The sequence below is a fragment of the Erithacus rubecula genome (genome assembly GCF_903797595.1).
Source record: "Erithacus rubecula genome assembly, chromosome: 4".
Classification (NCBI taxonomy): Eukaryota; Metazoa; Chordata; class Aves; order Passeriformes; family Muscicapidae; genus Erithacus; species Erithacus rubecula.
Window position 1 is genome coordinate 40,518,537 of NC_136686.1, and position 104,930 is coordinate 40,623,466.

Consider the following 104,930-nt stretch of genomic DNA (forward strand, 5'->3'; position numbering starts at 1 on the left):
GTTTCATCTGTTTAACCTACGTCACTGGATACTTTTTAATGATGTTTTCTCTGTATGTGTTTTCTGTACTTTCATGGCACTTCCAATCAGTGGGGAGCAGAGTAGACCCAAAATAAGGGCCCAGTGCACTTACCTACATAAAGCATGCCATATACTGTGTTATTTTTACAAAATACCAGTGTGCAATCACTCATCCCTCCTGAACTTTTACTACAACTATTCAAGTGAAGGAAAATGCCAAGGAAAAGGGGTATTTACCTATCAGCAATTTGTCAATTTAAAATCTGTGCCCAGTCTAAAATCTCTAAGTCTGTGGTTCACCATGCAAGGCAGTACTGAGACAATTACTGCTTAGAGACTTTTTGGCTGTGCCTTGTCTAAATGGCACTGTCTGAACACATTGATTCTAATGAAGTTATCTATGGCTTGCATTGACTGACTTAAGTGTTATTGTCTCTCCTAAATCTTTTCTTACAGATGCAAATTTTATGGAGAGTAAGGATACATTGGAGAAGATAACAACCTGAAGTTGTTAGGCTTGTTCATGTCCTGGATCCTTCACAACAAGGGACCATGACTTACAGAATGAGTTAATTGAAGAAGCTATTGAGGTACAGTGGTCAGAAAATGTGCAATGGTCTCTGATGTACAAAGGTACTGTCTGCAAGCACTAATGCCTCATCTGGGTTTTCTCCACCATCTTGTCTGCTATTTATTTTTGCCCCTGATGGTTTAATCAGTGCCACGTGCACTGCATGTACCTGCAGCTCACGGAGTGCTACAACAGTGGGTTGCAAGAGGCTCATGGTAATGACTGCCATTCAGCTCTGTGCAATCTGGTTTTATTGGAAATTATTTGTTACAGATAGATATCTCGAATCATCAATCATTTTAAATCCCTCTTTGTCTGAGGTATCTTGCATCCACTAGTCATTACTCCAAAAGTTAAAGATTAAAACCTGTGACAAAAAATACTTCACATTTTTTCCTGCACATCTCATTGTTTAGTGAGTATTTCTGGAAAAATAAAAGTTAACTTAGGACAATGCTTTTTCTAGAATACATGTTTATCTCAGTACCTCCTCTTTTTGATTTAATATAATAAGTGATAATTGCACTACTTGAGTACATCTTGGGTGATATTTAAACCACATCTAGACCTGTTTTCATTTTACTATGAAAAGTTGTTTGAAGTGAGAGGCTACAGATGCTTTAATTCCAGGACCAAAAATGAGCAACCAATAAACTTCTATAATTAAAAAAAAGCTAAGTGGTGCTGAGATTTATTAAATACCAAATATCATTTCACTGTTACCAAATACCATAACCCCATTCTGTTGCATTAAATACAAAGGAGAACATATAAAAATAATTAGCTTTATGTATTCAGAAATCTCATAGACCCCAGATGATAAGTCTGGTCTTGACTTCATCGTACACAAAGGATCTACCTTTTGCCACAAGATTTCCCAAAAAATTGCTGCTACTCACAATGCTTAATGGCTTTAGTGGAACTAGAATTTCTCCCTAAGAAAGTTACTTTCTCCTGCTGTTATTGCAAAGTCCAAACCAAAGAAATTAATTAAAATTACGTTGTGCTTTCTAGCACAAATGATAATATATTTTGTAAGCTTCTCCATAAGAAGTAAACAGCATGGATGGATCTTCCCTAGCTCTGTCTGGGAATCCCACAAGGTGCAGTTGGCATAGCATAATAAGTTGTGATTAATCATCTGACAAGGAATGCCAGCAGGCAAATAGACTGGAAAACACCATTTGGCTGTAACACAAGTCCTCAGGGAGTAGGTAGGGAAAAAATGAAGGGAGTGCAACAGGTAAATTCATATCTGCAAAACAATCCTCTTCCAAGCCTGGGTCTCCTGTCATAAAGCAGTCCACAGTTGGCTCACAAGCTTTGTGCAGGCTCTGCACAGGAATGTGTTCAGTGTGCAGAAGAGACTCTAAAATATAAATACAAATAATTATTCTTAGTCACTCTCTTCTAAAATTATAGGCATTTCTAACTGAACAGAGTTGATAGTCTTTACATGCTAGTCTAAATAAATTCAGATTTACTTTGGAAAAATATGAAGTAGCTTTTCCTTATGTACAAGACTCCATGGTTTCCAAGACAATGGTATCAAATTCCACATTCTGTTCCAAATTCCATTCTTTTAATTTCAACACAATAATTTGTTAGAACATGTTGTTTTTTTCTTTCCTATCCTCCTCCTGGAGGAGGGGACCAAAGAAGAAAGCCCATGCAACCAAAGTTTGTGGTTAAATGTTTTTTTTGACATGACATTTATTAATGATTTTTCCACAGTCCTTAATTTTTTTCTGAAGATTTCTGATGAGAGGTTAATGCAAAAGGTGGATGAGCAGTTACTCCCCAGGATCTGGAAGCTGTAAACTGCCTTTCCTGCTAGTGCTGAGCCTGGGGCCAGCATACTGCTGGTCAACTGGGCACTGTCTGGCACCACCCTGCAGTCCCAGCTCAGGGTGTCCACAGGGAGAAAGCACCTCTCCTTTTTGTGCTTTTGGGGTTTTCTCTTTTTTTGCTACAATGTCCAAAACCATTACATTGAAAAAAAATATCCAAAAACACAATTAAAATTTTCTATCTTTAGAATATTAAGCATTAGGTTTTGATAAACTGAATTACCAGAAAATGTGTGGATTTTTTCTACTCATTTTGTATGCAAGAAGATTGATACTTGCATGTATCTGATGTCAGCCTTTAACAGGTTGCTTGGTGCAACAGGAAAACTTTGAAAGTGTCTCTAGTCACTCAAGAATGCAAAAGACAATGCCAACAATCTGCATCTGTGATTCAACAGTCCACTATTTGTTTGCTAAATAATGATATGTTGTAGAAGCTAATCCAATGCATACAACTCTAAGAATATGAAAAGACAGAAGCAAAACAAATATGGTACAAAATGTGTGCTAGGCAGTCTTCTGAGGAGTGGGAAAAATGTGAAAAGAAAATGCAATTTTATATTCAGTGCATTCTGGTTCTTAAAAGCCATCTGAGGAAAAAAAATCTACTATTAGCTGCCCTATAAAGAAGAATGGGAAATAGGTGGCTAAAATATGAGAAAGGAACAATAGTCTAAAAGCTAATTGCTCTTATTTCCATATAATTCAAAAACATAAAATTGCCTGAGCAAAATGACAGAAGTGATTTATTCCTAGCCTGTGAATAACCAAAGGCATACTTGTTTCCCTGTTGAGAAAAGCTTGTGTAGGAAAGTTGAAGCAGGAAGCTCATGTATGCATTTCTTTCCAGGGTGAGGCTTGCCATTCAAAGATGGTACATAGATCTCAAGCCTGAGCAGGGACAGGTTGTATCTGGAGATGCCCCCTTCCCTTGCACAGGGCTCAGGTCCTCCACCACAGCTTAAAAGTCTATAAAAAGCACCCCCTTTTTATACTAGGAAGAACTACTGCTCTCCCCAGAAGCATCCTGGAGAGGGTCTGTGCCAGAATATGTATTGTACTGTCTCCTCCACAGCAGGGGTGTTTGGGGTGACTGAGAAGCCAAAGGTTCATGATGCTATAGCTTCCCTCAGTGCTGGTCCATCAACCTGAATTGCTGGATCTCTGCTTTGTCTCACAAAAGCAGAGGACAACATCTCCTGCCAGGAGACTTCAGAAGCAAGAAACACTGCTGTAACTGGAAGTAGCAATTAAACTCAATACTGGCAGTGCTACATAGCAGGACTTCAAGTTTAATAGCTCAAAAGTTAGAACAGTAAGCATCACTCACAAAAAAAGCACACATCAAATGCATTTCTTTGAAAAATTAAAGCAATTAATCTAAAATTACCAGAATAGAAAAAAAAAAATAAATCTATAGTACTGAGTTAAAGGCAGTATTTTCACTACTATCCTAGTAGATTAGCTCATAGCATTATTCAGGATGAAAAGGATCTCAGAAGGTCACTAGGCCAGCCTCCTGCTCAATGCAGGGTCACTTCTGAGCCCAGACCAGGTTGCTCAGGGTTATACCCATTTGGGTCCTGGAAACCTCCAGAGATGGAGACTGTACAGCCTCTCCAGGCAGCCTCTTCCACAGTGTGCTGGGGAAAATGAGTTCCCTTTCAACTAACCTGAATGTCTCTTATTTCAAACTATGCCTCTTGTCTCTTGTTCTCCTGCTATGTACCACTATGAAGAAGCTAGATCTCTCTTCTTGCTAAGAAGAGAGAGTTCTTGCTAAGAAACACCCCCATAGGTGCTGAGGGGCTCCTCCTGGGTCCTCCCATAGCTTGTCTCTTCCAGGCTGACCAAGCTGGTTCTTTCCCTCTGTTCTCAAAGGGAAAATTCTTCAGCTCCCACCCAGCCTAGGGGCTTCTGCTGCTTTAAGCTCTGGTTTACAGCTTTTTGCCTTACAAATTTTCAGCTAGATTAGAAAGAATCAGAAAGAACCCTGAAAGGTCCATTAATTGTCTTTGGAATATGAGAAAAAATTAGATCAGATTATGACTCTGCTACATAATGCTAAATCTAATATTGATCAGTGTAGGATGCCTAGGGTTTGGGTATTAGAAAGAATGTAAGTGAAGGGTTCTCTTGTATGGAACACCATCTGATACTCCAGAACACCATCTCATCTTCAGCAGTCATTGAGTTTGGACTAGTAGTCTCAATTTCACCTAAACCACTCTGCTAAACAGCCCTGGTAATCCCATTGTTTACAAACTCATTAAATTCCTTTATAGCTCATTATAACTTGGGTAGCAATAAATTACATGGTTAAATTCTGTTATGTTGAAAGAATGCTTCCTTGTGTTTGACTTAAACATAGTTGGGGCTGTCCCCTGGCTCTTGTGTAGCAGGAAGCAATGGGAAACAATTCCCCATTCACCTCCTTTCCACGGTGTGCAGCTATCTTAGATCCCATCAATGCTGCTCCTGAACATTTTCTTTCCTGATGGACTTCCTTTGGGATACATTTCATATGTCCATCTGTCTCTCATCCCCTTCCCATGTGTCTCTCCCACAAACACCAGTTTGAGAACTGTTTACAAAACAGTCCACAGATCTCCTGGCAGATTCTTAAGCAAAACACAGCCTCTAGCCAAAGTCTGTGTTTTGGAAACTGCTTTTCTTTAGTAAGTATAGTTTCATTTTTATTTGATTATCTCCATTTGCTAAATGTGGTTAGCTAGCATTTTACAACAGCTACATTTCATCAGCTAAGAGAGACTCTTGTGCTATATGTGGAAATGGGAGTAAAACATGTCAGGGCCTTCACCAAGGTCTTTCAAGTTTTTTTGTATTCAGGGGGCTCCCTCCATCCCATGTCAAGGTGACTTCCCCATGGAGGCCATCACTGCCACTCAGGAATTCAGGTGGGAGGCTTTGGAAGAAGACTTGGAGATGGGAGAGAGGGGCAGCCCAAGGAAGTTCGGGTGTGAGTGCTTGCACAGAGCGCCTGCTGGCATCTGCCCTCTGGGCTGTAGGCATCCTGCCAGATGTTTGCTCACAGTCCTGGCTGCTCATCCCCTCAGGAACTGAAATCATGATTTTCACACCACCACCTTTGCCTCTGCTTGGGGCTGGATGCAGCACCTTTGCTGTGTTAGCACCAGATGCCAGCTCTTCCTCTGTATCGGTGCTCCTGCAGAGCACAAGACAGTCTTAAAATATTACCCTTGGTGCAGTCAGTATTTTGGGTTTTGTGACCTTAGAATCAATAGTGTGCTGGAAAATTATTTCTTGCTGTGAAGGGAGAGTTTCAGCACACTGAGATGATGAAGCAGCATGTGCTGGACCAAGTGCATCCACAACTCTGTGCACTGCTGTATGAGACTTTAGTATCCATCATGTGTCAGAGAACCTCCTTTCCATTGTTTTTATCATATGGAACTGCAAAGGTGCATTTTATCCTTTTATTACCAAGCCAGATATGCCAATAATTTTAGTTCTGTGGGGAGGACTTACTTTGAGGGTAACTTTTCTGGTCATTTTGATCAGAGCTGCATGTGTTGTCCCTAAAAAGCAAATTCCTTTCCCTGTCTCTCATCCTGTCTCTGTAAACACAAAACCCACCAACTAGAAACATTATTCTAAATAGAGCTGGGAAAGTACAATGTTTTTTCCTTACAGTAACCAGTAATGGTGAATAGGAAATAGAAAAGGAAACAATAACAAGGCAAAGTTACTGATTCTGTCCTGGATGGCATTTGGTTTTAGTCTAGCCTTTGGAAAACCTAGAGCTCTTTCCTCAAGTTTGTCATTTTACGTATATCTAACTTACCTCAAGCAGATGTGGGGGCCTCCAAGACACATGTTTGTAGTTTGTGGATGGACAGAACCAGTGGAGAACTTCCCCAGATAAAGCCTCTGAATTTTCCATTTCAGGAGTCATACACCCTTTAACATTTTTTTATTATGTAGTCTTGTGCAGTAAAATTGGGACTGTTCATCCTGGAGAAGGTTGTGCAGAAACCTCATAGCAACCTGCCAGTATCTGAAGGGGGCCTACAGAGGAGACTGCAGGGACTCTTCACCAGGAACTGTAGTGACAGGACAGTGACAGGACAAGGAGTAATGGGTACAAATTGAAAGGCTGTAGGTTTGGATTAGACTAGGTTAGATTATGTTTAGATTAGATGTTAGGAAGAAATTCTTTACTGTGAGGGTGGTAAGGCACTGGAACAGGTTGCCCAGAGAAGCTGTGGATGCCCCATCCCTGGAAGTGTTCAAGGACACATTGGATGGGGCTCTGAGCAATCTGGTCTAGTAGGAAATGCCCGTGCGCATGGTGGTGGAATTGGAACAAGATAATCATTGAGATTCCTTCCAACTCAAGCCATTCCAAGATTTTATGATTCTATATCAACACTCCAACACTTATGTTTTCTCTTTCACAAATAAAGCCTTTTGTTTTCCAGCAGCTCCGTTGCTGTGACAAGCCACACAGACGGATAGTGTCTGGATCTAGAAAATTGATACTTTTCTATTTTCCCATCACAGTAAAAGGAGCAAGATGAAGATAGTTAACGAAGTTGATGTGCATTTTCTTCGGCAGTAGTGTCAATACTTTGAAGATCTTTCATTTCATTCAGCCATTTAGTACTTTGTATTAGTTTTCTTTAATACCATTATGTGGTAGATCTTTTCTTCTTGTCTCATCCAGATTTCTCTTCTAATGACTGCAAGCCTTAATTGTGTAAAGCTAAAAAGAAAATGCCATAATGCATTCATTTTGCCAGTGCAGACAGCATACAGAGGATAAGAGCATTTACCTATGGCTTACTTCAGTGCAATCTCTTACATACTATACTGAAAATATGCAGACAGGCAATCTGCATAAGGTTTCTGTGAGTGCTCTGAACAATATTTCTGACTAGATTCTCAGTTAATTTAAGTTGGTATGCACATGTATACCACATTTTAAAATTATTTCAGTTATGCACAGAGAACATTTTTATCTAAAGTTTAAACAAACTTTAAAGATGGCCAATCATCAGAAGCTCTATTAACCAAGAACCCATTTATTTCTACTTGAGTGATAGCAATTTTAGAGCTGGTTAAAACTGTTATGCAGCCAAATGCTTTTTATTGGGTAGACTTAAAAACCTGGTTCAGAAAGGCTTCCAGTATATTTGATACTCTGTAGAAAGAATTAATACAGTACAGAAATGTTCCACAAGTTGTAAGAATAAAAAAATCAATATTAATTCCAGGGAGCTCATATGGGAGGGAAAGAAAAGGTAGAATTTGATTTAAAATAAATTTTCATGTGACCCACAAAACTACGAACTTACTATTGAAAGAAACTGACAAATATTTAAAATGTGCTTTCTGTAGGCAGTGTTTCAGATTATGATACTTTATTTCAAAATTTATCAGTTTGGAGTTATAATTCCTATGTACTTTTACTCTTTAAAGTAATTCTATTTTACTATATTATGGTGAACACTAATAGGAATACCATTGGTATTTTGAAAAATGTTCTCTATAGATTTCTGTATTCCATTGTGTGTATTGTTACATCAGGTAAAACTCAGTTAAATCCTATCTCATAACTCTACAAGCAATCTTATTTTCATTTATGATTAAAAATTATTGATGGTTTCTGTTTCCAAAATTTCTCAAGAGATAAATGTATAAACTTTAGTTCATATACATCTTCATCTCTAATACTAGGAGTATAATTCATTAAATAGAAATAAATAATGTACACTTTTCTTCTGTGTACTGTCTAATTACACTTACTTTACACTATCTAAATTACATATGCTAATTTTTTCCCAAAGATATACATACCATTTATTTTCCACATGGTTAGTTTATTTAGCAAGTATCTATTACAGATTTTATTTACTCACACCTCTGTTTTTCAAAAAGGCTGTTTTCCTCTCTAAACTACTCTTACACAATTTTTCATGTGTAGCTGTAGATGGACCTGTACTGCTGGATAAATCAGAAAAGTTGAGGTATTCTCCTTCATCAACGCTCTTGGTGGGCATACTTTATTTTTAAAGGACTTGTAGAAAATGTGGATATAATTTAACAGGAAGCAGTTTTGGATTTAGACTTTGTTAGACCTTGAAAGACTTTGAGGAAACTACAATACTTAATCAAAGTGCTTGAAGATCCTATTTCCTAAAGTATGAGAAAAAAAAGAAATCAATATTTTATTAAATAAGCTGTTAACCACAAAGGTTTACATCATCCAGCATGAGTTTCTGAGCAAGGGAAAGGTAGGGAAAAAAAAAAAAAAAAGTAGACTCTGTGCTGTACATCTCCATGGAGGGCCTGGGCAAATTGTGCCTCGGTGCTGAATGTTTCAGTGTCCCCTGTGCCATGGTGGGAACTGAGGAAGCACTGACAGTGACACTGCTGTCCCACTGCCACAGTCCCTCTGCCCCTGTCCTCCTGCCCAGCTCCTGCCCTCTCTCCTGCTCTGGGAGCAAGTACTAGAGGGTCCACAAAGAAAACAGCTTGTGCCTTTTCCAGCAAGGATTACTTCTTCATTTCTCCAGTCTCTGCAAAGCTTGTAGTTGCAACGTTGAATATTGAACATTGAATATACAGTTGAATATTTAGTTGGCACTGCTGTTTTCTTTCAAGCAGGATAGAATATAATCTGATGCATTTCTAAGTAATTGCAATATCTCAAAGTACATTTTTCTTTCCTCATGGAGCTGTTGCATAGCCATTCTGAAGTACATGGAAGAAGATTCCTGCTTCTTTTTAATTCTTCCTCTGACATTTTTCATAGTCTTAATGTGTTTGGAAAGTCTCCAACATGGAAACTGCTAATTCACAAATTTTTGTTATGTGTTGTTAGATTTTTAGTTTTTGGCAGTCCTGAAGAATCAATCTTCTATCAACAGCTTAGACATTTTCCCAAATGCCTATATTCAGACTGTTAAAATATTCTATATTTATATATAAATATATATTTATATCACATATGCTATATATCAAACATAATTTGGTTTTGCAGGGTTTTTCTGAGGTCATTTGCTGTGGAAAGATCAGAATTCTGATCAATCTGTTAGATTTACAAGTCTTTCCGTGTTTTCTACCCTTTGTCGCAGTTTTATGTTTCACAATGGATAATTAGGACCCTTTTAAGCTTTGCCCCTTAAACAATGCCCTAAGCTCCCTGTCCTTGTGCTAAAGCTAACTCTGGATGCTCAACTTTAGAAAGGGAACATGCTTCCCTGGGATTCACACTCAACACTCCAGCAGGTATGCTCTTTCTACTTTGACACATGCTGTTAGAAGGTTAAGATACTCTGTTTATTTGACTTATCTTCCATTACACACAACGGTTCTCCAAGATCCACATGTCCCTCAGCTCTCTGAATCCTTCCCTGTGTCCAGCCTTCCTGGCAGTCCCCTGCCTCTCCAGTCGCATATTGTATGGTTTTAGCTCCTTTTAGCTTTCTGTTTGTCCTCTCATTCTCTAGTTTCCCCTAAAGATTGCCATGGACCACCTTCCTTATGGTGTTCCCAACCACACCTCCCTCCTGGGAGCTGCCTGCAGTGCATTAGTGTTCCATGGCTTTTACTACCCTAGGTACCACATGATGCTGTTGTCCACATGCCTGTGGTGGAAAGCCAGTTTTGTCATTGATAGTGAATTTTTGAATTGAAAAGTGAATAACCAGCAACTTCTCCATATCACTCCTCATTTCATTCCCCTTAAATGTCTTTTGGTACATAATGAGTTCTGCTGGTATATTTTCCCATTTGGAAGATGTTCCCACTTTGGACGATCCCCACAGTGTTTCTCCTATACCTGTGCCATTTCTGCAGTAATTTTTTAAACAGCTGTACCTGAACTATCACCAGTAAGGTAATTTCACACTATCTACACAACACCAAAATTACTGGTTTGACTTTTATTCCTTTCTTACATACTGACACAGCCTACAGGCTTTGCAATCACTTGACAGAGCATGAGGGAGTAGAGACCAGTGATGTTCAAATATTTGTTCCCTGTGATCATGGTTAATAAACCTCCCTTCTGCCCTGTCTACACTACACTTATGTTATGAAGCACTCAGTCTCCACAGATATGACACTTGACAGAACTATGTGTCTTTCTGACCACTCTTAACAGTGAACTGGGTGCTTCCCACAGACCTACCAGCAGTGACTCCTACTTCCCTTTTCTCTGTGGTAATAGCCAATTTAAAATCTATTAGTTAAATGCCTAGTTAAAACTGTTTGACTCCATATTCATTATTTTACATTTATGGACATTGAATTTTTGTCTGTTATTTTACAGCCAGCATATCCAGAGCCTGTTCATCAGACTAAATGTAGAAAAACATCATCTGAGACAGGTACCATGTGATCCCATTATGGGCAGCAGAGAGAAAGAGGCATCTCCAGGGCCATGACTCCTCCAAGTCTAATGCATATGTCCCAAACACACTGGGGAAACCCAGCTTGTTTCTCTCCACTGAGTACAAAATGAGCCTCAGGTGGTTCTTTGTTTCTCTAACAGCTATGCTGTGGTTAGGTAAAATAAATCCCACCTGTTGTGAGTTGTCTCTTTCACATTGCAGACAGCCTTTGTTTATATTGCTAAACTATTTTGTCATCTACAAACCTTGTCATGCTGTATTCATTTTTTGTCAGATTATTTTTATGTGAATGGGGCAAGCACACAAATCCACAGATGCTTGTGGGACTGCCCTGGAAATCTCCCTTTATATAAAACAAGAAAACCCCACTGACCTTTTTGTCCTACCCTTTCTTTTTTACTGTAAGAGCTTTATTTATTTAAAACCTTTTGCAAAGGATAGTCTCAAAACCTCTTTGGAAATACAAACATGAATTCATTAACAACACCACCACAATCCATGCTCTCACTATTTCCAAAGAGTTCAGTGCATTTATGATGTAAAATTTTCTCCTTACAGAACTTCTAGGTTTTATTATAAGGTTTTATTCCTGTATCGACGTTCCTACATCAGCATTACACATCTGTAGCTGTTTGGACCTTTTCTAATTTTTTTTCCAAAACTGAGTTCACATTTAGCTTTTAAGGGGAGGGTTGAGCAGTTTTAGCAGTCATTTTACAACTCTGGGAAAATACCATAGGGTTCTGCTGATTCATTACTACCTATTTTATTGTTCTGTCCTAAATATTCTCCTATTACATTTGAGTTGCTCCTTTTTTGTTGTCATCAGGGAAACCCATGAAGTGGGAATGTCCCTGAGTTCTTCTTTGTGGTTACCAATCCCACCTAGCTTTCCTCTTTCTGGAAACCCCATTGGCCCTATTGATTCCATGATTGCCCACAGCAAGTTTGAGAGAGATTTGACAACATCTTTTGTTTCTTTTAGCAAATTATCTTCTAAATGTTTTTTAGACCTGATTCCTTATGATCTTACCTTTTTTTTTTTTGCTTACCAGAACACAATCTACACCTATGTCCTGGAGATTTGTCTTTGATGTTTTGTTTTGTAAAAAAACCCCAGTATTTTGGTCATAGTGGATTAGATTAAGTGAAGCTATGACCTATATTAGGCACATATCTGATTATTATGGTGAAGGTGTAGTTTGCCTATCTCTGCTGACAGTTGGTAGTTTTGGTAACAAGAAAGAGAGTAATTTCCATTAGTCTGAGATGGCCCAAGGTAGGCAGCAGAGGAATTTGTGCTCTGGAGCCCTTCCTTTTCATGGCATTTTAGCATGCTCTCTGCTTCATTAAAAAAAGAAGAAACACCTTCCATTTTTAAATTAATTGAGTTAATACTGTTTTCACGAGAGAGGAGATCCCTCAGAGGAAGGTCAATAACATAATTAGCGAAATATAATTAAGACGGTGGTGCTGAAGAACAAGAACCAAGTCACTGGTCAGATGCTTCCCATAGTACAGATGGTAGGTTGGATCTGGTCTTTGGCTAGGTTTGTAAAAAAAGAATTTAACAAGGAGAAAAAAAGCTCTTGGGTCTGAATATCTGTCACTTGAAAGTCAGCACATACTATGATTTGCAACTCGATTTTTTGCAACTTTGCACCATGAACAAGAAAATAAGCTCATGTTCTTAATTTTAAAAGTTAATTTTACATCACATATTAATTTGTAATATTCAGTGCTTTCAATTTGCCCAAATATTTGCCCATATTTGCAGATATGAGCCCGACTGAAGCCTGAAACAAAGCTATTAGTATGCAGGCCTACTAATGCAGTCCATGCTCTCAATTATTTTATCTTAATGAATACTCTAATCTCTGCGACATTTTATAGAAATAAAAACTAATTTTAAATAATAGCCATATTTGAAAGTTTGAACTTTTGTTTGTGACTGTTTGTAAAAAGAATAATCAAGAATTATCCAGTGAATTAATGGTAATGAATTATTATTCTTGCTCTGTTGATAATCACGGGAACAGAAGAATTACTGTATTTTAGCAGATGTCTAGTGTGATGAATCTGTTACCATTTCTCATACAGTGATCAATTCCTTATGTTTCAAAGGCATGTTATGTAGTAACTCATACAAAGGAACAATTTTTAATCTCTGGAAACTACTGTCTGATTTATAGCTTCAAACATGCAATGAAAGTCCCAAGCATTTTAACTCGTCTTTTCTTAAAATGACTCCTGAGAATTCCTGAAATGCCAAGACCTGGTTCCACCTGCACATTGTGGGTTTGGTTCTGTTTTTAGTTTTTAAAGAGCTAATGGTATTTCATATACTTACTTGGCATGTCCAGAAAAAGTACATCTCTATTTATCTCTTTGACAGATCCTGGAAAGTCAGGAGTTTCCCCACACAGTTTTATGAGGGCAAAGTTACCACAGCATTAACAGAGGGAATGAAATGTCTTACCTTCTCTTTTTTTGTTTTTCAAACTCCAGGCTTTTTGTATCAGAGCACAAGATGCAGCTTCTCACTGCTGCTAACTGGCTTAAGACTAACAACTAATTTTACATACAGAAATGTAATTTTACAATTTCTAAGCATTATTATCTTTCAGCATATTTGTTTTTATTAACAAGTGTGTATTTTTTTATTGTTTATAACCCCTTTTTTAATATGATCCAATTCTCACCTGGTATATAATTCCAGAAAGACTGTAAACTCCAATAATTCGGTGATGTAGAGTGCATCTTTAGGTGTTTGAATGCTCTAAATATGTTTTCCTGAAGTTCTCTGATTAACACATGGCTCCAGATTTTATTTAGTGGCCTGTGACTGTTTCTATAAATGTATGTTTAGCCTTGGCTTTAATTCTTTTGGAAACCCTTCTTAGGCATGGATAGCTGATGGACCATTACAAGTCATTGACTGTGGAGAAGATTAATCAGACAAATCTTCTCATTAACCTGAATCTGATTATATTCTTTATTATTGAAAGACAGATAATATACATTTTCACAGTGAATGAATTATTATATTATAAAATATGTCTATATATTAAGCATGTGTGCAGTTTATATGAGTTTATTGCACAAAAGCATTTTGTAATGCTAGTCAGTCAGAAAAAACTAGTAGTACACATAAATGAAGACTGTTCTTTTCCAGTGTACAAGTACATAAAAATTACCTTGATGGCCCTTCTTATTTTCTTTTTTTCTCCTGTTTTTGTGTCCCTATGTTGTCTTTTTTCACTCTGCCAATACTTTTTTCATTGTTTTATGTTGATGTTTCATTTTCGTTGGGCTGCTTACTTGCTTAAATACATGACTTTCCATTCCCTTCAGTGGTGATCCCCAGATTACTTTGCCAGCCTTTTCTCAGTCTTGCACACAGCCCTAGTAACTGTAGAGGTGGCACAATGTTGTCTCCAAGTAGTTTGTTCACATTTTCAAAACAGATCTAAACATCGTGAGCTTTATTTCTCAGACTACCTCTATTTTTTTCTTTTATTTGGCAAACATGCTATGCCAATATGCCATGAGGAGTGCTATGTAGATAGCAGGCCAACTCATTCCTTATGTCATTCAAACATTACATACTTATTTATATTATTTTGAATTATGAATAGCAGTTGGCTACATATATGCCTCCATCTATATGTGGGAGAGGGAATGAGTCCAGCATGTCCTCTTTTTTGCAGTCACTGGACTTTACCTTAAGATTCACCTTGTAGAGGAATCTGGAAGCAGTAAGACTTCCTGGCATATCCTACATACTTACAGGGATGTCAAACTGTTAATAAATACTTAAAATCTTGTTTCTGTTGCTAGCTGTCCCTGACAGAATCATATGTCTCTTAAGCATCTACATTTCTGCCAGAAAAGTCCTTAATTTTTTGAATGATATGTTGGGAACATGACCAACACCATCTTGTTGCTGAGAGTAAGTAGGTGTTCTCATATAACCACTAAACATGGTAATTTCTTCTGTTAAATCAATGTTTTGATTTCTTCTCCGATCAATGTTTTATATCAAATTACTGAATAATCTTGAGATCAGAAACTGTAATGACATAGTCTTCATTGCCTACTCTAAGTGACTAGGTTAGAGTAATTATCTGGTTTGATAGCTCAACACACATGCAATAATTTAATTAAAACTGGAAAAATTAACCTGAAGAAACTGGAGAATGACATATGTTGCTGACCACAAGAAAATTTAGGTTAAAACTGCCTTGGCAGGGGTGAATGGACAAGGTTCCTACAGACCTGGGTGGGTATCCTCATTGCTCCTAGAAAGCAAGGAAACCAAGAAGGTTGCATCAGCAGCTTCCTGGGGCTGAGGGAAAAAAGGTTTTCCTCTCCAGCTCAGTGCCAGCTAGATGAGAGAGTTCTCTAATCCTTCTGGTGGCTTTTCTAGATCCTGTTCAGAGACATGTGGATGTCCCCACATATACAATAGGGAACCAAGGTATATAACTCAGGGCTGGATATTTCTCTGTGGGACAAGATATTGGATTCATCCCATATAATAGCCAGCCTGAATTATTGCTCTGAGTTCTCCATTAACTTCAGAGGAATTCTGCAAGATCTTTGTTTCTGGCTAAGGTTCCCAAAGTTAGTGGGATGAAGCCGGCTGAAAGTGTCAGAAGTTCAGAATTGCAACACTTGATATTGCAACTTCTAAAGGCTTTTGTGGACTGATCTGGTAGGGAAATTTTGGTTAGGTAAATGCAGTGGTATTTTACGATTGACTTTAATAGTCCTGGAAGTAATTTAAAGAATTCTGTAAAATAGCTAATGCTGCTACTCTAGAAGTAGGTATTAACTGCCTTTGGTCCAATAATATTGAGGGATCAAAGCCATTCCTCTTGCTGTAATGAAAGATGGGGTTTTAACCATTCTTTAAAAGCAGTGAATCGTTTCAATTCTTTCTCTCCTGAAAGCTCTTTCTATCAGATGTATTTTGATAGAGTTAGAATCATGTCCCTGTTTTCTTACTAAATGTTCCTATTTATATGTTAAAAAAGCTGGCAGGTTTGCAAGTACTGAAAAAAAAAAAACCTCAAGGGGACAGCATTTTTTAAATGGAATGGGATTCAAAGTGAGGATTCATGAATATGCCTTTGGCTGGCTATGACTGCAATTCTTACAGAGATCTGTGACACTCTTATTCAGCAGAGTCCAGCTGGGAGCTGGCGTGTTGTGTCTGTGTAGCCCTTTGCTCTCTGCATCTGTAGAGAAGGAGGTCAGTCTCCAGCCCGTGGAGGGGGAGGACATGGTGCAGTTTGGGGAGGGGCTGTGGTTATAGCTGGAGACTAGGCTCTGCAGGGGCTCATGAAACCTGGATCCCTTACATGAAGCTGGGCTACTGTCAGCCTTTTATTTTGTTCTTGATGAAGAAATTGTGGGCTGGGGAAACCTTCCTGAGTTCAATACTAACATACACATCACTAGAAATCTGTTTTGGTATTTGCTGCTTTCTTCTCTTTGAACACTGACTCTAGAATAGAAATTACTGTATTGCGCTGCGCATCCTTAACACAGAAAGCAATTATAGTCACTGCCAAGTCAAAAACATCTGCCTGAGGGAAGATCTTGCTGGGCTGGACCATGAAGCTGTTATTGTGAGGTAGAGCATTGATGGTTATTCCAGCATTGTCCTGCTATGTGGCTCAGTTCACTTATGATCGTGCTTCCATCTTACTCCTTTTCTACATTCCCATAAACTGTTGGATGAAGAAAGGCCTTAGGAGCTGAGATGATCTGGAAGAACTACTGTCAGCTGCCACAGATTAGATAAAGTGCTGCAAGGACTACAGGGTGATAGGGAAGATGGCACCAACAAAGATACTGGTCTAAATTTTTGAAAGTCACTAAATGAATGAAAGTCACTAAAGCCTAAGAACATACACAAAGATAACTCATTATTATACTTAATGGGCAGTTAGTTGTATTGCATCAGGTTTCCTTTATGTTACAGAGTAATTGGACAAAGCAGAGTCTTGCCATACCAATAGGCATCATCTAAAAGCTAGTAAATATTTCTGTATAGAGAGATAGAGGGACCACAGCTGCTTGATTCTGAAAGAGAATTTAAAAAAATGAATGTATGAATAGAGTCAATATGGAGTGGAAGATGAACAAAATAATAAATGTTATAGAAAATCAAGGTCTCCTATTTATTTTTGAGCATAATGACAAAAGAAGGCAATTTGAAATGGAAGTGAAAAACAGCATATCCTGAGTGGTATATTATTAATTTATTATATTGATTGGCACATCAAAATGAAGGATTTAGTAAAAATAAAAGCAAGGAAAAGTCTGTGTATGGATAATGAGGAGATTTAAAACCCATCAGACAGCACTGGATGGCACAAGCCATGGGAACAAAAGGCAGGCCCTTAATTAACTTGCAGTAGATTTCTTGTCCCTTCATTTTGGCAGTAATCTGATCAGAAGTTTCAGACAGCCAGATCATTTCTCTGGTTATGTGTTGCAATGCTGTACAGACAAGCTTAGGCACGATTTTGCTAAAATTCTCAGAAAGGCTTGTGTGTATCCACATTTCCAGCTAAAATACATTTAACGTGACTTCAATTGCATGTGCTGTGGTGTCAGCCACAGTTGCTTTTCACAGCCTAAGCAGTATGAAAGAACATGAATTTGACAAGAAACAACTGAAGAGGAGTACACTCATTCCTAAGGTAACTCCAGTGACCTTGCTAGAGCTGATCCAAAGTTCAGTTTAGCCTTGACCTGTTTTTCTGTAGTTCACAAGTTGTGTGTCTGGAGAACTGCTTCTACTTCTGCTGTTCCATCCATCTGTGTTCAAGGTAATAATGAAAGAAGTAAAAAAAGGGTTCAGGGAACGGTGACAAACGTAATTGGAGCACAGAAAAACTCTCATTTTAGGAGAGATTAATAAGGTTGGAGTTGTTTCTCTTAGAGACGAAACAAATAAAAAGGAGGCAATGTAGAAGAAGTCTGGAAGGACTCATCCACATACTCCTTGTGACCCACTAAAGGGCCTTTAAAGGTCCACAACCATGGATTGAACTAAGGTGCTGCTACTCACTTCTCTCTGCCATCTGGATGTGCAATTGGGATCTCTGCCCTGTGCCTTTTGGGGTATTAAGGCTAAAAATCATTCATAAAGGGGGGAAAGCAGCTGTTGTCCCTTTTTCCCACCCAAGAGAAAATAGAAGGAGTCACAGATATTCTGAGAATATCCCAAGTCAAAGGAAAGGGAGATATCTTTCCACATACACCAATGGAAGTAGTCAATAAATAGTGTTTGAAGATATTACAGTTTATAACAAGACTTTACTGGGTTATAAGAGATGCTGGTAAAGCTGGGTGCAGCTGTGCAGCCTAGGGGATGCTGGATGCTCCAGTGCTGGGAAAGGGATACACAAAGACTAGGAAAAGGCAAGGCTGAGGTGTCTGAGGCTTCAGCCACACTTGAGTCAGCTGCCTGAGTCCAGTCATTATCCTGCATCATCTGCTGAGGGAGTTAGCCCAGCTTGTGAACACTGCCTGTGGTCAGTGTGGACAGCACTATTCACAGAGGGATGAAAGTGGGTCAGAGTGAGCACAGTTTCTCACACATTTGCAGTAGACAGGCAGCAGAAACAAGTAATCAGTTACCATGGTTCAGTTGGTGTTTAGTAATTCGGGGTGATGGTGCAATATCACAAGACCAAGTCCTAAAAACACACCACCTTGTGTCTCTGTATTTCATAGGCAGCAACCATTGTAACAATCTCTGAGGGCTCACCAAACAAGTTCCCTAAGCAGCTGACGATAGTGCTGTGCTTTCTCAGTAAATTCAATTTCATGTCAGTCTACTTCATTTGATGAGTATTTATTTTTTTGCTGCAGGGCTTCAGTGGGGATGCAGACTGCCGTGCCCTCGCTTTTTACCATAGCTCACTCACAGCACACCTGGATTTGCCAGCAAGCCCCAGAAATTGTATAAATGCATCTTTTGTACCTGGGCTGGCTATTCTGCTGGGTTTCTTACTGCCCAGCCAACACTTACAGACTTGGCTGTCATTTGGAAAATGGGAGGGATCAAGACAGTTCCTGGGGCATAGCAAGAACCAAGCCCTGGAGATGACAGTGGATCGCTGCTCCCAAGCTTGGTCAGAGATCTGAATCTCTGGGGCTTTTCTTTCTAAGTCCTCTTTCTTCCTTGGAGAGTTTTTGAATTCCAGTTTATTCTTCACTTAATATTAAGGGATTTACACTGATCACTCTTGTTAATATTTATTAATAGGAATTTTATTCTTGAATCTCCTGTGTTTGGAAGTATCATTTTGTTTTCAGAGCCAATTTAAATTTGTAAGTGTTCATAGGAAGAAAAAATTATCAGACTATCCTCTGCAATTCCTAGATGATGTTATACAGCCCACTCTGATTAGCTTTTAAAAAGTATTTTTAGCTTAAATATGTAGCATAGAGCCCTAGACACAAAGCTTGATGGTGCTTATCAGTTCAAATACTCTATCAACAACCTCCTCCCGAAAGGAGCAGATTGTAGGTGTGTAAAGGACTCCCTTTTTTCCTCCTGCAGAGAGTCTTCTCTTCTGATATCAAAAGTCGTGGCTGCAGCAAGTCCCTCAGTAGCTTCAGCCTGACTCCAGAGATGGCTGAGGCTGCAGGTGAGCTCCCTGCAAAAACTGGGGCAACCCCAAGTTCAAAGTGAAGCAGCTGGAGCTGGATGGGATGCATTCCACAGACACTTCTCCTTTTTTTAAAAAAAAATATCCTTTTGCTATATTATATTATTAGATTTCTCTTTTACTTCTCACTTTTTTCTGACCCAATTAATGTCTTTTCACTTGAAATGGTTTGTACAGTTGTTAGGATTTGAGGAGAGATAGCAGCTGTAATGCTATAAAAGCTGGGAGACTTTATCCTGTAGCCTTCTGTGAGTGTCCTTCTTTGTGCTCTCAGAGGCCTTTGTACATGGTAACCTTACTTAGGGGAGTTTATCTAAGGAATTTAGGTTGTCATGCAGATCTTAGTTGATAGGTACGGTTGGGTGGACTTAGGATGCTTATGTGAAATTGAGAATATATATGTGGGTAAAAATAACAGTAGAATAAAATAATATGTAAAGTAATAGGCTTTCTAAATCCCAGGGGAAAATAACAGAGTTATGTATCCTAAAGCACATAGGATGAGCTTTCTGATGAGTACATATAGGAATGCTCACTTATGCCCCAAATATCACACTGCCTTTTTATTTTTCTTTTTTTTTTTTTTCTTTTAACTGATGTAAAAATCATTTGCAAAGTCAACTCTAAGAATAATAGTGTTGTGTAACAACTGCAATATTTTTTCAGGTGAGCTTTGAAATTTAGTGTTTGTGTATATAGTTAAGAACATATAAGTTTTTCCATCCCAACCTCTATCTCACACATCTTGAGCTGATCTCTTGTATATTTGCTCTTTTCTAGAATGAAAGTTGTTTGGTTTTAGGCTGGGCAAAAGTTTCTCAAGGACCTTAAGTAGGAAAATGGTAGAAAATATGGCATAATCATCTTTGTTTCTTGTGAGATTTTTCTAATTTGAAGCTTTCTATGCCACTTTTCAGAATATGAATACAAAGGCTAAGTTATAAAGGTATCTGGCAAATTATTTTTATAATTGATTTAGAAAACTGCCCTGCATTGCTACAGGTGAGGAGGGATAGGTATTTACCATTTCTGCCATACCAGCCAATCTCTAGAAAGAAGTCTGGCCATTTCATCCTCCTTATTCGGATAGAAGAAGGAAGACAAGTGTAACAATCTGTATTTTATTAACATTCAAAGTTGGTTGGGTTTTCATGTTAATAGGCTTTTAATGATTTTGCATGGGAGAATGTCCTGTTTAAAGAAAGAGGCAACAGCTGTTAAGTTTAAATATAGGAAAAATCATTTAGTATAACTCATGTAGCATGGCAGCATATTGAAATTTTTATTGTAACTTGTGCTGCCTCAGTCATGAATTGCCCTCATCTTTATTCCATTTGATACAGTTTAGTACTCAGCTGAAAGACTGCTGTTAGTGATTGTTTATCTTTAAAATCTTCACTAACAGCATTATTTTGCAGCCCATTTTCAAACTAGGGTACATTTTAGAAATAGACCCTTTATTAGATCACATCATATTGGTTTCTATTCCAGAGGGCAAAAATAAGGTGCTTCAATAACTTAATTTTTGCCCCTGTGGGTGCTGGTACATGCCAGTCTGAGGCTGCTGGCAGTGGATGGTGTGGTGGCAGGTGGTTGTGTCTGCTCCCTCTGAGCAGCCACCAGTGAGGCTCTGCTGGGGAGGGGTGGGAAATGCATTTATAGAGAGTTGGAGGGTTTTTACATGCACCAGAAACAGCTGCCCCACTGTCCTTAGCTCTGCCTCACTTGGGAATGCACTGATGGATGACAGCACATTTCATTCTGGTCTAGACACATTTCTGAGCCTTACTAAAGAAGCCTTTTGCTTCAGCTAAGGGGCAACTAAATTCACTTAAAAGGAAGCACCTAAAATCAGAAGTGCAATAGATAAATGAGTACAGAAAAAATAATTCAGGTGCTGCCTTGCTCTTGTTCACTCTGTCTTTTGAAATTGTAGTGAAACTCCACAGTGCACTTCCAGGTGAAGAGCAGAGCACTCAGTGACTTGTGGGCTTTACACAATGAGGGATTGCTCTCCTAATCCATCAGACAGGTGAACTGCATTGCATTTAGCCTGTAAAAGGTGGATATTGAAGGAAATAGCCCATTAAATTACCATTACCTAGTGCTAGACAGATATTCCTGAAGAAACAGATCACAAAGATGTGAAAGAGCAGCCAAGTCTCTCCTCATCTCCTAGTTTTTTGGGTTTGGAAAACAGACTGCAGCAGTGCCTGTGTCCGGGTGAGTCATGCAGCTTTAGAGCAAGGACTTTAAAAATCTTCTTATCCTTTAGAGAGAGACACGTGTGTTACACCTGCTGTGTGTTGCATGCAAGTTGTAAATCAGACACTGTAGAGGACTTTTCCACAGTCAAACCCCAAAATGCCTCCTGACAGGCAGGGTCAGACCCAGGGGCAGAGGAGAGGCAGCCTGTGCCCTGGGACAGCCTGCAGCAAGTGCATCTCCTTCAGCCACCCCTTCCCCAGACCTGCAAGGGAACTGTCCCCTTTCTACTCCTGTTTTTGGTGTTTCCAGTCCCACTGCAGGGTGGGTGGGGCTGGTGCATGGCTCAGTGTTGGCTTGGGGTGGGAGAGCAGAGCCAGGCTGGCAGCTCAGGGCTGCCTTCCCACCTCACACATCTTTGGTCCTGGGATCACCCTCAGACCTGCTCAGCCTCACCTGGGTCCCCTCAGGGACCTCTCATTATCCTAGCAGAGGATGAATTGCTTTCTTTTCTATCTGTAGGGGGAAAAAAACCCCCAAAACCTTAATTTGGATTCTGTTTTGGAGACTGGCTTTACAATGAAGAAAATGGGTTTTAATATAAATCCAGCCTTACAAAGCAATGCAAACCAGTCCTTCATTTCATGCAGTATCTGTACATCTCATTTTATTTTAAGCTAAACTATCATTCACAAATGTAAGCTATAGATCACAAAATATTGCATACATTTGTGAATGGTGTAATTAACCAAATTGTTTGATTTTTTCAAATAGCAAGATTCTTTGTGAATTGTGCTTTTTCCTAATTTAAAATCCTGAAAATTTTTTCAGCTAAATTTGGTACATTGCTAAGATCTAGATCCAAAAATCCTCAAATGTCTCAACTGAAAATTCCTCTAAACACTTAAGTTGACAATTGTGAATCTTAAAATTCAGCTAGCATCTATGTAGCTTTTTTTACTAATCAATTCAAAAGTGGTAGAACTTCACTACCCTTCTACATGTCACACTACCCATGTAAGGCACTGCTCAGGTTTTCACCAAACCTCTCAACAAGGATAAAACACACTTCTTGACAGATACAGACCACTGAAAATCGCCCTAAAAGTGAAATGGAAACAATAATCAAATCGACTTTTTTGACAATTAAAATTTTTAGTCCTAGTCAGAATCAGCTTTTGGATTGCAAATGGTCTCAAAACATATATCAATGTCACTAAGTGGACAGGGTCACATAAAAACTGGAGTTTTTTTTATTTCCATCAAATTGCATGACAAAACCAGGAAAATGTTATCTGCTCTATGTTGTGGACTTAGATGTCTCTTAGCAGCAATATTTCAGTCTTAGGACTCTATAGAATTATGTGAATTTTCACACTGTGAGATCTATAGATTAATACAGCTTTTTGGTTTTTTCTCATTGACACACTTTCTAAGTAGTTAATATCTTTCACCTTTTGTGTGTGCGTGTGTTGTTTTTGTTCTTTTTTGTCTCTTAAACAAATCATTCTAAATTGAAGCTGTTAAGAAAAAAATATTCTTTTTCTTATGAACACACACAAATTCTTATACAAAGGCTGCTGGCTAAAGTGAGATGTTTCTGATCCAAGCTAGGAGGAAGAGGGAGGAGGAGGGGAAAGAGGAGAGCAGGGGGGAACATTTTTCTTCTTCCTTTCACCATGGGGGAGTGTCCCAGGCCCCTCCCTGGGATTATGAAATCTGACTGAAGTCAAGCTTCCCTAGTTTCAAACTTGGCAGGAGTGTGCCCAGATGCTGGATGGTAGCTGGGATAAGAATTAACTGGGAAGGACTCACTGAGTTACTTCTAATGAAGTAATTTTGTACTGTCATTTTAGATAATTAGACATTGGCATAGAACCTCAGTCTGCTTTCCCCAAACCCCTGGTGGAAAAGCTTTACTTCAGCCATTTCCAGACTTTTAAATATGTTAGTGAAAAAATTCCCAAGATCTTGGGCTTTCCTTTGGTTGCAAAATACATAGGTTTGGACTCTTAGAAACTATCTGGGGAGGGAAAATATTTTCTATTCATTTCTTCTAACAAAACAAAACAGTATTTTTTTTCTTTTTTACTTAATTATAAAGGTTGCTAAGAGATAGATACTTCATTCCTTAGAATTGCTTTTTCATGGAATAGTACAAATGTTAGCAGACAAAGCAAGCTGCACTTGCTGTACTGTAAGGTGCTTCAGAGAACAGGCCAATAAATAGACTGAAAAGAAAAAGTGCTGGGAAATGCTTGCTATGAAATTAATTAGATATTTAAATAGAAGGAGCTGATTTCTGTAAAAGCAAGAGGATTTCCATAAAACCTTTTCAATCTTTCATAGTTGTTCTGAGATTCAGTCCTCTGGTGATGAAGTCCTAGAGGGCAGCTCTAATATGTGGGTGAGCAAAAAACATGGACCAGTGAATAAGAAGGCAATATCTGCTTTATAAACATATAGAGACAACTTCACTTCTATGTATTCATCATGAGGCATTAAAAGCACTTTGGCCCCATGTCTTGAGGAACTATGAAGTGTTACTATTACTGTAGTGCATTGCCTGTCCTGCTTAGTCTTACTGCACACTCAGTATATCTTTTGGGCTTGTAGTCATGGTATGTTGCAGGGTATTTCTTTATACTTAAGTAATCATGTGCCTAATTTTCAGAGAGAGTCAATATGTCTGGCTGAAATGGAATCCATGGTACCAAACTCCTTTATACTAGCTAAGGAGCTGGTCCTGTGTGCTTAAAAAAGCCTAATGAGGGAAGGACCAGTCAATGTATCAATGTACTGAGAGGTTTTATGACCTGCTTCTGCAGCTCTCCTGCTCTTCTGGGAAAGGTCAGCTGGTCTTCTGGTCATTTATCTCCTTGATCTCCCCCAAATTATTCACAAAAGCAAATTCCACCACAGAGAGAGAGAGAGAGAGAGAGAGAGAGAGAGAGAGAGAGAGAGAGAGAGCGGTTTCTGCATATATTCATAATACACAGCTCTATAAATGATTAATAAATGATACTGCCGACTTTGAATTATGGTGTAGTAATTCATGCTTGGCTGTTTAGATGGCTCTCAGCCTTCATCCTGGCAGGGCACGAGGCACCCAGGGTGAATGATTATCCTGTCATGCAGACTCTTGTTTCCAGTTGCTTAAATTGAGCACTGCACATATCAGAGAGGATCATGCAGCTGATAATGGCCCACCACATGGATGGCCATAATCAGACTGATTAACTTTTAAAACTGCTCAAAGATGCATCTCTGGGAATGGTGTCAGCCACAGACTGTGAGGGCTTCATCCTTTGACATGCTGGAACCTAGAGCTGGTCCAAAGAAGTGTCTTAACTTGTGATCATATTTAATTTAATCACATGTGCAGATATTCTGGTGAATCCTGTGGTGTACCTAGTACAGAGCAAAGTCCTGTTGCTCCTCTGATGGTGGATATGGTCATTTTATCATTCTCCAGCTGTTCACTCCATGGGAAGCCATTGCACTCTCTGCTGTGCCTCTCCAAGTTCTCCATGATGATTATGTTTGTGTGAGATCTAGCCCTAAAAAGGGAGTATTAATTTTTAAAAAGCCTTGCAAAAATGAGATTGTATTCAAAATGAACAAACAAAAAACCACCAAACTGAGAAGCTGGGCATTAACTGAGTAGCTGGGAGCTGAGTAAATGAAGTTGTCCATGGGATATAGAGAACAGAGCAGAAATACAACAAAGTGTCTAGTCACCTGCAGACAACTCAGCCAGTTCTACTTTACTTCCAGGTGATTCACCACATCCTAATGTCAGTCAAAATGGATCAGAAGGACGACACCTGAAAAATGCCAGTTTTTCTCTGCTAATTACAAAGGGATCCTGAGGTGACTTGCTCAAATATACATGTCTACCCTCCAGAGCCCTAAATCTTGGGGAGGTGAGGCTTACCTTTTAAATCCCTCTATTCCCTGTTCTCTGTAGCATTCTGTTAGCTGCCAGTACACAGAAGAGTGAAAGGCCAGAGCATCACTAACAACCTGTTCATCAAACAAATGCTTTAAAATGCTCTAGTGGAGAAGTGGCTGCTGATGTGGAGCTTGCAGGGGTGTAAAATCCCCACAGAAGCCTTGTCTCTGACTGTGGCCTTAAAAGGAGAGGTAGAAAACTTGGTTGGGTTATCCTAGATGGAAGGAAAAACACCAAAGTATGTAGATCCACAAGTGAGGCCTCCCTTCTCTTCAGGGGAATAAATGGGGCCCCAGAAGGAGTTTGGTGCCTTTGTGCTGGTTTCTGAGTGAAGCAAACCTTTGAGGGGAAACAAAGCTAATAGAGTCATCGCTTTGGCACATGAGCCCTGCTAGAGAGAAAGCCTGTTAATCCCCTCTATAGTATCTCTATTTATACCCTTAGGCTGCACATAAACTGGCCAAGTACAAGAACAAAAGCTGACTAGAAAAATCACTCCTGTGATTGTTGTTCTCATGAGCTATTATCCCCTTTATTAAGGAGCAGGCTCAGAACAACCTCTCTTAAGGACAGTGTTCAGTGGAGAAATGTGATTATCATGCTGATTTAGGTGAAACTTGGCCCTCTGGCTCGCCTCTCCCTCTGCCTTCCCTGCCCATTTTCCTTACTGTGTTTTTAAGTGCTGGTGCCATCAGCCAAGCTGGGGAGGAATGCTCCGACCCCAGCCCTGCCCCTTGCTTCTTCAGGAGATCAGTATCAACCTACAAGTTAAGTTTGTCTTCACAGACATTACTTTAAGACATTTGTTTATAAAGTTTTACAATAAGAAGGAAAAAAAAAAACTCTTAGACCGTGCATTTGTGTGTCATTTTAGAGACAGGATCTTCTAGAGAAGGGCAAGGGACTGTTCACCAGATTACTGGTGTCCTTTCTGGTGTTTCTTTACTTATGATCATTTAGAAATTAATGTATGTGGTATTTCATTTGTTTCTTTAGTATATCTGAAGCTCGTTAATAATTTGGATTATCTTCTCTGCAGTTTTTATTTGAAAATAAAAATCCTCACCAATGTCCTGTTTCACTGAGACTGAATGGAGATGCACCTTCTTGACCTGGAAGGCAATATAGCCCAGGTTCTTTTGTGTCAGTCAAGTTAAGGGAGGAAAAAGATGGCTCTTCTGATCTTTCTGCAAAGTACATTTCCAAAGGCTTTGGAGAAGCTCATCCTTCATTGAAATGTACTTGGCTGAGAAGATTCTTTGAAAATATAGAGTGCTAACAACTCCTCCTGTGGTTTTTTTTGGAGAAAAAGGAGCAGGAGGGATTTGTCATACTTGGCTATACCAAACATGGAATATTTTCTTAGGAAAACTGTCTGCATCAAGAATAGCTGTGTTGCAGCTTATGTTCCTGCAATGAAAATTGTTAAAAAGATCAGGTTAGACTTATTTGTAATAATTTTACAAATTTTGACTAAATGTAACATTTCCATTAATGTATTGCCAGTATGATTGAAGATAATTCATTAGATAACATGGACTTAAGGGGCCTATGAACTGAATAATGGAGATTCTTAAAGTAAAGTAATAAATATCTTTTTCAGATTATGTGTTTACAGTTTTCTAACCTTTCCACTGTTAGACAATCAAAAATTTTATCTACAGTATACCCTGACTTTTCAAATCACAATCCTATTTAAGGCCAGACAACAGAAATAAATTAAATCAATGCAAATAGCCACACATTAATTTGTGGGGTTTTTTTGTACTATATAACGTATTTGTGAAATGAAATTAAGTTACTCTAATAATGGTTTAACTATAGGTAAGCCAGATGAGACTGTTGGTATTTAAAGACAGGGAATGTGTATGTTTAGAGATTAAACTCCTGTAACACTGGAAAGATAAAGCAAAAAAAGGATGATAAAACAGAGTGGCGTTTAGGCTTATGTCTGAGGCTGACTGGAGCCAGATGTTGGATTTAGATGTGGGGGTTGCTGGATTCTTATGAGATTTTTGCTGCTGAGAACACACCAGAGTGGGGCAGAGAAGAACTGCCCTGAGGCTGTTGTGATCATGAGCTACAAAATACAAGTATAGTCAGTCCTCCTTCTTTTGAATACCAAGTAACAACCATAAGCAACAAGAGAAAGCAAAGGTTTGGGAATTTTTGCACAAATGAGACTCATTATGGGATATCTAAGTGGGAAAATTGGGTGTTTCTAATTTTTGCAAAAGCCAGACAAATAAGAGGATGTTTATTATGCAATATGTGCAAATCAGGCACTTCTGAAGCTGGATGGAAGGAAAACCTTTCCAGTTCAGAACTGAGGTTTGGACATGCTTATATCTTAATCCAGGGTGAAGAAGAGGAAATTTGGAGACCTTCTTGGCCACCATGCTGAATATAGTCTCTTTGAGCTTGGCTGTCTGAACCTACAGATCATCTCCTGCCCATTTAATCAGGAATAATCTGGGAAGGTGTTGCACAAAGCTGCTAGTCCCCATGTAGGACCTATGGTAGAAAATATGAGAGAAGAGCCACTGGGAATGTCCTGACTCATTATTCTAAGAATTTCTTTGTCTATTAAAATATCTGTTTTAATATTTCTTAAGTTTTTATTTTCCTGAGAATTCATCTTTAATTGAAGAGGGGTATCTGAAAAATGGAAGTGGTATTATTGAGACAGATGTTTCTCAGCATTATTAGTGGTTTTTTGAGAAGCCAGTTGTCAGAACAGTACTTGCTCAGTCACAGGCCTTCAACATTCTCCTGGCCAAGCCTTGGTAGATGTTTAGCTTCCTCAGGGGGCTTGGATTTGTTCCCCTTGCACTTTCCTTCTGGTCTGACTGATGCATTTTGAAGATACATATTCACAAGTTAAGAAGATATCACATATTGCTTTCTCCTGCTTTAGCATAAACAAGATTTAATATTAATCTTTGTTTACTCAACAATGTATTTAATCTAAGATCTGTTAAATTTAAAAATGATAAATTGAACACTTTCTTAATGTATGTTCACTTTCTGTCTTAGTCTATTATATATGTGCTGTATAGATGTGATGCATTGACTTTATAAATACAAAAATAAAAACAGAAAAAAAAAAAAAAATAAAAAGCATTTGCAAACCAGGTAACTATTCTGTGAAGTAGTGGAACTTTGAGAACTTCAGTTCATTCCATGGGCTCAGATGATCTAATACATCATAAACCCTGATAGGGCAGGTTTGATCCCCCAGTTTTTGACTGTGCCTTCCTTCACCTCTTGCTGTGGTTCTGGTGGTGTTTGGATCTGTAATGAACCAGGATTACTTATCCAGAACAAAATTGAATCGATAAAAATGGGGGAATTTTGTCTTGGGTTAACAATTGAATCACCTTCACAAAGGACCTGAGGAATTCTGTGCACAGTGAAGATTGATGGAGAGAGAGAATGATGACTCCTAGGTAGTAGAGATCTGTTAGACCCACTTAGCTGCCTCTTCCATCTCCCCAGCCAGGACACCAGGACATGGATATTCAAGACCTTAAAGCACTCCATGTGGGTTTTTCTGTGCCACCTGTTGTGCCATGACATGGTGCCCTGCTCTTTCTGTGCACCAGCAGCTGTGTCCACTGGCCCTGTGATGTGCTGGTTGAAGAATATTCAGTGTTTATATGATTCTAGTTAGAGCTCTCCCAGTTTTGCATCTTGAGCTAATTCTTCAGGATGCCAAGTAAACACAAGTGATAGTTTAAAAATGTGCAGGGGACAGAGGATGTGCTTGAACTCTGACAGGGGTGGTTTAGAATATTTGAAGCTGTAGGTTTCAGTGCTACAACAACCAGTTTTCTGCATTTTTGTTTCCCCTTTCCTTGGGTGAATTTGAGGGGCACAGTTACATTTTCTGTAACTGAGTGATTTTTCATCTGTACAAAGGCATATGTATACAATGGACCTAACTCTGATATCTGGGTTGCAAAATACTCTTTGTACCCACAAGATACTGAGAGCAGGCTACAAGAAGGTGAATCTATCTAAAAACAAAGGTACATTAATAATTTTAACAAGATCATGCACAGACATAACAACCAAAAGTCAGATCACCAACTCATGTTTGCTCATCAAAAATATCTGCAGCTGATCTGAAGAATTTGATGAGGTATGGATATCAGCAAATAATTTGTCATAGACTCTGACAAGACTAAATCAGATTGTAAGAAATTGATGGACCTGTATTTCCAGGCTAATCTATGTGTCAAGTACAGTGTTGTGGAAAAGTTCCAGCACTGTTCCCATACATACCATAGATCATACTTTTACTGCTTGCTGCTTTGGGCATATTTCTTGTAGTAAGGTCTGTGTACTTGACTGTTTGTGGTGTGGGTGATACCTCAGTGAACTATGCACACCTTTCTGTGCCCAGGACTGCTAAGGCCATTGGAGGACTAGAGCAGACATTGTCTCAGATTTAGCAGTAAAACTTGTTTTGTTTTCATTACTGGGTCTCAGATTCTGAAGACAGCCCAAATCCTCCAGCACTGGAGCTTTCAATAAGACATTGTTTGTTCTGCTGCACTGTCAATAAGATGACATTACCTTAACTGCAAGATAAGAAGGGATTTGTTAATGGCTCCTCTTGGGGGATGGTGACATTTTTCCCCCCTTACAGATCACTGGGGAAAAAATACAGGAGTAGGCTGACAAGAAAAGAAAATCAGTTTGGCACTTTTTCTTCCTTTTTTTTTTTTTTTTTTTCTTTTTAAATTTTTTAAAATTTATTTAGGCTTCTCAGTAAAAGCTTTGTGTTATGAAAAACACAAATTCAGCCCTTCTTTTATTTGTAGTCATGTGCAAAACCAGTGATACAATGCTCATGTGCATTTACCTTTCTAAGAGATAAATAGAAATGCTTTAGTGTCTTTTAAAAAGCAAGCTGCTATGAGCAGTAGCAGGTCTATAACCTATCATTAATCTGGAAGTACAGTACTCCAGGAGAGGCAGATCAGTTTTTGCCTTTCCCAGGTCTAAGTGGTTACTAATTAACAGCAGATATGGCTGAGGTTTTCAGTCCTTGTTTTGCATAGCTGTCAGTGCTGTAACCAGAGGCTGCCTGGCTGTGCATGGGGCTGCTGTTGCTCTCACCCTGTGACCTCTGCCTCTTTCCAAAACCTCCTGCAAACTCCCTTGCCTGGTGTCACCTCTGTCCCAGGCTGCACAGCTGGCTCCTGCAGGTTGCTGTCACGAAACTCCCTCTTTGTCCTGGGGCTTTCAGAGCCCAGGTGACATTTTGGCAATCTCTGATAGAGCAATGCTGTATTTTTTGCAAAACCACGATTAGGACAATAATAAAGGGCCTGATTCTGTGAATTTTTAGCCATTTCTATAATCTCCTATATAGTTAAAGATATGAGCACACACAGACAGCATGTCTGAACTTGGAAAATTCACTTGGCTTCAGGTGAAGCCTGAGCTCGAAGCACAATAGCTACACCTGAATAGGGATATTCAGAGGACACAGAGCAGGTGCCAAGACCAGACCTGCTTGTTTGCAGTTATGCAGGGGATTCTTAAAGGCACAGCCCTGCCCATTCATCTGTGTAACCAGCTTAGGCAGGCAGGCAAGCTCCTCTTTTCTTAACTCATTAAAATAACTACGGGATGAGGAGCCTGTTTGGCTGTGTTTTGGTAGATTTTTGGGCCAGAGCCTTCCCCGAAGCTGGGCTACCTCTCCCACCATCTCATCTCTACTTGCCACCCTGCATGACCCTCTGTCAGGCTGCCCATGTGGCCACAGCCACGCATTCCAGCAGGGCCACCCTGCCAGCACATCCATCCATGCCAGTGGCTGCATTCCCTGCCCGTGGACAGCTGCACAAACACAGGGGTTTGGCAGGAGGCAGCTCCAGGGTGGCAGGGGGAAGGCAGAGCCCCTGCCTCCTTATGCTGGCATGGCTGCCAAAATATTTTCACAGGACAAATGATCTTAACCCCTGGCATCCTGGCTGTGAGCTCTGTAAAACCCCAAGCACCCTCAATCCTCAGTGGAGGGGATGGACAGATGCCAAGCTGGGGGTGTTGGTCACAATTGGCTTGCCTGGCTCCAGCAAGCAAAGATCCTGCAGTGCCCATCCAGAGAGGCTCCCAGGTTAGTGCTCACTCTGAGCAGCCAGACTGGTTTGGAGCAGGACTGCATGAATGATCACAGTGTAGCTGTAACAGGAGACCAGGTGGGATCCCAGAGAATGGGAGGTAAGGTGATAGCTGCAGGTGCCTGTGGCTCCCAGCACAGCTGATGTAGGCACTTGTGGGCATCACAATTTCTCAAAAAGCTGAGAAATTATGTGAGAGGCATACATGGATAGCATACAAATACATTGCCTGCCCTGACACTGCATTAATGCTATCAGAGTTGGTTGTAATTTCTCTTGTGTCACACAATTTGTGAATTTCTCCCCCTACCTTGTCATCCCCTCAACTCTCTCTTCATATGCTGGAGGTGCTTTTTGGTGTCCTGGCCTGTGCATGCTGCACTGTGGAATGCAGTGGGGTTTGTTCCTCAGTTGTGTGTTGTGTACTTTTTCTTCTTTTTCTTTCTCTTCAGCATTTAGGATATTATCACAGCCTACATATTTTTACAGTATAGTACATTTTGATACAATTGACATAATTCCTGACTGATTAACCGTAACTTTAATCTCAGCAATTAGCACTGCTTTTACAGGATGTATTGGAATATATGGCAGAAATTGTAGAAAGCAATTTTAAAAGACTCTTGTTTTGAGACACTTCCAGCTAGTAAATAAAAGTCACTTTCTTCAGTTTTCCAAAAAATAATATTTTATTACTATCAGGCTATTAAACACATTATTTTCTTATGGGAAAAGTATTGCTTCAAGCTGTGTTGAGGTTATTTATTACAAACTGCATCCATATCTTTTCAGTGTTTTGCATACCTGTTACTGTTCCATGCTTGAGGTCCACAAAAATGCAAATAAAAATAAAAACTTGCAGACACCACCACTTGCTTCCCTGTATTGGAAAAGCAGCCTTATGTAATAGACTGGAAATGACAGGTAGGCATACCAGAGAAAAATCTAGACTTGGTGTGAATTGCTCATACCTTTGCTGACATCTCTGGTGATGTGCAGGCAGAGCACATTAACAGGGTTGGGTGTTCCAGGTGGGGCAGAACACAGTGTGCTTTCATTTGGTTTATACTGACTATTCAAAATAAGTGCACTTCATCTACTCTATGACAGAAAGAATTACATTCTAGCATCACCAGAAATAAAATGCTATGCTTTGACTATTCGTATATTAAGTAGAAAAATAACTAAAGCCTGTTGTTTGAACAGTTTTAAATGTATAAGTCAATTTAAAACTGCACAATCCTCATATGGATTTGGGCAGTGATGATACTATATCCTTCTGCTTGTAGGACAATAATCCTTATTATGCTTTATTCTAAAGATTCTTCTATTCTTGCTCTGACAAATCCAAATTGAAGCAAGAGTGGCAGGGCAATGTGGGTACTGGCATTGGTGAGATGCCCAGTCAGCAGAAAACAGGTCAGAAGTGGTAGTACTTCTGCTTCTACAGCTATCATAAAGCTGCTGAAAGCAGATCCTGTGAATCTCTATGTGAAATAAAAACAAACACACCACAGTGCAAAAAAGGTCTCTGTTTAAAACTACCCTCTAACCTTTCTGTTCTCTGAGTTTTAGGAGAGGATTTCCTCGTAGCAGAGAGCAGGACCCAGAGCAGAAGCAGAGAACTGATGGTTGGGATGGCAGGGAGAGAGAGAGTGGACTGCCTGGGGGTGGGAGCATCCCAGACTTGATCCAGAGGAAGAAATAAATGATGACACTGAAACATAACACAGGGTTTATCATGACAGGAGTGAAAGGTTATAAAGACCTAAACTGTTTATTTGTATGAGAACATAATGGTCCTTGTCATCAACATGATGTTGAAAGGAATGACTTCCATCTAGGATGCAGAAAAACACAGGAGATAAATTTCAGCACTAGTAACAGTTTAATGGAATAAGATTGAAAAAGAGGATGAATATGGAAATTAGACAGGGATGACACTGTAAATATTTAAGTGTAGCATTTGGCAGCAGCAGTATCATTCAAGGAAAAACAACACTAATCAACATCAGAGGTATTGGTATTTTAAAATAGACTTTATTTAATGACAATAAATATAAAGAAATCTTAATATTCCGAAACTAATTGCAAACATTCTTAGAAAAAATACAAAAAATCCACTCTTACATTCTGAATGTTGTTGACATACACAGAGTCTAAAACAGTGGTGATAGTAATTTATGGTGCTTGTTAAGGCAATGAAATGATCACTGGTCCAAGTTCACCCTGACTGCAATAGATCTGTACAAAGTTTGGCCTACATATCAAGTGTAGAAAAAAGGTAAAATGGATTCAGACTTTATATACTTTTAAATACTGATTTTCCCTTCAAGCATATCTTTAATTAAAATGACCAAGCCTAAAAAAAAAAAAATACAAATACTCATATGTTGGCAACTGGCCCCCAGCATTTTGCTCTTATGCCTCTGCAGAGCTTCCTGCGTGCAAGCAGAGCATATTTCAGCAGCTGGAGGCAGAGGCATCAGAAACTGCACAGCTTAAATCAAACTATTAAAATGCAATTATTAGGCACTGTGTTGGTTTCCATCTTCTTTCTCTGATTCAGAACTCAGCTGTGAGTAACACTGAGCACATGGCAAACCTAACTGAATTCCTGATGTAATGCCTTCTGAAATGAAATGTTACAGATACATTAGCAAGGAGCATGGCATTTCAGAAGCAAATCACCTGAGCAAAAAGGTAATGTTGGCTGGGTGATGCCCATGCAGAGCTCACCACTCTCTTCAGCCCAGCTCTGGTTTCAGCTCTGCAGACTAAGTGCCTGTCAGTGACCCTTAAGTGCATATCTTAAAGCTGCCTTCTGGGTCAGTTTGAACCAAAAGGAACTCAATCCATGTGGGCCCACACTAGTCTGTGATGTCTCCCAGAAAATGGAGACAAGTGGAAGACAAGTTTCAAAAGCACATTTGTCATCTGAACAAAAAAGATTACATAGAAACACACTCAGGGCTGATTATGATTTTATTATGGGAGGAGCCCAAGCCATAGGCACATAGGCTTTGCTGATGTAGCAGGTTTTTTAATTGTTATTTTAAAGGCAGGAATATAAACTCTTTATGACACTGAGGGCTAACTCCTCCTTTAGGAAATTATGCCAACTGATGTAGGAAGAAACAACTTGGAGGATCCCCAGGTATCAAGCAAGGAGCAAAAGTCTAGGCACTCCTGAAAATCAGCCTTAAGCTCTGCCACTGCTCACAGTATGACAATTAGTTTGTTTCCTATTCTCTTTAACTCTCAAAGAGCTTCCTTAAGACCAAAAAATTACCCAAAATGGTTCATTTTGTGCTGCATTTTTCCTCCTTATCACAAGATGCCTCCTTACCTGCCCCAGCTCTCTAACACCACACCTGGAAAGGTATTTAAGGCACACTGTGCTGTGATCACTGATGAGGGAATAATGTGTTTCCATCTGAACACAACTACAAATGAGAAAGGTCCAGTTGAAAGCTAAAATCAAAAGCTCCAAGTATGAAAGGAGCTGAATGTCCTTTCTAACCCAACTCATTTTGCACAGGGAAATCCTGAGTGCTTCACTAAAATTGTTCCTTGAAACAGTTTTTTGGACAAAACTTGATTTTTTAACTGAAAGTTTGGTCTATTATTCAGTGACAGGACCAGAGGCAGTGGGCATAAACTGAAACACTTTTTCACTGTTACACTGTGAGGGTAACTGAGCAGTGGCACAGGTGGCCCAGAGAGGTTGTAGAGTCTCCATCCCTGGAAATATAGAAAAGAAGAAAACACCACCCTTGCTGAATAGACCACTCTTGCTAAATAGAGGACTTTGGCTGGAATTCAGGTAAAAAAAGGAGATCTGATGACCTTTGGAAGAAGGGGCAGACAGCTCAGGAAGACTAATGCTATGAGGTTATCCAGGGGAAAAATTAAAAGGGCCAAAGCCCAACTAGAACTTAATCTGGCTACTGCTTCAAAAGATAATATTTCTATAAACATATTAGAGACAAAAGAAGGGCTAAGGAGACTCTCAATCCTTTACTGGATGTGAGCACCCAGCCCCCTGAGGTCTGGGATACAGGGGCAGGGAGCAGGATACAGTCCTCAGAATCCAAGGGGAAATGGTTGGTGAGACTGCTGCACCATTTAGACACAGTCCCTGGGGCTGAATGGGTGCTGATCTGCTCACAGCTTGGGCAGACCTACTGTTCACTAGATAAAAACTGGCTGGACAGCCAGGCTCAGAGTGGCATTTTAAAGACACATAGATGTGGCACTCAGGGTCATGGTTTAGTTGTGGACTTGGCAGTGTCAGGTTAATGGTTGCAGTTGATGATCTTAAAGGTCTTTTCCAGTCTGAAGGATCTTGTGATTCTGCAGGGTTTGCTTCAAAAAGCTTGAGTTACATGGCACTCAGTATTTGGAGATTTTTCTGCAAAATTCATATGTTTAATTCCTTCTGATTATTGACTGGATAAAATACATCTTCTAAATGTTAGTTTCTGCAAATGGACTGCATACATAAAAAAGCTATATGAATAAACTGCCCAAAATTTCTCTATTGCATTTAAGAAGAGTACAAAATTACAAACATAAAATAATCACCTGGTTTATAGAGTACAGGCATATTTTGCTTTTTAAAAAATGTTTTGGCTTTCACAATTTATATAAATTGGTCCATTAAAACTTTTAAAAGAAAAAGCAAGTGAATAATCTGCAACATCACTGCTTGAGGCACAAAATAGCTCTCCACATACATGCCTAATCTGTAGTTCTCTAATTCCCAGTATGCAGCTGGAGCCAAAATAAGTAAACAGATTGGCAGCCTGATTTGAAGACGACTGATGGCTGTAGCTCATGTGTCCACACCTCTGACATCCTTCCATATTATTTAAAGCTTCATAGGATGATTAAGGCCTATTAAATGGTTTATTCCAATCTCTGATCTCAATAGATTCATAGTCTTGTCAGAATTCATTTTATCACACAATGTTGTATCCAAATGTCCAGCTGCACATTTGTCCTGTGACAAAACCTCAGGGAAGAGCAGGTTCTGGTGTGAGAGAAAAGCAAAAGACAGCCCTCCACAAATATTGATTTTGTATGTAAAAGGACGTTTAACACTTATTGCTTTTGCAGGTGGGAGACCTTCAAGGCTATGAGCATTTAGGTCAGAATGGGTGAGTGAACTAAGGAAAGTACATTGACTGGGGAAAGATAAAATGCCTGAGTTTTCTACTCACTTGGAGTGTTGTAAGGTCAGTTTGTATGCACTGATTTCAAAGGCAATTCTCCTGTTTACACAGAGATTGATGAACAGGATGGGCTTACAATCCTGTTGCTTTTTGTGATCCAAGTCCATGATTAATTGAAATATCTTGTTATCCATTTAAGTCTCAGTATGCATGGCTAATTCAGAGTAGCAAACAACCATGCTTAGTATGTCAATTCCGATGGCTTAACAGTGGGATTTTGAGTTGTATTTTCTTTCTTTTTTTCTTCACGTTTGGCTTTTCCTCTTCATTTTATAGCTGAGGTTTTCATTAGCAAGCAATCAAAACGCCTTCATTCGATGCGATGGTATTCTTGGAATAAATCATTCTTGTTCTTAAGGTTTTATTCAAGTCAGACTAGTTATCTAATAGCTGATGCCTAAAGAAGTAGAAAGCAGCCTAGGTGTTTGGGAATTAATCTGCATCTTCTTAAGAGGATAAATAATTTCCACCTTCATCTTTTTTTTTTTTTTTTTTTTTTTTTTTTTTTTTTTTTTTTAATATGCCTTAAAAGGCTGTTTAAAAAAATGATAACTCTTATCTGCGTTGCAATGGTTGCATTTGTCCAAGGGAAGCTGGTAAATGAGAATGTAAGAGTTGCAAGAAACAATGTTTAGTAAATCCAAAGTGCTTGATAGATATTGGTAATATCTGGATAGGTATTAGTTGTCTAATACTGTTATACCACATGAAAAAGTACTTATTCATCTTTAGGTCGGAAAGTGCTGTCTGCTCCTTTGATGATTTTGTCAGCTATTTTGCCCATGTTTTTTGTCACACCTTTGAGATTATTCTCATGCAATAGTTTCTGTGTGAGGTACTTCTCTCGTTTGACTTTGCTCTTGGTCTTTTGTGATACATCCGGAATTATATATGAAATAATAAACTTCACAAAGTATATGACATGCTGGGAAAGGTGAAAATGAAAAAATGTCAGTCAGGCTGAACAAGACATTATTATAATTATAAATGAAATGTGTTTTGTCTTAAGACTCTGAGCTGATTCAGTACGAGTATCTAACACGGTAGAAAAATATTTTTAAAAGGTAGGACTAGTAAGATAGAATAATTATGTGATAAACAAGAATTTCTGACTTTCCAGTCCTGATTTGAGCAAGGACTCCACTGCCTGCTTTGGGGAAACCCACTGGTACACAGTGCTTCCCTCCCACATGGAAACACTGGTTATAGTCTCCCCCAAGATTTTGTTAGGTTTCTTCAAATGACTCTGGGGCAATTACTTTTCTCTGACAGAGGAAATTTGCTCTGACCAGTTTCTGATGACTTCAGTACTCCCAGGATCAGGCCCTAAATACATTTTATAATTAAATAATACCCAATGTCTTTCTCTCTTCATCTTGGACTGATTCCCATCTTTCATAAGCCTAGGTTGCAGCAGCAGAGGAAGGAGCAATTGCTTTTTGATGATCATCTAGAGACTCACTTCTTAGAATGGCTGTCTTTATAGACTTCACTCTGCCATGCATTGCACCTGTATTACGTACATGTATATGTATTCAGTATGCTGTGTGCAAACCTCCTCCTAAGTGCCTGTATTCTATTTCTGCTATTAAAAATTATTCTACAGTTCTTGAGAAAAGAGGCTGCAGATATGTGGGGCAGTCCTCAGCTGATGTCGTAATTTCAGGGAATTGTTTTTCTAATTAATTTACATGTCCCAAATTCTTGCTCATGCTAGCACACATCTGATAGCTGTGGCTGGACCGAATGCCTCCGAAGGATTTTCTGCAGGAAGTGAAGAGACTAAATAAGGATGCTCAAAGCCCCACACACTGACCTCCATGACAATGATGAAAGCCAGCTTGGCTGCAATGACATGCCAGTAGTATATGTTGTGCTCATACTGGTGCGGGTGGCCAGGGGGGTAGCGGAGGTCCCGGTACCTGGAAGCAAAGCAGGGAAGTCGGGAGCTGCTCCCTGCATCTGCAGTACGGCGCTGTGGCCAGAGGATGGAGCACGGCACGGCCCTGCTCCATGTGTCCCGAACAGCTGCCTCGGGGAGCTGCTCTCGGGGGTAAAACCATGTCTGCAAGATGTGCCACATTTGGCTGAAATGTCGTATTTTTGCCATTTTACTGATTTTTTTTTTTTTTTTTAACTACCAGTTAGGAGAAAGCCAAATTAAAAGAAGAATTTTCTGAGTAGCTCTAAGTTGTGGGTGAATATTTCCACTCCATTCTGCCATTCAAAATAAGTTTTCCTGTGTTTTAATATTTCTTATGGGACATTGTTAACTGAACTAGATGGCTTAGATATAAAAACCATTATTTTCTACATTGGAAATGACAGATGCTTATTTGACACTTGCCTGCATGTCGTAAGGTTCCCGAACCGAGGGGAAAAAGGCTTGCTTGCATTCTTGAAGTCTGATATATTGAAGAGAGAAAGTGTGCTGTTTATATAGCCCTTCATAGTGTGACTGCTGTAACTCCCATAAGGAGGGACCGAAAAGGACCAGTAATAAACCAGACGAGGAATCATGTCAGATGTAAAAGCAATAATCATAGCCTGCATGTCAGAAAGAGAAGACAAAAAGGCAGAGCAGCATTAAAGAAACAAGCTTTAATATGCATTCCTTTGCCATATACTTATCATCTCAAAAGTTAGCATATGAGCAAAAAATAGAAAACATGTTCTTTTCTTGTCAGTGGTTGTTCATTCTGTAAATGAGCATGTAGTCTCTCCTGGGCACAAAACAATCCCTTTCTGGCACGTGCACTCTGTACAGTTTCTAAATTATGCTAGCTCTGCTGAGTGCCTTAAAACAGTTATACTAGAAAACATTTTTTTCATGTGCATGCAGAGGAGATCAGCAAATGTGCTTCTTATGAGTACTTATGAGATGCTTAAAGAAATTCTGCCTGATGAAACTAATGGAAACAATGGAAGAGTTCTTCAGTAATAGAAAATTAAATGTCTCAGATTCTCCGATGTCTGAGTAAAGGAATTAAATAAATTAGATATATAACTGATCCATCTCTGGTCCTAGAAACATCCCACCCTTTCTGAGGTGCCAGCCAGCCCAAATTCATCCTGCTGCCTCCTACTATAGTGTAGTACATGTGGAAACTGCTCTTGATGCCAAGACAATTTTTTTAGTAGCAACTGCATAGTGCTGTTTTATATGACGTGACCATTTGTTTTTATCTTTCTCCCAAGAGAGTCCCTGTCCTACTCAGTGTGCTAGTCACAAACTGAGCAGGAAATATGATCTGTGGGTTTGTTGTGGGAAGTCTTTTCTAAACTCATGAACTTCCCAAAACATCCTATTCTGGAGGACAGGTTAACTATGTTTAATCCAATTTCCTCCCCTGCTACTGCAAGTTCAAAAGGTTTCCTTGTGAGGAAGACTTTCCACTGGCAAGATCTGCAGCTGAGTATTTAGCAAGAGGCTGCCCAGCCAACTCCTGACAACAGGCGTCTCTGGTGCCCAGCACCTGGGAAGGAGTGACCAGCTCCACTCCAGGACTGAACGAGAAGTGTTTGTCCCATACTGGGATAAAAATACCCACTTGACAACGTGGATGGAAAGAACCAGGGCAGAGACATGGAGAAGAAAGGTGTGAAGTAAGGATCTGATGAGATCAGGGGGAAGGAGGCAGAGATGTATATAAAAGAAGCAGAAAAAACTACAGGAAAATTGTGGGATGGAGTTAGGGGCAAAGTCAAGCAGTAATGGGTAACAGAGGAACATAAAAACTGGTTAATATTCCCCATGATGTCAGTCTGCAATTCATGAGGTCTGGATTTCTGTATTTTGAAGACATGGGACAAAAAATTTCCATTTTTGTGTAGCATTCCCAGCCATCCAGTCCCAGCCTGAGGAGGTATTTGTAACAGTTGTAGAAAAAGGGAAGGAGAGAGAGAGGAGAAAGAGTGAAAAAAAGAGTGGATGCCTCTTCTACAGAACATTGAACAATGCTTTGGTGGCAGTGCAGCTAAAACAACCTCCTGCCTCTGCCTGTAGCAGTTGACTTGTGCTCTGCACTGGCTTGGCCATTCCTGGCCCCATGCAGCAGATCAGATGACAATGCTGATCTGACTGGGAATCACCACTGGATCCTTTCCCTGCTCTGATTCCCCATGTGTTCATACAGTGCTGGTGCCAGCACAATGTAAAAGGGGGAAAGACAGCAAAGGGAAGGAGCAGGGAGTTGAAAAGGGGGCAAGACCCACTCCACCTCAAGTGGCACCTCTGCCAAATAATGAATGATATTCTAGTGCCTTACCTTTTGAGTTGGCTTACTTTGAAGAACCTGAGAAGCTAAACTGTAGTTAAGATAAAAGTTGCAGAAACAATCCTTTTGAGACTGAGGTCCAAGATCTGTATTTAGTTCTCCAGAATATTGTTACAAGTGAGTTCAGTTGAGAGAAGGTTTGGCTGATGAGAAACAAAAGGGAGGCATCCTAGGTCTACAACTCTTTGAAAATTTTCAAGGATAAGGTGTTTTCCTTGTACTGTACTTTGGCTTAAATCAAATGTAGTTGGCATGCACTTTCAAATACTGTTTTTAAGCATTATATGCCAGTGTGAAATGAAGTGAAAATTATGTGTTGTTTATATTTACATGCTGAGTAGGTGTTTTTGACTGACAAGAAGTATATATTACTGTGTCTTGCAGTTGCAGGGAGACGACCTCACAGCTAAATTACTCTGTTTTTAACTCTGAAGTAGAGTTAAAAGTAGAGTGCAAGCAGAGTATTTGTAGCCTGAATTACGAGCATAGAAAATTTTTGTTAAATAAACTTTCTTTCTGTTCATTAGCTCATCTAGTCAGACCATAAATGAATCAATATCAGCTTAACAGTAAGGCAAAAAAATTCCTTCTCCCTTTGGACCAAATGAGTTTGATGCTGCTTCTTTGTATCAGAAAGATGCTGGAATAGAGTATTTACAGAGCTTAATACTTGATCTTACTGCATCTTTTTTGCAAGGTCCCAGGTCTCTCATCATCCTTAATCTGAACCCTGTCTCACTCTCCTCCCTCTCTCAGAATGATCTCCAGATGTGCTCCGGAGAGCTTCAAGGACAGAAATAAGAGAGCTAATCTTACAGCATCCTCTCAAAGGAAAAACTTTTTTCCTCTTGAATTATGGGCTGCATTTCAGAGTATTGCACTGGAGAACTACAAACAAACAGCACATTCTTCTCTTTCCAAGCTTTACTGCACACAGTTTTCCATTTATACCATAACTAATTAAAATCAGTCTTCAAATCAACAACAGATGCAATGGCAAGTCTGGTGCCTCACGGCAACTCTCAAAAGTGGTAGCTTTGTGCAAAAGTTGCTTGCTAGTGCTAGCAGCTGCTATGAAGGTGACATGCATGAAGGAGAAGATGCATGAAGAAGATGATACACTACCCAAGTATAATCAGCTGTAACAAGTCATGTAGAAGAGAAGAAACGCTTTCTGTGTACTAAGGTAAAATCAAGGCAGGGTTGGTAAAGGAAAGACTGATGACTTGGATCAGTTCCTGAATGTCAAACAGGAAAAGAAACAAACTTAAAGGAGAAAAACGGCTTCTAGCATTTGCTCAAGCACATGGCTTTATGGCCCACACTTCATTAGCAACAAACAGCAACCTCTTTGAGGTCCTCACATCACGTGCAGTGGGGCTGTTTGAACGTGACAGTCTCTGGAGCTGAGCCCCTGGCACCCAACAGCCCCATGGAGGTGAGTGGCTGATGCTCTGTTTGCACTGACATCCCTAACAGAAGCCTACACATGGCTGAGCCAATGTGAGGTCACCAAAGCCACTTTAACTCTGCCCTGAATACCATGAGAACTGTGATAAGGTATAGTGTTTTAAAGCAAACTTAAGACACATGTTCAGCTCCTAGTCTCATACTGCTATTACAAGATCCAGCTGGATTGACTAGGAAATACAGCTATCTTATCCAGTAGCAAAACACATTTGGATCTTTCTGATAAAAGAAGAAAACCTTGCTGAAGCAACGTTGTTGAGAAAGGCAATATCCCCATGGATAGTCTGTGGTGTTATTGTCTCTGCAGAAGAAACCAGTGGTCATTCCTCCATTTAAAAAAGGCCAGCAGCAAGAATTTTCTGTAAGTTAATACATAATAGCTACTATTTAAGAATAAGCAATCAAATAATCCACAGTGATAAATAACAATGGCTTATTTTTATTCCCACAAAGCAGTCTATAAATAAAATACTGGTGAGTTGATACAAACATGTGAAAGGTCTGAATTTCATTTTTAGAAGTATATTAATCAGAATTTTTGTCTTATTTTCTCTTAAAATTCAGTTTCTTTGTTGTGTACTTAAAAAAAATTAAGTGCAACCGGAGAACAAATTAGTGTCCAAATTCTCAGAAAATTAATTCTGATCTGCAATTTTGAGCACACATGGTATTTTTAAGTCCACAAGAAAGAAGCTGAAATTCCTTTTTAAGAAGGTGTGCCTCGAGGATCATTTCAGTTGCGCTGCCACACACAACCTTCCCACATTTGGATGCAGCACCTGCAGTGAAGGCATTTTATCTTGTGCAGCTGTTGGCAGTGTACTTACGTTGGTGACCACGGCCAGAATGGCAATGCCCTGCAGGATGGGCTGCCAGGCACCAATGTCCTGTGCCTTCTGTGGAACCATGCGCCTGAATTGGGTTGTCAGCTTCCACGCATCCAGCCGGATCTCCAGCATGTTGTTGATGAGAGCCAGGAGAGGAGCCAGGGGGAACGAGGCCACAAACAGGGTCACAAAGCCAAACTGTATAACTGGGAAAGGGAGAGGTTACCTGTGTTGATGAGGCTTTCACTTACTGGAGATAAGCAAGTGTAGGTGTGTATAGTTTATATACTTCAAATTCAGATAGGTGAAACAAGATAGAATAGCTGGGTTCCTAGTGAATCTTCTGGATGAGAAAATAGTATCACAACATGGCAAAACCTGAAAAAACCTGCTAGGTGAAGGGGACAGGAAAATATTACAAATCACAACACAGCATGAGGAACTATTCTGAGTATTCAAATATCAAATTTTTTCTGACATCTTTATCGTGAAGACCTGGAGATCTCATGATTAGCTGTGTCCATACTGAACTGGAAGGTGCAAACCAACGATCATCTTATTGGTGTCTGGGTCCTGCCTTAAGTAAACTGGATGGTGGCAACAAACCAGCTGTGGCCTGCCAGCTCCCAGTCCTGGTGACTGCAGACCTCCAGCAGAGCAGTGTGACACAGGACTCTGCTATGATAACTAAGGGGGGGAAATGATGCCTTGGGTTTTAGCTTTTACATTTTTCAGATTCTCTGCTGCTTGGTATGTAACTCTGAAACTTCATATTAAGTGTTGGTAAGTTCTCTTCAGAGGTTAATTAGACAAAACCATCCCTTTCTAGGTAGAGAATCAAGGACAACTGTTAGCCAAAAACCATAAACAGTGGGGAAGGGAAGGGGCCAAGCCAAGGGGCTTCATAGCCTGGGGCTGTGGTTGGACAACTGACCCCAATATGTAGATGAACCAAAACCTATAGAAGTGTAAAACTTGTGACCAGGATCCATCTTGGATTAGGCTTGAGTGTAGCCCTGGCCAGGCTCTTGTACTGTCCAAGGTGTATCCTTTCAATAAGTACCTATTTTATTCATTTTGCACTGTCTAGTCTCTGTCCCATGTCAGCCTTTCCAGGCATCAGCTATGCAACACCATAACACAGCAGGGGTCTGCCTTCTGAATGCATTTCTCACAGGATTAGGCAAGGAAGCAGTAGTACTCCTCCTTGTACAATCACATGCTGTTTCCTAGTTATAAAATGGATTAAGGCTTAGCTGCTTAATAAAAGCTTATAAAACCACCTGTAATGGGTCCATCAAAATTTGTCTCAAAAACATTAATGTCTCCTCTCTCCACCATATTAAACATTGCCTGTATGAAGCTTTTCTTTAGATATGTCTGTATCCAGTACTGGTAGTGAATCCAAACTAAACTGTTCCTTACCCATTTCAAGATACTCATAGAATAGTCCAAGTTTTCCAATGGGTTGGAGGTGGTAGTCATGTTCCCAACGTGGAACAACTTTTTCTGATCTAGCAGCTGCAGAGTATCCTCCAATTAGATTCTTGACCAAACTAACAGACAGGGAGAAAAAGAACACTAACATTAGTAAAAGAACCTTAAAAGTTCAGTAAATGAAAAAACACATTTCTGCTGTTACAGGTTTAAAGAATGGATTTATTTATTTTGAATTATTCAAAACTTCCTTCTTTCCTTTTGTTGCCTTATCCAAAAATGGATTTTTACAAACCATAAATAAGTGTGTAAAGGGGCAATATACCAGAATCATAGTGATTTATATTTACTGAGTTAAAGTAGTAACTTATACATGCCTTTTAAAAGCCCAATGTATAACAATAAATCCTTCCAATCAGTATTAATCAAGTCTTCAGTTTAATATTCTCATAGCTTCTACTACCTCAGTTTTGAATATTCAGCCTGAAACACACTGAGTTTGACTTGCAGAGGAAGGAAGAATTTCTGATTAGAATTAAAATCAGTTAAAACAACAGAGATAGGAGCCCAGAGTACCAGACCAAAAAAGACTCTGTGGAGAAGTCTTACTCTTTCAGAATACAGTATGCACTAACCAAACTCAGTGACCAAGCACCTGATGGCATCAAGCAAAACAGTATTTTTCAAATATGGAAGAGCAGATTACTTAACAGTTTGAACTTACGGAACAAGCACTTCCTGGATGTTGTTCCAGATAGCTTTCCCTCCTACTATGATGGCAAGCTGGGTTGTGAGCTCGAGGAGACATCCACCTGGATCACACTGAAGGTTGGGAGAGACAGGAACATTTTTTGAAGTTGGCTAATTTTCAGGCATGAATGAAGCATTTAAAATTAGGCATTCCTGATTCATTATAATAATATTACTGAAAGCAGTTGAAGAAGACTGTCTAGGCAAACCTTTCCAGTAAGGTGTTCAAAATTCCAGGCCACATATGATACGTTAACAGAATACCAGTGAAAGAGTGAAATACCAGGTGAAGTCATGATAGCTGTGTGCTATCACCAGGTGAGGGTCACCCAGCAAAACAGGAATGCTTCTGCTGATATTCTCTCCTTCCTATGTGCCCAGACACAGATTGTAGGACCATGGTAAAATGCACTTTTCTGGGTATGAGTAATACATTTCTAAGTCCAACTGGTCTTGTGCCATATTCTCTTATGCTAGGGGTTAATGAGGAGGCAATTAGCTTGGGAGGCAGTCACTTTTTAAACCCTAATGTTAAATATGTACAACTGTGTTTTACTTTATACACTTCTAACTTCAGCACAATACCTGGACTGATTCCACACTCTACATTCTTACCTCTTCATTGCGATACTTTCCTAGCCAATAAACTGGACTTCCAGGGTGACCTACAAATTTACCCTTAAAGAAGGCTATGTAGAAGCATGAAGAATAGTAGTTGACAAACTGGAACAAGAACATCTTTGTGGTCAGACTGTTTTCATAATCAGTCTGTGTCCTTGGAAGTTCTGCAATGAAAGAAAAGTAAATAAATTTAAAAACAACCAACCCAACCTACAAATAACCTACAAGTTGTTCTAGAGGCTCAGCTGCAAAGTATCTGTATGCCTCATGTTCCTTTATAAACTGAGAGCATTATCATTTAGATTGTACGTAATCCCCATGTATACTGTAACCATCATGTAATTCTAAAGCTGTATGGGTTGTAAAAATAAAATAACTTGTTCCCTGACAATAAAGAACGAGAAGAAGAAAAAATTCTAATAACTCAGGGAAAGAAAAAGCACCCAAATCCAGCAGACTCAGGAAAGATGCAAATGTAACACTTTGAACTGATGAAAAAATATTAAATGAAAACACCACACTACTTCATGCATCTAAAGCAAAAGAGCAACTTTAATGCTGATGGCCTGGATATAGAGAATAATATTATTCGTGACTGTTTATCTGTTTAACAACATCAGAGTGGTATGTAGCTTTGGAATGGTGACCTTAGTTCACTTATTTACAAGAAAATAGCTATTTTCCCCATAAACAAAAGCTAATAAAATTGAATGTGTTACGCCTTACTGATCTGTTTTCATAAAGCTTGGTTGTTGTAGTAATTTTCTTTGCTTTGTATGTTTCACAAGCACAAAACTGTAAACAATTGATCTTTCATGCTGCCTATGTAAGGACTTTTCAGGCAAAGAGCTGAATATCCTATTTCTCTGATATTGAGAAAATCTATATTGGAAAATTTCTAGGTGGTATTGTGTGATTTTGTGAGAAAATTCTGAAAGACTTGGTAAAGGTGCTCATTTACTGCAATACCTACTATACATATAAATGCTAATTTGTCTATCTATTTCATGCCACGTTTCCATCTGAGGTGCAGCAGCAGCATACCGAAGTCAGTGATCAGGATGGCCACTTTTTCATAGATGATGTTGAGAATCATAATGACAACAAAGCTGATGAGTGAAGCAGTTACTGACGTGGCCGTCTGCGGCGTCAGGTACTTGCGGATCGCCTCCGTTCCACTGATGTGCTGTGACAACTTTGCAGAGAACACCAGGAAAACTGAGAGCCTGTAGACAATGATTCCAACAACTGAAGCAATAATCAAAAGGATCTGCCAAGGGAATGCAAGAAAGATGTTCGTGTTCAACCACTGACATTAGGAAAAAGTGAGTTCAAAGCACGTTTTATGATAGGCGAAAGGAGAGCAATTTTGTGCCTGTCATTCCATTGCAAGAGGATGATCAAATAAGATGCAAAGCAATAAATACTGAATCCATAAAATAAGCCTTTTTTTCAAGCAGCATAGTAAATCTGCAGGAAAAAAAAGCGATGATGTGTTTTATGACTAATAACAAGGTTTGTGCTGATGTAAGCCAATATAATGAGAAGTGTAACCAAATCTTACACCTCGAGGCATGTGATGGGAGAAAACTTCATATTGGACAGTTGGCAGGATGGAAAATGTAGTAGAGAGTCAACACTGATTATGGAGGGGGTTGCACCTTCTCTTCCACATGATACTATTACAGACTACAGACCCCTCAAAGAAATAGAAAAAATTTAAGCCAAGTCATGTGGTCTCCAGTTGCAACAATGATCCAGGTACCCCATCTTGCTTGCCATTTCCTCTTTCTGCTTCTCTTCCTGCTTTGGTTTCTTGCTAGTTCTCTAGCTATTATTCAACTTAAGGTCAGCAGGCTGTGTATCTTATTTTCACTATCTCAGCAAAATGCCATGAACTACATTCCCTGACCCCACACACAGTAACTGTGCAGCAACACAAATGACAACCCCAGAAATCTCTTCTCTCCAACATGAAGTCTGACCTATTTAAACCCAACTGCAAATCAGTATTCTTTCCTTTGTGTTTCAAATGTGTCAATTCTGAAGCTCTCCTGGGCTGCCAGACACCACTCTATCTCCTATCTGCATCCTATCACTGAGAACAAGGTCTTTTCCAGCTGTTTTTTTTTGTACTACAGATGAGCAGAACCTGCAGCATGCTAAAACACAGAGCTTTTCAAGGCAATCTCTCTGAGCCTGCTCATTGTGTTATATATTGTGTCATGGTTGACTGGACTGCTTTCAATGTTTAGTTTTAATTAAAGTAGCAGCTCTGGAAGATTAAAGAGCACCCAGCTTTGCTCTGTTAAGTGAAACACAAAACCTGAAAGAGGTCAGGGACTGTGAGACACAATATGGAGGAACACAGCTGGAACAAATCAGACAGAATCTAGCAGGGAGAAAAGGATATAAACCAAAGTCTTCCCCTTCTTGCCCTTCTAAAAGCAAAGACATTTGTCTTAAAATAATGAGGGGAAAACCAATAGACCATCTTCACAAGCATAATTCACAAGCTACAGCTGCAGGATATTTTGATACGTTCTGCTAGTGAGTCTTGGGTGACTACAGCTACCTTCTCCATGGGTCCATACCTTACGGGCTTGATTTATGCATGAGATGGAAATCCAGCTGAACCTGTTCCATTCTCATTTTTTGTTCAGTTCAGGAGGATTGTTTTTAGACACTTACTAGAAAAACAAATTCATGACAGGAAAGAATAAGAGAAGAACTTTACCCAGAAGAAGATGGCGCTTGTACAGAAGGTCATCCGTACACACTTCCCACATGCAGTGTATGGCACGTATTCTTCTTGCTGTAAAACATTAAGAAACAGATCAAGGATGCACACAATCTTCTTTCCTATTTTTTTGCGTATTCCAATTAAACTCTATATTATACTGAGGTCAGAAAAAAAAGGAAAAAAGTACCTTGCTTTGTTTCCTGAAAACTCAACATTTATTCATGATTTCAGAAGTCTTGCCTGATTACAGGGGTCTTTTTTTGCTGGCCTTTCTAAGATAAAAATGACTTCCATAGAGGCAGAGGGTCCTCAGCTCTTACTGACTTCAGCCATGACAGGGGGCATAGTCCTTTTGAATGGACCCATCCTTCTTGGCTGATCATGGTATCCAAGGTCATTATCTTTCAAACTTCAATGGCTAAATTTAGCAGGCACTAAAATGTTGGTGCTTGATGTCTGTATTTCTCAATGTATTCCATATGAACAATGGGATGGTTTCACCAAGGAAAATTACTACCTCGATGTGGTACTGTGAAAATTCACTGAGTCTTTAAAGAATGTCTGAGGATCAAAATAAAATATTTTAGCACATTCTTCATTCTTTGAACTGTCTGAAAGGAACTTTCTAGCTATGACTTTATATATTCAAGGTGGCATAGGTTTATAAGCTTTTAAACAGGAGGAGTTTTTTGATAGTACAAGATATAAAAAGAAGATCTATATAGGATAGTTTCAACTATGGCAGTTAATTTTGAAACTTTTCAAGTGCCCTCTAATAAACATTAGTATAAGGTGGATGTGAAAGCAATGCAACTGATTAGATAAAATTCAGAGTAATCTGTTGACAGAGAATAATAAAAAGTGAAACTGAACTTGAGTAAGCCGCTGAAGCTAAAGATACTCAAATGTATAATAAATAGTAATCTAAACTAAGAACCTCATAAATATGAATCCCCTGTCATTGAAATGAGGTTTATCCTTGTCTCTGCAAGTTTGTTGTTATTAATCATAATTTCATCCATACACACTTAGCAACAATAGCTATTTATACATATTTCAAACTGAAACTCATTCTGTTTAAAAAACCCATATATAATAATGCAATGTTTCCCTTTATCCACCCTTTTTTCCTGATGCAACCCTAGGTATAGATAGCAAATGCTCTGTGATCTTGGCCTCTGACAGCAACAATTAATAATTTCTTGGGTGATTTAATAAAGTAGACTTAGTCTTTTAAGCTGGGGACAATGCCTACTTCTGTTTATTTAAGACAGAGGAACCTCAGCAGTGCAAGGTCCTCAAACGGGCAACTGCTTTAAAATGCTTTAGGTTGGATATCAGTTCCCTCTCCCTGCATCTGTACTTTATCAAATCACTGTTTCCAGGCCAGCTTATCAATTTGAGGCACTGCTCATTTATAAGATCCAATTCCGATTCACCATTTCCATAGTGTCTGCTCACAGTGTCTATAGCAGTAACCATCACCAGTTATCAAAATATTTCTTACCTGTGTGATTTCATTCATCACTACGTGAGTGCAGCGAGCTTCATATTCTGGGCGAACTTGCTCTTCTTGCTCCAAGTACTCAACTGTGTCCCACTCATACTCCAGTTCAGCCTGCCGACGCTTCCAGAACTCCAAGAAAAATGTAACTATCCAAAATGACAGACAAAATCAGCAATGCCACATGAGTACTGGACACTGCTTGACCTCTCTGGGCTGTAACACATGGCTCAGTGCTCCATACAGCTTTTCAATGACATAGAATAAAACCTTTACTGGCTAATGCAATGGATCTACTGCTTTATGCAATTATGCTTTTGGATGTATGTGTATTTTAATATAAGAAACTTGAAGTAAATGGTGGTGTAACCACATGCTAAATAATGGATGTACTTCATCTATGTATTTTCTTTCTGCCTAAGGCCAAAATACGAGCACTTTGGATTTCATATTACAGACTGCTTTGAAAAAGTTTAACGTGGGATGCTTAAAAACTAGATTGTTTGGATAGGTGAAGGCAAAATGCTGGACTTCTAGAAAAATTAAACTGAGTATGCTAAAAACTGTTGCAGGGAAGAGCTCATGCTCATTCATGCTGCAATTTTTGTGTAGACTCGTTATCAATTTGCAGACAACAAAAACAATGTTTGTTCAGGTAAAACTGCTAAAATACAGCTGTCTTTCTTACTCTGCTAGCACAAGCCTGAGATATTGCAGCTCTTTTGTATGGTATGAAGTTCAAAAACTCCCTGGGCTGGGCCAGCTGTTTCCCTGGACTGTGCTCCTGCAGCTGGAAGCATTGAGGGATCAGGTACAGAGATGCCTAAATTGTATTGGTTAAACATGAATCCAGCCAAACTCATTACCTTGTCCCAAGACATTACACAGGCAGATCTGGCAGCAATGACAAAGCCAGATGGGAAGGCTGGGAGGAGCTCAGGATGCTGGATGTCAGTACCACATTCCCTGGCACACCTGGATACTTCATTCTTGAAGAGGGTGCAGTCTCAGATTAAATGAGTGGTGTGGCTCTGTAGCACTGTTTCCAGGAGGAGTAGTATCCAATCACTGCACTCTCATTTCTCTCATTGTCTGGGAGTAATTAACCCTCAATTTTTTTTTTTTTTTTTTTTTTTTTTACTACTTTGGGCCCTCATTCTGAATGATGAAATCTCAGCAGCATGCAGTTACAAGCCCAAACCTTAAAGGTTATGTCTAAAATCAGGTGTGGTTGAAAAATCCCAAACTGAAACATTTTAAATCCAGGAAACTCCATGGGCTGGGCTGCAAGATGACCTTGGCATCTGCAAAGAGGCAAAAACTCCAGAAAAATCTGCTCCCCTGATTATTCAGGGGCCTCTTTCACCAGGACTTCTCCACTCCTTCATGCTTAGAAGCAGCGAGGACATTGCAAGCAGCAGACCAGAGGGTCTCATCTGGTTTCTCCTGCAGAGCAAGGACATTAGTCTCCCATAAATCTCTAATTGCTGCCCAGCCCAAATCACAGGAACCTACAGGCCATACTGATTTGTTCCAGCTGCAAATTCAGCTGCTGCTCGAGAGGCCAGAAGTGCAGGGACTCCTCCTGTGATGACAGCCTCACGTGCTAACTGTGACACAAGGGCACATAACACAGGGACAGCCCTCCCAGCCCCTCTCTGCCAACTTGGGTCTTTCAGAGCAGGAAAGGAGCCTGCTGGATTTGACATTTTCCTTTCATTATGAATTGAGATTGTTTCAACAGTGGAAACAAATGGCATTTCAGGATCAGGAGATCAAAGCAGTCATTTCGTGCTGTATGGAATGGTGTCCCCTTTTGTGTGTCTCCCAACACCACCCTTCAGGCTGGCCCAGGAATTCTCCCTCTGAAGCTGTGTCACCAAGGTCTCAGAAGGGCCCCCACTGGAGAACACTGTTTGGTTTAACTGATCTTGCTCAGGGAGCAGAACCACGAATGGCAGCAAGGGAAGTGGAAGCTGCCTCTTGCTCATGACCTTTGCCAATCTAGTCTTACCATCAAAGGAAGAATTGGCAGAGCATTGATGTATAAAAAGGGCTAACCCCTGAGGCCAAATTCCCTGGTGTTTAAGATTTTTGAAGGGAATACACACAGGAAAATATGCACTTATTAGAAGTTTATTGATGATAATGATGCAATAATATATCTAAGAGTCTAATATTAATTGTTTTGGACAAGCAGGTCTAAAAAAATAATAGAGCAAGGTGAAAATTACAGCTGGAATTACACCAGGACCATGGGTCATTTGGATTCAGTACAATTTTGGTTGAATTTCTGTGATATAACTCACCTCTTTATATAGAGGACTTACAACAAGAATACTAATAGACCTTTCAGCCACCTCTATAGCCCTGAAGCTTAACTTTGTAATTATTGGTCTTAGAACCATTCTTCAAAATAGGAAGCACAATTTTAATTAAAAACCAAATTACCAATAAATTAACTCTTGACATGACGGCAGAAGATTACATTAATATCAAACTTATAATAACTTTTAATTTAGTGAATTCCCTGCTGGTATTTTGACCTTAGCATATGTTTTGGAAGAAAACTTGTTTTTGAAATGATACATTTCATCTTACATTTCTTTAAAGCAAGAGTTATTTTTAAGCACTTTTGGTCATCATATGGAAATAAAAATACAATACATTTTAGAAAGAAAGCAAATTTTGCATTCTTGTCAGCCTATATATGATTTCAAAATATTGCATGAGGTACCTTCTCTATGGCACCCTGTATACAGATCTAACATGGAACTTCTGTAATTACTGGATAAGACACTGCAATAAAAGCCAGCTAACAAAGCTGTTAATGGGAATAAAATCAATTATTTCTAGGAAAATAAATCTTGTCTAATCCCTCGAATATAGCACCAAGTGTTTTCACCTATGGGAAACATCTTGGTTTCATACACATTTTCCCTGCTAAAATGCAAATCTAGTGCTTGTAACCTATAACACTTTTTACAATCAGCTCCTTAAATAAAGACAGCAGGAAAAAATTCCTGGGAAATAAAACAAATTTCTATTTTTTCAATTGCACTGTGCAGTTACACAGCTGTTAATAGCACAAGCATCTCCACAAATCTTTGGGAAAAAACCCCATCTCCTCTGACAGATACACTTAAGCATGTGGCTGGCTCCTGCTGGATGAACATGTGGCAGCCTTAACCACTTCCCTCAGACTTTTCTTCAAGTCATCAAAACAGAACAGATACTGAAGACTAATTTTTAAGACTATAATTTTCTGTTTGCTTATGGTGAGTTCCTGTGAATAGGCTTGTTTTCTGTGGAACTACCTTCCAGTGAATTCCTAAGTGCTAGCAAATGAAGTCAGTGCAAATTTATCCATGTTTTCTTGGCTAATGCTGGATGCTTGGCCAAAATTAGATAACAAACCACAGTTGTTGAAATCGACTTACCCCATATTCCCATGAATACTGCAAACACCAATGTTCCAAAGCTATCAAATATACAGAGTTTCTGGAAAAGTGGAAAAGAAAAAAATGTCTTAAAATACAACCGACCACTTTTATTCTTCCACACCAACCCAGAAGAGAAACCAGAAGCTGCTTACTGACAGTGCTGATTTTCATTTTTATGTACTTTTATAAACAACCCTTGTGGATAGTGTTTCCTCAATTTCTGTCCATGCACACCACTCTCCAGTAAATCAAAGAAATTAAATGCAAAGTTTAAAATTAAAAATACAAGCCATATATGCATTATGAGGGATAGTAAAATGGTGTGCTATCAAACTTCCATCTGTTGCATACTAAGAGGAAAAACAGTGCTTTTGGTCTGGGAACTAAGTATAGAATTATGGATTTTCAGTACAGCCACTAAGGCCATGGACACATCTGGATCTCATAAGCAGGATAACAAATAAGTTAGTTACTAACACCACACTGATGAAATACCTCTGTGGCCACTATCTCCCTTTTTTTTCCACCATAGCTTTTTCCCTGCATTCTTATTTCTTTCACCATGGAAGTGTGCTTATACAACACATTAAAGTTGGGCAAAATATTTTTTGATGAATAGCTGAAAAATCAGTTTTGGGACTGAATCTACAGAGAGAAATGATGAAAGGATAATATTAGCTTAATGAGACAGGGTAATGGGGAAAGAAAGTGAGGTTCCTTTTGACAGGAATAAAGAGCAGACAACAGGACATGGCTGTGTCACAGCTTCTGTCATAGCCAATGCCAGCCTCTCCTTCTCCTTGGCAACATGGATCAAATTCAAGGCATAGATCCAGATAACTTCTTCACGCAGCAAGGAGGCAGAAATTAGAAATGCCAAAACAAGCTTTAAATGTTTCCTTGGAAAATGGATTCAAAGCTACTGAACCAAGGCTTTAAATGAATCTTTCCTCAAAAAGAAATGAAACCAATTTTCCATTAAAATATCAGCAGCTATATGAAAAAAAATAATTTTTTAATCTTAGATCAAATTGGAGCAATTCATTTTGCTTTTACTTTTTGAAGTGGTGTCACTGTATCAAAATGAACAACTATTTGAACATTTTTAGCAGCTCTTCAGGACATTAATGGAGGACCAACATTGTTTTATATGTAGTACTAGAGAAAGTGCAACTAAAGTTCAAAAGTTTGTCTACAAGCTGCAAATGTAGTTACCTTGGATGATTCACAGGTGATGGTGAGGTTCCAGTAGGTACATACTTTATCACACTGGGGGCACATTATGATATTACCTCCTATGTTGGGGTCACATACTTCTTGGCTAAAAAGAAAACTAGTCAGTCACTCACCAACACTAAATTGTTTAGTCCTTTTTCACACATGAAGACAGTGCAATAATATCAGGAAATTAAGGAAAAAGTTACCAGTGAGCTGCACTCCAGAATTCCATCCCCACCACTTGCCGTGGCAACATATCCTCATTTCCATTCTTAGTCCTCACCTCAAAAATGGGTGATACATGATAAAATAATAAATAATTTCCATCTCTTGTACATGGTGGTAATTCTCAAAACTGCCCATACTAAAAATGAAACAGTTCTTAAAAGCTCTCACAGTTTTCAGTAGGAAACCCACAGCTGCATGCTCACACATGCTACTGCAGCAGGTCCAAAGGGAGAGCAGCACTGCCCAGCAGAACAAGGAATAGCTGCAGAGCCCAAAGAAATGCCTGGTCCCTGTGGTCTTCTAAACAGGATCAGACTGGAAACTGTGCAGAGAGGAGCTGCTGCTCACTATTCATGGGTTTGCAGGCCTGTCTCCTAAGAGATGGCAAAGGAGCTGCCAGGTCACAGGTGAATCTCCACCCAGCAGGAGGATGAAAGGTGACAGAATTACTTTCTACATGTACTCCAGGGGGGAAACACCAGGGAGAGAGCTGAGCTGTTTAACTACATCATAATACTGGCAAAAAGCTAAATGGGTATACATTGGGCACAGGGGTGGAGCTGTGGAATGGATTCAGCATGGATTGGGAACACTCTTCCAGGAGGGAGTATACAACTGCATGGCCTGAATGACACAATGCCATCATGTTTTTTCCCCTGGGCCATTTGGCCATGATTGAATTTTGTTGTGTTCTGATGAGAGAATCTGTGTCATGGCCTTCCAAGGTATCGTAAGCAGCTGAAGGCCCCTGTGCTGTTGCTTTTCCTATATTTTCCCAAATTTGAGGAAAGAAATTTTTAACATCTTTGGGTATCTAGTTTAAGAATTACCACAGTGCAAATTATGTCTTATGGCAATTTGCATTGACTTCTGATTGTCACTCTTCCTGTTTCTACAGCAAGTAGGGTGAACCTCAAGCAAAATATAAATAAAATTATGAAATAGCAAACTCCCATGGATATCCATAGTCCATGGATGGATATTTTTCTAATGTTTTTTTCTAATATTTTATGCCTTTGCCTTCAAATCCACCATGTTGTTTTCAAAAACTTTGATTTTGCCTCCTTCATTAAGCAGTGCCCTGCAAACCCTGTACTGTCCCCCTGTGTACAGGACTGACCAAAATTGCACATGATGTTAAACCAGGGCTGATCAGGTACCTCCATGTGCAGTTGTCCTTTGTCAGGCATCCATACAGGAAACAGCCAACTCCTACAACTGCAGCCACAGTCAGCATATTTGTGTAAAAGCCCAGCCACGCAAAGTAGATGCCAATTTTCTCTCCATAGTATTTCCTGTGGAGGAAAAAGGTGGGTTTTTTTGTTTGTCTGTTTGTTTTGGTTTTTGTTTTTTTCCTGAAATGTAAGTAAATTTGCATTTCTGTTTCAAGTGGTTCTTTATACATTTTATGCCAACCCATATTGCAATATTCCTCTGGTTTCAACTATGGGATTGCAGTAGTATTGCATGCTTTTGTAAGAGGATAAAAATGGGGGGGGGGGAAATGGAAAAAGAGAAAAGATAATGAACTTTCAATTTTCAAAGGTTGGCTTTTCATAAATCAGGTCATCATTAAACCAATCTCAAATTATGCTCCTGTGTGTGAGCTGATCTGGGTGTATGTATCTTCCCTCAGAACTGACCTATGTCTCTTTGACTTCCCCAAAACCAGACCTATTATATAGATTTCTCATTTTCCCTACATTAGTACAGTGCCAGTTACACCAACCTGATGAAATCCAGGGGTTGCAGTTTGAAAATGTTTTTAGGATGAGCCCATTCTCTGTAGAGCAGATACCGTTCACTTGGGCAGTTGGGATCCATTGACAGGTGCCTAAAACTTGACTGCAAAACAACATCAGCATGAGGAGATAGCACTAAAATCTAACCAGTGCAGCTCATCTCTCATGTCTACAGACAATCTCTACATCATGAAGCTCAAGTCTGGAGTAGCCTTTTAGACAGTCCTACTGCAAGCCAGGAAAAGGAGCAGCAGCTGTGAGAACACACCAGGATTCAGGGTAGAAGATTGTCAGAAAGGCATTGGATGCTAAAGTAAATGCTGTACATATGTGAGCTGAAAATAACAGAGATTCATCAGGAACTTAATCTAAGCACATGTCAGCATCTTGGCACATAGGAATAGAAAATAAAAAAAGGATCCATTCTAACTAGAGAACAGGACTGAACTAAAATGGATTTTAAGTAGCTTTAACATGCTGCACATGCTTTGCTTCAAAACAATACTGTACTAAAATACAGGCTGGAAAGACTGAAGGAAAAATCCAAAACCTCTAGTCTCTGTTTTAAATTTAAAAGAGGGTTCACATGGAGATAATATTTGTATTTCTTACTAGGCTATTTAAAAAGCTATTTCAATAAAACCTTTTTCCATTTATATCTGTGATGCAACAAGATAAGTGATGTTTGTGGAAATTTATCTGCTACTTTTCATTTTCAGTGTAGCTGTGATGTATAATTTCAACTGTATCAAAAGACAGTCATTCATTACTAGTCATACTGAGTCCAAATTCTCCATGCCATGACAGAAATAGCCTACATGGTAGGTTTTAAATCTTTAAATGGAAATCCTAAAAATAGCTAGTCACAAATTATATGAATTCTATTCTGTAAAGCTTTGATTACTTACAAGAAGCATGGTTTGTCTTGATTCTGCCTTAAAAATTTCTTTGAAAACCTTGGAGGCCTCCTAAATATTTTAAGCCAAGTCCATGCAGCTGAAGCAGTTATCATTCCTGACCTCCCATGTTCTCAATGTCTCCTCGACAGAACACACCTTGGGCACAGAATGGTGGCTCTGAGGGGGACAAGTTGGGATGCTGTGGTTATGCAATAGATAGAATACAGAAAATCAGCCCTCAGACTTAGCTCACTTTGCATTCACAGCCTCATATGAAGTTTTTTCTTTGTCGAATGTTCTGAGATCTGATTTTTTTTTTCTCCTTGATTTTCTTTTTCTGTGCTATTGCTAGCTGTGGTATATTTCAGCTTAACTTTTTTATTCAAATGATATAATTTAAAAAGCTTCAGAAGTGTAGCTGCAAAAGTTGGATTTGTATTTATTGGGAGGGGAAATTGAAACCAGTGAAGTGCAAGATTCTGACAACACCTGTGAGGCATTGGACTGGCTGGGCAGAGTCTTTCTGTAGGAACCTGAGTCTCATGCAAGTTTGCTCCCATGTTTGGGAACCAAAGGACTGTTTTTCACTGTGCATGATTTTCACACACCCTAAAATGAAATTTATAGTCTACATCTTTATCAACAATGTTGACAGGAACTGTAATATTGGAAAATTGCATACTAATGGAACATTGATTTAGGACTGATAATGCAGTGTGTCATTGTCATGGGAACTATCTCTCAGTCCAGGTACTTTACTGAAATACATCTCCCAGAGAATGCAAGCTTAAGAACTCTCATGTGAAATATATTGTTTTTCATTTATAGAAACACATTTTTAACCAACAGTGCTTTGGAAGAATATCTCTCTAGCAAAACCACATCCTATTCTTCTATGTGGATATAATACCAACCCAGGAATAAGGCAATGAACAGTGCTTGTATCCTTTGGTATATCTACAAGATATATATACCTAGATGTAGTTCAGACTTCTAGATATAATGTAGTTACCTCTATTTCAAAGTTTAGTTACAACCACTGGACTTACATCATGAAGGGGAAATGCTGCTTTGTAGATTCCAGTGTCCAGTAATTTGTTAATGCCAAACTTTTTCACATTATTTTTTGTTGCATATTCCACACGGGACAGGATAAAATGAACCTGAAATTTAAAAAAAAATATTTTTGTGTCCTTGCAACCTGAAAGAAATCATGTGCAGCTATATCTGTCTCAGCATACAATCAAGCTAGGAAAGAGTAAGCAGTATAGACAAAATTAATTGCATAGGGTATACCAACCATACAAATGCCTCCTTTAAATTCAGGTGGGAAAGAAATAGGACAAATGTAAGTAAAGTTTTCCTTCTGGATTGCCCAGGCTGTTTCATAAATTACATAGAACTATTGCATCCCAAATATTTTTAATTTTGAGGATGTTTTAGTGAAGGTAATTACACTGATTTGATAAAAGGAATAGTTTCTTTTTAAGAGTAAATGCTAGAAATACTCCATGGACTTACAATTCGGCTTCTAGTTGCAGGATTGAAAAATGTGTCTTTGTCTTGGATATAGAAGTTAGACAAATGTTCCTTTTGAAAAGGGGCAGTGAAAAACTCTTGCTCAGGTTTGATGATGTTTTCATCCACCCTGAAGAGTCTACTGAACCAGTTGAAAGCTGACTCTCGGGTTTTCAGGTCATTGTGTTGCAGAGGCAATTTGATGTGCATAACCTCGGCGTACGTGCACAGCACTTCCCAAGGGGCATGAACTTTCACAAAAATCAGCTTCTCATCCAAAACCTGAGATGAAAGAATATTGAAAATAAGTATGTAAGCAGAGAACTTCTCATTTATTTTAACAATTCTTGAACCATCTAGAATTTTCTTTCTCTTTATAGCTCTTAGATGACCTACTCAAAGTTGCATTCAATGTCCACCTCAGCAAATATATCACTGGCTTCTGTAAAAGCACTGACATGAGGGAACACTCAGGCAGATGAAGGCATATAAAGGCATATTAAAAAAACACTTAAATGTTCCCTTAATGCTTAATGTTTACATCTCTGCAAAGTATTTTACAAAGCAATTTAAGTGTAACACTTTCCCTACACGGGGTCATTAGGACTCTTTTTACTTGTAGTTTGACAGGGCAAGAATAGCTCTGGAGCTGCCAGCAGCTCAGTTACAACCCCAGGGTGATGGGAGCAGGCTAGGCACTCATGGGTGCTCCAGGGTAATGAGAATTCCAAGCTTTCTAGAGAGAATGGGAAGAGGGAAAGGGAAGTTAAATGAAACTGCAGAAAAAGACAGCATGGGGCACATTTGCTCCCAATGGAATGCCCAAAGCAGCAGCAGTGTGCAGAGGGAACTCTGACAGCCACTCCTGTCTACACATGGCCTGTAGACCTACTGCTGCCCTGCATTAGTGAGTTTCAGCCACATGAAACTGGGCAAATATCTGATCTGGCCTGGGGAAATGTGCAGTTCCAAATGTTTTTCAGTCATAATCACAGCAGAACTAGTGAAGACTGAAATATGTAAGTATTGCACCAGCTCTGCAGCAGCCTTCCAGACAGCAAGCATTCACTTTCTTATGAATGTGAAGAAACTAGACTGCATTCTTGGACATGCAGCAGGAGCCCACACTGCAGACAAATAAATACTCTGATGCCATAGAGTTTAATTTGGGAGGAAGGAGCAAAGCAACCATTCCTGGAACTCACTATAGACTATAGGCTACCAAGCAACAACAAATTTAGACTGGAAATGATTGTCCTGGAGAGGGAGACACAGTTGGAGCCCTGCAGCCCTGCAGGGCAGGAGGAAAGAGAAGGGATTTGGAGGGGCTCTAACCCTCCCTGCCAGAGACAGCTGCTCGGGCAGCTGGTGTGCATTACACAGTGCTCTTGAACTGCCTGCAGGGCACATGACAGCCCAAAATACACCAAGTGTGGTACAACCACTTGCACAGGGCCAGACCCTGGAGAAGCAGGGCCATGGGCAGGAGCCCTGCACTGCTCTTCTGGCAGGGGCATTCTGCATGCCCCAGACACACTGGCTTTCCACCTGTACTATACAGCCAGAGTATGGGAAGTACCTCTCTGCTGGGGACAGACAGCAATTTTTATCTTCCAAACTCTGAAAAAACATGAACTATGTAATCTCCCAGCTTCATGATGTAATCTTCCAGCTTCCCATCTTTTATTTTGCAGAGCAAGGAGCAGACATAAAGTTTAAAAAGATTTTGCATCAGATCACAAAGATATTGCTAACAGAAGAAAGGTGTGCCTATTTTCTTGAGGGGAGAGAAATCTTACAGTGAGCTCATATATCCAGTTTTCTTAATCCCACAGGGGCAGCTCTGCTCTCAGAACAGCCATTCACACAGAGAACAGCACTCACCGACCTCGTCGCCTCTAGTTGCAAGCCATTGTTTATCAGGTTTGATTCATACACTTGTCTTTTCCTCTGTTAAAATACATTGAACACTGTAAACATCTGTTCCAAATTTCACAAATATGTATGCAGAGAAAAATGGAATTGCCTCCCAAAACCATCATTATATTATCTCTATAGATCACCTGATAGCTACTGTGGTGATACATACAGTCTTACCTACTAATTAATCCTGATCAGTTTTCTTGTCTGATATGCAATATTGCCCTCAAATGCAATTGCGGAGAACTTATCCTCTCACTTTCTGGTACATTACAGAGGTGTAAGTGACTCAGATTTTGAAAATTTTGAAATCTACCCCTGAAATTGTGGTTTCTTTCGCATTTAGTCACTACGTGAACTACATTAATCTTCCTTTAGAAAGTCTTCATCTGAAGTGCTTTCCACCCTACTGTCTTTCCAGAAACCTTTACCTTTATGCTTCTTTCACAGTAATCATATGAGTTCATACAGTGGTTCAAACTGTAATAACCCAACATATTTTACTCCATGGATTACACCCCCAAAGGCAGAAACTGAGAGCTGTAGCACTTGTAGTGTCAGTGGTGCTATTCCAGGAGCATTTAATGTCCCCAGAAGGACACAAGTTTTCCTCAGTAAAAATCAAATTTGTGGATAATTTTAATTTTATTTCACAGTTACCAGCACTTGGCAGACACTAAGTTACAAAAAACCTGTAATGTCTTTCCAATTTTGAATCTGCTTCTCCATACAGATGACCTCCTCCCAAGAAACACAGAGACTTCCCCTTTCCCCTCATATACAAAACATAAAATTCCATAAGGGATTTATAAGAAATTTTGAAACTTCATGTGAAGCAATCAAATTTAAAAGCCATCTGCACCAACTCAATGCTCCTCAATTATTTGTTTGTTTATGTGAGTCAAGGGTAGCCTGAACTACAGACTGCAGGTCAAAATACCAGCATGGGTAATGGGGGCACCTGTAGGCAGCTGAGGCTAGGGGCAAGAGTTAAAATCTTAGGAAATTAAACAGGAATGGGTCAGTTATATACCCAAACAAGTTTCATCCAGTTCTTGAATATTTTAAGATGGTTCTAAGTCCCCAAATAAAAATTTGCTATTTTTCCAGAAGTCTAGCAAGTCTTGAAATTAATAATTATAGAACTGAATAACAATATGAACAGCCTACCCTGTTTATATTTTGTTAGTTGTCCCCTGAAGCAGCTGCATGAGACAATGATCTCAATGGACTAATTTCATATTTTGTGAAAAAGTATTTTTCTTATCTGTTTTGGGTTTTCTGCCATTTTATTTCAGTGAATACCACCTTCTACTCAAGGTAGGCACAAGAAGAGCCAAATATTTCAATATGTTTTTTTTTTCTCTCATCAATACTTATCACCTTTCTCCTTATTCCTTGCTTTTCTCAGGATAAAACCACAAACCCAGACTTTGATAGTATTCTCCATGAAGGGATCTCTCCATGTCTCAGTAATTCACTTGCTTATCAGTGAAGGTAAAATGCTGTTCATATTTTTCCTTGTGTAGATATATATATATGTGTGTGAGTAAGACAGACATTTATTATGTGTAAATCTAATTATCTTTGTTGTACTGATAACTCTAACTTAAAATCACAAATGTGAATGAGTGTTTTTCTTACAGGAATATATTTTCTTGCATTTTCAATATTTCAGAGATAATAGTGTTGTCCAGTCTCTGTTAAAGCTAAAGGTATTCAACCACCTTGGCTTCTAATTAAACTGTATAATGATTTCCTCTGCAATTTTTGTTCTATCAAAACTCAACTCTCTTGCCAGTTCATTAATATATGTTGTACACAGCACACAGTTTGTCACTCTAGTAGTTTCTCTTCTGTCACTTCATCCCCTCTTTGCTTCTTCCATATTCATGTGGTTTTTTTCTAAAGTGAATATTACTCAATCATGAAAATATTTCAACCCAAATTCTGCTTTGTTCCAGCAAATAAAACAGGCAAGGGGCTAAATACCTGTCTCATTTTCTTTCTAAATAGCATAAAAATAGATGCAGACATATTCTCACTTGTAGAAGTCTAAAACTATTTTAAAAAAATATTTTAATCAGATTCCTTTAATAATTTATTATGTCAAGGAGTCCCCAAAATTAATTTTGCTCTCAAAATCTTAAACGAATTTATTGACAATATTAAGGTTTCTAATATTGCATGAATTCAAGTAGTGAGAAACAAAGCCTCTGGGAGGCTTTGCTAATTAGAGGCTTTGCTATTTTATATAAATTATTAAATTATGCATATAATGATCTATGGAGGAGCTAGACTTTTACCCAGAGGAGTCTATAGTGGTTTTGCATCGACTGGGGAATACAGTATATAGATATAATAGTTTATTAGGCTGGAAGGTGGAGACCATCCAAAGTTTATTTCAGTATCTGGCATTTTGCTCAGCTACCTGCAAGGCTAAGTTGCAATAATAAAGTAATCATGGTAATGCTGCTGATCTAAACCTGACATAGGTTTTGATGATTGAATGGCTAGGCAATAGACTAAGACACCACAGGATGCATAATCATACACAGTCTTAGGAAAATGAAAGCAAATGTAAGTAAATGCCAGGTATTACAGGCATGTGGAAGGACCAGCTTTTGTGAGCTGCTTTTTCACCATGGTGCTTTCAATTCCTGGTTTTGCCAAGCTGAGGAGATAAACAAAATTGTGGGTCTGGAAATTGGTAGCAGACCAGTAGCACTTTTCCCCCTGAGTGTTGCAAATGGCAGGGAAGACTTGCTTTGATTACAGTGACAGAAGAAACCAACTCATATCTTTGCTAAGTTTCTTTTGTGCAAAGAGAAACATTTCCTACCACAATATCCATGTGGGTTCAGGGGAAAAATCCTAAGAAGTAAAGAAAGCTTGAATGGCCTCCTCTGCCTTACCTGACAGGCAACAGATAAATCACAGTCAATAAGAGAAAGAACATGGGACCAAAGCCTCCCCTATGGAAATCAGCTGAAGGGAGTGAAGAGGATCATTGCATCAGTATTAGGTGTCTCACAGTTTCTTTGATGGTATTTGGAAGCTTTCCTCAAAGTCCCAGCTGTCAGCATCAGAAAATTAATTGATTGAGAAGCTCTGCTCTGTAAGTTTCTTTCCCTTATGTTTGAAGACAATCATAAAAATTTGAAGCAGGACATGCTATAGAGGATAAGCCCCCAGTCTAGCAGTCTAGCCCTGCCCTCAACAAGGGCAGTCACCCTGTTTGGAAAGATCCATTTCTGTCCAGTATGTAGTAACTGCAGAGTAACTCCATCCTTCTGTCTGTCTTCATATTCTTCTGTCATCCTTCCTTCTAATGTAGTAAAATTTGGGTTTATAGTTGTCTCAGGAACAGGGGTTTTATTTCAGTGAGGTTCTGCTTCAAAACCAAACTGTCCAGCAGAGATGAAGGCAGGTGTGGCTGCCCTCCTCCCAGTCCAAAGGTCCCTTCCATGCTTGTTATCAGACTTCCTGAGTAGGTTGGCTGAGCACACCACAGGCAAGCAGAGCCTGTCATTCTCTACTGCCTCAAATCACTGCATGAAATAGCACACAGACACCCCTTTTTTTACCTGTAAACCCAAGTGCTGCTCTCTCATTGTAGGCATGACACATGCTAAGCAGTGAAATAAGTATAATTCTTGTTTGAAATGTTACCCAAGCTTATTTTTGGTCCTATTTTTTAAATTTTTGTGGGTTTATTGTTGTTGGTTATGTGAACTAGGTAAGTAGAGAGGCAGGAACTGTTCATTGTTTGCTTGTGAAAGCAAAATTCTCTGGCTCTGCTAAAGTTCTTAGTAACATTGTACTTAAAAAAACCCCAATGAGATGTGTGTAATATTCTTCATGAGTGATAGTTTTATTCAATTTGGAAAAAAAAAAATTCATCTATTTCTGAGAAGAACATATTCCTTCATGGCTGGAAAGGAAGGTTTTGCCCATATTCCAATTTAAATTAGTGACAGTCATTCTGTTTATTTCTTTTGGGGGAAAATAGATGGACTGAAATAACAATCTGCATTAATTCATTTTGAATTTACCTTTCTGGTCCTGATCCTTTAACTTTCAATGGTGAACTCCTTGAGGACCCCAATAGATGAACCTGGTATGTGGGAACATTCCTGAAAAGACTGGTAATATTTAAATTCTATTCTGATGGTAAGCTACTCTGACAAATAGGATATATAAATTATAGGTTTAAAAGATATGCTTTGAGCAAGAATTTCAATTGCTTGCAAGGTACAGTTTCTGAAATCTCCTGTCAGTCTCATTTTTGCTAGTGCTTGCAAAATTAATTGTGTACCAACTTAAAAGTTTGGAGTTTGAATTAAGTTACATGTTTGAAACTTACCTACTAGCTTTTGGATCTATAAATTATGTTTGAAACTTCCCTGAGGTTATAATTTCATTAGTTTGACTTTGCCTTCCCTAGACCAGATTTCAGAAACAGATGAAAATAAGAGAAGCCATGTGGATCTCCAAGAGCTTCAGAATCCCATATTTTCATTCCTTCTATCAGATCACACCCATATTTTATTTCCTGCTGTCCTCTGAGATATTTTCCCAAGAATATTGCTTATAGCTATAAACTTATGCTGGATCATTCCATTACATTCATCCAGTTCTTTGGGAAAAGAACAGAAAGCCATTCAAATCCAACACAATGATAATCCCAGGATCTGAGTCTGCTCTTGCTGCAGAAGAACTCATGGATCTGTGCCCTGTTTCTCTGAATCCAGGAAATTGAATACCTAGGTTGTGGCCTGATTTTCAAATCCTTCTGTCTAAATTCAGTTAGAATCTGGGGACTCCTCCACACTCAGAATCATTAAAAAAACACCCACTGCACACAAAACATTTCACTTCAGAAATCTACAGATGTCCACTAATAATTTGAATTCTGAAGCAACTTCCACATCATGCAATTGGGTGGGGTGCTCTGTGTGTCAGACAGAATTTTTTTCAGTGACAAATCTCTAGATTTCACACACCTGTAACATCTCACACGACCAGTGGAAAACTTCCTCCTGACTCCAGTGAGATGAGGATGCCACCCTATGACAACAGACTTCACTGAACCTGTTATTTTTCAGCAAGCTGGACTTTCCAAATTCTGTCACAATAAAGCTCTTGATAAGAGCTCTATGAAACTGTCAGAGAAGTCAAAGAAAGAGTAGCATGGGCAAAGAAGCTATCCATGCTTAAAGCACCCTGAATTACACAAGATACTACTTATAAAATTTGGCATTTTCAGTTCATCATTGATCAGACAGTGATGTAGGCAGTATTTAAAACTTATTGTATGTGGCAATGCTCCTTATTTTGGCTGCACTTCATCACTAGGGTAGAAGTAAATTGTCTCAGAAAAAACTAAAACCAAATAAACAACAATGTCAGTAAAAACAAGCTATCAAGTAGGTTTTATGCCAAGACTGATGGAATCTGAGTGTGTCTTGGGCAGCACTAACCCCCTAACATCCAGGGAACTGTGGTAGGCAAAATGTTAATTTCCTTCCTGGAATTCAAAGGATGCAAAGCTTCACCATAAATGTCATCTTAATTTCAATCTCAGATATCAGGTATATGTGTACAGTCCCCCTGTTGCTTCAGCTCCTGCTTTTCCATGGAAATGCTGGTTTTGGCTTTCTGACATACCCACGTCACCCTAGTCTCGTGTGTCACTCTCCTGGCTGTACTTCTGCCCATACAGGCTTTGTTGGACACTTTGCTGCCAGACTGCACAGCTCTTGTTCAGCTTGCTCTCCACAAAATCCACTAGGGCCCCTTCCACAGAACTGCTCACCAGCTCCTCAGTCTCCCCCTTATCTGGTCATTTGTCTGATATGGTCTTGTCCTCACATTTGTTGTGTGCAGATAAATTGCTTCCTCCTCCTCAGCACACCACAGAGTCAACGTGGCTGCAGACCTTTGAAAGTGAAGTTTTTATACAAGCACCTACTCACAATCTCTTGGTCTAATTATTAATAGTCTCATTCTGGCTAATGTCTTAACATTAATGCTGCACTGAAAATACTACTCCACCACTCACATTTAATTTCCATCACTACTTAGAAAAGATGTTCATTATATTTTTAATATATTTGGGCAATGGCCAAGTATTACAAACATAAATGTAAAATGCTAATTGATAAAAACAATTATTTCCAAAGGGGCAGCTTTTTTGTCTAATTACCTCTTTCAATTAATTTATATTGCTGATCCTGTGATCATGTGTAATACAACACCCACCCACGGCAGAACTCCCTCAAACCCTACTAATGACATTCCTTATGGCTGTCCTGTTAATGCCAACAACAACACTGTGTAATGAGTATCAACCAACTTAGCTACAGGCTTTTTTACTCCTACTCCTCTATTTCCCAACTGCAAATTATTATTTGTATATGAGCCTCTTTCAATGCTATCTTTGTCCCTGCCTGTCTCTACCAGAGGCTGCTGCTGCAATATGGATTATTACTAAATCAGAGGAGGATGTGGGTGGGTGGGGGAGTGCAGATGCCAAGGGAACTTCAGTCTCATGGATGCCTATTTCTCAGACAGTTCAGTGGCATGGCTGAGCTCATTTTTGTGACCCTGCATGTCATAACGAATGTAGTCCTCTGATGGAACTGATGAAATGATTAAAGAATAATAGTTAATCTATTATTGTGCTTCATTGCTAAGGAACTATGGAGCTGTGAATGCTAAGGAGCATCAGGAAGTCACTGGCCTGAGTCAGAAACTTTGCAAGGTCTCTAGCAAGGGCAAAGCTGCTGAAGTGGCAAGGGAAAAATTGTACAGGGAGAAATTCTGGTGGCAGATTTCCTGCTCACATCTTCGGAAGGGTGGCCTCCCAGGGGGATGCTCTGAGGTCACCAAGCACACACTGACAGACATGATGTGCAGTGCTCTGCCCATTTACAGAACAATCTACTGGCTTGAGCCCTGTCCCTGCTCAGCTCGATGGGCTTCAGTCTCCCAGCTCCCAAGAGCACTCTGAGGATAAGGCAAAGCAATTGCTGCTCTGGGTGAGGGCACTGTCCTTTCTGCCCACAGCTCTAACACCCAATATATGGAAAATAACTCACCTTTTGCTTTTTACGATCACTTCTCTTATGAGTCATTTTTTTACCTTCATCTTCATATACCAAAACAAAGTCAATTCTTCGCTGCCCATCTTTGAAGAACAAGGAGTCAGGCTTATCCTCAAAATCCACCTGAAAGGCAGGTGGCATAGGTTAATATGAATATCTTTACTCCCTAGTTCCTTACTTGCTTTCCTTTACGCAGTATTTCAGTGAACTTAGAAATTCTACAGCCTTGTGCAACAGGAAGCCCAAAATGATAAAGTTGCCCAGAGTAGAATGAAGAAAAAGAAATTACCCAGAGGAATCTGTCAGGCCTCTTCATGCCATCAAATCAACAGAACTTTGACCTAACTTTCTTCCTTAAAAATGGTACATTATCTTTTCATAATGAGAGAAGCAGTGTGATGTAGCACCATTACCAAATAATGCATCTGTCTAGTAATCCACCCATGTACACCATCATGGACATATCATTAGATGGTTTGTCTACAAGATTGTTGTTGCCTTGATGGGAGTCTTGGAATTAGTAGATTCCCATCTGTTCCCTTACCTGAAGAAATTTAGGCATCTCTGCAATTACAGAAACAAAAACAAACAAACAAAAAGCAGTAGTTTTTTGCATGCTTATACTTAAACCCACACACCACTGCCAAGAGAGCAAAGAACAGAGTCAGAGCAGAGATGAGATCTCCAAACAGACACATATTATGTGGATTTATGTCTCATTTTATCTGCAACAACTCAGCAAGCAAAAACACATCGTTGTGTGCCACACATCCATCATGTTATAACAGATGCCAAAATCAAAAAATTTAATATATCCATCAGCCATTATCTAGTCCCTGGAGGAAAGTAGGATGGATTATCATATCCACTAATAACATCTTAATGTGCTATTTCATGCGTGAAATGATACAGACACATTGGTGACAGGGAACCCTGAATACTTGAATAATGATTTTGTAGTTTTTTAGAGTACTCTGAGGGCAGTGTCACACATTACCAACCCCCTCCCTTCAAGTAATATACAGCTGTAATGCTATCTGAATCATTCTATGTAATGTGCACCAACTTCTTGGGTACTTGGCCAAATCCATCCATGCTATTAGAGGAGGTGGAGGGTGGGCCAAGCCAGGATCAGGTCAGGCAAAATGACACAGGATAATCTCTTGCATTTGCTGTGGACATGGCAATGATCCCCAGATGTTCCATCCCTGGAATTTCCCTGTCAGCTCAGACCAAATTTTGTGAGACGTGCCAAGTCACGTTTGGAGCTCTAGGCTGTCTGGTCCACAGAAAGGCCATGGAAATGTGGTTATGGTGTCAGAAACCCCAGAAGTGCAGCCTGAAATGGTTATTCTTCAACTGTGAAGAACTGGGAAGAATGTTTTGAGTCCCAAAGTTCCAGGGAGCATACAGTGTTTTAAGAACCACGTGTCAGTTTTTCCAAAACAAATTTTCTCATGTTTTTTTTTTCTTTCAAAACCTCTCTCTGTAGATTATTTTGTAACTGTTTATTGGCTGAACCAAAACAGGCAACCAAGACGTGTCCCCCCGTAATTATGACAAAATTTCCATATTTTAAATAAACTCAGGGGAGATAAAACTCACATGTTTTTTTATGTTGCATGTGCAAAGGCTAGGACCTGCAGCAGAGAGATCCTGTTGACTTAGCTGCCTCAAAAGTCTGAGCAGATTCTTGAATAGAACAGTTTTCTTTGAATGCCACCTGTGCGTTGGGATTTGTGACAAACCTGACAGCAAGCAGCTGCTGACACACATACACATATGGCCAGTATACACACATTCTGCATGTTAGTTTCACAGCCTGGGATAGGATTTAGAGACTACCTAGGCAGTCACCAAATCAACATAGAATTGCATACTGTGAAAAAAGTTTTAGAAGAAAAAGCTACCATGGCTCCGTGCTGCACTGCTGGAAACACAGCCCAGATCCTGGAGCCATGAATAACAGGGGGAAGGGCTGCACTACATAAAGCACGAGGTCTTTTAATTAGGCTTTTTCCTCTTTGAAATCTTTGAAACATCATTATGATATCTGTCTGTTTAAAGACACACAGTTTAGTTGGGAAAGTCAAGCACTTGAAAGCATAAAAGTATAATGGCTTTAACTTTTTTTCACTGCAGCATTTAGAACTTTTTTTTATAAGACCTGTCCTCAGGACAGAGAAGAAAGACATGGAAAAATGCAAAGTGCAAATCAAAAAACAAGTTTTGGTAGAAGAAGATTTGATCATAATTTGTGTTTGCATAATTTCACGGAATAATTTGCCTTTAAATGTAGTAATTTTTAAGCTTAAAAAGCAGTGATAACTGGATTACCAATAATAATTAATTATAATTGCCAATAATAATTTATTATATTAAAATCAATACAATAGTTATAAAAAACTATTTATAATATAAAAACTGCCTGCTAACCAGCATTCTGACTGATAAATTTATTTACTTAAATGTTGTCATTCACATATGTGTATAACTGTTATTGTATACATACACCTTTTTATCTCTCTTTCCCACACTATGCCCATATAAATTGAATATAGCTGAAAGATTAATAAATATTGGACTGCATGAATCCAGATACACAAAAGTTCATACTTATGCAGCTAATTTCTTATATGTCATCTTCATTGCTTTTAATCACAAGGGCATTGTTCAGTTGACCTTTCCATAGACACTTTATACATCAATAAAAAAGAATTGACTCATTAAGCCTGAGTTCTTAAGAGATCAAGATCCACACAAATAGATTGTTATGTAGCTCATATTAAATAAATTAAATATTGCTCCATTAAAATTAAGATGTAAAATGTAAAAGAGAAGGTAATAGCCAAGTTTCCAACAGCTACATTAACTTACATGTGTGGTGTATTTTGTAATCCCTATTGAATAGCTGGTAATGAAAAATCAAATATTATTCAACATAACTACCCAGGGAAAAACAGCACTGGAAGCCAAAAAGATGTGGTGTACTTTGAAGTTAGCATTTCCTTTGAGACAATGTTTGTTTTGGGTTTTTTTTTAATATGTAATATTATTTGACAGTTTTACAAATGATACTATCATACTAATTCATACAAACTTGCATGCATAGACAAATTAATGGGGCTGAAATTTCAATACAGAGTTTTTAAAAGTTTCAGTAGCAAATTATAGCCCCAAATAATGAACAGGCCCATTGACACCTCTTCGTTTTAGCACTATTTAATTTTTTTTGCTTTGGCATAAACACTTTTTTAAGTACTAGTGGAGGCAATCAGTTGTGCACTCTAATATTTTAATAATACTCTAATGGACAGCAGGTTAGTATTGATTAACACCACTAATAAAAACAAATATATATCTGTGAAATACTAATTATACTTAGCACACAATCTGCAGCCTTTAATAGCTGCCCAAGTGCTGTACAACCAGCTGCTTGCCTACCAGGGAACTATCAGCTTTATTAACAGAAGGGATCTGAAGGGGAGGAGGACCTGGCCATGAATAAAGTTTTTTGTAACACTGAGGTTACTGTTATATGGGCTAGCCTAGAGGCAGCATGGACAGTCCATGTGGGTGTACCTTTGTGTTTCATTTGGAACAGGTCAGATCAGCTGAGCATCAGAGGCTCTTCACTGCAGGGAATGAGACCAGAATGGTCTTTTTTCCAGTAACAAGCTCAGAAATGTGTGTAATGCAGACAGCAGCTCCTCAGTAGCAAATTCCTTTTCCACAGACCCACTGTGGGCTCTCATGATGCAGTGACACTGAAGGTGCTGGTCACAAGCAGAACTCTGCCATGCACTCCCTTCCCTTCCCCACCTTCCTGCTCCCAGAGTGGGTTCCCAGCTCTGCAGAGGAATAAGGAGCATCCTGCACTCTGGTGATCCAGCACAGTCCATCACCAGCCAACAGCACCAGCTCTCCCAGACCCTGGGACACAGCAGCACTTGGAAAACAGGCAAGTGCTCACACCATGGAAGTCCCTTCAGCCCTTGACTCAGTTTGTCAGGAGGGAGACTTCTGTGTGGCCCTGCACAGTGTGACCAGGCTTGCTGTGTGTTCTCCTGAGAGCTGCTCCTGTAGCCATGGCTACGTGATGCCTGCAGCAGATGGAAGGAGATCACACAGGTGGAAAGCTCCCTTCACACTGCTGTGTTCCAGGGAGGAAAAATGTGTGCACTACCAAGAAACCTGCCTCACTTTTCCAGGCTTCTCTAGGCATGATATAGTTAAATATTCAATGGGGATAATGATGGGATGGGCAGCACTGAGACAAGCACGAAGGAAACTATGTGCACAGGAATTGCAGCTATTTATTGTTCACTATACCCTGAACAAGCCCAGTATTGTAAGCTGGATTTTTTAAATAACAAGAGGTTCTGCAGGAATGATTTATCTAACTGGAAAGATGAAAGAAGTGCTTTATTTTGCCTGCAAGAGCCTTTGGTGTGACTGTCAATAGCACTAAATGTAATCATTACTGGAGGGATAAACTACTTGTCTGCAACCTCATATAATTTTCAGATATGCTTCAAAATAGCTTCCTGAAGCATGCCAGTGAATAAATCAGTACTGGGAAAGAAGAGAGCAGAGCAGAGCCTGTGTAACATTGCCTCTGCTGATAGGCACCTGCAAAATCTCCTCCCACTGGGGCACAGAGACAGGCTCAGGGGGATCTGCAGGTTGCACTTCACTTGTGGGCTTTATGAAGAGGAAAATTTCAGAGTGCCTAATTAGGAGCACAGTTATTTCTCACTGCCTGCTTCAGGAAACTCTAAAACAAGTAAATAAAAAGAAAACAAACTATATTACATAGTTACTTATAAAGGACTTTGAGATCATCTGAAGAAAATGTTACAGAAATACGTTTTCTTTTTATCACAGCCATATAAAAAGATTTTTTATTGCTTTAGGTTCTGAGCAACAAAGAGAGGCAACTTTCTGACATTAAGACCACACAAGCATTTATTTCTGGATTATATTGATATATATAATATATAAGATAGTAATGGAAGATGTAAGTTTATTTTCATATTGCATAATAATGTTGGTGTGTCTTCAGAGTGCCATAAAACTATTGTGCCATTAACGTTTTCCTTTATTATTCATACTTTTTAATAACAAAAGAGGACTGTTTTAGTTCTCTTTTTAGCAATACTATGAATATTAGCAAGCACTTCATCAGAAGAAGGTTGTTTGTTTTTTTATTTCCTCAACACACAAAGGAATTCCAGCTATGTAACAAACTGAAATAAGCTCAGACTAAAGGCAAGTCAAAAAAAATATGGGGTGTCACTACAGCCATGCCCTTCTGTCAGCAGAAAGCAGCTGGTAACTGGCCAGGCATTGGGATGCCTTGTCCCCTGAGCTAAGTTTGGACCAAACACCCACTTGACTTCCTGTCTGAGCGCCAGGTTGCTGCTGGCTGCAGGAGGAATTCCAGTCACTCCTGATTAGACAGGCCTTACTTTTAAAGAAAATGAAGAACATGCTCACCCCAAACCTGCTTTTCAGCAACTCCCATCTTTCCTGGGATGCAAGAGCTGGGAAATTCACTCTTTTGAACTTCCCAGAAGCCTTCTTGCTTCAAGAATACAAGAATTTGTATGTGAGAGGCAGCAGTAATAGAAAGCTTGCTGAAGTTAACCTTCTTTCTGCAGATACTCATTTGCAAAAAAAAAAAAATCTTATTGTTATATGCCAATTCAGATTATCTACCTACAAAGCAGATAAGCTGCAAAACGAAACATGAGCTGGAAAAGGCATAATTAATGCTGCCTGTGCAGCTTTGCATTCCTTGTACTTGTTTGTGATGCATGATTAAATTGTAGCATCACATGCCATATTTCCATGCTCCATGTATTAGATATGGAATAGTTCTTATTATCTTCTTTATTTAATGTCTGGTGGGGGTTTTGTGGGGGGGTTTTTTGGTTTTTTTTTTTTTTGTTTTTGTTTTTTTTCTTATTTGTTTTTTGTTTGTTGTTTGTTTGGTTTTTTTTTTCTTGTTACACATCATTTATACAGCTCAAATGCTTAAAATAGAGATTTTCTTCTGACTATGGCTTTGGTACTCTCCTCATAGAATCTCAGGGTTCTGTGAATGTTGAGAAACTTAGTTTTAAGACATCCCCTAGGATGACAGGTGACTGTCTGACAGAAAGTAACAGTAGAATTCTCCTTTTAATGGTCATCATGTAAGGCATCTAAACATCTATGCCAAAACCTGTTCATTGTCTCCTAAATTTGGAATTACAGCTTTATACAGCAGGACAGTGACATCTTTCCAGTGTGCTCAGCAATTCTTTCTCTTCAAAGAGCAATACACTCAATTCCAGGTCCATATGTCACTCTCTTGCAAATGCAAACAGGACCATGGATGTTCTGTTTTGGCACTCAGGAAAATGAAAAGCTGGCTGCAGCTTTACAAGTCTTGCACAAAAATCCTATAGCAGGGGTTGTTCAACTATCTAGAACTGAACTCAGTTTTTCTAGTGGTAAGAGCCTTTCATTCTTTCACTGCCATTTCCTGCCACATTTAAAGCTTTCTGGAGTACCACAAACAATATCCTCACAGATTTTTGGCTTTTTGGAGATAATTGTACTATTGATGTGCCCAAATGAGACAGAGATCTTATGGCAAATTTAGCATATGATCCTGTAATTAGAGAAAGCACCAAAAGAAGAACAGGACTCCTTCTATTAGCCAATAATTTACTTAGTTTTGGCTCCTCAGAAGAACTTGCAATATCAAATCAAATTTCCAGAATACTTCTGGCTGCAATGCATGATCTAAGTTTAGACAAAATGCACTTCCTTTCTATTCAACCATTTCAGGTTTGGCTTCCTCTTCAATTTCTGTTTCTTACTACAATTAGCCCTAATTCATTTAGCAGAGGTTCAGCAGATCTCAATTTTATCTTTATGTCTCCTCCAACCCACTGAAACTATCTATTGACCAACAAGGAGGACTTGACACAGAAGGAGGAGTGCAGAGATGCTTCTAAAACTGAGAAGAAACTACAATTGCTGGTGAACATGAGTAACCAAAAATAAAATTGATTTTGACTCTTAATTTTCAGTAGAAATAAAAAGAAATTCTACCAAGACTGTTTAGAGGAGACTGTTCCAACAACAAGGTATATGACATTCCAGATGTTTTGATACTATTTCACTTAATAATAATAAAAAAAAAATATCAGTGAACCACAAGGAGACTCTTAGAAGGAGTTTTAATAACATCTACATCTAGGTATTCAATTGGGAAATGGAAGCACTTGGCTGCACCTCACGCTTCAAAAATGTTTAAATAACTTCAAATTAACACCTTGCTGCAAAATTCAGGGTCAGGGTAGGACGGTGTTCACCTCCCAGAAGGAAATTAATTTCCAGTTACTTTGGATATTGGTTTCCTATGAGATCTGAGGCAGGGGTTCTGCCAGCAGCCTGTTAGCTGCAGAAAATCTAAGGTGAGCTGGGAACCTCGAACTTTGGACAAAGGGAATGGACACATCTAGGTCTTTCTCTTTCTGGTCAGTTCAGACTCTGGAGTAAGGAATTTATTGGTGTCTCCAAGCTTTGTATGTAGACATGTAATAAATATGTATACTTGTGAACACAATTGGAGTGAGGAGGTGTATGTGTATATATCAGTTTATAGTGAGTTTATATTGATCACTTATAATTGAGTCCAGTGCCTGTGACAACCTGTACTTTCAGAGCTGAGTCAATCACTTCAGGTACCTTAGGGAAACGGGGATAACAGCAACTCAGATTTAATCACAGATGAACTGTGTGCAAATGCAAAGGAATGCTAATCTTCTGGAACAGCTACTGGACTGTTACATACCTACAAGAGAACATTTTACAGGTACTAACAGTTAAATTAAACAGGTACCCACCCATTCAGGAGTATGAAGGTTTTGCTGGTCCGGCACAGTTCCATAAGTGGGAATAATCACCTGGTTCAGTTCCAAAACTAAAATGAAACATAAAAAATGAAAACATTTTAGCATTTTTTGCAGTATGGCTTTTTTAAATGGGTTTTTATAGATTTTAAATTTTCTTTAAATTAATGCTTTGTGGAGAAGCCAGTTTATTGCACTTATTTAGTGTTTCAGAAATGGAACCATTGTGTGTCACACTTCAGTTACAGTCAGCAGGTGGCTGAAGAGTGTGAAACACCAGGATGACAAGGTAATGCTAGGAGAACATTTTGGCAGTGATGCATCCCTACGGTGATGCAAACAGCATCCCTTTACTAGTATTTTAGTAGTTATTTAGTGTTCCAGAAACTCTTTGGATATTGTAGCAGAAGTTTATTTTTCAATTAATAAGGCTACCAGAAGTGGCTCCAGCTGTGCAAATAACCTAGCTCCTGCTGGCTGTACTGGTCAGACAAGAACAAATAACAGCAGCAAAGAATTCTTCACAAGGCTTGGAATGGGTGTTGTACAGGCAGTGATACTGTAACATTCACTCAATAACACACAGCCTAAAAACACACCTACAACTTCAGTGTTAATGCCTCAGCTACTCCTCACCTGTTTCATCAATTCCTGTTAAAAACAAACAACCTGGAAACTGAACTGCTTTCCTGAAAATACAAGATAAATTAAAAATTACTTTGTCAAATATGCTATTGCATGAAGCCATTATCAAGCACACTGGGAATACTGGCTACCAAATCAAGCACCAGATAACACAAAAATTCATCCTAATAAAATAAGTTACAGAAGCTCTATATTTGCTGCAAGGTATTTGCAAGGTTTTGTTTCTCCACAACTATTTTTGTGTCTTAAGGAGAAGTCAGATAACATCCTGAGGCTGAAGATAACATCAAGTAGCTGAAGGGAGCAGGCTGCTTCCTGCCTCTGCATGGCAGGCAGATGGATCCCATCTGTTATTTTTAGATCCTTGAAGCTCAGAGGTATCTCAGTTAAGTCTGGAAGGGCCATGGATAACAAAGATACCTACATTCCAGTTTTGTCTGGAAAGGACAGCCTCAACCTACCAAAAAATACTATAATACTAAAAGTAGATCTCCAATCTCTAAAATAATTAACTTAACCTTTTACAATAGCTCAACACCCATTAGATACAAAGCCAGGAAGAACACAACTGATATGCCTGGTTATGTTTTCTTTTATTTTTCACTGATGATGCTCATTTACATCAGCTGAAGATATGTCAAAACACTTAGAAAAAGCGCACAGCAAGATTACAGACCAACAGAACTCTCTCATGGCCTCCAAGCAGAAAATTCTTGTTTAAATACTCTTTCATAGAGTTTGGTAGAGACTTAGTTCCAGGTGGTATTGTCAGTTTTCAGATCTCTGCTCTGGTGACAGTAAATGCTCCAGGGAGAAAACTAAGGCAAATCATGAATCCTTTCTGAAATGTTAGAGCCATAACCCAAAGCCGAATAATCAAGGTTTGTGAGCTCTGAATAACATTAAAATCTTCAGAAACATTTCCCAGAATTTTAAAAAAAGATCACTTAAACATTACATGGTGAGACAGTAACATGAAGACTCAGAAAACATAAGCAGCTACCAAAAAATTGATGAACATGTGCATCATTATGGTTTAATGGATTCAGCTTAGACTAGGGTGAGAAGAGGAAATACATATTCTCAATGTCAGTGTAATGGACATCTGCCTGCATTTCCTTCATTTTTTATTCTCTGTGTGAACACAAAGATATCCAGATACAAAGAATTTCTGAAAACCCACAGAAGTAGGAATATTTCTGCCTACATGTAATGGGCAGAGGGAAGTAGAAATATATGCATCTTGCTTTGACATATAAACAGTTGCTCTGAAACTGTGTGCCATTACACAAAACATGCAGGTGTGGACACAGACATGAAGACTCAGCCACTGAGCAGCAGAATCAGGAGTTAAAGTGGCCTTTTTGCTGAGTAACACCATCCTGTCTAAAAAATCCTTCAGACAGTACTGAAGGTGGAAATATGGCATTCACAGGAAGAACAATTCCAATTATCCCAAATCCTGATGGATCTGGGGCTGGTCAGAAATATCATTCTGAAATTTGTATGTGAGTACAATTTGCTTCTGCATCAGGGTCTCTGTCCAGAATACCTTCCTCCTGATATGGTGAATGTATTGGGAACTTTATAATTGTGTCTATATTTAACATCTTAGCACATTTGTATTTGAAATAATGCCCAAGGGAGTCCCTGGGTCACTGTCCATATGGAATAACTCACATAAAAGGGACCTGCCACTCTATCTCTCATAAGACAATAGCCAAGAATTTTTTTCAAGTAAATTACAGATTAACGTTCATGTGAATCCAAAATTACAAAGCCTTGACACCACCTGAATGAGTACTTAGAAAATATTTGTTCTGACAGTGATTTGCAAGGGCAGCTGTGTCAATTTGTGCCATTTTTATCTGGAAGAGACTGTTCTAGTCTCTCTCAGGTATACTGCAAAAACTCAGCTTTGCCAGAAAAAGCTGCACCCACACAAAGTGCTTTTTATACCCCCAAAACCTCTTAATTTATTTATCCTACCTCCCCTCCAGCATTATGGTAAAATCAGTTTCAAGTATGGAGGAAAAAAAAAAAAAGCAGCATAAAAGTTTGGTGCTAGATACTAATAAACACCTCCTAACAGAGGAACAGTAGGAGAGAGTTCCTGAGAAGGCAGATGAGGTCATGTGAGGTCTTTAACAGCAGATATTACTTAGTACAGATGAATTAAATATCCTGGAACAATTTAGGCCATGTTGAATCTGGCATTAACTTTATGAGGTTGGCCCAGCAGAGCTTTTGAGTTCTGGGTCCCCAGTCCCAGTTTCTTCTGAGTGCCAGTCTGGTCATAGTATTCTCATAATTATGTCTAAAGCCCATTGAGTTGAGATTTTATATCAAAATAATAGTTCTGTTTACTCATAAGTTCTTCAGAAATTTTATCACTTCTGTTAATATTTGAGTCAAGGCTAGATGTTTGTGTTCTGTCACCCAACCAAGTAAAGCAAAGGTGGTGCAAGGGAACAAAGAAATCTACATTTTGTGTCAGCATACTCTGATTTTCATTGACAGGTACATCAAATTCTGTCTTCAAGCAATCCAGGCAACATATGCTTTTGTCTTAATAAAAGACAAACACTTAACCTAATTTATTTCTATTGTAGTCATAGTTCTGAGTGTCTGTTCAAGGACACCAGTTGGTTTATGATCTAGTTCTCACAAAAGATGCTGTTGTAAAAATTTTAAGTACTGAAAATGTGCAAACTATTTTACAAAAACGTCTTTGTGGTATTTGAGCTGCCAATTTATTTGGTGGTGTTTCCAGCAGCCTGGAGATTGCTCTTCAGTGCAGAACACTGAACTGAGCTGTTAACATCTCACACCTTCCCTCAAATATGCCTGTACAGAAGCACTAAGAAGTCCATGTTAATCCCACACTACTTCTTCATAACCTGTGTATATCCCATTCCTTTAGCCAGGCCACTGGAGGTGAATCTTGCTGTTTATCCTACCAGTGATTTTTAAAATTAGCTTTCTCTGCAGCTTTGCTTCCTCACAGGTGAGCCAGAATTTCTGACTGGATTGAATAAAGACCCCAAAAATTCCTTGATAACCAACACAAAATATCTGGTCTTTTCATTAGTTAATTGATATTGACAGTGGATGGTTTTGTAAGTTCAGTGATTTCTCATTACATAATTCAAATTTAAAGGCTTTAATGAACATTACTATTAGCAATCTCTACCTATTGCTATAGGTGAGAGGCTATGGCCTACTGATAGATATGGAAGCTGCTCTTCCTTTGTAATATACAGAATTAAATATAAAGAATTAAACCTTTCCTTGGAGTCTGGATAGTGAAATAATGGAAGATGTCCAAAGCACATGCAGTAGGGATGAAACAGGTTTTATTTAATCTGTAAATTAAAGAGGACTGAGAACAAAAAAAAGCAGAAAGTGAAAAAAGATGCTGTCCAGAAAAACATTAGTGATAAGAAAACCAGAAAAATGTTGGATAAACTGATATTTGAAAAGGCCACTGGGCTTGGTTTTGTAACAAGGATATTGTCAAACATGCCTGGCAAAGAAATTCTATGTATTTGCTGTCATTGATTTCCTCTCAAAAGAAAATAGTCAAAGGTGAAAAAGAGCCAGAGCATTCCTTTGGCTTGTAAATCACCTGCATTAACCCAAATTAATAGGCACCAAATTATTCTGAAAAGTCAAGAAGATTTTACAACACTGAACTCACAGCACCTGGTATTTAACAAGCCTGTGAGACATTGTTAAGGACAAGATCTCAGCCCTGGCTCTGAACATGGTACCTCAGGAGAAACCAAGAATGCAAAGCCAGGAGGTGATATCTGGAATACCCTGGGCTTTGCTGCCATTCCTATGGAGATCACATCACCTCTCACTTCCCTCAGAGCTTTGTGAGACTGCTGACTGTCTCTCACAGAATTTTTAAACAGTCTAAGCCCCAAATCCTCTTCATATAGGGAGAAAAATAGCACACTGTGCTCTCCCAAGTACAAAAACAATGTGCTGAAGAACACCTGCTCAGCCCCTCAGTGGGACGTGCCTGCAGAATGCAGTTCCTGTTCCCAAAGAGGGAAGTTTGCAGTGTGGGGACAGAAACTGAGATGCTGCAAAGCCAGACTGCAGTGCTGGGGCACAGCCACAGTGCCTGGCTGCACACACAGCCAGCAGGTGGGAAGCTGGGCAGGAATGGGCAGCTGGCACTTGCTGAAGGAGAATGATGATATTTCAGATCCCCACTCAAACCTCCTCACACTGCCCTGCCTGAGGCAACAACATTCACTGCACACAGAAATGTGCAAACATTATGTACACAATTAGACACGCTCAGGTTGTTTAGACCTCAAATAGATTGCAAAGAAAATTAGTATAGCAACAAAATACGTCACTGACTGGAAAATATCAGGAAATGTTTACTTGCAATTTTTATCTGAATTGACACATTTCCTGATACATTTGACAGCACTGTCACCACATTAGAAAAGGAAAAAAAGTGATTAGTAAAGTCTATGCGTTCTAACGAAAATCAGATTAAAAGATCACATCATGTTTGCCACAGTGAGGCTGAAAGAAGTTGATGGAGTCAGATTGTTCCCATCTGCTGGGATAAACTAGAAGATCCAAAGACTGTGGTCTTTGTCCAGATGCTGATTTTTCCTGACTAGTGGTTCCCTGGGCTGTGGTATTTTCTCCATGCACACATGAGACCAGACATTATAAAATTATCAATGGCTTCACCTCATTCTACCAGATACTATGGGCTTACACTTAGTAGCATTAATTTTGATCAGTTCTGTGATTAGAACATGTTTAAATTAGTTTTATTTAATACCTGTAGACCTCATTGAAGAATGATTTGATGATTTCTTAGGAAAAAATTATTCAACAACAAATTGAAAATCATGCTGCAAACCCCACATTCTTTACTTTCAGAAAAATTATGTATTTGAAGAGAAATTGAATCATTTTAATATCAAACTATGCTTTATAACTTATCATTTCCAGTTAATAAGAGATCTATACAGCTGCCTTCCATGTTAAAGTCTTGTTCTCATTTTAGTGTCTCCTGCAGTCGTACAACACGTGAGAAACATGGTGACAACTAGCAGTGTTAAAATGTAGTAATGCCAAAATGGCTTTCCAGCTGACACTAAATTACATACTTTGTGTGTTCATATAGTGCAGATCTGCAGGTATCATCAACCCAAAAACCTAATCTATGCCACATAATAAGGAAAACATTGATTTTCATTTCAGAAGCCCAAGGAAACCTAATAATGAAGCTATAGATGCTGCTGGAGCACAAAGGAAGTGAAATAGCTGTCTTGGAAGATGATTCCTTTTTATTTGAAAGACTCTTTTTTCCATTGAGTTATCTTCTTTTACAGCTGTGCAAACAAAGGATAGGAACATGTGGAATGACTTTAGAAAATAAATGCTCTTTCATGGCTAACCCTAATTGGAAAACATTCAGTTGGGTATATAATAAAGGGCATTGCAAGTCTGAGTCAGGGTAGTTCACCAAAAATAAAAAAGTAAATAGCAGGCAGTTATAAAAACAAGAAATTTGACTTTGTGGAAATGATTCTGCTGATAGCAGTGAATAAATACTTCAGAGACAATGAACTGGAATGTTTGGGGGCTCAGTAATTGAAAACAATTCTTATGTGTTCTGAACTCAAGGAGGGCAAATTGCCCAAAACCTGTGGCAAAAATCCTAAAGCATTTCAGTGAGACCTGGACTAGCCCCAACCTCAGTTTCAAAAACAAAGCACTGGGCTAATGACATTTTAGTTACAATTCTGTGATTTCAGAGTAATCTGCTGAAAAGCCAATGTTGGCTCCAGTTTCTCACTGCTGTAGTGCACGCCAGAACCAACCTGGCTTCATCCAGTACCCATGTCTGACTCCAGCTGACTGTAAATCATTGCAGAAATGCTGCTGCTAATTAGAATATTCCAAATACTTTTTCCTCAAGCTAAACAAGTTACCCACATACAGCTGAAATGGCTGTCAGAAAGAATTATTTTGTCTCTCACTTGTCAATAGGCAATTTAACGATAAACAAACGTTGGTTTTAGAATGTATTAATGCATCTATGTGCTAAAATTTAAAACACTATTTGGTATGCTTTTCAATAGTAAACTGATTGTATGCATGGTAAACACATGGCTCACTTTGTCAAAATATAAAGTAATGCAATAAAGTCATTAAGTCAGCAGGCTTCAGACTGATATACTTTTCAGGCATTAATCTCAGGTTACAGTATAGGCTTGAATAATTTTCTCTTCTGCACATTTCTTTTTATAATCTAGTGACTTAAATATATTAAGATGATGCAACAAACAAACCTTCTTAAATTGTTCAATTAAGGGCTGCTTTGGTTTTATTATACATGGAATCAGGTAGGAAACTTCTGTAATGTTGACTGCCAAATGAGCCTGCTTCATGATTGATTCTGTCACACTTCTACAAACTGAGGCATACATACATGTATATATATTTTATTTCTTTCACTTTTAGCAAGAATGAAAACAATGCAATTCCTGCTCTCAAAAATGCAGGTTCTTCATTTCTAGAGATGAGAAAAAGAATGACCTCAGTCACCTTAAGAGAATAAGATTTAAGGGATCAGATGGGTCACTGAACCCAGCATCAGCTTACAGACAACTTTGACTTTCAGCTTTTTAAGAAAGTTCTGTGAGAAAAATTTCTTTACTTGTAATAATCTATTTTAGTCTGAAAAAGGCATCAAGAAGAACAGGCTGCATTTTTTTCCTGTTGCAGTAAATAAAATCCAGGTTCCAAAGGATGAGACTGACTAGTTTTAAGAACCCAAAGGGCATTAGGATAGATTTTCAGACTATAGTAGGCATATCAAGTTACAGACAAATTCTTGGTGATGTATTCAAAAATGTCCAAGCAGATTGAGTTTTTATGCCAAATTATACCAACAATAGCATATGGGCTTTAGTGACCAGAATGAATCAAATAATTTCATTAACTGATACATAAATTTTATTACTATAGTTAATGTTTCCCTTGCTTAATCAACTATTTTAAGTGAAAAGTGTTCCATAAATGCATTCTTTAAAAAGTATACAGCATGTTTTAGTCCACATGATTTCTCTCTGGTAACAATATGTTAACTCTCTATATTAACTCCACTTACCAACAAGATACATCTGTAGACAAGCTCAGAATAAATATAAATTATCTAGTAGATAAGAAAGAAATTATTCAATAACAAATTGAATATCTATGATCTTCTGTTTCAGAATTTTTTCAGACTACAAAAAAGGTAAAAGGTACATAGTAATACCACTTGGTCTAGCACAGGAGATGGTGGCAGATTTTAAAGCAAAGGAAAAATTTTTCAGTATAAACCCCAAACTGTTATTCTTTCTTCTTCAGGACCCTACTTTCTTTTCTGTGCAAGAGGAGGCTGCAATGAGATCGACTCTAGGTTTGACTGAGTAAAACTTGTCTGTCTAGAGCTTTAACTTATTTCAGCGAAAGGCAAATAATATATAGGGCTGTGGGAAGATTGAAAGGAAGAAAGATTATCTGTTGGTCAAAGAATTTGCATACAGCCTCAGAGAAGTGGCCTGTGTCCCAGCTTCAGGATCCAATCCAGGTGCTGAGCAGGCTGCTCACACAAGGTTTGGCCAGATTTTCCCAGCAGTTTTCAAGCTAACTGCCCAGGGTGCTGCTGCCAGGGAGCTCAGCCCTTCCACAGCACAGCTGGGCATTCATCACTGAGAGAGGCCATTTACAGGAGCATGCAGTGACAAGACAAGGGGCAACAGCTTCAAACTGAAAAAGAGTCATACTAGATCATACTAGAAAAATTCCTCTTCTGTGGAGGTGGTGAGACACTGGAACAAGTTCCCCAGAGAAGCTGTGGATGTCCCATCCCTGGCTGTGTCCAAGACCAAGCTGGATGGAGCTCTGAGTGACCTGGTCCAGTGGAAGATGTCCCTGCCCATGGCATGAGATGATCTTCAAGGTTCCTTCCAACCCAAACTGTTCTATAAAGCACGGTGTGGTATTTGTAATAGCAAAATTGGAAAATGCTCTTGTTATTGTCTGAGCTTTTGTTATTGATGAGCATTTTTAAGACAACCTTGTAAAAAGAGCAGGGAGTTTATCAACTATAAATCCAGAATGGGATTAATATATGACTATAGAAACATGGTTGAAAATGAATCATTTTCTTGTGACCTTTCCTGTGCAGAAGATGCATTCCTGCCATTGCAATTGCACTGGATTCCTGCCACTGCAATCTGGACCTCCCTGTTCAGCATCTTGTGTTTGCACATCCCACTCAGAAGTGTTTTACCTTTCCCACATCTCAGTAAACACTTCAGCAGCCTGCATTCCTATGAAAAGGACCTGGGTTCCTAAAACTCCATGTCTCCCTTAAAACAGGAGTAAGGCAATGTGTCACTCACATCCCTGCTGGATATAATGTTCAGAAGTGGTAAAAGCACCATAGAAACACAGAGGACAAAAGGAATGAAAATGTTCTGTGGTTCTAAACAAGACCTGGAGCCATGCTGTTTATGAGAAAGATTAAAAAGAATTCTGCAATTACTACCAGTTTACTGAATGAGGCAGTGAACTTAAGAGGAAAAAAAGAACAATAATACTGTACCTAAACACTGTAACTTGTATTTAAACAAATGGCAGGGAAATGGAAGCTGCCTGGGCAATACTAATGCTGACACTGCCCAACTTCTAAGTGCTTGACTTCATAACCATAATGTTGACAATTTTTAGTCATAATATATTATTAGCTGCAACCAATTAGTGATGCTATGGCTCCTGCTGGTAACTGGTAAAATTTGCATTTAAATACAGAGAAAGATTACTGCCGGCTACACTGTATTATTTAATTATACAGTCAGTTCAGAAATGAAATTATATCTGAAGCATTTGAGTGATTCCCTTGAGCAGAAATGATGTAACAATTATTACTGCAATTGGCATGAGGAAACTTTGCTGAAAGTCTAGAATTTCACCTAATCAGGCAATTTGATTAGTGGGCCATATGTAGCAGCACTCTGTGCTGCTGCACAGTAATCTCAAAATGCACTGCAAGAAAAGTAATAACAGTAGTTGTAGACACTTTTTCTCATGGATCAAATTTATTAAGTTTTAAAAATCAGCTCAGATAATGTAATTAGTGTAAATTCAGTACCATGATGGAAAAAAACCCACAACCAACCAGTGTGGTTGTTTTAGTTTATTTCAATCACTATGAATAAAAATTCTGATTTCTGCTGAAAATTCAACTCATGATGCCCAGTAACTGCAGCAGGCCTGACTGCTTCATGTCAGACAGATGTGGCTTTGAAGACACAAAGATTTCTAAATTCCTTTCTGGGAAAAGAGGCATTAACAAGAAGGATACATGTGTGCATGTAGCTTTCTAATAAGTATACTGTGGGCAGACTGATGGAAAATAAGAATATGCTCCCTCTGCCTGGCATTGAAAAATCCACTCTACAACTGAAGTTAAAAAATAAATGCATATGAAAATAATGAAACTCAATAAATTGATATACAAATACATTCAGAAAACTTGAAGGCAATAAAAGCAAGCTCCAGAGAGAACACAAAAATTTTCCTTGGATTTTGATAACACTGAAGTAGAAGGATGTAAGATCCCAACAGCCATTACAGTCGTCTAACAAGACAAGGATGCATGAACAGTGCTGACCATGGGACAGTGAGAGCTTTTTGACTGCTTGATGGGCAACAATGCTAATAAAGTATCAGCTATCTAGCTGAAGTTTTGTGCTTCTAAGCAACCTATATAGAAGGATTATTCCCTGGGTAGAGTCATACTTCAGATTTCAGTATGGTCACCCACCACCACTGTGAACAAATCTTTCAGAGTACAAACAGCAGGACAGCTTTAGACCTGCAGATGCAAGCACATGACAGTCTGGCACTAAGGGCCATTTCTAGATATCTCTAGCAATTGCTGCCCCGTCATAGAAGATTAGCCATCCCAGGCTGAGCAAATTCTCTCTAAGGACTTATCAATAAAGAATACCCATGGATTTAAAAGTACAAGTTCCCTTGTGTTTGGCACAAAGAATAAAAATACTTGTATTTTAATAGTGTGTCTCAGGAGAGAGCTGATATAACTCAGGACTATACTCTAATGATCCTGATGAAAAATGACTAGCATTGAATCTTAGACATCGTTCAGCTATAACAAAACCAAGCAGCAAGAATAATAAGGAGGACAAAGCCAAACCCTGGCATTCCTCATATCTCACCTATACCACAGTGCCATCCCACAAAATCTTAAAAAAAGTCTACAGAAGAGGAAATGTGAGGTTTGTTTTGGAAAGCACGGAAAGACATTTTACTTTGGTGCCTGTAAAGAATCCTGCTAAACTGTTTTATGATGCTATGAACATGCCAGATGGCAGTAACACAGGAACAACCACAAGGTTTGCTCATTTTGTACAACATTATAGATCTCCATGAGATCACAGCCGGTGCTGGGAGACCAGTGATAGCCCTCTTCACAAACTCATTTCCACTGAGATTCTAATCCATTTCTTCAAAACTGTGGAAGTGAGAAAATGTAAAAAATCAGTTTTCCAATGAAATAAAACCAAAACCCAATCAGCAACCTCTAGAGAGGTGTTTTTCATTTACACTAATATAAGAATGCTTGCACATCTCATTATAACAGTAGGGAAAATGCAAGTGTGATGGGCTGTTAGGAGTTAGTCATTATCCCTTGATATATCAGTATGCTGAGAATTGTTCTGTTTTTGAAGAGGAGACGAGAATGGCTTTACTGCAGATTCCATTTTTTATGTCAAAGGTAAGAAAAATGATCTTTTGAAATGTGTGAATCCAGCTCCCAGACTGTAAGACTAGAAGGTACCAGCAAGGTCATCCAATCTGATCCCTGAACACAAACCAGAGGATTTTACCTCCAGATTTTCCTTTAGTTTAGTATCTGCAAACTGGAGAAATACAGAAACATGAAATAATGGAATAATGAATCCCATATCCCTGCTTGCTCCAGGCTGGCACTTCAGCTGTGCAGGTTAGACCTGAAGAGCATCTTGTGACATTGTGAGTGGCATTTCTCTTCTTCATGAGCCAGATCTGTGCATATAGACTCAAATTCTGCATTTTGAACACCAAGAGAATGACTGGCCCTAAAGGTGACACAAGAAAACAGCAAAGAAAATAGTGATAGATATGGAAAAGAACAGAAAAGGAACATTCTGATGTGATGAATGGTTAATGGGTTTGTTCAGTGAACTATACACAGTGAGAGATGCAGAAGCTCTTCTGATGGACACATTTGATCTTAGAACACAGGATAAACATCTATCCCCAACACATTTAATTAAACTCTCCTCCATTCTGAGGAAACAAATTAAAATAAAGCAAGGATACACCAAACCACAACTGATAAATGGAGTGTTATTATTTGTCCTTTCATCATCACGAAAAACTTTGGAAAATAAACAACTGAAAAATAGCCCCACACTGATAAACACCTACTGAACAGCTACCCCCAGACTCTGGGGACTAAGATTGCAACATTTACACACTTAGATAACTTCATGTTTGGTTTGTAATCCTTTCCTACAAGGACTGGAACAGAGAAAGGAGCAGCAGCTTGCTCCCTCAAAAGTTTACACTGTTGTGTGAGAACTACAGGAGCAGGCTGCAGGCAATCCTGTAAAAATCATTATTCCTACCACAGCCTGAGTACATTAAATGGTGACAGTGTAACAGCTAACAGAAGGCTGAATCCAAACTTGAGCCCAAACTCCAGAAAATATCATTGGTTTTATGTTTTCTTTCCCCAAGTAATTTCAGAGGAGTTAGTGAGATCTGATCTAAATCAGCTGTTAAAACACAGTATTGCTGATATGTTAAGAAGAAGAAAGGATGAAACCAAGAAGCAGCACAAGCTATTTATTATTTTTGGGTGAACACTCTCCTTCCCCTGCCTAGATCTCATGCATGCCCAGAACCTGGCCTGACAAACACGCATATACTCTGAAGGATGACTTGCACTAGGACTGTGACAGAATGTTTTGTAGAGTTAGGCCTCTGGTCAAAAGTCTTAGAAGTTGCTTTTATACCTCCTCCAGTGCTGAAGGTCCCTGAGGGCATTCTTGAATCAGAAGGTGCTTTCTCATTGCTTAAAATAATGTGACTTGGTTTTGTTTGGTTTTTTTTTTTTTATTATTATCCCAGATCAACTAAAGCAAAACAGCTGTCCTGAAGCAGGAAATATAAAGAAGACAAGCTACTTCTGCTTTTGTCATGAGACAAGTTTGCCAAGAACAATCTCAACCATACTGTTAAAATTAGTACCTTTTTACAGAGGGAACTAGCATACCCTGCCTTCTGTGTGTTTTACAGGACAGCAGCCCACACACTGCAGTTGCCCCAAGCTCCAAATACAGGCTTTTTAGCAGCCAAGCTGATCCCTTGGTGCTCCTCACCATTGCCTAATCTCCAGGCAGCAGCTATGGAGCCTTTTCATTGAGAGCTGACATGATCAACCCAATTGTAACTGCAGATGGCTGTTTGGTCAGCCTTCAATGCCTATGGATCAATGAACTACCTAATTGGAAATCTTGAGATATATTTATAAAATTATACCCACTGCTATTAAATTTACATGTCTCAAAGGAAATATATTTGAATTTCTGTAATGAGATTCTCAGCATGTTTCTTTTAATGTATTTCCCACACTCAGATCTCAGACAGCGTGTTTACAGGAAGGTCCTAAAAAGATACTTTTAATTACTTTAAAAACAGTGAAAAAGTTAAGTTTAAAGCCAAAACCCAGAGGCACTTTATAACTTGAGTGTAGGTGCAAAGACTGCCTGCAAGCATTCTTGGTGCTGGACCCAAAGTTTAGAAATAAACTGTAAATTTGTTTCCTAATCAGGAAATTCTTTGTAGTTTCAGCAGTTAAAGGACTTTGCAGATTTTACTGAGGTGACCAGTCACAGGACCCAAGGGAATGGCCTGAAGGTTTGCCAGGGGATGTTTGGATTGGATATCAGAAAAAGGTTCTTCACTTAGAGGGTGCTTGGGGACTGGAACAGGCTCTGTAGTGAAGTGGTCAGAGCACCAAGGCTGGCAGAGTCCATTTTAACAATGCTCTCAGGCACATGGTATGATTTTTGGGGCTGTGGTGTGCAGGGCTAAGAGCTTGACTCAATAACCCTGGTGGATCTCTTCCAAATCAGCTTATTCTGGGATTCTGTGATAAACAAACTTTGCTTTTGTTGTAGAGTCCAATAAACTTACAAAAACATCTGGAGCTCTACTTGGCTGGACTGCATTGCCCTTGGAGCTTTCTCTCTCCTCACTCAGTTTTCAGCAAGGAACAAGTCAAAAATACAGTCCAGCATTTACTCTTCTATTCTTCAGGTCATATTTTTTTTTTCCAATTTATTTCATGTTTAAGACTTACCAAATATTGTAGAAGCTGTTGCTGAGTTGTGTTTTAAGCACTGTCATCAGTTTACAGATTAAATTGTTCTTTAGTGCAAAATTCCTTCTTGTATTTTATAGAGAGCAGAATAATTAAATGAATTTAATTATTTTTCCTAGAATAAATCAGCATATATGGAGATGATGAAAGATTTAATAGAGGTATTCCCTCCATTAGGGAATAATTCTGCATTTTCTACGTTGTTTACAAAAATTATGCTATTCCCACTCTAGTCAAAGGGACTGCTCACAAGGGCAAAGTGTGCCTTACTTGACCTCATCTTTGTTCATTAATGGCTATAAAATCTCCATTAGACTACTTACAGAAAAAAACCACAGAAAAAGAACACCAATAACCTTACTAATATTTCACACAAACTAATAAAACTCTCTAGCAATGCTAGAGCTATTTGGATTATCATCTCAGCCTCAGTGCCAAATCTATAGCAGGGGAAATTTTTTTGCAAATAACTAATAGTATAAAGAAAGCATTTTCTTTCCTGCTGGATAAATTACCAATGAACACATTGCAATTTTTACCATATATTAAAAATATGCATGAAAATTCCACAGATTAATTATTTCAATTCAGTGCACCCATAGCCATATTATTCTAGTCTCTTCTGTAGTTTATTTTCCTGATGAACTCAACTGGAAGAATCTTTAAGCCACTGCTTAATGAGTGCCTGATCAGATAAGTAGGTGAACAGAATTACAGAATCATAGAATCACAGAATGGCTTGGGTTGGAGGGAACCTTAAAGATCACCTAGTTCCCAACCCCCTGCCATGGACAGGGACACATTCCATGAGGCAGGTTGCTCAAAGTTCCATCCAGCCTGGCCTTACAATCCCAGACATGTGGCCTTCACAGCTCCTCTGGGGAACTTGTTCCAGTGCCTCATACCCCACAGTAAACAATTGTTTCTCAATAGCTGTCCTTGTGAATACTGTCAAGAGTTCTTCCTCTTTCACTTCTAATCACTTTCTTAATCTGTACCCAGAAGTTGACATGTTTTGCCTTCACTTCCATTTCCTTTCTCTTTTCATTACTTCAATGCTTCTTATTTTCGGAGAACCTTCAGTGAAGACCCTGGTTTGTGCTACATGAGTCTCTCCACTGATCTAAGCTCAAGTCTGATGCTTATCTCAGGCTTTCTTGAATGACAGCAACAGACCACAGCTTCTCCACAGGCTGTTTGGTCAAGCTCTGAACTCCTCCACTGTGTTAGCACACCCTTGGATTACATATATCAGTTGCCAGCATCTTTAGCAGGGTTGCTACACCAACCAATATTTTGTAATCACTTCTCATACTTTCCAACCTGATTTGCAACCCAGATGACATTTTTTAGTTATTATTCCTCCCATAAAGGAAGGAAAGAATCCACAATATTTCACCCACTGAAAAGTCACTAATCTCATCCCCTTCTCCTGACACAAGTCCACAAGTATCACCACACCATAGGAGGTGCAGGGTTATCTCAACACAAGCACTTCTTGCTCCCACTTTTCCTAGGCTGTGAAGATTCTTTACCTGACTGTAATTTCCCAAAATAATAATGGTTGAGGGACAGGCCATGGGTCTCTGCTGCAGCTGTGGAAAAAGAGAATTGAGCTTTCAGTCTGAAGAGAAGGCTCTGGGGAAACCAGAGAAATTGTGTCATTTTGGGACTAACTAGGGACCTATAAGAAAGATGGGGACAGGTTTTTTAGTAGGGCATTTAGAGACAGCACAAGGGGTGATGGTTTTAGGCTAAAAGAGGGTAGACTCAGCCTACTTACAAGGAACAAGTTTTTAATAATGAGGCTGGTGACACGCTGGAACAGGTTGCCTAGAGAGGTGGGCAATGCCCCATCCCCAGAAACATTAAAGGCCAGACTGGATGGGGCCCTGAGCAACCTGATCCAACTGAAGAGGGCTCATGGCAGTGGGGTTGGACTAGAAGAGCTTTAAAGGTCCCTCCAACCCAAACCATTCTGTGATCAATCTCCAGCCATGCTGGAAGCCTGCAGGACAGACACACACCATGGGCACTCAAGTTTTCCAGCACTGAGCCTGCTGCACCAGCTGGTCTCAAACAGCAATGAACACAAAAGAGGTGGTGGCTGTTTCCTACAGCAGAACACTGCTGCACAGCTCCTTCTGATGACTAATGTAAGCAGTTTCCTATGCAAATATTTAATGTCCCATAACAAATCATATCTAAAAAATGCTGGAGAACCTGACTAACCAGATTAATGGGGCCAGATGAAATTCATCTACACAAAAATTAAAGGAAGGGAAACAGTAAAAGCAAAGCAAAATCTGTTGTTGGTGGCAGTTCTTACAAAACTTGAATATTCAGTTGTGTCTAAATAATGTTGATGGATTAATGGTTTAGTTGGAAATTATTTAATGTAAAAGCTAAATTTAACATTTTGAAACTAAGCTGTTGTTTCTACCACATGAGTCACAAAAACAATTAAAAGAATGTTTATGGTCCAGCAGACTTCTAACTACACTTCTTAAAGTTCAGTTTGCAGCTAAATATATTTTATTAATTTTCCAATTTGAATCTGGCACTCATTAAGGATGCTTTAGGAACTCACTTCTCAAGTCCATGCAGGGAGGAACCATGCCTATATGTCTACAGCTGTTATCAAATACTTGAGAATGGGGTAGGTAAGAAGAGAGTAATCCCACTGAACTAAGCAAAAATATATTTCAGATGTCTGTATATTCCCTTAGGATACAATCAAGATACTTGTTCTGTCACAAAGCCTTCAGAGAGTGGGATGCCTGAGTAAATTGTGAGGGGTGGAAAAGACAGATCTGTGCTCAGACACTTGCATTCTTAGACTGACTACCAAACACAATCTATTGTTTGGTGACAGTGCACATGACTGTCAGTTTTCATTTCCCACAGACAGCAGCAATAAGAGGATAAAGTGTGCAGTGTCCTTCTCTGCAGCTTTGCATTCCTACCATACTGACACTGAGACTCCCCAGTGAAAGACAAGGCCAGAATGCCAAGGAGACTTTGGCTGCTGCTGTGGGGTGGTTGTGGGTGGGAATACTTCTTTTGGTAGCCAAACCAGTTTGTGCTGCTTCACACATTTGTGACATTACAGCCTCCAGTTTTCATTTCATCTTCCAGATCCATCAGCCTGGAACCAGAACACCAGATGATAGCAATGTCCAAGGGGTCTCTCCTCACAGCCAGTGCAGCAGATGAACACATTCTCTTCAGAGGTTCCACCTACTCACACTAAGCCTGAGTTTGAATCAAAAACCCCTAAAAATTCCAAGTAATATTAGACCCATGCTGTAGTGAATATTTTTAAAATTTCATATTAAAAATATATATATATGTCAAATATCAGTTTCATAATATATTTTGTACAGTAATATTTCAGACTTTTAGAAAGGACCATGCCAAAGACATGCACTGTAGCACTAGTGACCGTCCACAAAAAACAATCTGATTTTTTCTTTTCATCAGGATACAGAACTCAGCACTTGCATAATATTTCTCCTCTCACCTTTATTTCCTCAATATATGAACAGCACACAGACCAACCTACTTCACCTACTTCAGAGCTTCCTCCTTGACATTCACAGTCTGTTAAATAATCTTGTTAAACACACAACTGCAGCAGTTCCATATGCTAAGGCCTGAAGCACCTTGTCTAAAGGTTTTCTCATGTCAAGCACATGATATTTAGTTTTATTATTTGTGCATTATGTAAAAAGCACAGTAATCAGTAACTCCTTTTCCTGGCTACACCAGTTAATCCCAAACTTAGGCAAATGCGACTTTATTTGACTTTTTAGGGGGTACAGGACTATTTAATTTATGCCAGGTAAAACAAAAGCACCTTTGTGTTTTTTTCTTCTGTTTTTTATCACATCAGAAAACACCCATTTTAGTATCAGATTGCCCTTAGGGTTTGCTACATGTCTAGTGGGAAACTAGACCTTAAGTGCACAGCACGCCACTCATCATTCCCAAGGAATTGGTAGGCATGAGGAAATAGTAGGATGAGGTGATTTAAAGGATAACTTTATTGAATTACATAAATGACAACTTTATGGACAACAGAAAACTAGGAGGAGTGGCTGACACCCCCCAGGTCTGTGCAGCTCTGCAGAAGGACTTCAACAGGTTGGAGAGAAGGGCAGAGAGGAACAGTCTGAAATTCAGCAAAGGCAAATACAGAATCCTGCACCTGGGGAAAAATAACCTCACCTGCTGGGAAGCAGCTCTGTGGAGAAGGACCTGGGGATCCTGGTGGACAGCAGGCTCTGCATGAGCCAGCAATGCCCTTGTGGCCAGGAAGGCAATGGAATCCTGGGCTGCACTGGGAAGAGCATTGCCAGCAGGTCCAGGGAGGTGATCCTGCCCCTCCACTCAGCCCTGGTGAGGCCACATCTGAGCTCTGTGTCCAGTTCTGGGCTCCTCAGCACCACAGAGACATGGAGCTCCTGGAGTGGGTCCCACAGAGGGTAACAAGGATGGTCAGAGAATGGAGCATCTCTAATGAGGAAAGGCTGAGAGAGCTGTGCCTGTTCAGCCTTGAGATGGCTGAGGGGTGACCTCACCAGTGTCTGTCAGTATCTGAAGGGAAGGTGTTGAAAGGATGAAGCCAGGCTCTGCTGGGTGGTGCCAAGCAATAGCACAAGAGGTGAAGGGCAGAAACTGATGCACAACTGAGGAACAGCTTCATTACTGTGCAGGTCATCAAGCACTGGAACAAATTGTCCAGAGAGGTTGTGGAGTCTCCCTCACTGGAGATATTCAAGAAGTATCTGGATATAATCCTGTGCAATGTGTTCTAGGATGACCCTGCTTGAGCAGGGAGTTTGGATCAATGACGCACCATGGTCCTTTCCAATCTTACCCATTCTAAGATTCTGAGAATTTCCCAGGCATATGGTAACAGATCTCATTACCAATTCTTCTCTAATTACTCTTGAAAGGTCCTTTTGGGCAGAAAAACAACATCTGTTACGACATGTGCACATCTTCCCTTCCATGTCTCTGGTCTCTTCTAATTCAAGTTCTCTATCTGCATTTTCATATACTGCATGAAGTGCAAATAAAGTGATATTAGGACAGTTTTTTGTGAGCTTTTGATTGCATTACTTTTAGTAACTGTAACATTATAGAGCTGCTGGAGTTCTGTACCATGTAACAAAACTCTGGCTTTTTCCTACATATTGAATTTAATGAGTTTTCATTTTAAAAAATGGTAACACTTGAAAAGCCATTTTAAAAAAACTTTAGTTGTTGAGCATAAAAATGTAGAGTATTTTTTCTCTTAAAGGAACTTGTGACTTGTGTAAATAGAGGAAAAATTTCAGGGAACAACTTGTGATAAATATCCACTATAAAATTTATTACTTAACAACCAGGAAAATAAACAGAACTATTACTACTAAAGTTGTGCAAATTGCACAAGCTAATACAGTGGCATATAAGTCCTCCTACAGTTTGTAGACTTATCTGTAAAATGCACTCATATGTTCAGTACAGCTAAATTCAAAACACAGGAACAAAGAAAACTTTCAAAGTACAAGAAGTTTTTCATGGACAAGTGTGAATTCAGGTATGGTAAAAATCCTTTTAAAATAGATTAAAACTGGGTATATGTATGAAGGTTGCATAAGTTTCCTAAATTCCTGCCTGATTGTCTGATCTCCTCCAGAATTTATGAATTATAAATATCTGCAAACTGGTAATTATATTGCAATTAAATATTTATATTTTTACTATTTGGTTTTTAGGAGTTTTGCAGAAAAATCATTATATCAGCATTAAAAAGTGAGTGGTACCAGCAGAACACTTTCAAATGGAACCATACTTAGTGACAGGGCTGATGTCATTGTGTAGCTTGGATTGTACACTCATCTGTGGCCTGGATTCTGCAAAAGTGAAGTGGAAGAAATTCAAGTGATAAAAATACCAAAGTATGAAGAGACAAAAAAGTGTAGGTAAACCATCAGTGTAACAGATATAAGAGAAAGGACACAAAGGCATGAAAAGTAGTTTAGATGTTGACCAGTGTTTCCTGGACCAGTGCAAGTCCCAGCTCACCAGGAAGAGTCTCTCACTGCCCCAAGAGTAACTCAGAATAACTGAGACCTTTTGTCTACATTCCTCCTCATTTCTGCAGAGATGTGCACACACAAGATGTACATGCGTGAGAACAGTGTTGCAAACAGATGCAGGGAGCAGAAATTCTTAATCCTCAGATCAGCAGACAGCTTATTGCCATCTTCAGGAGAATGGAGAACTGCACTGTGCCCCAATAATTTAGAGTTGATTGCAAGTGTGATAAGGAAAAGAGCAGAAAACCAGGTGTGAAAAGGCACCACTGGGGCAGTTTTACTCGCTATTGTAAATAGACTGAAAACTAAGAAAATCTTTTCAGAAACAGAACTATCTTTTTAAAGGAATTTGCTTATAAAATCTTGCATGTTAAAAAATTGTTAGATCTAGCCCCTTTGAAATTTTCCAAATGTGGTGATTATACTATATAAATTGCAAAACAAAGCCACACTTCTCAAAAAAAGAATTTAAATGGTCAGACTTTCCATTGCCTTAAGAAGACTTCCATAGAGAACTGCCCATTTCACAGCATCATGAAGGGTAAACTGGAGCAATCTGGAGGACACTGTTGGTATGGTATATGTTCATATTGGAGTACAATAAATGATATCAATAATATTTGTAGGGTCATACAAAAAAATCAAGTTTTTGAAGCTATTGAATAGGAAAAAATAAAAGCTTTGGGTAGGCAGCATGACTAAATGCAGTATATGTCATGAGGAAACAAGCACAGAACATAACAGTGAGCTAAAGAAAGGAGGTGAAGAATAGCTGTGCCTACTCTAAACCTTTTGGATTACTACACTTCCCCTCAGGGCAGGGTTCCAGTTGTACAGTAGGCTAAACAAAACTGGTTTTCTTAGGCTGTGACTCCACAATTAATGTTGCTTGAATAAACCAGTACTTTTGTACATTTTTATTGTATTTGCTGTGTCCTGAACAACAGCATAAAAGCCTTTCTAGAAAGAAGAGCTGGAATTCTCCCTGAATGCTCATAAGCACATTCTGTGAGAAGAAAATGGCTGACATATGAACATCCTTTTCTTGGTCATCTACAAATCATGGTCTGGTCATTATTGCTGCAGTGTCAAAAGATGACAAGATGTAGACTCAAGGCTCAAGGAGCAACTAGGATATATATTTAAGTAAAAGATCACAAAGAGTAAACAAGTTGCTAACATATCCCCATGAAGACAAAAGCATTTCTTGTTGGATTGGTAGTCAAGATGGATACCTGTAGATGTTGTCTGCATAAATTAATTTTTCTGGAAACCATACTCAAATATTATGTAAACCCTCAAACAAGGGCAAACCAATTGGGATATGGTGTGAAGTTTGCACCAGGGAACGAATAAATTAATGATTTATGGAAAAAAAATGCCACTAGTGTAACAACCCTCTTGAAAACAGCCTGAGTCCAAATGAAAAAGTTGCCTATCTTGTTTAAGCATTGGACAGAAAAAGTTTCAACTTGACAAAAAGTCTAACCTTAGGACAAGACTTTCTTCCCTAAGCACAACTCTGACCCAAAAAATTATTTTCAAATCTCTGTACAACAGGCAGAGCAGCTCTGGTACCTCCCTGTGGACTGGGACTTAGGTACAGCTCTTTCTCTGGTCACCTGCCTAATATTGCTTCTGACGTGTGGTTTGCAAGTCATCAGCATGGATAACCAAAACCAACTGTATGCCAAAATGAGACAGATCACTCCCATTATGTGCCTTGACTGCAAACTTGGATATTCCATAATAATGCTTTTCTGATGAGCTTTGAACACTTTGAATCAATCTTGAATAGAACTGGAAAGAGATCTGAAATTCTGCTTACTTCCTGAACCAGGGGTGGTGTCCTCAGGAAAAATGCAGATGCAAGTGGTGCAATAAAACTGGAGGTAAAAAGGATGATTTACATGTTTTTCAGACTAATAAAATAGTTCTCTCATTATTATATCTAATATAAAAACCTTAAGACAGTTATGCATGCATTTTGCAAGGCAAAGTAGCAAATGTGACAAAGCCAGGTGCTGTGTAACTGGCTTTCCACAACAACTCATGAATTCATCACTGCACAATTTTTAGGCAATTTTGCCACATAGCGTGAGTTGTTACAAACTGTTGGATACTGTATATGAAGCTCATGATTTGCTGGCTCTGAGAGCTGAAACATCCCCAAGTTGGATAAAGAGTTACGAGTAGGAAAAAAAATCAGTTTTTCTCTGGGGTGAAGAATGGAAAAGACAGCTGTTGATTAATACAATGCAGTGCTGGTCCACCCTTTAAATTCAGGGAGTGGAGTCAAACAATACCTTTGCCTCACTTCATATGGAAAATTGAATTTGTCTTTGGACTATTACTATAAGTCAAGGGATACTCCCATCTGAAACAAAGGCCAATAATGTTGGAGGAAAGACATTCCCTGATTTCCACAGACATTGGGTGAGGCTTTATACACTTTTGGAGTGACCTAACTGAATAAATGTGGCAGGCTGTATTTGCCATTATTAAGGATTAGTATTTGGAAGCAATAAGAATATCAGAAAGAGTAAATGTCATTATATCTTTTTTACAAGTGCAGAAATTCAGACCAAATATTAAAAATCATCAAAAATATGTGTTTTTCAGCAAAAAAAAAAACAAACCCAAGAAACAACAAAACACATTCACAACCCTTTGAACAAAAATGAGCAGAAATCCCCTATATTTGTTACAGATCCAGCTTCTACTTGCTTGTCTAACTGACTTTTGCCTGCATTCCTTATATATTAGATTTATTTTAACTAGTTAACTAGAAATAAATGGCTTTGTAATATATTTGGCTACTGCAGCTGAAAAACAGCTTCTGAACTGAAGCAAATCTGTGTCTCTTTAGGGAAATGAACAGGCCCCTTCAGTCTGAACCAGCTGAGAAACAACCCCTTTTGGGCTGTTTTCTGGAAATACTTTAATAGAATTCATTCCCACAGTAAATACAATGTCATTGTCCTAGGCTACTGGCATTGGAACAAGACTAACATACACTTTGAATTTAAAACTCTCTAACCATTTTATTGTCTGCTTTTCAGGCAGACACAATATGCCTTTTTTTCCCCCAGCAAAATCACTTTCTTTGCTTTGCCAATTTTCCCCTTACATTTCACTTAGTTTTGTTGTTCTGGGGGGAGGGAGTGGTGCCACTGAAGGAGGGTAGGTTTAGATTAGATATTAGGAAAAAATTCTTTACTGTGAGGATGATGAGGCGCTGGAAGAGGCTGCCCAGAGAAGTTGTGGATGCCTCATCCCTGATGGTGTTTAAGGCCAGCTAGGATGGAGCTATGATCCACCTGGTCTGCTGGAAGGTGTCCCTGCCCATGGCAGATGCGCTGGAATCGGATGATTTTCAAGGTCTCTCCATCCCAAGCCGTTCTGTGATTACCCTTCTCTTTAGCTGGGTGCCCAGCTAAGGCACGCCGGTCACTCGGCGCGGGCAGAACAGGGAGGCTGCGGGCGCCGGGGGTGCGGAGGCGATCGCACTTTGTATTTTCCTACGGACCAAGGCACCGGGTTTGTGCCTGTGCTGGGACATCACTGCGACACCAAAGGTCTCCGGCATCGCGCTCACTGCAAAGTGCTGCTTCCGACCCCTCTCACGCGTTTCCCTCCCGTCAGAGGGAAAGGAAGAAGCAAAGTTTTGCGTGCTTCTCGCCCGCTGAGCCTTGCCGATGCTACGGAAGCAGGACCATGGCCACGGCGCTCCATAAAGCAACCACACTTGGCACACGCCCTCCAGCGCGGACATCCCGTATTTTCCGTGGAGAATCCTCAGTAGTTTCAGTGCAAGGAGGTGTGGGCGGTGCTCGCTCCCTGACTGCCTGCCGCTCGCTCCCGGCCCCGGCCGGCACAGCCCGGGCGCGGCGCTGCCAGGTGTGTTCCCCCAGGTGCTCTCCCAGGTGCGCTCTCCCAAGTGCTCTCCCAGGTGCGCTCTCCCAAGTGCTCTCCCAGGTGCGCTCTCCCAAGTGCTCTCCCAGGTGTGCTCCCCCAAGTGCTCTCCCAGGTGCTCTCCCCCCCAGGTGCGCTCCCCCAAGCGCGCTCCCCCAGGTGCGCTCCCCGCCAGGTGCGCTTCCCGCCCGGCCCGCTGTCCAGGAGGACCCTCCCGCTCCAGTCCCTACTCACCGATCTCCCCATCGTCATTGTCATCATCCTCCTCCTCCTCCTCGCCCTCCAGGTCCAGCAGCACATCCTGGTTCTCCGCGCTCATGCTGCCCAAGTTGCGGTGCCCCGCTCCCCTGCCGCCGGGGAGCGAGCCCGCCCGAGCGCTGCCAGCGCCGGGGGCGGAGCGGCGCCGGGGGGCGGGCGGGGGGCGGCCCCCGACACCTTCCCGGCAGGAGGGGCCGCCCCCGCCCCAGCCGCTGCACCGCCAGCTGCCTCTAAAAAATGTGTCAAAATATGCAGCCAAGCATTGAAGGATTCACTACCGCTAAATACTGCTGAAAATGTGAAGCCTACATATGCAAAAAGCTCCAAAGCAACAAGTAATGGTAGAGTTATTCGGAAAAGGTAACGGAAATTCAAGGGGCAATGCTCAATGACTGAATAAAAAGCCCGTCTCCAGTGCTCTAGTAATGTATCCAACTCCTTGTTGACTATTTCACAGGGAAGAGTTTGTCCTCATCTCCATCTTCGCCTCCAGACACAACCTAGGAGAACTTTGCAACACAGAGAATGCAGAATTGTCACTATGCAGGAATGCTGCGGGGGCAGAAGTACTTATAAAATGGGATTGAAATGCTCAGCAATATTCTCATCTATTCACATATGTTGGTTCCAGAGGCAAGTAAAGGGCTCTTAAAAATGAAAGACATCTGGAGGAGAGCTCAGACAGGAACTGGGCTGAGGTGGTATAATTGGGAAGAGATGGAAGTAAGACTGTCAAAATGGATTGAAGGAATGGAGGAGCAATATTTGGGGAAAGGAGAAGATAAGAAGCACAAAAAACCATTTGAGTTTTTTTCCCTGCAGAAAGCAGTAGAAACACTATAAGCAATCTCTTTTCACTCTGCAGTCTACTGTTGATGCTGAAATGACTCACAGCACCCAGGATGTTTAAGTAAGAAACTGGATGAAAAGCCAGATGAAAAGTTAGATAAACTTGTTGCTTGCTAATATGGTTATCTGTTGTCAGTCAGCTGTGGGTTAGAGTCACAGCAGGGCTTGGTAATACAGCAAGTCTAAGTGCAAGCACATTCAGCAAAAAAATGAGTTCAGAAATTTAATTGCAGAGTTTTGAAACAGCTCTGCTTGGCAAAGACCTTCTCTCATAAGCTGTTTAAAGAGACAAGTGATCTGCAAAGGCATGAGTGAGACCATCAGAACAAAACTACTGCTCTTGCCCTATCAATAATGCCTCACTGTGCAGTATTATCATTATATGCACCATCTGACACTGAGCAGATTTTTCTCACTCAGATTAGGATAGGCTCACAGAAGCGAACCAGAGAAGGAGGGCAATATGGTGGGAGCATACCCAGTGGGGGGCAATGATGCACAGCAAGATTTGTTCTTTTGTGTCCTAAGCTAGAAACCTAGTGTGCTGCCCTGTGACACATCCAGTCTGCCTCTGACCATCTAAGGACGTGCCTACTCACTGCTGTGACTGCTTGTCAGGTTTCACACTCCACGAGGTTATGGAGAGAGAGTGAGTTATGTTGCTCCTAGGCAGGAGTGCTCACTCCAAGATGACTCATTTGCAGACACATCATGGTTTTGATGTGCCTGGCACACAGCCTCACTAACATCTTTACATACCTGTATTGTGTAATATTCAGCTGCCCCCTTTTCTTGTAGGTCTTCCTAAAATGTGGTCCTGGCTGGTGAGATCTTGTTTCATAAATGATGGGAAGAGAGCAGGGATTGTTACAGACAAGGTACAGCTTGGTTTAGAATGGTTCCATGAGATTTGTGCCTTCAGATACTCTCCAGGGACATCATTGTTACCTTGGTTACATACTTTCCATTTTCACATTTAATGAATGAAAATATAATCCAATAATAGCAAAGTTAAAAAAAAAAAGCACTTCAAAACCAGGCTTTAATGAAATGTGGTTTTTTTTAACTTGATCCTACTAAAAATACAGGTAGAGGATCTACCTCCTGCTCCCAGCATAAAGATTTCTCCCAGCATTTACAGAACATAAAGATTTTGAAGGCTTCATTCAGTCTCCAATACCTGAATGTTCAATTTCATAGATTACAGAGCTGAGTTTTGCAGATACCTTAAAAACCAAGGGGAATATTTTGTGTAAAATTCACATGAAATGCATACATGTTGGAAAATGCATAGCTGTTTGTTTTTAACTTTGTACCAGATGCAAATATTTCTAAGTGTAGCTTTGGTAAAATAACAAAGCTTCAGAAGCTCAGTTTTGTTACTCCTGAAAACATATTTAAAAAAAAAAATAAAATAAAATAAATGAATACAAAAATGCAACAGCACCACCCTGCTGCCATCTCTTTGTCAAATGAATAATAGCAAAAGATCCACTCAAAGAACTGCAATTGGGTTAACTCTAGCCAAGTTTTTCAAAAGTCATCTGAAATGAAAAGGGCTAACTAATCCCCACCCCTGCTCAAGCATGACTGTATTCAATTTTATTGAAGAAATAAAACTGTTTTAACATTCCTGGTAGTGAGAAACAGAGACAGTCCAGGGAGCCAGGAAAAATTGCTTCCATGAGTAAAGGTTTCATAGCAACTGTAACAATATAGGTCAGGAAGAGAGTAAAATAGATTGTTTAGCCCAGCAGAGACACAATTCTGGCATAGGCTCCAAGTCTTTAACTGGCGTGGATCTGGGCTGGCACCAGGAGCTCTGTCACAGGGCCTTTGACAAAGAATCTGGCACTGAGGATCAGAATCTTGCTGTCAGTCACTGCTCTGGTCCAGCCCTCAGCAGTAAGGCAGGTTTGAACATATCCAGACACTGGTGAGAAATACTTGCCATCATGTGCTTCACATTCTCTGGTAAATGGAGACTCCATGAGACCCCCAGTTTCACTCCTGTCAATACACATCCAAAATAATTTTGCAGCATTTGAAGTTTTCTTCTTGTTCTTCTCCCAGCATCTGTGAGCTGTTTGTTGTTCTCTTGATAATGGCATATTACATGTGAAAAACTATCACCTTATTGCTTTCAAAGCTTTTCTCATCCAGATTACACAAACCCAGGTCTTGCATCCTTCCAGCACACATCACTGTCTGTGCTTTCCTCTCTGTTACAAGTTAGTGTAAAAAATGCAGTGTGAGAATCTAGGGTAGGAGAAGGTGATATCATTTTCCAAAATCTCTTCAGTACATTGGCTTTACCCACTCACAGTCCTTTTTTCAATTCTTGCATTGCCTACACTCTCACATCCACACAAATACAAGAACCAACAAGTAAGCGTTCAGGTGGTCTGGACAGGGCACTTGTGTACAACACAGAGGACCAGGGGGCCATGGAGTTCCATCCTTGGGGACACTCAAAAGTCACCTGGACACAGTACAGGTGCCCTTCCTGTAGCAAGACAAGATAACCTTCAGAGGTCCCTTCCAACCACAGCCATTCTGTGATTCTGTGATTCTGTGAAGGGATGCCAGGTATCAGGTCCTTATCATCTCCCTTAAGCAATGACAAACTTATTTTTGGACAGGTTTTTTGTGCCCCAAAACCAAAAATCACTATGACATGATTCTTTTGCATTCTACTACTGCTTATTTCCACCTCTATAAACTTTAGGCAAGTCTGGCCTGAGTTCCTTAAGGCTACAGTCTGTGTTCTAAATGGGCTAGAAATAAAAGGAATGGTGGATGTGATGTGATATTTTGCTAGAGGTAGAGTCTTCTGCTGTCAGGCAATCTGTGGTCTGGTTTGACTGGAATCATAAATGCAGGAAACAGTCCTAGATTTCTCTGTTGGGAACTATGCTCTTCCTTTTGTATGAACATGGTCCATTTTTTAATTGAATATAGTCCATTGTTATCATGCTTATGCAGTTAT

At 39.4% G+C, this 104,930-nt stretch overlaps 1 protein-coding gene across 2 annotated transcripts; it reads right to left on the bottom strand.

Annotated features, from left to right (window-relative positions):
* Positions 1-33,854: 33,854 nt before the first annotated feature.
* Positions 33,855-101,246, bottom strand: ANO6 (anoctamin 6). Of its 2 annotated transcripts, none has more exons than XR_013774038.1 (20): positions 101,069-101,245; positions 76,682-76,758; positions 68,772-68,900; positions 61,633-61,698; positions 59,752-60,030; positions 59,280-59,393; positions 57,319-57,434; positions 56,750-56,884; positions 55,359-55,464; positions 54,141-54,201; positions 50,704-50,849; positions 49,191-49,268; positions 47,498-47,723; positions 46,448-46,617; positions 45,807-45,904; positions 45,071-45,201; positions 43,646-43,851; positions 39,415-39,618; positions 38,888-38,993; positions 33,855-37,996 (listed from the first exon to the last, which is right to left on the bottom strand). XR_013774038.1 is itself a non-coding variant. In XM_079304152.1 (20 exons), exons 1-20 carry the CDS (start codon positions 101,151-101,153, stop codon positions 37,790-37,792), a joined length of 2,736 nt encoding a protein of 911 aa, XP_079160278.1. In that variant the 5' UTR covers positions 101,154-101,246; the 3' UTR covers positions 37,581-37,789. The 2 variants fall into 2 exon arrangements, 1 of the variants encoding a protein (XP_079160278.1); XM_079304152.1 differs by having other exon boundaries at positions 37,581-37,996; positions 39,419-39,618; positions 101,069-101,246.
* Between the last annotated feature and the right edge of the window lie 3,684 nt (positions 101,247-104,930).

What these genes read in the sequence shown, in the direction of transcription:
- ANO6 (XM_079304152.1), bottom strand. Translation starts at nt 101,153, where the DNA reads ATGAGCGCGGAGAACCAGGATGTGCTGCTGGACCTGGAGGGCGAGGAG. An exon ending in CAGCATTTCCCCTTCATGAT is followed by an intron (nt 57,435 to 59,279) that starts GTAAGTCCAGTG and finishes GTTGTTTTGCAG; the next exon opens with TCAAGTTTTAGGCACCTGTC. An exon ending in CTTTCATCATTGTCATGGAG is followed by an intron (nt 37,997 to 38,887) that starts GTCAGTGTGTGG and finishes CACCTTTCCCAG; the next exon opens with CATGTCATATACTTTGTGAA.